Source organism: Panthera onca, chromosome C1 (assembly GCF_046562875.1).
Source record: "Panthera onca isolate mPanOnc1 chromosome C1, mPanOnc1 haplotype 2, whole genome shotgun sequence".
Taxonomy (NCBI): domain Eukaryota; kingdom Metazoa; phylum Chordata; class Mammalia; order Carnivora; family Felidae; genus Panthera; species Panthera onca.
In genome coordinates, this window is record NC_138346.1 from 57,064,643 (window position 1) to 57,208,821 (window position 144,179).

The 144,179-nt window shown below is 41.3% G+C and overlaps 1 long non-coding RNA gene across 1 annotated transcript; it reads right to left on the bottom strand.

Annotated features, from left to right (window-relative positions):
• Window positions 1–8,206: 8,206 nt before the first annotated feature.
• LOC132671270 (uncharacterized) lies at window positions 8,207–101,500 on the bottom strand. Its single transcript, XR_009607024.2, has 5 exons — window positions 101,061–101,500; window positions 99,311–99,400; window positions 19,953–20,324; window positions 19,066–19,285; window positions 8,207–8,439 (listed from the first exon to the last, which is right to left on the bottom strand). It is a non-coding gene; the product is annotated as an uncharacterized LOC132671270 (long non-coding RNA).
• Window positions 101,501–144,179: the final 42,679 nt, after the last annotated feature.

Consider the following 144,179-nt stretch of genomic DNA (forward strand, 5'->3'; position numbering starts at 1 on the left):
AAACACCTGTGCATACACACCCAGAAATAATGTTTAACCAGATAACTGGGCATCCTGTGGCCCAATCAAATTGACAAATAAAATTAACCATTACACTAACCAATAAATAGGAGGGATGCTGGGTAATGATTGGCCTTTTCCCAACCTCATCAGACCTCTGGGATCTTACCTTACCCCAAGAACTGCTCCCTTCAGGAGTCCCCACTGGCAGGATCTGCCTCCTCACCTTCCTTTGGCTCAGACCCCTCAAACAGGCACCCTATAGAGGTCATATCTGAGCTTTCTGTGCCTCTAGCATTGGGCAGATTAAACTGTTGACTTCTCCCAGGAAGGGGCCTGTCTGTAGGCCTCCCATGCACCCCCCCCCCCCCAGTGCCCACCCCATCCCACATGCCCAAACTTGTTCTCCTGTCCCTACTGGGGACTCTCAGCATGCCATATGACAGAGACAATGTTTTATGCTTTGTTTTGTTTTGTTTTGTGACCAATCTTAAGCTCTTTGAGGGCAAATACTACATTTTTCATCTGTTCTTGTCCTGTTGCCTTTAGCATAGTGCTGGCCCCAAAGCAGGGATTGTCTGAGAATAAAAGAAATTATGCCATATCAGAAGACAGTCAAGTGTTCTGACAGCCTCTATGGGGCACCTAAAAGGAACAAGGAAATAGCAGCAGCAAAATGTCTACCTGGAAGAGTAGGAAATGGCATAATCCAGAGGGGTTTCACTTTATTTAATTAGCACTCAATAATATTTACTATGTACCAGGCGTGATTCTATGCACTTCTAAAATAATAAGTCATATTTAATCTTGAGGAAACAAATAGGTTGAATAACTTGCCTGCAGTCAACAGCTGAACTGCACAAACCAAACAGTGTGGCAGCAGACTCCTGCTCTTGACCAGGACCTGCTGCTGTTTTTGTGAACCAAACAATTATGAGGGAAGCCGGCAGTCAGGCCAATGGGGCAGATTCAAGTTTGGGGAATGACTTCTGGACCAGGAGCCCGGGAGGCAGAGTGCTAGGGAAGCCTGGGATACACAGAGCTTGATGGAAGCAAAGATGCAGACTGTTCTCACCAAACACAGGTGCAACGGGGACCAACAGGGGCAAAGCCAATGGAAGTAGGTTCTTAATGCCAATCTCACTGTCTTTAGAGAACAGAAAGCAACTGACCCATCCTTCTCACACTGTTTGGTGGCTAGGGGCAGGCTCTGGGGGCAGACAGCCCTAGCTCTGGATCCCAGTTCCACTGCTGAATGGCTGTTGACCTTGGACAAGTTACTTAGCCTCACCGAGCCTCAGTTTCTACCCTGAGGGATTGTTCTAAGGACTAAATGAGATAATGCATTGTAGAAGGCCCTCAACTTAGTAAGCACTTACTAAATGTTGGTTTCTATTATTATTACTGTTGTTACTCATTTCAAATCCCCTTTGGCCTTGTCTGAGCTGATGTAGCAAATTTAAAATTTGTAATTGGCTCCTACAGTATGTCTCGTCCTGGCCTTGGGCCAAGTATATCTTCATTATGAGGAATTTGTTCATTCTCAAATTTTTTGTGTGTGCTTACTGTGTGTATGCGCCAAGAACTATCTTTGATGCTTAAGAGACAAAGATGAATAAAGCACTTTGTGCTTTAGGGTAAATAAAAATGCAAAAAAAAAAAAAAGACTTAGAGGTCATTGTAATAAATGGTATCCCAGTGGTATAAATGAGTCACCATAGAATAATGGAGAATAGAGTGCCAGCTGATGGGAGGGGCTTGGGATCTTCATATTTGAGCTCAGTGTTGAGGGGTGAGCAGGACCTCATAGGTGGCAGGGGAAGGGAGTGGCTGGCATTCCCAAGGAAGGCACAGAATGAGCAAAAGCATAGAAGTGAAAAGGAACAAATTATTTGGCATGGTTGTGAGTAGGATTGTAGCAGGAAATGAATTTGGAAAAGGAGGCAGGGGTCAGATCCTGTAGACAGTAGAACAGTGCTGAGGGACTTTATGTAGTTTTAATTTGATTTAATTTAATTATCTCATGTTAGATTTAATTTAATTTGCATTTTAGAAAGATTATTTTGGCAATAGTTTTAAAAATTGATTAATAGTGTCATCTCAACTTCAGTAAAAACTTTAGTGATTTGCATATGCCAATCACAACCTTTGTCCTTAAACATGTATCTCCTGTACTCTAAATTCCTTAATATTTTTCTTTTAATTAGCTGCCTTTTTTCCCCTCAAAATTATTTTAAAATAAGCTTTATATCGCAGGCATAAGTGAGAAGTCAGTGTCATTTGCCTTAAAAGTGAACACAGTGGTAGTCATATTAACCAAATAATATTATAAAATTTGATCCAGATACTTTTCAAAAGTGTTGAGTCTGAAGACTGTTCTAATTTTGTCTTTTAACGCTTGCAAAGTAGCTTCGCTAAAATGCTCCCCAGAAAAGTTGTAGTGGGCAGAAAGATGGGTGACATAGAGGCAAGGGAGTTGAAGAAGCTAAAAGTAAGAAGTGGGAAAAATAGAAATAGAGGAGGCAAAAAGACAGTTCAAGGCATGGGGGCTAACGGATAGGAGATTTCCACATGGACTATATTTTCACTCCTCTGAACCTTTGCTTCTGCTGAAATAGCCATCCCAAACCCTCCAGTGTCTTCTTTCTTTCATCCAAATTACTGTTCTCTCCCACGTGTTTCCACAAAATTGTTTTTATAGCTGGTATGTGTCTGTAGTCCTTGCCAGTGAAGTTGCGTGTTGCAAGCTTTGTATTTTTGAGAACTTAGCAGTTGCCTACAGTGAGTGTTCAGTTGAAAAAAAAATGACAAGAACAAAAATTAGTTCAGCAAGTGTCAGATGGATGTGAAGGATATACTAGCACCAGCATGAGACTTCCTTCTTGATCCAATTAGATAAACTGGGTAAAGAACAGAAAAGGCAATAAGTTTCTGATCACATGACCCAGTTATGAGTCCAAATTGCCTGGAAGCATCTTACACTTTGGGAAACACGGATTAGAGCAGGAGTTTTAAAACTTCTTTGATCAGGACCTATAGAAGAAATACATTTTATATCTGGAGCCAATGAGAATAAGAGCACACACACACACACACACACACATACACACACACACACACAACTAAAGAAAAGATAATTTAGGCAACAATAGTCACCCTTACTCTGTATACCATGCTGCAGTATGCTTTATCCCATGTTGTTGTCTTTCCTTTTTTTCTTTTTTAAAATGTTGATCGTGGAATGCTAAATTGATTTCAACCCCCCCCCCCCCACCCCAGAACTGGCTTGTGAAAAACTCATACTTTGAATATTTCTGAATTAAGGGAAGAAGGACTGGTGGTAAGGAAACAACAAAAGAGGCTATTGTAATCATCCCAGCAAGAAATGATGGGTCCTACTGGATGCTAGTGGCAATAGAAACGAAATAGAGATAAAATTGACAGTGTGATTACACTCGCCTTTAAAACATTGTAACATTTCCCATAGGGCGGTGGAATTTATAAATCCATTTATTACGAGTTAGTTTAATGTGATCGAGCTCTCTAGCAATTGGTCGACTTTGGGGTGACTTTTGATGGGAAAGTAGCACTTCAGGGAAAATTGGCTGGTGGCATCAACCTTGCAAAGCAACACATTCGATCAGATTCAAATCTGAGCATTTTTTTTTTATGTTGGAAAGCTTTCTACTTGCATATTCCATTCACATCATGCTCTTCAAGAAATCTTCAACCGTGGGCACACTTGGGTTTTTAAGTCTGTACAGCAATTGTTGTCTTGGATGATAGCTTGTTTTGTAACCCTCTGGTAGCCACACGAGTGTGACAGTGATGAAATTAAAATTGTAATTACATTGTGCTCATATTGTTTGTTCGAGTGAGACTTAATGACTGAGTTCCCTTGAGCGAATTGCCAAATATGAGAACATTTCAAGTCTTAAAGCAAGGAAAAATACACTTTCTTGAACGGCTCTGGAAAGGCCACCTCTATTTACAAGTGTGGCTATAAAATAAACAATCTTCACCTTTAATTTACGTTCACTACCACACCAAGATGCTTAGGTGTTAAGAAAGGACTGTACGACGATGCATTTGCCAGACAAAAAGCTTTCCCCGTTATTAATGACTGGCGGTGCCCCAGTGTAATCAAAGGGCACAGCTGCGGTGATATACAGCAGTGACAAACCTCAGGATCTTTCCTTCTCGATGCTAACCTAACAGCTAGCAGCCAAGAACTTCAGCGCTGTATATCTACAAGATAAATAGCGCAAGATATGAATATACGTATTGCTTACAGTCTTGAAAAGTATTGTTATATCCCCCTCCACAATCATTCTAAATATGACGCCAGTGCATTTTTCACCATTTCAGTACAAAGCTTGTTGTTTGTAAATGGCAATAGTTTTCTAGTGGAGATTTAAAACCCTCCAACTGTCCCACTTACTGCAGGCTGATTTGAAAACTGGTGCCTATGCTGCAGATGGTGTCAGTAGAGCAGGTTTCCAGAGATTCATAACCCCTTTTACGTTGACAGGCAGCATCAAAAGAAGGAATCACTTCAGGAATATACTAGAAATCATTTTTATTTTTACTCCTCGATCATGCCAAGATGATCTAGAGGGAAAACTGAAAGTCACTCATGATATGAATTTGACATGAAGGAATCCGTAAGAGGAATTCACTGGTGTTTTTATTTCCAGCTACTAAGCCATTTTTTTTCCCTCTCTCTCCTGCTTTGAACTTGTGACCAGTAAGTGCCATATTTTGCTTTGCTAAGAGTTCAAGAAATGCATTTAATTGGGAGTTATGGCCAAGGTAAAACACAGACTAAATAACCAACTTGAAAAGAGGTTAGCTTTCTGCACTTACTCAGGTGTGAATTCCTGCGGAAAAATTCTATAATCACTGATCAGGTTTCCATTAAAAATAAAGTGAACAAAACCACTGAATGGACAAAGCAAGGTCTTTTCCCAGATCAATAGCAAAGACACGTCCATGCACACACAGAGGAAGTCAGTGCAGCTCCATGACCTTTTCATGAACTTTCTGGGAGACGGAAAGATCATTCAAAGGGCAGAGGTCAGCGTTCATGCTGGTCACAAACAAAAATCAGATTTAACCTCGTAATGAAGGATTCAGGGCTCTCACCTACTGATGCAAATCAAATACTAACATTGTATATTTTCTTACATTATCTACTGCAGAAGAAACTGCTTTTGTATTTGAAGCATATATTAACATTTATTTACCAGCTCATATTATTTTGCTATTTTTTATCAAGCATCACCAGATTGAAAACTGGAAGACCTCAGTCAAGATGGGAATCTTTAGCTCATGGAGAAGAACAGATGCTCAAGATGTCCTCTCTGGGTGCTCCCCCTCCCCCCCCCCCACGAGCTCCAGGGCACACAGCACAGAGGAAAGAGCAGCGTTCTCGAAATGCAAGATAACAGGGAGTTAAGAAGAGAGCTCCAGTTAGAAATAAATTGCATAGGTCATGAGGGGAAACCTGAGTGTTGCTACTCTGTGGACCCGACCCACCACACAAAGCTCTCAGTTTTTGCTCCAGAGACGTTCAGGGCAGAAGAGATAGCAGTGGGGATGACTAGGACTCTAGGGCATTTGACAAAAGAGCCATGTTTTCAGTAGCCCAGACTCAGGTCAGCATCACTGGGAAAACCCAAAACCGACATGGCTTCCTGGGTGGAAGGTGTCCACCCGAAAGTGCTAACCAGTAACTTTTCTTGCCGGTATTCTTCAACAAAGGAGAACCCAAATAGACCAAAGTCTTTCAGAATCAATTAGTGATAAGGCACTTTGGGGGGGGCTTTGAGAAATCAGGCAAGTATCAGAATATAGGAATCTTACTATTCAGAGAAAATGAGTATCTTAGCTATCAATCCAGAAGAAAAGGCATTTTCAGAGAAACCGATGCAACCACTACATGGCACAAAGGGCTTTGCATCTCTCTATGGACGGGGTGTGGTAGTTCAAGGTTAGAAAGTTCCAAAGCCTTTAATAAATGCACCTGTAACATATAGCAAAATCTGGGCACTATCTTGTATTCTAACATGTGTCCTAAAGACACATGCTATTCTTGCCTGTCCATTGTTATATTTTCCTGGGTACAGCATTTAATTTTCTTAATCAATTGACATATGACATAAGCAAATTTAAACACATCTGAAATCGATTTCTACCAGTAGTTTTTCTGTGAAACTTTAATTCTCAATACTTCGTGTTAAGTTGGAAATTAGCTCTTAGCAAAACAAGTTTATGTGAGCATGTGGGGAGTGGGATGGACCAGGGAGAGTGGATGCCTAATAAGCCTATAGAACTTGACATCTAGAGAAAATACTTGAGAGAGCATTCCAGCTTTCCCTCTTTGTCTTCCAGAAAAGAGACCAATGTTTGGTGATAGAGTATGTATGTGTGTGGGGGAGGAGGGTTGAGGGATGCCGACCAATCAGAACAGAGACAGGCCCTGACCAATCAGAATGAACTGTGGGTCTAGTGCTGCGGCAGGATCCCAAAACTCTGCCTTAAGTACCAGTTAAAATGCTTTGGCTGCTGAACCTGGGAGGGTGGAGGATATACTGGAGGGGACTGTTAGCTCAGGTAATAGATAACATACAGTATCAGACACAGAGAATCCTCTTAGACTTGGGAAAAAGATGGTGTTTGGTTAAATACCCATCTGCCTGGGTTAGAATCCTGACTCTACCACTTACAATATAAATACTCTTGGACAAATTAATTAACTTCTGTAGGCCTCGCTGTATTCGTCTGTGTAATGGGGATAATAATGGTAACCTCATAGGACCATATAGAGAATCACATAAAATGCTACACTAAATGCTTTATGTGCACTCTTCATCTACCCATAGTGACCCTCTTAGGTGGACAACCGTTTACTATCTGCATTTTACAGATGAAGAAATGGAGGTTTTGGAAGGCTGAAAAACTTGCCACCATCTCACATTTGGTAAGAGGTAGAAAAGGGACTCAATCCAGGAAGTCCTGCATGGAGCCCTGTGTCAACCTCACAGTCTGGCCCCAGAAACTATTCTATGTTGGCCTTAATGGCTCTGCTTAAATGGCCTCCCACTGAGAGCCATAGTATTTATTTAAAATAAATAAGCTGCTTATAAAAGGACTTAATGTAATGGATTTCTGCCTAGCTTTTTCCAGAGAGGCCAACGTGTCCAAGTTTACACAACTAATTAGTGGCAAAACTGCATTAAAGGTCCATCTTCTGGCCCTTAGTGCAGTGTTCTTTCTACCATACACGCAGCCGTGAATATAGCTTTCAAAACAGATTGTAAGACTGCTCTGTGAAGGACGGCATAGTGGATAAAAATGAGGACTCCTGAGTTAGACTGACTGAATTAGAATCCTGATTCAACTGATGTGTCTCTGTGCCTTATTTTGTTCATCTGGAAAATGGGTATGATAATATGATCTATTTCCTCAGGTCATTGTGAAGATTAAGTGAGGAATGCGTGTAGAAAGAACATTTAGAACAATGCCAGGGACTTTAAAACCACTCAATAAATGTTAGCTATTATTATTTTTTCATTCAAGCACATAGCCGCTATGTAATCAGATCAACAGCCAAATTTCAGAAACTTTGCCTTGCACTTTCCAGAAATATGCTGGGTCAAGAGGACTAAAGTGGGTACATGGTGGACTGAAGTACTAAATTAGAAGGATAAAGAGTTATTTAAAGTCTCCTGAAGAAGAATGGTTAAGCCTTAGTTCTGAAATCAGATAATACTTCAAAGAATCTTGGTAACATTATAGAGAAGGAGGTCTGAGAAAGTATTATAGTTGAAAAAGGAAAAAAATTAGAGGGGAACCCATGAAAGCATATCATACCCCAGTGACAGTAAATTTTACTAAGGGAAGGTTTAGGTTTGCAAGAATCCTGATATTATTCAGATCAGAAATAGAAAGCAAACTCAGCTAAATATAATTTATGTGAAACATTTTAAATGTCAATTTTTTAAAGGAAATATATTACGGAACATAATATAAATGTATATTGGAATGAATGAAGAATTATAATTAACCTGAAATAAATATTAAGTCCAATTTTGAGGGGAGAGGGCATAAAGATTTCAAAAATCTATTTCCCTTTCATCGACTTCCATAAAATTGTTTTAATTCTTCACAGAGCACAGTGAGCAAGTTTCTGCTTCTTCTCCCTTTTAATGTGTTCAACTTGGTTTTAAGCACGCATCAGAAAGCAGCTTACAATGAAAGCCTTTTGTCGTCTGTAGACAGAAATGTCAGAAGCTGAGCCCTGGCCAATACAAGGTATAAAAGAATTCCCCCTGATGCCATCTGTCCTTCAAGGTCAAGCCCTGCACAGCTGCATGCTCAGGATGGCCTAGGATCACCTGGGTAACCTCTGGGTGACGTTCGTATTTGAGATGGGACCTGAAATGGGGAAGAAAGAGGAGAAATAGCAACATGATACTTAACAGATTCTGGTCTGAGTGATCACACATTTGGCTTTCTGCAAGGCATAAATCTATTATCTTCAAAACTGGCCTGCTTGCATTGCTGGCATTCCTCCTAAGCAGCTGCAAATGATAAGCCTTACTCTACATAATTTTCTTCAAAGTACCTTAGCGATATGATTAACCATATAGATACATGTGATGGACCCTATTTTCCCCGTTTCAGTGTGGAAGGTCCAGAGATTTCAGTGACTCACTCCATTTTTTACTGACTCTACAATGAGTCCTGCAAAGCTGCCTCATTCTACAGAGATTCAGATTCCAATAATGAAACCGTATCTTAAAAAAATAATAATAAACTTCAAAAAAATTACACAACTGGACTATGCACTATAATCTACCATTCTATTTTTCCTCACGTGGGGATTTTTTTCCCCCTACAACATTGTGTTAAACAAAGTGGTTTCAACCAAGAGCTTCCGGACAAAGAAGTATGTTGGCACTGGTTTCTGGCAGTGCTTGAATAAGGTTAGCACCTATCAAGAACTAGGGGCCTTAGATAAAATTGCTCTCAGGGCTTTGGGGTAAAGAAAAAATTTTAAACCAAATGGAGCCCTCCTTTCCCAATCTATTAAACAATCCTAGAATCAGAATCATGTAATTTAGAGGGGTCTATGGTAATGTGCCGAAGCCGATGTGTGACTGGTGGCAGAGTCAGCTGGTCCTATCTCCTCCCACTTTGGTAGCATCAAATTAGGCATGGCACTTTTACACTTCGAACACTGTGAAAATGCTTCTTCCTCCTACGTTCCCAGGAGCTGGTTGCTATGTATTTATCAAGTACCATGGGTTTAACAGGGCCATGGATTCAGCCCTGGACCCTAAAGCTGGAGAAGGTTATTTCTGTGGACACCAATCATTAGATATTTGAATAGTATCTGTTATGCTCATGCCTTAAATAGATAGGAATGGATGATATGATACCAAGGAGGAAAAATTCAAATGATTATGCTTGTTAATCTAGTTTTTTTCTTAAAAAAAGGTTTTTTTAATTTATTAAATATAAAAACTACTATTAGGGAGGATAAATTGATCCTCACGTGGTGATGACTGACAACTAGGATTTTGTAGAAGTGTGGAAAAGTTGAGAGTAATGAATCTTCTGAAAACAACTTTTATAATCAAACTAAAAATATCTCTGTATGTGTGTTTGTTCCTTTTTCCTTCTAAAGAAAAAATTTTCCTCATACATTAAAAAAACAACAAGAATCTTCTCATATGTTTTACATTAATGAAACAATTTCCTCTCTGAAAAAAAAAGATTGTTAAATAAAGTGGATTTAACTTTGACTCATCATTAGCTCTGTCTCCTCCCCTGTTCTGGCATTCTTGACTTTTAGTACTATACATCCTTCCAGGAGAGTCTAGTAGTAAAATCATGGAGGGAGTTTAGCTTTTATTGATTCTGAAAGAACAATATAACAAGATACTGACAATAATAAACAGATACAAAGTTGTTTCAGCCTGGAAACAATTGCAGCCATATAACCCTTGGTGGCCTCTTTTATATGAACTGTTATTTTTCTCTCCACAATGACTAACACGGGAACTATCATCCATCCAATCCAGCAGGTTCTATTTGCTCAGGAAATGGTTAAACTACTACAGGTCAGCCCTGCAGCCTCATGGAAATGCTTTGATTTGTCTCCCACACAAAACCAATTTGAGTCATTTATTTTACTAACAACTCCCCACAGAATCAAGACACTGCACAAAGTCCCCTTTTAAGAAAAATTTACCCTCACAAAATGTGACTTTGCCAAGAAAGTTTCCTCTGGAAAAGGCACAGATTTCATGCACTTTCATGAAGTGGCTATAGAGCTTATACTTAACATTAAGGATTTGCACAATTCCTTAATTTGGCAATTTCTCACAGGAGGCTCACAATTCCAATCTAGTTTGATTTGATGCTGTTTCTGACATGTAAAATAAAGATTTGACTCAGAAATTATCCAGGGTAAACAATTCAAATGTGATATTACTCCAAGTGCTCCTAGCCTCAGAACAGGAGGATGTGGGTCCCTGACCCTTGTCTTGTGGTTATCCAGTCAGTCAGCAAATAAATATCCAGTGTCCTCTGGATGCATAATATCATAATAGGTGGTTGTATGAGCTATTCTAGTTCAAACACTGCAAATATTTCTATATCCTATCTTCCAAAACAGACTCTCCGAGGGAAAGAAATCAAACAGTTAAAAATATACGTCTCAAGTAACAACTCCTTTTCCAAAATGGGTGATTCATAATTGAGTCAGCTTCTCCCTGATGGAAGGTCACCGTAGGAGCAGCCAAGAGGGAGGGTGACTTTCTCCTGTGACGCCTCAGGGTCATCCTGCAGCTAACAAGCCACAGGCTTCATACATACACCTAAGTGAACAAGATTTGGGGTGATGGCTGAAGAAAAGAAGAAGAAACGGAAAAGAGAAAGAGGAATAAGAAATTCCTTTGAGAGAAAATAAAAATCTCTTTTGTATTCCAATTTCAAAGTGAACTAAGTTTCACACATGACGCTCTCAAACTGTAAGGCTTAAGAACACCAGCCTGCATCAAGTCGTTAACCTTTTAGGACCTACTCAAAGCAATGTAGTGTGACTTTATTAATGAATGCTTTAATGTGGTCTATAAAAGCTAACAAACACAGACACTTGCTATGATTCATCAAATTTAATACTCCATCAAACCTTTCAGTTTAAAAACCAATGCTTTTTTTTTTTTAAATACCCAATCCTCAAAATGGGAGTCCTGTGTTCCAATTAAATTTAATGCATCAAAAAATAAAAACCATAAGAACTTAATACTGGTCAAAATTTTTGAATAAACAATAAAAGAAATAAATGCTGTGCAACATTAATTAATAAGTCCAGAATATATTTTATTGAAACCATAGACAACCAAGAGAAGTAGCTCTTGAGAACAGATTTGCTGTTTAAGGGACACATTGTCTGCTGTGTTGTCTCTTGCTAGGAGGCAAAAGACCCCATTGTAAAACAGCTGGGCTTCTTGCTTCAGGCAAATGCAAATTCTACAGTCGAAGAACTTAAATAGAAACTTGTAGAATTTTTGCACTATTGTACTCAATGACTTTTATATTTTGGAAACCCATACTTATGTGCTTGACTTTGTAAAATCCCTTCTTTGTAATTTCAATATACACATATTCTCATTGATGTTTTATAAACCGCGCTACAAAAGAACAGCTCACCTTGCCTGTATTCAGTGTCCATCTGCAAGAGTTCTTGGATGAAGTTTTCAAAATGTCAGTTTGCTTTAAAGACACCTTCTTATGGTTTTGTTTTTGAATGTTTGTGTGTTGTGGCATTTATCAGAAGATAAATGGAGAGGAGAACTTTGGTGGTCTCACTTGATTTTGTGTTCAAAATCTAGGTTATGGCCAATGCCTGATGTGTACCAAAATTTAATACAGTTCCAGGAAAACACTGTCCCAGGTCCTGAGAACCCTTTGTGGACAAAGAAAGGGGCCTATAAACTGTGTCATCAGGACCATCTGCCATGTCATCAAAAAAAAAAAAAAATCCAAGTGGATTATTATCTTTTTCTCTTTAGATCATCCTGTAGATGTCTTAAGTGCTTTGCAAACTTTATTCCTCTTTATCCGGTTGTCAGATAGGTTATCTCTCATTTTACTAATGAAGTATCAGACATGGTGAAGTTAACTGATGAGCTAAGACTCCAACAAAACTAAATCAAGAGGCTACTGACATCAGGATCTTTCCATCATTCAGAATGCCACTTCTTACCTCCTGGGACAGAGAATGCCAAGTTATGTGAATTCTACCCAGTTCAGTTAATTTCTCTTAAACACACTGCACACAGTGCAAAGTTCTTAAGCACACTCCAGAAAAGAAAAAAAAAATGTGAATGCTCTTTAGATTTTTTTTAATGCAAGCATAGAATCTACAAGATAGTTTAAATGATATGGGAAGTGAAAAACTACTATGTTGCTGCTACAAAATGTGAATAATTCACTCACATTATCTGAGATTTGTGTGGCAGACTGACTCATGAATCATAGAGTAACCATTAAAAAATGACAAAAAGTAGGTCAATTTTTAAATTTCAGCTATATGTCAATCTATCTTAGAAATAAGTGAGAAGGCTACATTTTTAGTGAGAATTAGACTCATATACAGGGAAAAAATTTGGTATGATTCAAAACCACAGAAATTATATTTAGCCAGGACTTTTAAAGATGTACTTCCAACCATTCACCTTAGGGATGAGTAGGCTAAATTCTGACAGGTTAGACAACTTAACTTCTTTAATCCTAATTAGGGTCACAGTTGACATGGTCAAGTTCATCTGTATCATTTCAACTATAAATTGGGCCTCAGTAAGGAGAAAAGTTTCTACTAGCTATATTCTGAGTTCCCGTCTAACTATAATGTCCAACTAGTCATTACCTCTTATCAGAGAATATCCAGGTCCCCTGTTTCCCATTTGATGCTCTATTCATCCTTATTTCATTTTTTGAACATTGGGAGACACATGAAGAATGATGTGTAAGGTACATCACAAGCCACATTATTGTGAACTCTTGGGTTTATTGGTGGGGATTGTGGGTAGAAGGGTCAAGGTCATCCTAGAAATATAGATCGTGGCTTTGAGATCTTTCCAGGAAACAAGAGGGCCAAGGACTGGTCTAAAGGAGCGGCCACTGGATGGTGCTGTAGAGCGTGGTGACAGTCAGGTGAGAGAGAGCCTGGCTGACTGCGTGGTGGCCCTGGCTGGGAGGCAAGTGCCCACACTCAGTCTCCCACTTGTCTTGGGTGACCCTTACCATTCCAGCTCCAGCCATACCTGCAGATCTTAGTCGCCACAGATGCAGCCAGGATGTGACTTTTTTGGCTGCAGATAGAAAACTAGGCAGCCACTCTTGGCCAGGAACATGGTGGTGGAGACGGATAACAGTCGTAGAAGACTCTGCTTCAGGGGTCGACTGAGCATGTTCTCAAGGCAGTGGGTGCCTCACAGAAAGTGCTGTAACATGCTGCATTAGGAATTAGCAACCCAAAGAACTAGAGTTCCTTTAATTTCACCCTCATTTAATACAGCACTGTGCTGAGTCCTGCAGACTCTACAATGAGCAAAAACCCAACAAGGTCACTATAGTCTGGTCACATGTCTTTACTGGTCAAAGCTGCCTCATATAATAAACTCATTCAGAGTGGATTTCAGCACAGCATCAGACTCTTTTAGGAGTGTTTTGTCATGAGCTCATCTCTGCTCAACTCCCCAGAACTGTCTATCCCCTTTGACCTCTGTGTCCAGCAATAGTGAAATAGTAACTGTTCTCCAAAACCTCCACAATCCCCCTCATCTGTACATCTTTGCACTTACTTTTCTTTCTCACTAAAATTATCTTCCCACTAACTCTTTCATTATTAATTCCTTTGACTCTCTTCTTAGATAGCCAGGAATCTTTGTCTTTTCCTCCAACACCATCTCAAACTGACCTGGGCCCCCATCGTGTCTTGCCATGGCACCAGGTACCTCTCCTATCAGAGCTTTAAATTGCCTTTTGCTTGGCTGTCACTTCCACTGGGTTCTAATGGATAGACATTACCCATAAGGATAATGTCCCTGCATAGTTCCTATTATTTTATATACCAGCACCAGCATGGGTTCTGGCCACAAGGTCCAAAGGTAAACTGCATTTCAATTTAATTGGTTTCCTTTGTAATTCTATTTTTTGGAATGATCTTAAAAACATTACTTTAAGAAGGCATCTTTAGGTTTCATCTGGCTGTTGAAGGAGTCTGTGGCATAAGAAATTTTTAAATTTTTTTAATGTTTATTTATTTTTGAGAGAGAGACAGAGTGTGAGTGGGGAAGGGGCAGAGAGAGAGAGGGAGACACAGAATCCAAAGCAGGCTCCAGGCTCTGAGCTGTCAGCACAGAGCCTGACGCAGGACTCAAACTCACAAACTGTGAGATTATGACCTGAGCTGAAGTCAGTCGCTGAACCAACTGAGCCACCCAGGCGCCCTTGTAGCATAAGAAATTTTAAGAACTTCTGCTGAATGCTCAATAAGTGTATGATGAATGATTAGTTGGACAGTTAAATGGATGAAAGAAAATAAATTAAATGAAAGAAAATTCCCTATGATCCAGCAAAGAAAGAAGGCTCCAGGTCTGGGAGTTGTGAGAACTTGCTGCCCATGAACATATTTTTATTCCACAAGATGGACCTTTTCTTCATGAAATTTTAGAAAAGGTTCAAAGTTTATTGAATACCCAATACATTTGTGGCCTGTGGAAAACTCTCCATTGCCTACACTACCACTAATCCCCTCCCCTTTCTTCCACGCTAGCAAAGCTTATCTACTATAATAGTGCTAAACCAGCCCAATATTCCTTTGTGGTTAGTTCTGGCCATGGCCCAGCTCTAGACAATAAGATGTAAGGGGAAGTCTCTAGGAGTTTCTGGAAAATAAGTCCTTCTTTGGCAGTGATCTTGGAGAGAAGCTTTCTTACCACCCTACCTTTGAGCATAGCTTTGTGAAGGTGTACAGTCTAGAAGTATGGTGGCCATTGTATGTCAAAGAGGCAATAAATTTGAGGATGAGACAAAAACATGCTAAGGATGGCAGATTGAAGCGGAGGAGGAACCTGGGTCCTCACTAAAAGGATTATCATTAAATCATTCATGGCAGCACCCTATCCCAAACATTTTTATTTATAAGATTGTTAAATATCATTATTATTGAGCCCATTTTTTGCTGGGTCTCCTATGACTCAATGTCTTCCCATCTCATACAGCAACACAACCTACTGACAAATGTGGCTGCCATAAGGATTAGGGCTGCAGACCTTAACTAGCTAAGCACATCATTCTTTGTTTTCAGACATCAGTTAGTATTTCCCCCTGCAAAGATCAGATTCATCCAATAATTATTTTAGCCCTAAAATACACCAGAAAGAAAAAAGGAGCATTGGTTCTCTAGTAGGGAAATGACTTCATGATCCTATAATCACCATCACCAGCAGACCTTGCTGAAACATTTCTATGTACCTAACTCTCCTGTGTCCTGACCTAACATGCCAGGCCTGGACTGAAAACAGCATACAGAAGAGGCTAAGTTCTGCTCTGAAATTAGAAACTGCTTTGATTCACACCAGCTCCAGGCATCACTTTCCCCAGTTCCAGCCCATCTCCTCCTGTACCTCCTGACATCGCTCACTTTCTAATTCTCTCTGGGGATTGACACACCTTTCCAATGGACTGTAAGCTCTTTTGAAGTCAGGGACAGTATCCAGGGGTTATTGTATCCTCCTTCAGTATCCAAGCGGGGAGTCAATAAATGTTTATTTTATGATACTTTATAAAAGGTTTAGGCCTACAGGCATACTTCGTGTATATTGGGGGTTCAGTTCCAGACCACCACAATAAAGTGACTATTGCAATAAACTGAATCAAAAGAATTTTTTTGGTTTCCCAGTGCAAATAAAAGTTATGTTTACACTATACTGTAGTCTATCAAGTGAGGAATAGCATTATAACTAAAAAAAAAAAAAGGCATGTGCATACCTTAATTTAAGAATATTACTAAAAAGTGCTAACTATCATCTGAGTTTTCAGCAAGCTGTAATCTTTTTGCTGGTGGAGGGTCTTGCCTGAATGGTGACAGCTGCTCACTGGTCAGGGTGGTGGTTGCTGAAGGCAGGGGTGGCTATGGCAATTTCTTAAAATAGTATTCCTATTTTAAAATAGGAAACTTTATTAGTTTGCTACATCGATTGACTCTTCATTTCATTTGAATACTTAGAAGCCATTGTAGGATTACTAATTGGCCTAATTTCAACATTGTTGTGTTTCAAAGAATAGGAAAACCCAAGGGGAAGGAGACAGGGGAATGGCTGGTCAGCAGAGCAGTCAGAACACACACAGCATGTATCTACTAAATATACTGTCTCATCCTGATCACAGATCACCACAACAAACATAATAATAGCGAAAGATTTTGAAATATTGCAAGAATTACCAAAATGTGACACAGAAACATGAAGTGAGAAAATGCTGTTGGAAAAATGGCGCCAATAGACTTGCTTGACACAAGGTTCCCACAAACCTTCAATTCATAAAAATAAGAAAAATAAAACAGTATCTGGGAAGCACAATAAAGTGAAGCACAATAATATGAGGTATGCCTATATTCATGAGAGTTGAGAGTATATAACATGATCCCTGCAGAGAAAGCACATGTATAAAGAGATACTTATGATGCCAAGCAGTGTGCACTCTAACAGCTGCATGAAGGAGAAAGTCAAGGTCCCTTGGGTCTGAGATGGGAGAGGAAGCCTCTATAGAAGAGCTGCACCTCAAACTAGTCCTGAAAGTGGATAAGACTTAGACAAGAAGAGGAATGAAAGGACCCACCAGGCGGGTCACACAGGGTGAGCAATGACTGAGGCAGAAGGACTCGCAGGAGAGTGAAAGATGGATGTAAAGAAAGTAGGAATAAAATGGGAGAGGCAGTTTGATATTAGACGGTGGAGAGCCTTTATTGTAAGCTCAGGCGTTTAGGCTTCATATTATATAGGGAGCCATTGAAAGTTGTGGGAGAGAGCTACAATTATGTGCCTTGCAGATGCCATTTACCATACATCTTGCTGTGAAATCTGAGTCATTCATTGATGACAATGTCAGAGACTCTACTGTCAGTCAGGAGATTATTAGATAGTGGAATTATCTGGTGAACAGGTTGTATAGGACAGACTCAAAAGCCTTCCTATTTATGAACTGTTGCTTCCTGATAACAATCATACTTGATTTGAAGGAAGGTCCTTCTATCACATTCCCAGAGACATGTTACAATTATCATCTTTTATTCTTCATTTTTGACCTCAAGGGCAGAGGCCTATAATAATCCTACACCTCACTTTATAGCACATCGCCACATTATTCCCACAAGGCCCATCTCTCATTTCATCATTTTCTCCTCCTCACCCCAGAACCCTCATCACCATTTCTCTCGTCCCCACAGAGGCATTCTGATGTTGTTAATATGTGCATGTATCTTTGTAGATCTAGTGTTGTTTTGTACTTAACAAATTTGAATTTGTTTTTTAAAATTTGGACAAATGGCATTACACTTTACATCTCATTTTCTCTTACTTGTTCACTCAAAATTTTTGCTTTTAAAATGTATCCATGTGGCATTATCAAAATATTGCATGTCTAAAAAAATATTGCATATCTAAACATTGAATATACTGCCTCTGTTCACTGCATACTTTTCCATAGAATGCAACTGCCCCACTTACTTATTTATTGTCTTATGAAGGGCATACATGTTAGTTCCAACTCCAAATTACCACAAACAGTGCTAAAAAGACATCTTTGTGTGTTATCCCTTTGTGAAAATGTCTCTGGGATGTGTCCAGAAGTGGGCTTGGTGAAGCAGGATGACTATATAATTTATTGTCTTTCCTAAGAGGAACATTTTGGGAAGTAAAGGGGGCACTAGTACTATATTATGCCCAAACCTCAGGTCTTCCCTGCCTTCCTGCTAAGTGGGACCTCTTGTCATCTTTGCCTTAATTCCATTAAGATTGTCAGATTGCTTTCTAAAATGATCATACTCCTTTACTCTTCTCCCAACAATCAAAGAGTTCCCATAACCCCATAACTTGTAAACACCTGGCATTATGCAACTTTCCAGTTGTGACATTCTAATGTGTCTGAAATGGTCTGTGTTGTTCCATGACCAGAGAACCTGAGTACCCCTTCTGGTACCAGTTCACCACTTGAGCTTCTTCTCCTGTGAACTACCCCATCATATCCCTTACGTATTTTTCTTTGAGGTTTCCTGTCTTTTTTTCTTGTCAATGTGCAAGAGTTCTTTGTATATTCTATGTAATAATCCAATGTCATTTTTTTAAGAGATAGTTTCAAGCATTGCAAATTCTTCTCCCAGTCTGTCAGCTGTCCATTAACATTGTTTATGAAGCTTATGGTGTACAGTTGCCAAGGTCACCATTTTCTCTTAAAAAATAAAAAGACACTATTATCTTCTTCTCCAGGTTCTGGCTGACTCTCTAGCTCTTTGCATATTCTCTATAAAACAACAGCAAGATCGATAGGAAACACGAAACATGGCCTAGGATATAAGACATTTGGGCCTGCAGAATGGGGTAATAAAGCTGAAAAGGACCTTGGACATCACCTAGTTCAAACCCCTCACAACATTCCAACTCACAAAAGAACAAGTGCCTTGACTGAGGGCTAAAAGCACAGGTCTCCTGCCTGATTCCAGGCTGGCTCTTCTTTGCACATCAGACACACTGTGAAAGTGTCTGTTATTCCAGCCGTTCCTTATTGACATTCCTTATGTCAGGACTGACTCACCCTTCCATTTCCCATCCTGTAGAGTGAGTCCTGTTTTTGTTTCACGGTGGACTTCTTACCCAAGGCTTGGGGCACTAAAAGGCTAAAATGATTTCACTTTAGGATCTCATTATTATCAGCACATGTTTATTTCCTGCATTTTCAACATTTTCAAAGTAAAGCAAAAGACCTCACCTTGCTGTGGGCAGCATGTCTGAAAAGAGCTCACCAAACCTCCTGAGTCCAATGCCAACAAAACTCGGCTCCATGGCTTCCCCTGTTTCATATTCACACGATGCAAAACACATGGGACAAATTTATGTCACTGCAATTTGCCTGGCAGCCTGCATTTAAATCACCAAGGTTTGCAGCTCCACGTTTTAGGGTGTCGTTTGCAGTCCTGTAGCCAAGAGCTCTGAAGGAACAAGCACACATGAAGGCTTGTTAGCCAGCCGGATGTGATGGGGCTCTCCTGGCAGACTAATTAGTATGCTGCAGCGTATCTGCATATCTCTCAAATAGACATTGTTTGTGTCTTTCCTCAGTGACAGGGGAGACTGTTCAGTAGGACACCTTACCTTTTAATATGCAGGGTTTGTTAGAAGAACAGCTCAATTCATATTTCCCTGGTTTGATGGTAAGTGAACAGCAGTGGCAATATTAATCTGTAGTAACCTGTCAGTGAACTCTACAGCTAATATGATGTAGTTATGATTTTACCATCAATCAGGACTGAACAGGCTCTGGGCAATCCTTACAGCACAGCCTCAAAAAATCTAATTGTGCAAAAGCTTCATTGGTTTCCAACATTTCTTTTTTATCTGTCACAGGCTTTAGGCCTAGTACACAACCTTTTATTATTGGCCTTATTGCATTAGCTTGTTGGACAAAGGAGAAAAGGCTAAAGCAGAGGGTTCCCCTGCATTCCATCATTTGTTTGCATGCAGGATTTTATTTGACAGTCTCATATTGTTTTAGATGTAGATAAAAATTATTAGGACATATGGCATCATGTGAACTTTTGAACTGCCAATTGCCAATGTGTTCTAAAGGACTAGAGGCATTTAACAATTCTGACCTACCTACAGAGGCGGAGATGCCACATGGACGAGCCAATGAGGTCTCCCAGGGAATTGCATTTAGAGTCAACATAACCTTGCATGTCTTCCTTGACCAGTTTTTATGCGGGGGAAGAGTAAAATCACTCAGAGGTGGAACATTCGCAACTGAGATGATCTTTAGCCAAAATTAAGGCTGACTCTTTGTGATATGATGATAAGCAGTTCACTTTCTCCGAGAACCTGCACACACAGTATGAAGTAGCATGGAGCCACATGGCCTCCGTTCATATGCAGAACATTTCTCCCAGTGTCTGGGACACAGTCAGATTCTATTCCAATGAAAGCATGTGCATAAAACACAAATCCACATCAAAGTAGCTCCAGCTCTTGAGTCTACAGGGTTGGAAGGGACTGTAAGACTTAAAACATATAAAAACATTTACGAAGATGAACTATTAACTTTATCCATTTAGGCATTTTAATCTTTTGCATCTTAAATGCGACTGAGCCTTTTGGAACTGGGAAATTGCTAATCAGCATGTTGGGTAAATGTTTCTATTTTAAAATGTGCACACTTAGAAATAACAGCTGGCCATAAAGTACATATTTATGTTTGTGATTTAATGTATCACAAACTTTATATTTTATTTCATTTAGCTTCACAAAGAGACCACACTATTTTTTGCAAGCATTATATAATTTCCACAACAGCTTTACGAGTCAAGACACACATATGACAATAAATCAGATATGTATACAATGCCTGAATTTTTCAAATTTGAAATGACTTTTAATAAAAAAAATAAGGATTATATCCATTTCTTACACTGTTCTGACTTATTTAAAGATTCAGTTGAAAATTCCTATTCATTAATCAAGAAAAATCTGCATAGAATTATAGTGATTGTCTTTTGAAACACTGCACCCTTGCTTCAAAGGAAACATATTGAGTAAAGGCACATCAACAGCACAGCTGAGTGTTAACTCTTCACAAACCAGCGTGCACATTGTCCGCAACCTAATAAAAACATCTACACAAAATGAGGAAATGGCTGTGACATCCTGCAATAAGCATGCAGGAACGCGCCTTGGAACCACCGAGGCGGCTGCTGGAGCAGAGAGACAAAAACAGGATGTGAAAATTATTGCAGGAGTGGTGGTGATTTTGAGAGTTCTCTGGCTACCTCTCCATCATTGGTGAGATTTGCTTGTTTTAAAAAAAACAATTCTTTTCTCTAGAAGACTCTTCTCAAATACCTAAATCTAAATGATCTTTTAGACCACCTGAAAACATTTCAGCTTTGACAGACCTCTTGGAAATTTACAGCTCCTCATGTAACCATTCCTTACAATGTGGTCTGCATACCCGGTAGCAGGAGTTTTTGTCAATGCAGGAAAATGTTTGCATCTGTCAGAACAAGTTTATTTCCATAGTATCATAGGTATAAAGTGGGGAAGAGTACTAGATCCTATTGCGTTGTTATTAACAAGCAAAACATGACAAAGAACATTCTCATGAGCAGGTTCAAAGTCTGAAAACCAGAAAAGATCCCCAAACTGAGTAATTACCCCCTAATAAGAAATCAATGTCTAACCCAGACATTGCTGAACACTCAGACAACTTTTTAAATTAAAAGGCACGTACAGAGGCATAGCTACTACATACACGCAATATTCATGACAAATACCAGTGACAGTGGAAAATCCTCTGCAAAAGCAAAAAGTGCTAAGCAAATGAAAAGTACCATTTCACCAACATTCTCCTTGGGTGAGCTGGAAAAAGGATCACTGGATTCATCTCATTAATGTCTCAATAAGTGTATATTGAGAAAATATGTCTTTCAAAAGAATTCACTGAAAACAAGGGCAAAAGGTTTATTGATGAGAATGGGAGGTAAAGACATGCGTCAGAAGGATGGTGAACTTCCTTAAAAAAGACTATCTGGGGCGCCTGGGTGGTTCAGTCAGTTAAGCATAAGACTTCAGTTCAGGAGTTCAGGTCATGATCTCATGGTTTGTGAGTTTGAGCCCCACGTCGGGCTCTGTGCAGACAACTCAGAGCCAGGAGCCTGCTTCGGATTCTGGTCTCCCTCTCTCTTTGCCCCTCCCCTGCCTTCACATACTCTATCTCTCTCTCAAAAATAAATAAACATTTTTTAAAAAATTAAAAAGACTATCTGGCCATAGTGACAGGTAAAGTTACAGAGTTCTGGGGGAAGAAGAGGGAAAAGCTGATGAATTTTAATTCACCACATATTAATTAACTAAAATTGGAACATAGATAATAAACATTACTATGCAAATTGTTTATATTTATATTTTCAAACATTCATCTCTACACATATATGTTACATATAAATGTAAAATATACCTTCTCATGCTGTTATAGTTTTTTAAATAAAATGTCTATTAATGTACATCTTAGGTACATATAATTTTGGCCAGGTCTGTCCTCATTGAGAATATTTCCTAGACCCCAGATAATTTAATAAAGTTTCATATAATTTATGCTTTTTTCAAAAAAACTGTAGTCTTGTTTGGAGGGTATAAAGAACAATAATTATTCTGGAAATCTACTGAGCATGGAAAGAACTGAAAAATATAAAAGTCATAATGGCAAAATGTGTGAAGTTCAGCAACCAACGAGAGGGAAACACAATTATAAGCTTAGTTGGTCAGAATACAAAAAAGCTAATAAAAAAATACAATACAAAGATTAATTTCAAAATTATTAGAAAAACATCAAGTAGTACATGAATCATTGAGGTAGGATTAGTCAGCTCCTCTTGTATTTTGCAGCAGAAAAAAGAGGAAATGAAATTCAAATCCAATCACATTTACTTGCATTCTTTTTTGGTTGACATTATGTTTAGATTAAGGCTGTAGGTCAAATGAAATATATGCTGTGGGTCAAATGAAGTATTTGGTTAAACCATATGAAACTGCCATTTTGTAGGTCAAAATTGGTTGACCTTTAGCAATTCCATGTGGTTCATGTATCTTAACACATGTTGTAATGTAGATAATTACAGATAGTTTTTGAAGTCAAATGGGCATGTTTGGATGTCATCTTAGTTCTACCACTTGATTATCTATGAACCCTTAGGCAAGTTACATGCTTTTACCTCTCCTGTAGTATCCTCACCTAGGTAAAGGGCACTGTGGTGTCTACTCTTAGAGTGTTGTGTAGATTAGATGAGTAATCCACATACAGTTCTTCATATAGGGCTTTGTCCCCACCTAATGAAAGTAGTTCCCCAAAGGTCTGTATCAAAGTCAATAGTTTATAAATGAGAAAGGAGGGACCCTAAGGTTTTACTGAATCTTCTGAGATGCTCCACGATTTCAAGTGTTCTGGGCTTCTGGGCACCTTCCAGAGAAGCCACACCTAACACAAGCCAGCTGTCCATATAGGTGAGGGCATCCCACCAAAACGTCTGCTTTGAATCAATGTCAGCTTCATCTTTGAAAGATATCCTGAATCTTGTTTCCACACCTCACTCTGCCAGGGACAGTAGAATTTAAAATCACCAGGAAAACACGGAGAATAATTCTTTGAAATTCAATAGCTATGAAATTGGAAAGTGGAGTGGGTGGGGAGCTTATGTCAAGCCCCTCACATTTCATACGCAATTTAATAACTCCTCAATGCCTGATGGTATTAATCCCACTGGCCTTACATATTTGGGTTAATTTCCTTTGAGGTAAGCTTTTTCACACCCCATCCAACCAGAGAAGCAAGTGCTTATCAAACTCTGGAGGATGCTGGTGGGTGGTTTCTTCTCAGTGGAGTCCTCGTCTCCAACACCCAGTGTGCTCTTCCTACATAAGCCTTCAGAGTGAATTCCATTGCCTATCAGCTTTCTGGAGGAAGGACACAGAGCCCTGAAAGTACATCTAACAATTAACAATAAGCTTGTGGCTCTGACGAATGATTTCCATGTAATATTTCACTTCATTCTCACAGGTCTACGGGAGTTATCACTTCCATTTAGAAATGAGGAAACAACTTCAGCCTTACCAAAGTCACACTACTAAGTACCAGAGAATTCCAGAGTTGGACTTCTCTGTTATTATACCCTGATTCTTCAGAAAATCAAGAACAGCCTAAGAATAGGCATGCTATAGAGGGTTTTTCTTCCTTATGAGTAGAATTTCTATATCAAATAATCAGCTAAAGACGACTACTTTTCCTCATCACATCCTCCAGCTCATTCCCATTATCCCTCAAAATGGGCCAACATCACCCTGCCTTCCATTAATGACTAAAGGGTGGTCCTCTCCTATATGATTCCCAGTGTTTTACCTTTAAAGGGAACCCCTTCAATGAACTGATGCATTGTTTTCAGTCTTAGCTTCTCACTGGGTGTCTTTCAACTCCAGCACCAGTCCTCCATATCACGGGTTTTTCTGGTGTTAAAAATATCAGATTTTTCCCATTGCATCTTTAGAATCTGTGCAAGCCCAGGATCCCTGGCACAAATCAATATTCTACGTTAAAGAAGTGCAGGAATGAGCCAATAGAATTAGCAGAGTAATTTACTGTGCCTCGGCTACAGCTGGTAGGGACCACAGAGGGAAGCAAGCAGATGTTTGTTTGATAATGGCAGTTTCCTCCAGTGGTCAGAGCCCAATACCCATACTCTGTTAACAGTCTGTCCGGCTTAACAAAAAGGGGTAAGGGAGATCTTGAGAACTTGAGCTTCCTCAGTTTGTAATGCCAATTGAGTTCTCCTTCTACTATTTCATTGCATTGTTCTGTATTTTTCATGGTTATAATATGGAATAATATCACATGAAGGTTTAGATTTGTGGTGGTGAAAAAAGAAAAGGGTTTGGATGCAGACAGGTTAGAAACTGTTATTGGGATCACAATTTCCTATAATTGTAAGAATTTCCTATAGTTAAAGTGTTCAGGAAATCTTGGCCAATGATACCCCACTACAAGCTTGATAGAAAATAAAATGGCAGCAAAAAGCACATGGAAGAACATGTGGGTTTTCCTCTGTTTCTTTGCAATGTAGTAGTTTACAGAAGTTTTGTTTTCTTTTTTCAAAAAACAATGAATAAACTTGTAACAATAAAACATAGAGTCAAGGAAAACCCTGTTTCCTTTGGATTAATTTCTATCTTTACATTCATGCCCAACCTCCTGGGAGGGAGATCAAAACTTCAAGGGTAGCAATGCCCTCTTTTGAGAGGCCACTGAGGAGACGACCATACATACACTATGAACCTACAGTAAGTCTTGGTTTCTGCTTTTGTTTTTCTTTTGGATCTTATCTATACCTTGAAATGTTTAATCTGTCAAAAGTATTCAGCCAAGATATATTTTCTGAAGCTTACTATGGCAAAATTCTGAGTCAAGGTCACAGAAGAGATAATGTCATAAATGAGAGTAGAATAAAGTTACAAATATTAACAATATAGGGAGATTGACACAAACTTTAGGGGATGAAGCCAAAAGAGGGTGTTTAAAAGAGGAAATGATGAGACAACATTATTTTTAAAAGGCCACTTCTGCCTGAAATCTTAGTGGAACTTACCCCGCCAGAGATATGGTGAGGGAAAGGTGAAGGAAATAGCAGGCGCAGAAGCACAGACTTGGTGAAGAATGAAATTCTTGCAGTGAGAGAACAGAAAAAAAGTCGCTTGGGCTGGACAAGCCCAAAGATAAGCCTGGAAGAGAAAAGAGCCTAAAGCTTGGAACACTTTGAATGCCAAGCTCTACCATATAGATATTATGTGGTAGACTACACCCTGAGGGGTGTCCCACCATTGAGGGGATCTGAGCACAGTCTGTCCAGTCCGTTCTGTAATTCAAGAAGGTCATTGATCATCAATGCGTAGGTTGAATTTGTGGGTACAGTTTAACAGGAAGTTAGGGGATAATGGAGGCATGAATGAAGATGGTAACATGAAATGAAATGGAAGTTAAACTAAGGATTTGGTGTTAAGGGGCTAGAAAATGCAGAACTTCCCAGATAATTGGGTGATGTGGTTGGAGGGTGGTAGTTAAGGAGGAAGGAAGGGCCAGGGGCAACTGAGGTTTCAAACCTTGGGAACTGGGTGCCATTAAAAAAATCCAGACCACAGAGAAAAGGAACTGATGGGAAACTCTGTGGAGTATCTCAGCACATCAAATGCTTTTCATGCAGCATTTTATCCCATAGTCACAATTTTTATTAGAAACTATATTATTTCCACTTTATTCCTGAGGAAACTAGGACTCCAGTAATAACCAATTTGCCCAAAGTCACATAGACAGCATGTGAAAGAGTGAGGGTTTGAAGTCAATTCTGTCTGGCTCCAAAGTTTATACTCTATTCCAGAGATTTTCCATCTGTGCTCTAAAGAATTCTAGAAATCCTCGGAGGCTCCTTGGGATCTCCTGAAGGAGCATGAAGGAGGTTACACCTCTGGGGTCCCTTCTTGGCTTTAACCTAGCTTAAGATTTCCTTTAGCAAAAGAGTTTTCCTACTAGCAAAACCAGCATGTCCTTTTTCATCTCAAAAGAGGAGAAGGGCTTGTTTTTGGACACACTGGATTTAAGAAGCGAACGGGACAGGTGAAGTTGTCCAAATGTTAAATATGAAGAACTGAGCTTAGAAATGAAGATACAGATTAAGGAGAGTGTGTATGGAGCGAATCAGTGCAATGGGTTCCCTCGTTCCATGCTGGTATTAGCAATACCAGCTTTCTAGTATAAGTAATCACATTCTTACATTTCTAATATTAGTAATCACATCCAACTGTCATGTGCTAAAGTGGCTAGAGGTTCCTAGTTTCTCTGTGATGCTGGATGCTGCTCTCTTGAGGTATGCTCTACATACCTCTGCTCCCACCAGTTGGGTATCCAATTTATCAAGAGCACTTGGATTTATTCCCAAACCATTTTTTGCCAGTTGCATCTGTTTTTTTTATCGTTCATAATTTTATTAAACAATATGTAAACCAATGCAATATGAATGCAAAAGGAAATGAAGTTTTTTCTTAAAAAACTGGTTGAATTATTTGGATAGAATAGACAAGTTTCTTTGCCTTCAAATGAAATGGAAATGAGATTATTGTTCAATATTGCAGAAAACCATAAAAATCTAGACAGATCCTGGGCTCAGATGGATTTTCCAATGTCTTTAAATTCTTACAGCACCAAGACTGGAAGTTGTAGATGATGTATTATTATTATTATTATTATTATTACTATAGCTTATACTATAAGAATGTTGAGTTGGCCTTCAAGCATCAGACCTTGGCCCTACATTGAAAGAGTGAGGAAATTAAGGTATATTTGTAATTTTAAGTGAAAATAAAATGTTACATGTGTTTGTATGTATCACTTTTATGATGCCTATTTAAAAGACTTGTTTATTAACCTACAACTACTAGTTCTGAGCAAGTAGAATAAGAATGTGTCTACCATGTATTTCTAGCCCCTGAACAGAAAGGGGATTTTTACCACTTGAGCACAGGTCAATCACTTGACTCTTCTGATCCTTAGGTCAAACCAACTAGAAAATTTGGCAAGGAACAAAGAAATTGTTGCACTGGGCTGAAACGTCCTACAACCCACCAATATGAGAGAGGGCAGGAGTGAGAGTTTAGATTTTAAATGACTTAATTATGATTTCCACTTGGAAAATTATGTGGAAAGACTTTCTTCTCATTTCAAATATATGTAAGCTCACTTATTACTAATAGGCACAATTCTGCCAGTCTCCATAGTGACATAAAATAGGATTCCAGGCTGGGCTAGCAGGGAATGGACTGCTGCGAAGACATTTTTAACTGTGTATGCAAGGTCAGATTTTACTTTGCTGCCCTGGAGAAATACGAGGAGCTGCAGCAAACAGAAGGAGAGGCCACGCCGCTCCCCAGCAGCTGCTGCATCGTGACCCGGAAGCCCTGAGCGCTCAGCACCAGCCACGAGGCCTGTGTCTCTAATTGGCACTGCAGCCAGTTAAGTCTCCTCCCTTTGTGTGCCCTAGGCTGCCAGAGCTAGAGAGAGAGAGAGAGACGAGAGAGAGGGAGAGAGAGAGCAAATCATATGTGTGTGTGGTGTGTGATCACCTGCTTCCCTTCTCTTGTTGCCATGGGTTACGGAGCCCAGAGCTGGAGAGTGGGGCCAAGCACTTGGGGTGGAAATAACTGCGTCAGCCTCTGAAAAAAAGAAACTAGAAATAGGGAGCAGGGAAACAATGAGCAAAAGAACAAAAATCAACATCCCAAGGCAGCCTGACTGTCAGCAAGGAAGCCAGGCACCCGAAACGAAAGCAGTCCTTCATAAATCTAGATCCCACCGGACACATTGGTCCAAACACTGAGGAAGAGAACAGAACAAATGCAAATGTCTACAGCAATACTATGCCTCCACCGCCTTGGGCCTTAGGTACGGGTCTAGGACCCACCTTGGAGAGAAACAAAGTCTGTTAAGAGTTAAGGCAACAGCTGTCAGGGAGCCCATGCTCTGCACAGCATTATGGAGTACGAGGCACTGAGTGGAGAGACACACGAACAGGAAGGAGGCTGTGACCTTGGGGAGGCCACTATTTAATTAGGCATCTTAAGTCTGTACGTCAGGCTTCTTGTGAACCCTACACCCAAATACTCATTATTCTTCTTATGTGATGGCCCATCAAGGAAAAGAATGTGTTTTCCCCTCTTTCCTATGGCTTCTGAATATTTTATATGAAATGTCATAACTTTTATTAGAGGGGCTTTTCAACAAAGTCCAATCTCCTAATTTTACAGCTGAAAAAAACAGGTTCAGAGAGGTTAGGTGCCTTGATCAAGATAACTCAGCCTGTTTGGGGCTTTTTTTGTTTGTTTTGTTTGTTTGCTTGCTTGCTTTTTGGAGAGGGAGAAAATGGGGGGGGGGACTCTTAAATGATGCAGATAATGTTTACTTATATCGGTCTCAGACTGGATGGCCAGGAGGTAAGAATCCTACATCTCTTCAGACTGAACTATCAAGAAAAGAGATAATTAAGATCCCTGCTTTTCTGATAGGGCCACCCATTGTCTTTGGATGTGAGGACAAGAGCTGCTTCCCACCAACATCGCTGGGTCCAAGCCTCAGGCATGGCAGGACATTTGCATGATCATTAGGACAGACATGGTAGTGAAGGTGTGATCTACAAGCCTTTCTAATTCAGACCATGACACTACTGTGAGCTTTCAAGAGCAATTTCTTCCCTCCTTGACCCTTGTCAGAGGGAAAAAGAGCCCTCAGGTTATTGCAGTGCCTATTGACTTTGGCCATCCTTTCCTTCCTCAAGTTTGTGGGAGCCTGTGTTCTTCCCTGGTTACCATCAGCTATCGGCCGGAAACTGATTCCATGAGAGGTTGTAGCTAATCTGTGTGCTGGAAGGGAACTAGTTTCTTGATGCCACATTGCTGACTAGCCATTTGCCAGTTCTCTTTCCAGCTCTATCTCTCACTTGCTAAATACAGGGAGGCGGCCACTCTCTTTTTGGCTTTCAGTGTGTCTTGAAATTTAAGCTCTCACGTTAAAACATGTGGAGACGTGTGTCACTTGTATGCTTCTGGCAGTCACTGTAAAAACGTACTATCTACCTGATGCCAGTGGAGTGGAGATAACTGTGGCTGCTTGACTCCATGACCCTCCCCGAGAAGGCTAACGTCAGAGAGGGATGAACATGACCCTTCACAGAGGTGTGGCAAGTTTGTCCAGCTCTTTTGTCTCCCCTGAGCTCTCTGTGGGGGCAGTGTGGGCAGGACACAAGGAGGAGAGCATAGCCCAGGTTTCTCAAAGGGCAAATAAACAATGTCACAGCATCTGTGAAAGTTTATCAGGGAGCACTAGAGAGCTCTGATGCTGGGAACACATAGGGAGCTGAAGGCTATGTCTTGGAATGCAGACTGTCCCAGGATAAACCACAGGAAACAGGTGTGCCCAGGTTCATATCCCATTTGAAGTACCACAGCTATTCCAAAGGAATAGAAGGGAGTTAAACTTCTCCCTGCTAAACAAATTAATCCAGATCCTAAATCCTGCTTATTGTTAATGGCCAGATATCCTTGAGATGGATTCCTCGGCAAGTCTTTTGATCTCACTGGCCCTCTGGGGGCTGCAGATTTCTCTCACTAATCGAAGTCCATAGATCTTTCTCCTTCAGGGGTTTATCTATACTCCATGAGTTTTTCAAAATCCTTATACCATGTCCTTCTTTATTTCCCTGTACTCTCTTTCTCTCTTCCTCTGTCCAAATCACTCTTTTATTTACTTTTCACTTTTGATCTCCACACAGAAATAACCTCTCTGTGTTCTGGGATTCAGCAACACACCAACAAAAAATGTTTACAGAGCCCCTACGGAGTGCCACCCCAGGGCCAGGGCTGGGGTACAGCTGCAAACAGCAGATGTGCTCTGTCCTCACCACACTTGTCGAAGGAGTCAGAGAAGTCAGAGGTGAGAAGTTTCCGTTGAGAAGAGGGAGAGCTGGGGATGGAGACAGGGAAAAGCAGGTACAAAGGTCCCAAGTCAAGAAAGAATGCAGCATGTCGAGAGAAACTGAGAGGAGCCCAGTAAAGCCAGAGCGTAGACAGCAGAGGAGGGATGGTGAGAGATGATGGGAGAGGAGCCTGGCAGAGACCAGGTCATGGAAACCTTAAGACCTTCTAAACCACATCAAAGAATTAGACTTTATCCTGTGGCAAATGGGAGGCATTGAATGTCATAAGTAGGGGGTGGTGTGATCAGATTTGAACTGTGGAAAGATGGGTACAAGACTGAAGGGCACATGGGAGTGTCAGTGGGGAGACCATTTAAGAGACAGTGAGTGGTGGTAATAATTACAATGTGAACAAGAGTAGTGGCAGTGAGGATGAAAAATCTGAACAGAGTAGAGACTTATTTAGAAGTGGAAATGCCATCTGATAGCTGTGTGGGCTGGTATATGAGAAAAGCATGGGCTGCTCTGAGAGGAATCATTAATTATGGAACAGGAATACAACAGTGACCTCCGACGTCAATCATGGTGTCTGCCCAATCAGAGCCCCTGCTGAAGGGACAGGTCTACAGGAGCCTGTGTTAAACAGGGTAACCCTACCCCACCTGGTCTCAGCTGGTAAGACCAGGGGTAAGCACCTGACCCAAGGGCAGGCCATCCGTAGGCAGGCCATCCGTAGGCTGGCATCCAGCAATGTGGCCTGGCCCATCACTGTAGTCTGGACCAATTAAATTTGCTCTCTTGAGAATATAAACTATGAAAATGCCAAGAGAATGAGTCAGTTAGTAATAAGAGCTGAAGTTTTAGAAGGATGAAGCAAGGGGGAACATGTGCAAGCTGAAGTTATAGGGAAGAGGAAGTAATGACTAAGCAATAGTCAGTCCACAAAGAGGATAGGATGGAATGGATGTCAAAAATAAGCAGATAAACCAATAGAGGGCATCCCTGTGGCTCCTGAGAGCAACAGAGAGCATAGGTATTTTCCAGAACTATCTCTAGCCCTGAGCATTTTCTATTTCAAGTGCTGTTCCACAAGCATCCTTGCAATAAATTGCCTCCGTAATTTGAGTCTCTGTTCATGGCAACAAAAAAGCATTCCCCAAACACTCACCTAATATTTTGCCCAGTGTCATAGGCTTGTCTCTGCCCATCTTGCTGTGTGTCTCCAGGGTGGTCCGGAGATGCTTTCCTGCCCTAGATTCCTTGGGAGGAAGGAATTCTGCCATTCCTGATGACTTTACAAAAGTGGCCTTTGGCTGCACTCAGTAGGTACATCGAAATCAGAAAGAATGTAAAGCTTCGTTCCAGAGATTCTGCTCTATGGCAAAATTTTAAACCCATGACGTGTTTCAGTGGGTTGAAAATGTCTTTGAACGTGTGCTCCCATATCCAGAGCTATGATTAATTACTGGTGGTCGCTGCTGGTTATGCCTGCAGCTCTCGGCAAGAAAATGAGTAAAAAGTATTTGAGTTTTTACATTCTCTCTCTGACAAAGAGCCTCTTTAAAGGAAAGAAAAAAGAAAAGAAAAGAAAAAGAAAAGCTGGGTGTAATCTGTAACAAGGTTCCTATATTTTCTGGGCAGCCTGGGCCCAGTCAGCATCTGTCCTAAGATGAGCTATGATGGAAGCAGGTGAGATGTGCTGCTTTTATCCCGCACACGAAGTTATCCTCATCATGCTCCGTGCACATTTCTGAATTAGTTCCAGCTAGTTAGTGTCACTGCAAGACAATTTAGACTGCCATTGTTTGAGTATTCAACATACTCTTCGATGATGGATTCCCAGAAAAGGCGAAATCCATTACTTACACACAGTAGGAAAATAAACCTTCTCTCCAGTCTATGACATGAAGATCGAGAAAGCTTTTCATTTTAGATGGTTGGAAATTGCATTCAAGTGGCTTTGTCAACTTTTTTACTCAATGTCTTTGAAAAAACAAATTTAGCAATCTGGCTTCTTTATTCAGTAGGGGTGCGGTGTAACTAAGGATATTAGCTATCAATGAATGGTTCATGGTCTGTTAGCTAGCACTGGCTTGTAATAAAGTGCCACTAACTGACAGCTGTGCCTTGAGGTAGCCTCACAGTAAAACAACAACAAAAACCTTCCAGAGTTGAAATGTACAGGTAGGGGAAGTTCGGTTCAAAGGGCATTTCTCTCCAGCTAGAAGAAAAACACCTAGTGGATTGAAGATGTTCCAGGGTATAGTTACAATAGTTTTCAAGTCAATATAACAGGTTGGTAATGTTCTCTGAACTACCTTTCAGCAGATGCCCAAACATTCTCAGCATGGGGCCAGAGAGGATATGAATGGTGTCCAGTGGACTGTGGGTCAGGAGGTGAAGAGACTTCTGCTTTACAGAAAGAGCTTTGCGGGACACCACTTCAGTGGCCAGGGAGACTTTGGGTGGTGGCCAATGTAACTGGATTGGAGCAAAAAACTATAGAAGAGTATTTCCCAAAGTGGGTTCCTAGGAACAGATCAGGTATAACATATGAAAAGGAGTCCAATATCAGATTAGTTGGAAAAATTGGGGGTTAAGTAAAGCTACACAGGTTGTAGGACTTCTTGAAGCTTTTAATAAGCTAATTAATCTGTGTAAAAGAGTATAGTTTGTGGTCTTCTCAATTTCTTTTTAGCAGGGGGACCATGGGAACCTTTTGATGGAGCACCTCATCTCACCGGGCTAGTATGCTGTGAAAATTCTTTGGGAGAGATTCTGGTACTCACTCTCTGTCCTCTTCCTGACTCTCCAAAAGACCCTATCATGTTGTCTCTTATAACCAACTTAGTTCTGATCTTTTCATCAGGCTCTTCCTAGTCCCTGCTCCATCCTGTTTTCAGCCTTACTCTTTGACATTGAAGATCCTGTCAGTTGTCCCAGGGACAACACTGACTCTCATCCTGACTGGGTCCTCCTAGATTACAATCCTGGGTGCACTCCTCATGCTTGAACAACCCTCTCTCCTGTGCTCCCCAACACAGGATTTCAGAGCCATGACTCATTCCATGAGGCCCTGCTCAGCCCCTTTGGTCCCTTCAGCAGGCAAACTTGCACTGATTATCTAGTGGCTGCACTAAAGAGCTGTCTTCCCCCCCCCCCCCCCCCCGCCCCCTCACTTCCAGGCTCCTGATGGAGATATGTCCTGTGCAACCTCCATCCTTGATGGGGCTCTGAGGTGCCCTGAGGAGCTTACAGACTCCAGGAGGCCTGGAGGAAAAGAAGCAGAACTAAAGTTCCCTATCCCCTGTACATTCCCTTCCAAAATCTGTCACTTTCTCCCTCTAATTAGAGTTCCTACCTGCCTTGCATAAACAGCTGGATTGGGGCAAAACCTTGAGGAAGCGATGTTGTTCTTCCGGCTACCACTGTTTCTTATGTCCCATCCCCCAGCCTCCCCCTTTGGAGCCTCTTCCCTCCCACCCTCATCTAGCCTTTTTTTTCCCTGTACAACCTCCTCTTATTTGATATCAGTCATTTACACATAAGTATAATTTTAAGTCAGTTTTTACCCTCTCTGGGGACATTTAAAAAATATTAGGTAACTAGGAATGGAATGAGTGGCCTCAGGAAGTAGGTTAGGGAGCTCTATTCCCTGCATGCTAAAAACCACAGGATTGCCTTTACAGAATGCTAGTCCTGGCTATGACATTAAGTAGGAGAGCAAATTCAGGGGACTAAATAATTCTGCACCACTGGCTAGGCTCCCAGGTGGTGAAGGTGGATAAGCAGATCTCATATTTCGAAAAAGTTATACCTGGAGCTAACCATTCAGTACTGTGATTACAGCTCTTACCAGCTGAAACTTCATGCCATTTTTTATATTTTTATGTCTCGTACTGCACAATGGCATTATTATTTGACTGTGCAATAAGGAAAAGAAGACGAGAGAGTGACCCAGAGTTCTAATAATGCATTTTCCCTCTTAACATCAATGGGTTGGTCATCATTCAGAGCCAGGAACCCAACATCTACTGAAATTGAGGGGAGGTGACTGATGGAAACAACAGAAGGCACCACAGGCCATGCCTGCCTGGACAGAGATCCACGGGCCATGTATTGAAAATGGTGGATATGTGCAAACAAGCAAGCACACTGGCTAGCTAAGAGAAAACAAATTGCTGGAGGAGCGAGTATTTAATTTCCCCTGTATTACAAAAACACCCCTATGCTAACTAAGTTACAAGCCTCTTTGGATTCCTTGGTCTCTGGTATCCATTGGAGCTCCCCCACAAGAGAAACTCATTTTAGCAGCCTCGCTTGGCCAACCAGCCTTGGCAGGGAATGAAAAAGAACACTTAGATTTAGTACCAGCTCCTTTCTGAGTAGGGACTGTCTGAGTTCTAGGGACTTTCTCAGTATGAGGCTTTCTTTGTACAGAAATTGGTATTTCTTGCAACAGTTGCATATAAGGTGACTGGGATCCATCAGCCATCTTTGCCTTTCAGACCCCTGTGCATGTCTTCCTCACAGAGGCCTGCCCCAGCTGCTCCATGTCTGTTTACCCTCCATAAATACCCTTATCCCCATCCTCCTCCAACACTTGATTCTTTCAGTATTAGCTTCTAATGAATTAAATACTCTGCTCTTTTACTTTGTCTACTTCTCTCTCCTCAACTCATTCCCTATAATGTAGGAGAAGGCAGAGATTTTTTACAGGTTTTGTTTGTTCTTTGCTTTTTCCCCAGTGCCTAGAATAGTGTCTGGCACATAGGATATGCTCAACAAAAATATATTGACTGAACAACTGACTAAATTAATTAAAAATGCTAATGCTCTGGAAATGAATATTCCCCTCCCTCAAAATAGGAAGCCTGTTGTTCTACCTTTACACACTTCAATTTCATGCATGTTTTTGAAATGTATCATGTCCCAAAGCAGGGTACGGTCAGTACTAATAAAGTAAGTGCTAAATCTTGGTGGATAGGAACAAATATTTCAAGGTCTATTAAAGGCTGTTTTTCTGTTGCATATATAATATATTATACATCTGAGTTATGTTTTCCTTATAGATAGTATTGGGGTAGTATGCTACTTGCCCTCAGCTACAAAGTGTTTCCCTATATTCTCAGCTTTATCTAGTAAGTTTCCTGAAAGATTGCTTTAAAAACTTGGTATATAGACAGAAAACTGAGAAGGAGAAATGAGACTGACACAAGTCAGGAGAATTACTGGAAGATCATGCAGCTGGAAAGAGACATATTTAAATTAGGAATTCAGCATCACAATCCCCTCACTAGTAAGGTTTCTGTTTGCCACAAATGTGTTAGAATAGTGCTATGCATTTGCACATTGCTTACTAGTAAATAAATTTCATTAAATTTCCAATGTTCAAAGTTGAGTAAAGACTGAGTCAAGACCCTAAAGGATTTACAAGGATTTACAAGAATCCACAGCTTCTAAAGCATTCCATTTGAGATGGAAGTCTATTTTAAGCCACATGGAACATTTCTAATTAACTTTTATCATCTACCCAATAATTAGAAGCCTGTACCATCAAGAAACCCTTTTACCATTTACTTTATAAAGATAGCATTGAAAGGGACCTTGGTCATTGTCCATTCGGGCTCCTATTACAAAAATACCAGACTGAGTGGCTTAAATAGCAAATATTTATTTCTCACAGTCCTGGAGGCTAGAAAGTCCAAGATCAAGGTGTCGGCAGATTCAGTGCCTAGTGAGGGCCTGCGTCCTCATTCATAGGGGGCTATCTTCTCATTGTCCTCACAAGGTGGAAGGAGTGAGGGAGAGCTCCTGGAGTGTCTTTCATAAGATCCCATTCATGAGGGCTCTACCCTTGTGACCTCATCACCTCCCAAAGGCCCAGCCCCAAATACTATCACACAAGGGATTAAGTTTCAACATATGAATCTGGGGGGGCACAAACATTCAATCCATATTAGCCATAATCTGCAGAATCCCCGCATTTTTACTTGAGAACTCTACGACTCTTGAAGTTTGCAAACCTCTAACTCCCCATCCAGTGATCCTCTCTGTCCCCTCTTCTTCCAGATAGCCTACTTGGACAGATGAAGACAATCATTAAGTTACCTTTCAGCTTTCCTTACTCCAAAGCAGCTAATTCAAACCATGTTGGTGTCTCATGATGTTCTATTTCCCAGCATGTTATGACTCTACAGATACTCAAGCATTTGAAGATGTAAAATGTCAAAAACATAACCAGGAAGGAGTAATTGAAAAGACTGAACCCAGTTTCCCTTCCATTCCTGTCAAAAGTGACTCTATGCCAAGCCATTCAGGAGAAACCAGCCTTGTCTTTGGTTCTGTCAAGAGCTGAAGCTGGCCTTGGCAATAGGAGGATCTCAGAAGGCCAACCTAGGGAACTGAGAACTGGCCTTGAGCAATGTACTTTGTCAACACCTGTAATCCCTTCACCACCTAGCTCAGTACCCATATTTATTGAATTGAGTCTGTATCAAATTTAAAACCGAGCTTGGAGCAAACTTTATCTGGTGTGTTAGGGGACAAAAGATCAGAGAACCATCATTTTTCTTGATTTAATTACACACTTGCTGTCCTTTTAAATGAATGCAGTTGTGCACACACACACACACACACACAAAAGGTAAAGAATCTTTACCTCTTAAGATCACTGCAAAAACTAAATGACATAATTTATATAAAGCAATTAAAACAACACAGGCCATAGAGTTTAATAAACGTGGGTGATAACAATAATGATATACAAATGCCTTCTTCCTGTCATCGACAAGGTCTGGGCTCAATCATTTATTTTAATATTATGAAGGTGTAGCATGAGATATCTTTGTGGTGATAGAGCAGTTCTATATCTTGTGGTGGTTCATGCATCTACACACGGGATAAAATTGCATAGAATTACACACATATACAACTGAGTGCCAGTAAAACAGATGAAATCTGAATAAATTAAATTGATTGTACCAATGTCATTTTCCTGGTTTTGACATTGTACTATAGCTATGTAAGATGTTACCACTAGGGAAAGCTGGGGGGAAGTTACAGAGGACCTCTCAGCACTATTTTTGCAAGTGCCTCGGCATCTATCATTATAAAATGAAATAAGTTATCTTAAAATATTTTGAAATAATTAGAAATTATTTTAAATTATTTAAAAATAAAAAGGTTGTACAAAAGGATTCATGGTTTTCCCATACTTTTATAAACTCTGAAAGATTTCATTAATAATATAGATGTTTTTATGTTTCCTCACTTATTAAAAAAAGGTTAAGGGAAAAACTCTCATCTCTTCCTGGAGATTACTATCATTTAAATGGAAACCATTTTTGCCAGTAAATGTGGTTCCATGAGTTTGAGATAGATTTATGCAAATAACTGATTTATAATATCACTCACTTAAAAATACTTTATCTTTAAGTATACATTATAGGTGTTGAAATTTAAAATATTTCTAACAGCTGCCAACTATTAAAGTTATAATAAAATCAAGTGGTCATTACCTAAGGCGGGGGTGGGGGTGGGGGGAGAAACAAGCACAAGTCTATAGGAACTTTATAAACACAAGTGATAAAAAGATCTAATGTTCTTAAGGAAAATTATGCACTTGCCCATCCCCAAGTAATATATTTTAGCCATGCATTATAAGAAACCTATCTTTCTGTGCAGTCACAGAAAAACATAAAGCTCAGTCCATTTGCTTCCACAGGAAATTCTATTTTTTGTAAAAAGCGGCTCAACTCAGAATGAAGGGACTGACTTATATTTGACCACTAGGTGTCACTGTTGGTGGTGGCCTGGGCTGTAAGGAGGGGGAGGGGAAATTGAAAGCTATCTCTTAGGGGATTTTTTTGGATTGTGAGATTGTTTTTAAACATAAAATGCTCATATTACTGCCATTTTGCTTATCTGTGCTATGAGAGACGAGGTGGAAAGGAAATAGAGAAGTATGAAGATAGAGCTCTTAGAAAATCACGGGCCATCACATCACTTTAGGAGATGGGAAGTGTGTGGCTTAACTATGGAGCTAGAATACCCAACAAAAATTGACTATTAAACACAAGCCCATTTTAATAATTCCCTAGCCACATGGCAGGAAAGCAGAAAAACATCAATTACTTCATGTTCAGAAAGGGAAGCATTCCTCAGTCATGTCTGCCTGGTGCTCAAGAAATTAGATGAATAATTTATATCACAAAGCAGAGTGAGGGTCAGCGTGTGTGAAGGGGATTCGAGGAAGAAGCTATTGAGGCACGTCAGAAACAGCATCCATGAGGCCACAAACAAAGCCTGTTGGAAGAGCCTCAGGAAGTTGAATGGGATTTTTTTTCCCTCAGCTATCAGTGAAGTATAATTTAATTCTAGACTTGGCTACAAGAAATGGGAACTTTTTCAAAGCCCATGGAAAATCAAACAATGAAAAAGAGATTTTCCTGGTGTTTTGCTTGGCACAGGACTCCAGCGATAGCAAGATGGGTGGTGCCTGTCTGGTCTCGGGAGGGAGATCGTCCTTTTCTTCAGAACAGCCCGGGCCTGCTGCCAGGCCTCAAGGTCAGGGGCCTGTTCCTAGGGACCCAGTGGCATACCAAGGATCTACAGGCTTGCTGGGCTCATTGGCAGAAACCTCACAAAGGAAGCTGCTATGTGCCAGTGCTATTTCAGACAAGCGTCTCTAGCTGGAGCTGTTATTCTTTCACTTTCCTAAGAGGCAAAAAAAGTTTAAGAAAACCAGGAGTTGGGATAGAAGTGAAGTTGGAGAATAGAGCCCAAATGAAGGGTAGAAATCCCTAATGAGCATCCAGAGGAGAACTTTTTTAAATGGAGAGAGAAGTTGACCGCGTGGCCCCCAATTTTTCATACTTGAAAATATTTCCTTACTCATTTATGTTATAAGCTAATGCATGAAGTGATCATTTCTGTCCTCTGCTTTAGACATTTCTCAGGGCAGTATTGGCGGTTTATTCTTAACCACACTCACTGGAGGCAAGTTAGTGAGATAATCATTTAATAAATGAAGAAAAGAGGAACATAAGCAGCTAACATTGAGTGCTAACTGTATGCTAGGTGTTACTCTCAGTACTTTCCAAGTATTAACTCATTTAATCATCCAACAACCCTATGAAGAAAGTACTATTATTATTCCCATGGCACATGAAGAAACTAAGGCAGAGAGAGGTCAAATAGCTTCCCCGAGGTCACAGAGCCTGTAAGTGGCGGTCTGCCTCCATGGTCACTCATCCAGGCAGTCATAAGACTGGAGCTTGAGTTCTGACCCTGATCACCCAGTCTCTCCTTATTGGACTACTTTTTGCCATCTTATGACTTGTGAAATGTCTTCCTCAAAGTCAGAGACCCACAAAATGTTTGCCCAGAGGGATTTCTCACTAGCTACGTTCTGGCAAAATACTGTGGTGAAGGATGAAAGGCATACTAGAGTGGGAGGTGCTGGGAGGTGCTGGCCCTTGACCGTCATGCCTCTCTCTTGGCTGACACTTTAAACACTACCTCAGGTAAGCCCTCATGACGTATCTCTGTCACTTATGGTATCATTTCCACATAATGAGCCTAGCTCTATGAGACTACATATCGACCTCTCATTGTGATCTACTTGAAAGTGACTTCCAGAAAGTCTACGTAACAGTACTTGGTATGAAAACACATCTTTTCCAAGAGGTTTTAAATGCCTACTCTCCACCACACACATATATACTAAGCTTTTGCCAAAATAAGTTTTAACCAGTTGTGTAATTGTACACAAAATAGCTGAAGCTTCACAAAATGCTTGTGGGCACTGAGCAGGGGTGGGAGTGGGGTGGGGGAGAGACAAAGAAAACACATGTGCTCCCTAGTAACTCTGGGAGCTGCACTGATTCTAATGGATAGTTTCTAGTCCAGCAACAGTATTGCAATTTGTCATTAATGGATGTGGGGAGGCCAGTTTCCTTAGTTGGAATGAAGCCACTATTAGTAGATAACCCCCTCCCCCTCCAAAAAAAAAAAAAAAAAAAAAAAGAGGAGAAGCAATCCCAGGAAACAAACCCAGAGGAATCATTGGCTCTGTAAAGTAAAAACGAGTATCAGAGCACAAAATGTTTTGTGGAGGTTCTCATTGTATTACTTTTAGGACAGACACTAAGCATGAACAATGGAATCATCCAACAGATTTCTCATTCCTTTTGTACTTTTAATGGGCCAGCTTTATTTCATGATATGTCTAGGAAGCCAATTATGCAACTAAGGGAAGTTTAGAATTAAACTGCCTTCAATTCAAGTGACCAAAGAAACCTAACTTTCAAAATCCCCTCTCAAATCTGATCAATTTTTGGAAAATGTTTTCCTTTTTACTTTGCCACATACATATCTAGATACCCTTCCACATTATGGGAAACTACCATAGAAAAGGAAAAACTAAAGAAGTAAACACAAAATGTTTATTAAGATGATTGCACTTGGGGCGCCTGGGTGGCTCAGTCGGTTAAGTGTCCGACTTCAGCTCAGGTCACGATCTCGCGGTCCGTGAGTTTGAGCCCCGCGTCAGGCTCTGGGCTGACGGCTCAGAGCCTGGAGCCTGCTTCCGATTCTGTGTCTCCCTCTCTCTCTGCCCCTCCCCTGTTCATGCTCTGTCTCTCTCTGTCTCAAAAATAAATAAAAAACGTTAAAAAAAAAAAAAGATGATTGCACTTAAATGCAAAGTTCCAAAATATAAATTCTTCCATATTCATGAAACATAACACAATAAGCAACAGTTAATTTATCAGAAGTAATTTTTCACTAGTTGTGAAATGTTTCACTAGAATATACAATATACTATATTGTACATTCATATTTTCAACAAACATTTTTGGGTTCTGCTAGGGACTGGACAGTATCCCCTCAAAATGTATACATTGAAGATCTTACCCCCCAACATGACTGTATTTGAGAATAGGGCTTTTAGGAGATCATTAAAGTTAAATGAGGTCAGAAAGAGGGTCCTAATATGATAATATTGGTGGCCTTAAAAGAGATACTCCTCTCTCTCACTCTCCATGAGCCTGTGTTGAGGAAAGGCCATGTGAGGACACAGCAAGAAGGTGGCCTTTTGCAAGCTAGGAAGAAGTCTCATCAGCTGCCAGACCTTGGTCTAGGACTTCCAGTCTTGGGAAAGAGAAATACCTGTTGTTTAAGTCACCCAGTCTATGGTAATTTATTATGGGAACTTGAGCTGACTAATATGGGCTCCTACTTTGTGCCAAAGATATTACTGCTTGCTGGTGTACAATGTTGTTCAGCTCAGATATGGTCCTTGCCCTCTTGAAGCTTATGGTCTTGTTGGGGTGACAGACATTAAACAATTAATCGTAAAAATAAGAGTATAGCTATTATTTGTAACAGTGAAATACAACAGTTAAGGGGGTAATTTGAAAAACTGAGAGGAATTCAATTTAGTTTGGGAGGTTAAGGAAATGACACTTAATCTAAGTCTTAGAAATGAGTAAAAAGTTAACCAGATGAGGACAAGGATACAAAGTTCTGGACAGAGGAAACAGTAGTATGTGCAAAGGCCCTGAGGCAGGAAAGAGGATGTTGATTTTAAAATAACTGAAAGAAGTGAGTGGAATTACAGAATGATAAGCAAAGAAAAAGTGCACAATATAATTCGTATTTATAAAATATCACTGGAGCTTCTGTACAGATAATAAATGGGGTGGGGAAGGGTGACAGTTGATGCAAAAAGACCAGCATGGAGACAGGGGACAGGAAGACAGTGGCTTCAGCTAGGGTGGTGTCTGTGAAAATAGGTTAGAAGTAAACAGATTCCAGGAGTCCTTTGTAGGTGGAAACAAAAGGACTCGGTGATACAATAAAGGTGGAGGGAAGTGATTAGAGAGCAGAAGTTATTAAGGATGACTCTCTGGCTTTCAGTGTGAATAACTCATGCCCAGATATGGCATTTACAAAATGGGATGGGGCGCCTGGGTGGCTCAGTCGGTTAAGCGGCCGACTTCGGCTCAGGTCACAATCTCGCGGTCCGTGAGTTCGAGCCCCGCGTCGGGCTCTGTGCTGACAGCTCAGAGCCTGGAGCCTGTTTCAGCTTCTGTGTCTCCCTCTCTCTCTGCCCCTCCCCTGTTCATGCTCTGTCTCTCTCTGTCTCAAAAATAAATAAACGTTAAAAAAAAATTTAAAAAAAAATGGGGAAGGGCTAGCAAAGGAACAGAATTGGGAGGTGAGAGCCACTGTCTAGAACTGCTGTTGTACTTGCTTCTGTGAGACTGATCTTGAGACTGACCATGAGACTATTCTCTGAGGTGAGATTTCAGACATATCATGCATACCATATTCAGTAGGTGATGAAGATAAATGACAAAAACCACGAAGACCAGCACAGTTCCAGTCAGACTTCTTGGACGTAGGTTACTACTGCAGGCTTGGATTAGGATCCTCTTGGTAATCTACTTCCAGGGTAAGTATCCATTGCTGGGCAACTATCAGGGGAATATCAGGAAAGAACAGCTCACAAACTTGTCCAAACTTCACCACCATACTGAAGGGCAGGGTCACAGATGAGGTGAGGGAATCCTTTAATCTGAGCCAATACATCACTCAAGAAACCTGGAAGAGGTAGCAGTTTTCTCTGGATCCCTGGGCATAAGGGGCTTGTAGAGGGGAATTAGGCTTCACTTGTTTCTCCCACCATAGACTTGGTGCCACCACCACTATGGTCTGGTAGACATAGGATGAGGAATGCTTTTGCCAAAAGCCTTGAGGATGTGAGACCCCTCCCTGCTCTTCCAAATAGTCTACTATTAAATAATAACATGCAAATTTGAGGAACATGTTGACTATTATACTACCCTCACAGGTAGGGACCTATAGCTATTTCAGCAGAGACCGTTGGTTTCATTCTAACTTCCATTCTTTCCTCCCTCCATAGCATTGGGACTGCAGTTCTTAACGCGGGTTGCTAGAAGCTGGGATTAGCCTTGTGGTGATGGAGATGAAGCAGTGTGGTGGACTGGAGAGCTGCCTAAGAGGTAAAACCAGCAGGAGTTGGTGGTCAATGAATATGGGGACTGAGAGAGACACTCTAGGAGACCAAGACAACGCCCAGGCGTCCCATTTGCAAGAGAGCAAATAATGATGCTGTTTCCAGACACACAGAGAGAAGACCAGGTTTGGGATTAGAAGTCATGAGATCTACTTTGGATATGCTGATACTCATGAAGAGATCTGAAAGAGGCAGCTGAATACACAAGCCTGGAGTTGAGATGAGGGCTCTGGACTGGAAATATAAACTTGTGCACACCAATATTTCCTGATTAAGTAGTAAGGGATGAACCTCCAAGAGAGACTAAATACAAAGAGTAAAAAATAGAGGAGAAAACTAGGAGAGTGTAGTGTCGTAAAAGCCATGGGTAGAGAGTATTTCACGCAGGAAGGACTGTCGATGGCATAAAGTGCTTCTGAGAGCTTAAGTTCAAGGAAGACTAAAACATATCCCTTGAATTTAGCCACATGGAGGCCACTGGTGACTCTGAGGAGAATTGTTTCCAATGACGAGGGAAGCCAAATTAAACCAAGTTGGACAGCAACCAGCATGTGTAAAATGGAGCCAGCAAGTATAAGCAACACCTCATTTCCCTTACCAACTACCCCTCCTCAGTCGCCATTACTCATTAGCAGTGGTCAGAAGCTCCCCTCAGTATACTCTTCTACATAAAGATCACCATCACCATCAAGAGTAACTCTACTCAGGGCACTATTGAAAACTTTGTTTTTCATTGTTTTTTAAAATGATGTTCACTTTGGGGCACCTGGGTGGCTCAGTCGGTTGAGCGTCTGACTTCGGCTCAGGTCTCATGGTTCGTGGGTTTGAGCCCCGTGTCAGGCTCTGTGCTGACAGCTCAGGACCTGGAATCTGCTTCAGATTCTGTGTCTCCCTCTTTCTCTGCCCCTCCTCTGCTCTCGCTCTGTCTCTGTCTCTGTCTCTCTCTCTCTGTCTCTCTCAAAAGTAAATAAACATTAAAAATTTTTTAAAAAATGATGTTCGCCTGTGATGGAACAAGAGTTTGAATGGTTTTTATGGCAACAAAGACAGATGCGCAGACTGGTCTGTTCACTCTCAATCCCTTTTGTAAGAAGGTTGAACATAGGTTGGGAGTGCAGCCCATGGTCATGGAAGTGACTAAGGCATCTGTTTGGGGTTGATGTCTGGCCCTCTTTGTTCTGTTCCCATCAGCAGTGGAAATCTCCAGGTGTGGGTAGCAAGTGAATAAGGAATCAGATGACAGGATCCCCTACTCTGCAGGTTATCGGACATAGAGGGAGAGGAAAAGCAAATGTATACATTAAGGACAAATCAAGGAAGTGCTCTTGCACCCAAGGTCACTAATACAAATCTATTCCTAAGACAGATAAAAGCTCAGACTTGGGGGGAAAGGACCAATAAAAGACAGGGGTGATTAACTGGGTGAATGGAATGAATCTACCAAGGAGAGGGTTCTGGAGAAATGGTTTTAAAGTGAGAACTCTGTTGTTTGGCACAGATTAGGAAGGATAATTACAGCCAAGGGGAGTAGAATACTTGGAAATGGCTTAGATATTAGAGGGACAGAAACAGAGACTGAGGAGTCAATTCTAGCTTCAGGGTTTGTACAGGTCTGTAACCACTGGTCAGAAATCGCAAAATTGAAAAAGCACTGAAAACTGAACCTTTTTCCCTAAATTATTTGGCAGTCAATTCTGACTTGACCTGAACACATTTGGCTGCAAAACCTGATCTGAAAAGATGTAAAAATATTCACAATTATCTCACTTCAAGGTGAATAGCCATATACTTTATTGCAGAAATATTAATGTGTTTGATTACAGAGTGCTGCCCACACTCCACTGGGGTGTTAGGCATTGTAATACAGATGGCACTGAGTTATCTTCCTGAGATTATGGAAAATTTTGAATTCTGAAACACATCTGGCCCCAAGGATCTGGATAAAACACTGTGGATCTACATGGGGAGGGGTCAAGAGGATTGTATTCCTGACTGTATGAGGATGATTAACACAGAGACCACAGCCTGGGTAAGACATCCACCTTCATGGAGCACATATGGGGTCTGCAGGCACAATTGGGGGTTATGGATCAGCCTGGGGCTGAACCTAGCTCTGTATTCTCATAAGAGGCAGGCTTAAGGGGCCCTGATGGTCTCCAGCCAGGAAACCCATGTTTTTTGAGGGGCTGCTGCAGGCCAGGCACAACATTACCTCATTTTATTCCTCACATCAACCTCTTGAGAAGAGAAAATAAGAATCACAGAGTCAATGGCACATTTGGAGATCATATCCCAACTGTGTGACTCCAAAGCCCATTCGTTGCCCATTACACATGGAAGTCTCTCATTGAATACAAGTCAATAAGCTGAGGGCTAGAAAGGTCAATTATAGCAAATTCCTATGGAATATATTCTACATACAGGCACTTCGTTTAATTCTCAAAACAATCAAGCTGGGTTGGTGTGTTTTGATCCCATTTTTCAGAAGGAGAAACTGAGGCTTACTGCGGAGAAGTAACTTGTCCAAGGTCCTACAAACCTAATTAGTGGTGGAGCTGGATTTCAAACTGACATCTATCTGTCCCCAGAGTGGCCCTGCTCCCTGTATGCTATGCTTCCTCCTGAACATAGATTGCTGGTGCCAGTGGCTGGATATTTACACACACACACATACACACACACACACACACACACACACACACACACACAAATACAAACATACAACTCCTTTTCTTAATAGCCATGTGATTACCCAGAGTTAAGTGCCAATGGCCTTCTGGGATCTCTCTGAAGGGTGAAGTGATAAAGGTCACAGTGATGGCCACAGAAACCTGTTTATTATCAGGAGATTACATTTCCTGTCACTTAAATGAGCCAGAGACCTCCAGACACTCCAGCAAGACTCCCATTACATAGAAGAACAGCTTCAACATCAAAAGAGAGCAAGATATGGGCAAAGGAGGGGGAGGCGTTCTTTTCTTCAGCTGTTGATGGTTGGTCAAGTGAGTCTAATGGCTTATTAATAAGAAGCAATTAATTGTGTAGCCAGCCCAGTAGTTCTAAGAAATGAAATCCCAAATCTGATACATGAAGGGCATCAGGGATTGAATAACTGTTAAAAAGCAGTTTCTGGCACTGCTTTGCATCAATAAAGATGTAAAGAACAAAGGAACAGTGTGCAACTGCACGATCAATAGACACTTGAAATATAAAAGCTGAAAAAGTGAAGAAGTGTGGAACCTGGTAAAATGTTAATATCTTCTTTCCAGAGAAGAAATCGGAATCACAAAGACACAGAGTTGGAAAGGACTTCAAGAGGTCATCCTGGTCCATAGCTTAAATTCTCCTGGCTGGGGACAGCTAGTCTCTTATTTAAAACAGCCAGAGAATTGCAGTAGACCATATTCCAGAGAAACAGGAGAATGTGCATTTACTTATTGCAGGCACTGGACATCTGGCCCACTGGGAGCAGTAAATCAGAGTCCAAAACTATGAAATACAAAGGATTTCTGAACTTATCAGACCTCCTGTGATGAACAAGACTGACATCTGCCTGCATTCCAACAGAAATCGTGTGAAATCAAAATTTCAGCCAAAAGAAGTCTGGACCCCATAATGAGAATTCTTATAATTCTAAAGCCAGAATTCACAAATTTCAGCCACTGAAATGAAGGGATGCAGAGGCCACTTGGGGGAATCCCTGGGCCTATCTGGTGGTTATGACAACCTGTGCTACTTGGCAGGAAATAATACCCATATGGAAGGGACGTTCATAGTTTATAGTCATAAGCTAAGAGAATTCTAATGCTCGACTGAAATTAAAACACACATACACCCATACACACATTTGGAGATTCCAGGAATGTGGGAGACATAGCATTTGTATCACAATGCTAATTTACTAGTTAAGCCCAAAATGTGTAAGATTTTTATCTTTCAATGAAGTTGCACTAGCAATGTCTCTGCATCCAAAATGTCCTCAGTTCCTATTAATGAGGCTAAAGGAAGACTCAGTAAAATGTTTGGAATGCTTTGAGATCTCTGAACCCCTTGGGAACACCAGACATAATAATAGAACAGATTTAATGATCTCTATATCGTGCAATGCTTGTTGCCTAGAAACATTCCCCATAGATTAGTAGATTCTGTTTTTGTCCATATTCCTGTATTTCTGAGTCTTTTACATTTGTTCATATAACCAAAGAGAGGATATGTGTAATTTATATCTGTTCAGACATTGTTTCATTTCTGGGTGCTTTTTAGGGAAGTGCCAAAGAATTCAGCGGACCTAGGGAGTTGTTTCATCAGCTGGCAGAGCATTCTGTGAGGTTAAATACATTTCATCATAAGCATTGCCATAACAATGCTATAGCTGAGGAAATAAAATCAAAGACTTGGGATTGAGGCAAACATTTGTAGCAGTGGTCCTTTTCTTTCAGTCTAAGAGACTATCTTGGTAAAAACAATCCCTTTTATGGGACCCAAAGCTGCCAAGCAAAGGCCATTTGTAATGAGACTATTCTTTTAGCTACAAGATCATCTTATAAACTATTGAATCCCATGGGCTTTAAATATAAAACTGGCTGACACAACCTAATTTTAATATGGCAATGTAGTATGCCATGTTGGAAATGTATGAACATGATTGGGTTTTAACTGTTTTTTAAAAGGGTTTGCTAGATTTTGCGCCTAGGCCACCTAACACTTGAAAGACTGGTAACTGTATAAGTCAGAGCTACACTCAGCTGGTCCCATGAAAGAGGAACTGGTGGCTGACTCAGGGACAGCATGAGGTAACAGGAGGTGCACTGCCTGTGTTGCTACGGTTATACCTTCTGTGATCCATCCTAAACAGGAAATAAACAGGATTTTTTATTTCTGAACTTATCAGACCTCCTGTGATGAACAGTTTCCTGGGGGCACCTAAGTAGTTGGAATAACTCATCAGGATGCACAGTACCCTGCCCGGATGGTGAGAAATCCTTCATGTTTCTCTTTGAATAGACATTCTCTCTTCTCCAATGGGTCATGGGAGAGAAGCGGGAGCTTTATGTCTTGTGCTTTATGTCTGTGAGTCTGTGACTCTGGGTAAAGGCCCGTTCATTATGAGGGAGAAAAACCTGGGGGCGCCTGGGTGGCTCAGTCGGCTGGGTGCTCAACTTCAGCTCAGGTCATGATCTCATGGTTTGTGAGTTCTAGCCCTGCATCAGGCTCACTGCTATCAGTGCAGAGCCTGCTTTGGATCCTCTGTCCTCCTCTCTCTCTCTGCCCCTCCCCCCCCCTCAAAAATAAATAAACATTAAAAAAAAAGAGGGAGAATAACCTGTTTCAAGTTCCACTTCTGGAACTAGAAACTCAATCCTTGATTAGATAAAGAGTAAGATCAGTAAGTAAAAATTAGAAACCATACCTAGAATGGATGAACACATCACATCATGTCTTTAAAGGGAAAAGGGATGATGAACCTACTCACTTCCATTTGGCCTATTGAGAAGGACCAAGAATAAAATAACAACTCTATTTCTATAGGTATCCCCCCACCTCCCATTGCTCTTTTTTGTTTGGTATTTATGTGAAATCATAAGGAAGAGTCACTATTAATAAATATATACTGGGTATCAGAGATGTGCTAAAGGAATTTTGAAGTATAGTAAAAAAACATGATATTGTGAACCAACAGATTAACATAGGAATATATTTTATGGTATGTATGCGATGATGTTTTCATGCATTGAGCCCATATTATTAATCAAGTAAATAAATAAATACAGTTGGCAATAGCTCATAAGCATCTGTAGACTATTTACACAATTGCAAAGGGGAATGAATGTCTTCCTTCCCATGTTTTACCAAACTTACTAATTTTATGATGCGGCATGCCTGCTTTTTCCCAGGGTTAAATGTTAAAAGTCTCTTGATGAACACAGAATAAGTTAACTGATAAATTAGAAAAGAGTTTATGAAACTGAAGTACAAAATATGTTCTTTGCCTCGTGTACAATATAATATTGTGTTAATAGCCAGTAAACACTGAAGGCATTGCCGCGTGCATGCTAGATTGGAGAAACAGTTGAAACCTTGCACAACAGTGGCTTTCTTCCACTGATTCACAGAATGGAAACAACATAAGGTATGTCTGATTTTTTTTAATCTAAGTAGAAGCGCTAAAAAAATGGGGCACCCTCCACTGTATCAAGCCTTCGAGTTAGAACCAGAGGTAATGACACACCTGGAAAACCAGCAAGAGGAAAGTTTATGAGACAATAACCCCAACCTATAATTTTAACAATAAAAAGACATGAATCAAGCACACAGGTTGTCAGACACTGTCCTCATGCAGTGGGCCTTCTGGCTGGCCCAGAACTTCCTTTCCTTTTTTTCTGACAACCATACCTTAAATTTTCTGTGAGGAAACCACCCTCCCCTAATCTCAGGGCACAGTGAGATTGGGTACGTTGGGTACGTTGGGCACAGTGGGTACGTTGCCACTCCTGAGGTAGAGATGTTATCCGAGATTCTACCATCAGTATATTCCATCCCCCCGGCCATAAATATTGTCTCAAGAATAGGCACAGGACTCCAGTTTGACCAGTCATCACCAGGCCTTACAGCTCTTTGCTGAGCTGAACACGAATCAAAGAGGATATAAGTCTGAAGTAGCTGGGGGCCATCAGATGAAGAGGATCTATCCAAGAGTGAAACCAATAATTGGGAGAATAAGTAAGAGTGAGACTGAGTGCAAGAAATTTGAACTCCAGGTTCCAGCCATGCCTAAATGCACCTAGATTTTTAAATTACTATATTATCTATTAAATTCTTTTTCCTTTAACATAAGTCAGCTTAGGGGTGAGTTTCTGGGCTCTTATAACCAAGATATTCCTGAGTAACACACTCTAAAATAATGAGCATGAACTATAGTGGGCCAGTGAATATGAAGCCTGAGTCTGTCATTCTGGCAGATGATATAGAAGAACTCCCATCTGTGCCCCAGATGAACCAAGACCCTTCACTTGCTGAATCCATGTGCCAAAGACAGAGTCAGCCAGAGGTAGAAGTGTCCCATGAAAGATTACAGTGGTCATACTGGGGAGAAACCATCTCCAGGCTAAGATGATTTGACACAATTAAGAAACTAAAGTCTAAATTGAAACAAGTAATATCTGATTTATCCACTGCCAACAGCAAATGAAGAAAAGAGAAGACATAAATGGAGACCAGCCAGTGGACATGTTTTGGATTTGCAGAGCATCAGAGCCGTCTGCAATGAAAGAACACAATGGACTGTAGAGGTTCTGTATCAGTAGACCAAGCACAGACTTCCAGGAAGCTTTTGATAGACAGGCTTTCCTGGGTTGCCTCCATCATTCCATCAAGCTCCTTCTGACCCCTGTCTGATATGAATCACGAGTATCCAGAATTTTACAGTTGAATAGAGGCAGAGAGGAAGAACTACTTTCCTTTGATCAACCGCACACAGTTTTGTAACAACATGTTAAGAAAGGATTGCTTTGTAAAATAAAAATATAAGCAGAATTTTAGTGTACTAAATTCATACATGTGTATCATACATGTGTATGCAAAAGGACAAAGGTCTGTGTGGGAAAAATTGGAGGCAAGGTTAAGTGCATCAAAGGGTGACCTGTGTAGAAAATCTAAAACCTAATTCCTAAATGTTGACCATCTACAGAGAAGAAAACTGGAAAAATAGATAGGAACAGATGAAATTTAAAAAAAGGAAGATTTTTAATATAGGTGAGAGGTAATTCAAGTCTCAAGAACATGATGTAGAATGACGATGAAAAAAAGAAGTGCCAGTGGAAGCTTAAAAATTTACACAGGTTGGGGTGCCTGGGTGGCTCAATCAGTTGAGCATCTGACTATTGATTTCAACTCAGGTCATGATCCCATAATCACGGGCTCAAGCCCCATGTTTGGCTCCATGCTGAGCGTGGAGCCTGCTTAAAATTTTCTCTCTCCCTCTTCCCCTCTCCCCTACTCATGTGTGCTCTCTCTTTCTCTCTCTTAAATAAAATAAAGTAAAATAAAATAAAATGAAATAAAATAAAATAAAATAAAATAAAATAAAATAAAATAAAATTACAATAATTCAGACAGGTTCAGATGTCCCTGGATTCCACATCGTCCAGTGTTACTATGAGAACCACTTACACGTCCATTTTCTTTACCCCATCCAGAAAAAGCATGGATTCAAGCCAGATTGTGAGCTTCTCAAGGGCAGGAGTATTTCTTCTTCTTCTTCTTCTCCTTCTCCTCCTTCTCCTCCTTCCACTCTGCTTTGCCCTCCTCCTCTTCCTCCCCCTCCTTCTCTGTCTCTTCTGTCTCCTCCTCCTTCTTCTCCTCCTCATCCTTCTCCTTCTCCTTGAAATTCCTAGGGCCTTCCACAGAGGCTGTCAAATACTGCTGAACTCATTGGTTAATTAATTCCAACTGGAAGTGACAATGGCATTCTTAACTTATCCCTAATTTTACCAATGAGAAACTAAGGGGCAGAAAGGTGATGAGTTTAGTTCAAAGTCACAAAGCTAGTTAGAGGAGCATCCAAGACAAGTGTTCAATATTCCTGAGATGAGGAAGAAATTTCTCATGTATCTGAAAAAGTACACTGGATGATAGTGACTCTTCTAATTGATTAGAAGATGGTTGCCACACAGAACAGAGTGATACTTCAATCATTGCAGGAAATAAAAGGTTCCTTCCTGTCTTGTTTTACTCAGAGACAGTTCAAGCAACAACAGCCAGTGGACTGAGGAACAGAGAATGGAACAGTGGTGATAAAAAGAAACTTCCACAAATATATTATCAAAAACATTATTTGGACTCCCTGTTTGGGCTGAAGTATCTAGGGACATCAACCTCCTAGTAATTCTGTGGTGTTCGTTAGTGCCTTTAGTTTGTACCCATAGGTTGGGAACAAAGGAGGAAACCAGAGGGACAGTTGACAGGGAGTGAAAACTCACTTACATACCCGGGTTTAATTCCACACAAGTCATTTAATGGAAACCGTTATCCCTGAATTAATCGTCTCTTCATCACTAGCCAACTGTGCAGCCCTCTGTGGATCTCTGCTGCCTCATCAGTGACTGAGGATGGAGGACTGAATGATCACTAAAGTCCCTCCTGGCTCTCATGTTACCAAATTCTGAGTGCCATGGGATGTGACATAAGGGCATAATCAAATTCAGTTGAGGTTAATCTATAATTGTCCATCCTGCCTTCCTCTTCTGGCTTTCACTGACAAATGAGTGTAAACCTGAAATTCATTTTGTTTCCAGAGATCCTGGGATGCTAAAATTATTCATCAAAAATCAGCTTTTAACAAGAATAGGTAAGAAAGTAAATTAAGAAAATTAAGAAATAATGAAGCCATTTTAAAAACAGTAATGATTTAAAAGCAGGTAAGGGAATACTCTTATTGGAAATGTTGAATACCTGCAAATGAGCAGTTAGGTGACAAACACACAATGGGATTAAGGGATTTTGCTAATGTACAGATGAAACCATTTATAATAATTTCTTCCCAAATTTGGAGATAATGCAAATGTTTTGATTATTACTGAAAAGGTACATTTGCTTGAAAATTGACCATCCTTCAGAATGTTGAATATTATGCCTGAAGATGTTATTAATGTTTTGCTCAAACGTCTCTTTTCAAAAATAGCAATTTTCTAGAGTTTCTTGTAAATCAAAAGATGTTTCTGAAAACTATCAGAACCATATTTGCTCTCTTAAAAAACAAAAAGTCAGGGTGTGATGCTAGGAGCTGTAACAACCCACCCTAAACCTCAGGCACTTGCTCACTCAGAGACAGTGTGGACATCCCTGGCAAGGAAGCTTCCAAGGAACACCTCTTCCAAGCAGCGAGTCAAGAGGCTGGAACCTTCCATTATGAGGATCCTCTATCTCCTATGATCTCAAAGGATCTCACTCTCGGCCCTAAGGAGGGCCAGGGGGAGAGCTTGAAAGATTACATAGAAGGTTCTAAGGCCAAGCCTGGTGGTAGCTCAAGTAGCTTCTACTTACATGCCATTGGCCACAACTCAGTCTCATGGTCCCACTGAGACACCAGAGGGGCAAGAAGAATAGTTGAGCAGTGTGCCCCAGAAGGAGAAAGAAATAAGACTGGTGAACACTAGTGATCTCTGTCACAATACAGAAATCAACCCCCAAAAAAAGAAGCCAGAAGAGAGCTGGAGAATAGGCAGGGTTCTGCACTGGGGGCCACTCAACACATGTGAATGTTGGCCAGCAATCAAACAGTCCACAAATCTTCAGAGTGACCCCTATGTGTGTGGTTCAGGTGCTGTGGGAGGAGAAGGGAGGGTTTGGGTAAACACTTCCTGACTCAGACAAGGTTGCTGCCATCATGATGATCACAGAGGAGTTAAACAGATAATATATGGAAAGATAAATAGCCAGACACCATTTAATAATATGAGACAATATTACTCTGAGCTTTAAGGACAGGGATTTGGCTTTCTTTGGGGAGCCCAACACTAGGTACACATCATGGCATAAGTTGGCACAGCTACATGTGGTTGACTTTAATTAAATGGAGTATAACAGATAGTACAGAGAAGTACATTGACTAACCTTAATTACTAAGTCCTCTAAGCTCAGTGATTACTACAAAGGTGATATAATAGACATTTATTTGCTGTCTCCCCAGCACAGCCATTATTCCCCATCTCTCACCAAATGGTGTCCTAAGGTGGGGAAATGTCTCCATTCTTAGGCATGTGGTTTGTCCACACCCAATTTCAGAGGCAAACATCAACTGTCTTGTATCAAAATTCCTTGTACACAGATTGGTGCAAGTCTAGGTACACGATCCTGTCAAGGTTACAGAGAGAGAAAGAGACAGTGGATTTGGAAGCAGGTGGTACTACAAGAGACACTCCTTCTTTTCCTAGAAGAGAGTGAAGATGTAAGATCTTGGACTGCCATGTCACTTTGCTGTCATAAGGAGACATCTCAGAGCTGTGGGGATGCTGCCAGATAGGGCCCAAGGATAAAGCTTCACCATAAAATTCATAATGGAAAGCTTGCGAGAAATTATATCTGTGGTGGCATTGCTTAAGCCCCTAGATTAATCCTCTCCTGAAGCCAGATGCCTTTGGATTTTTTAGTTTTGTGCCAACTAACTTCATTCTTGGTAAAGCCGGTTTGAAAGTGTTTTTGGTAACTTGCAACACAAAGTCCTTATGGAAACAGGTGATGTGGCCACTGTAAAAGGTACTATTGGTTTCCTATCTAGCAACGTTTCCCTTCTTCTTTCAGGCAGAGCCTGAAAATGCTGAACAATCACTTTCCCAATCTCTCTAGTAATTAAAGCACATGTATGAATATATTCACTCCTGGTGAATAGGACCTGAAGAAAACTCTTCAGTTGAGGAGTTGGGGTATATGGGAGGTGGTTCTGGGAAAATTTTTACTCCTTGACAAAAAGTAACACACATAAAGAAACTTCTTATTTTGCTGTTGACCACCGTGGTTGAGGATGTGATAGCTGGAGTGGAGCAGCCATGTTGTAACTCTGAAGAAACAAAGCCAACACAGAATGGCAGAATGAAAGTTAGAACCTGGAGCCTTGATGACATCAATCAATTGCTGAATTTATTAACTGTGCAATTATCCTACTCCCACCTTCATTTATTTATTCCAAGCTATTATTTAGATGACAAATTATTTCATTGTTTACATTGCTTTTGCCTGAATGGAGTAGACAGGGCTTAAAGGCAATAGAATTGTTAGAGGCTGACAAAAGAGTAGGCAGAAGGTTTCTATAACAATACAACAACAATATCTACAATATACTGAGTATCTACTACATGTGAGGGACCTCTTCATTTATATTCTTAATTTTAATTCTCTAATCTTCACAACAATAAGAAAGCATTATTATGCAGATTTTGCAAAGGAGAAAGTGAAGTCTCAGAAAAGTTAAATCACTTGTCCCAAGCTACCCACCTTTTATGTGGCATCACACAATTCCCACGCATCTGCACTCATCCTGTTACATCGCTACAGTTATGAATTTCAGGTCTAGCAAATATAGCAGGCACATTTTTAGAAGTTGAAATAATATTTTCTATACAGGGATCAAACCTAAAGTTATGAAGTAGGTGAACACCCAATGGAGTTAAATTAATGTGACGTGTCACATTAACAGGTCACCAAGAATGAAGAGGACTTGTGCCTTTGCTTTCCTGCAAGATTCTACTTCCCCCTAACCTCTTCTTTGCCATTTATGTGCTGCCTATGTGAGAAAATCATCTACTGGTTCTGTTCAATCTGGGCCCAAGTACAGTAGGGGATGATAAAGAACTCTTTCTGGCAGTGTATCATCCCTTCCCTTTTCTTCTGATGGCAATACCCTGCTTTTCTTAAGGAAAATTACATACTCTGCCTTCAGCGTTACACACATTCTGGTGGAACCATTAGCCAAGGGGTCATGTGACCTTCTGGCTAAGGTGACAAGTGACCCACATATGCCATAAAGGCCTTCACTTCTAGGACTCTGCATCTTGAGGGGAGTGATGCTAGAGTGGGGAAAATGGTTGGTGCCCGTATGGTCACTTCAGAGAGGGTACCATTCTAGACCACCAAGTGTTTCCTACTCTCTGTACCCTACTACCTGGACCCCCGCCACAGCGCTTCCTGAGTCCAGTTTACATCTTTCCACTGATTACCCAATGTTCTTTGACAGATCACTTTCCTGCTTAAGCTTACTTCCATTTAAACCTGGAAAGTTAACATTAGACTGTCAACTCTGTGAGGGCAGAAGCCACGTCTGTTTAGCCTCATTGTTGCATCCCGAGTATCTAGCACAGAACTTAGTAGATATCAAGCATTCAACAAATATTTTAATTTCTTAATTAATTAATGAGGTCCAGAAATGAATGAGTCACCCAGTCTATAACCAAGTGGAATATTGATGCTTAAATGTCAGATCCTTTAAGGATTTTTATATGAGAAATTATCTGCTGCTTGTCTCGGCTGAACAAAAGCAGAACCTTTGATACTATGAAGAATGAGCGACAACTTAATCAGAAACAAAGAGAAAGTGTTTCCTCTTGTGCCACTAAGTCTAGAATGTGCTGTTTGAAAGACAGGCAGAGAAACCTGTGCTTCCCTGTGTGAGATATCCACTATGCCACACATCCCCGAGCTTCTGATCCTTAAAGAGGGTGAGTAGATAGACAGAGAAAGGATAGAAAAATGAAGAATATTTCCAAAGGAAGCCACAGTTCCCTTCTGCTAAGAATTATAAGGCCAGGAGTAGGTGACTTAGCCTGTTGTCTACTAGATAAAGAATGGAGATGCGACTAGGGCAGAAGAAGTCCTCCACACACTGCTGCCGGCTCTCCCCCAACTTCTTTCAGTCTCTCCCAGTCTCTCTGTCTCCTTACACACCCCCACACACACCACACATGCATGCTTGCACGCGCGCACACGCACACACACACACATAGAGGCTGTGAGAACCCAGAAACATACAGACATAAAACAAATGGAACTGAAGGAAATCCAACACCACAAGCCCCGGGTAATGATAATGATGAAGAAAAGCTGCTGCCAGATGCATCTTGTGATGACGCCAATGATCTAATTCTCTCACTATCAAAAGATGCCGGTAAAGGCAGCCTTGACAGAAGGCTTTAAAAAATCAAAAGAGCACAGCATCACTGGAACTGTGTTATCTGATTTATGTCTTTTCAAAGACCAGGCTTGTGTCATATGCTGATAATAGACTAGCCATCAAAACGTTATTTTATCTGGTATCTTGATTTTAAAGAATTGTGGAAACTAGCAAATAGAACTGGGTTATTTATATGATGTTTGAAACTATCGTAGTCTACTAGGGGAAAATGAAACACACACACACACACACACACACACACACACACACACACACACCAAAATCAAAACCCAGGCTACATAGTAATATAATAAAAGGCAACAGCCTTGATGTTATAAACGGTCAACAATGTAATTTCCAAATTAGGACATTTTTCTTTCATAATTTCATAATGCAAGTATGAATGAGTGCTAAGCTGGTATGTGGGTGCCCACTGGATGAGACCCTTACCCACAAGTACTTGAGTACTGCCAGAATTCAGAGCCATCACTGCCAGCAGATGGAGACTCCTGCTAAAGAAGAACCCACATCAGGAAACAGCCTCATCTATTAAATTACACAGAAATAGAAGGGTCTCCGAGGAGCAGGCACAACACAAAATTTAAAAAAAAAAGTTGAAAAAAAGTTTAAGTAATTGAATGTAAAAAGTCCCCAGAAGCATGACCTAATCATCCCACGTTTCATGCAACTTAGAGATGACATCTTTTTCCTTGAATGACTAGACATTAATCAGACAGACCTCCACACTTGAGAAGATAAATGTCACGCAAAGAAAATGAAGCTTTCTATATATTTACCTTACTGTTTAAAGCAAAGACATTAGAAATGAATGAGATTTTTGACCATTTATCATACAGAGAGACCAATTGTCTTGCAGAAATTTTTATGTCAAACCACACCTGGCCATACATGTTTGTCTCTTGATTCATGAGCCCTAAATATCACATTGCAACACTGTTGGGCTTAAGCCAAAAATAATGTGCTTAAAACTTCTTCCTTGCAGTCTTAAATTAGCAGCAATGCTGGAAGAAAGAAAAAAGCTGCCTCGATGATCCAAAACTATGAAAAGTCTCAGTGTTATTTATTTAGTGTTTTAAACATGTTATTTAATGGGGTTTGGGCAGTATATTGACCTTCCTAATGAGGTTTGACTAAAGCCAATATTAAAATTAATGTGCCCTCCCTGAGCACCCAGTGACAGAATGTAATAGGAGCTGGCTTGGAAGGATCTGTGTGGCAGACAGAAGTCAGCCTGGTAATAAAAACTGGCCTTGGACAATCTGTATGCTGATGATCAAGAATTAACTTTCATCACTGTTAGGGATTTCAGGAATCATCTTTTCAGGCGAGACTCAGTGTTCAATGATCAGAATATACTGATAGGAAATATTGATCATAGTGGTTATAGTTTGTGAAAACATAAGAAGACAATATAAAAGATCCTGGAAGTGATTTTAAGTGGAAAGACCAGTAGCACATGCATTTGAATTCCATGTGGGTGAAAACCACTGCAGGGTAGTAATAATGCCTGGGACTGGACAGTCTTACAGCATATCTACATTCTCTTCTAGATCCAGTATATTTTCCAGACTCACATGCATTCTTAATTATTATTAGGATGTTTACTTGCTAACATGACCTCCTCAAATCAGTCCTAATTCTCATCCCTGAGCATCCTAGAACCACCCCACCCCTAATCTCTGACAGCACAACCGGTCCAGGCTGATGGTGATGTTGGTGGTGAGTCATTTCCATCTCCCAACTTTTCCATTTTGTCTCCTTCAACCCCCTTCTCCCTCTGAATCTCCAGGTTAAAATGACTAATAATAGCTTATCGCATGACATCTAGCCAGATTCAAGGTAACTTTCAGAACATGGCTTTTAGTGAGAATAAGCTTGGCTTTCACTTACATATCCTTAATGGTCACCTCACAGCTGGGTGGCTCTGGGTGAGTTATTTTACTTTTCTCAGACGTAGTTTCCCAGTCATAAAAAAAAATGGGGATAAGGAATGAAATTATACTCACAAATGTTTTAATATCAAGAGGCATTTCTTTGGGTTAGATGGAATAAGGTTCTGCTAATTATTCCAAGTCTGGAGGTTCAAATACTGTACGTTCATTTCTTTAATATAGTCCATCTGGATATTTCAAACTCCAAAGAGAATTTGAGAGGCTAAACTACCCAATTCATGCTAAGAGTAAATATATTTACACGGGCTGCCTATTCCACTGCATCACAAACAGGGTAATTCCCATCTCAAACTCTTTTTGGTAAAATCCCTTGGCTGTGTTCTCTGAGAAGGTGATTACAGACGTTCTCCTTCTCTTTGTATTTGAACCCTCAATCCTAATGGACAAGGCAAGCGGGTCAGGAAGGCAAAGAACAAGCCAGGAAAGGACAAGGGCTGATTTTCTGTTGAACTTGCCTAACTTCTATTTCATGTTTAAGATACCAAAATAGTTCTTCAAATATGCTTGCAAACGGTGGCATTGCCCTTGAATATGTTCCCCCAGCTCCCATCTGAGTCAGTGTAATGAGTCTGCATTTTATAAGAGCTGAGCCTGGTCCAAATGGAACCGTGTAACTGTTAGAAAGATTAATGGACTGTATCATCCCACAGTTGACTATAAACTTCTAATTGTGTGAATCTCAGTGTGGCGTCTAGAGCTAAATGGGAGCCTGCTTCCTCAGTCGCTAATATCCGCTGATATTGTTCATGATTTTTTCTAATGCCAACCCTAGGTACATCAGGGCTGGGCAGACCCCTGAGGAAAACAACAACTTTTGTTGTAGGTACTTGAGAGCAGTCATTTTCACCGTTGCCAATTAATTCATCAATCCGTGTTTACCAAGCTGCCACCGAGAACAGGGACCGGCACTGAGCCCTGCTGAGTGAGGGAAGGATGGAGAAGTCTATGAAAACTGAGCCTCTGCTCCAGAGCAGATGTAAATATGAGCCAAGAGGGGACTGCATGACATCAAGCAACTCCCTTACCCCTCTGAGCCTTAACTGTGTAGCCTTAACCCCTCTGTAGCCTTAACACCTACCAGGCCATCTACCTGAAGAACAAGAGACAAAATGTGTGTGTGAACACGCTTTGGAAAACATTAAGGTCAACACAAATGAAAGCATCCATTATGACCTATAATAGAAAACACTGGTCCTGTAGAGCTAAGAATAAATCAAGTTAATTCGGGTGTATCTGCACCCATTCTCTTCCTTATAAATTCAAGCCCCTCTCTCTTCACATTTCAGAACATTTTGAGTGGTTTATCCGCTTAGTGGTTTATTTCAGCTTTGAAATCACGCGTGGAGGCTTCTTTCAGGCACACTTGCTTTGTCCTTGACAAGACCACATTCTATTAAAAGAACTGTCAAGTATTGGCTCTTGGTTGGGATCAAGGGAAAGCTAGAGAGGACTTCTTTCCTCCCTGTACTCCTACCCACCTGTTTCTTTCCCCACTCCCTCTTTTTGTGGCTCCCTTCTGCTCCCTCTGAACAGGAAACACAGAGCTCTCAGCCCTGTGATGCCCCTCCAGTTTCCTGGACCAGTGAGCAGAATCCACATAACCGCTGGGTCCTTCATCCCAGGCACCTAACTGTGTAAGCTGCATTTCATCACTTTGCAGAAATGTCCCTCTCTCCTTCCTTAGAGCTGCATTAAGTGAACAGATTCCCTTATGTTCTAAACAGTCTTTTCTTTTCAAGAAATTAAGGAAAGAGAAATATTAGGTATCTACGTTGCTACAGTGTGTTGTGAAACTTGGGATGGCATAATGCTTCTTGGCAAATTGCACTGCAAGTCTCCAAAGTTAATCAAGTTGCTGAGGTTTTCAGGATCCGGATGTTGGCAGAATTTCCTCACACTCCTATGCCAATTTAGATGTTTAAATATCTAGGGAACAGTAAATATAGAACACACAACTACAGCATTAAGAAGGAACCGTGGCTGCAGTCCTGTCTAACCAGCATGTCCCCTAATTCCTCAAAATTTCCCTTTTGACCAGATGGAGAATAATAATATATATAATACCTTCCTCAATCCTGGAAAGGGCTTTGCTGCCACTCTCAAAAGGGTTCAGGCATTTTCCTGCCACCTCATTTATAACAAGCTAATTCATGCTCTGTAGATCAGAGAAATGGGCTGATTAGGAACAGATTTGTGTAGATTCAAATCTGCATTTTGAGTGATGGAAAAGCTAAAGCCTATTGCACTCTAGGGTTTAGAAGTAACTCTGATCCCATCAACTGTCTCAAGTTGTTACAGTGGGGTCTATAAAAGGACAATCCCAAAGAAGCCTGAAAATAATGAGATGGCAAAAAAGTGCAGCATCAGATTTTACCTGCAATCCCTGTAAAGTCCTTTATTGAAATGTGGGAAGGTTGTATGTTAACCATGATGCCTTTATATATCACTAAAGGAGATGATGGCTCAAGTTTGGGTCTTCAGACCTATCACCAAATGTTTTCTGTTGCTTCACCCCAAGACAAGTAACAGTATGGAATTTGGTCCTGGGAAAGAAAGTTTGGGGAGAAGTTAAAGCAGGAGAAAATAAGAGAAGGAAAACGATTCCGAATACCACGAAATTCCTGCCATTCGCAAATATAATTTTCTGTCAAATCTGGACTGGGCGAACTTATGTAAGTGAACAAAACCCCTTGGATGCTACAAGGATAAGGGAGGAAATGGATAAAGCCCCGGGGATCCAGGGAAAAGAGGCCCGTGTTAGCTGAAGGAACTGGTGGTGTTTTTCCTCTCATCCTTAAGAGTATAACTTGTGGAAGATATGAACAAACAAAAAGCCCAATGAGACTATTTATGAGGAGAAGCAATAAAATCCACACAGATAATGTATGACAGAGAGGGGGAAATGAACTTTCCAAAACAGAGTACTAACACCCTCTTCGTGGGTGCAATGCACAAGATTAACGACACCACCCTCAGCCTCCTTGGTGGCATTTCAGGACCTTGCTTTACAGCTCCCTTTCATTTCACTGGGATGTAAATAATTGATAACTTGAAGGGACCCAAGAAACCCACTGCAACTGAACACAGATATTTTTTATGACATCAATTACAGGGCTAGTGACTTGATGAGAAAAGGAAAATATTTGAAACCACACTTTAATGATCTCTACCAAGAACCCCTAGTGTTCCAAATGAAACGTGGGTCTCTAGGCCTTGTTGTTTTTCTTTTTTCCTCTGTTTTCCTCCTCTTTGGGAATATAAGTTACCGCTGAACAGAAGAGATGGTTAATTATGTCTATACTTTGCAGTGGTGGCTTGCGGGCCTCCTTATTTTAATAGAGAAAGAAAGCTTGGGACAGCGGAAGGCTTTGAGGGGAGGTCCCTTGTGTGTGCCCCGTCAGGGCCACATGTTATATGACAAAAGTGTTGTGGAGTTGGGCTTGGCAGCTAGGGCTACAATTGTAGTTGAGATTGTCATTTATGACATTACAACACCAGGGCACATTACAATGATATGGTAAGCAGCACCATTAAGGCTGTTGAAAGGAAGTCAGAGTTCAAGTATTTGCGCATGAAGCACTTTATGTGGTGGCGACTTCTGAATTTATAGTTGTCAGGACGGGAATAGAAAGGTTGATTTGGTCTGAGAACGGGTCTGTTCATGCTTGGGTCTGGTTGATTGTGAAGTCCAGTCCATTTTTCCTTTTTTTCTGGCATAACTCTTGCAAGGCTGTTACTGCTTCATCAGAAAGGGCTAGAACCATGTCTGGAAGGTTATCCACAAACCCCGCCCATGCAGCGCAGTGGGAGTATGCTCCGGACTCATGCACACGGGTCCTGAGAGAAGGATGCTCTGAGGTAGTACTGGTGTGGGAGGCAGAGAGGGCCTGGGCATGTCTCTGAATAAAGGAGGGAAGAGGGTGGAGAGATTGCTCCAAACCAATTCCAAGAACAATAAAATCCCGTTATTCTATGACTCATTACATGCGTTTGAATCCAACAACAGGTCAAAACACATACCTTGGACTATCATTACAGGACACAGGACAAGTCTCCTAGAAGCATCTTAGACTAAGGTCTGGGTGTGTTTCTCACTACCGGCATCACCACTGTTGTACTGCACCATTTCTTTCTTTGGAGGGGCCTAAACCACTGAGGGGAGAACTCTTTGGGTCAATTAGTTTAGAAAAGAGATCTGCCAAACTGCTTGTTCTCAGGGTGAAAAAGATACTGATTAGCCGTTAGGCCACAGTTCTGAAGCCCTCATACTTTAAAGTAATGTAATTCTAAGCTTCCATGTCTTGTAAAGAGCTGTTCACTGACTTGGCTCCCAAGCAGGAAGAAAGGGGGGTGAACGGTGCAATGAAAACAAGAATTCATTCTCTTCCTTCCAATTTTTTGATACAAATACGCCCTTGTTTCTCCAGTTGCATTTTCTCACCACTCTCCCATACTTTCCTAATACTCTGCATCATCTGATGATGTCAAATAAGCTATAGGATATAAGATCTTCAAAATGTCAGCAGTAAAGTGCTTCTTGTGGCTTTTTTTCCTGGCCTATCTGTAAATGGCACCAGGAAAAATCAATCTATTTTTATGAGTCGTCCAACCCAGCTGGGTCTGCTTAAGAAAAATCTCCAGATGAAATTTATTGAGATGCTCCTAAAATGCCTATTTACGTATTACAAATGAAACATTATTCAGAATTTGGAAGTGATTTCTGGAGTACTTGAGTCTTTTCATTTTGAGCCTGAAGGAACAGCCCATAATGAAAACTTACCGATGGAGTTGATATTTGATCACATCTGTGTTAATTCGGGACTGCTAACTTATCATTAATAAAGCATTTGGCTAGAAAACGATGGCCATATTGACGGTCTGGTAACTTTTTTCTCCATTTTATGCCACAATAACTGCCCAGTCTTATTGTTGCCCATTATGAATGTATAAAGTTTTATAGCCTAAGTAATGTCAAATGACGCAGTGTCAAGAAGACCTGGAGACAAGTTGGGAGGGTTTAGATGGAAAAAGAAGTTGTGTGGTCCATGCCAGCCTTGCTTGTAGTTTTACTAGGTATTGATCCCTTTTTTACATACTGATTTAGCATCCTGAATTATGATGCAGTATTAAATTTAAATACCACTTGAGAGCTTGTACCTCAAAGGTTGCTCTGTGTCACAACCACTTTCGACTCTGATGGTGTCTGCCTCTCTAGAGGAGGTGTTTTATTAGAACTGTTCATAAAAGACTGCATGGCGGTTAGCTCTGCAGTGGAGAGAACATGCAGTGCTTTATAAGCATCTGGAGGGCCAGCAAGCATGAGCAGTCCGGTACACCAAAAATATTCACAAAATCATAGTCTTGAAAGGAACTTCCAGAGATCAACCAGAGGCAACAGACTTGTACATTCACTAAAACTTCAGAAAAGAGGTTTCCACAGACTTCCTTGATAACAAAGTTCATTATACAAGCCTAATCCTAGAGGAAACTTTCCCTACACCTCCCCAAGCCTCTGCACTTCACACTCATTCCTTTTTCTCCCATATCGAGGGCCAGTGAAATCCCACCTCGTCTACCACAGAAGAAAGTGGAGTATAATGTATTGGTCAAGCTTTTCAAAAATTAGGAGTTCTTAAATATTTAATTAGGTATAATGCATTACACTCCAGGTGTTATTTATATAGTGTCTATTTGTTGCATATGCACCAAGGCTATTTTTATGAGTGAAATATATCTGAACACCATGCTAGAACTTTTTTTTTTTTAGTCAGGCAAGCTGGATTGAGTTCTAGGGTCTTTTTTTTAAATAGGTGTCAGTTAGTTGCCAGTATTGCAAAACACATGCTACGTTCCTAGCATATTCCTATGATGTTTAATGTCCAAATATAGAAAAGAAGGGGAGAGAGGGAAGGAGGGAAGGATAGAAAGAGGGAGAGAAGGAGAGACAGAGAGAGGGAAGGGGAAGAGGGAAGGAGGGAGAGAGGAAGAAGGATGAAAGGAAGGAAGGAAGAGAGGGAGGGAGGGAGGGAGGAAATTATTTGTCCATTGATTTTAGATCTGCATGGAACTCACTCCCGCACTTTTTTAGTCTGATGTGGGGCCATCCTGTTTCTCATTGCTCATCACTGAGGCAATGCAGGGACAGGGGAAGGAGCAAACAGCCAGTGGACCACAGATGGCTTTGTGTTCCGTGCAGGACCATGGATAGCTTTGTGCTCCATTGCTGGGTCTAGATTCCAGGAGAGCACAGGAAGAGCACAGAGAAGATAATGTGAGAACAGAAGGTGATTTATTCATGGCAATCTAAAATGATTTCCTTCTTGTTCACCTTTCCTTCCAATGCCTTAGGCAAATCTATTAATTCTTCCCTTACAGTGGTAAAAGAACAAAACCAAAATAAGGTAAGGTGTGGATTTTCTCTTCTGCAGTATGAAAATATATAGGTTTCAGAAACGAAACAGTTTATTCATATCTAGAATCCATTAATTGATGGTATTTATTAAAATGCAGTAATTCATCAGGTTTTACAAAGAATTAAGCTATGGATCGCTAACAAATTAAATATAACTTTTTATTTCAATCAAATGGCTAGCTCACTGTACCATGTTTTACACAACTATCACATTTAATCTTCACCCAATGGAATAGGCAGTTGTTCTCAAAGTGCCTGGAGGTTCCTCGACCAGCAGCATTACTCAGGAACGTGTTAGAAATGTAAATTCACAGGCCTCACCTCAGACCTATTAAATCAGAAACTCCGGGGATAGGACTAGCCATCCATGTTTTAACAAGCCTTCTGACACACAGGACAGTTGAGAATCACCAGGCTATGGAGTATTCTCATTCTAGAGTTAAGAAAACTGAGGCACGAAGACTTCAAGCAATTTTACCAATACCACATAGTGAGAAAGCAGTCAAGACTACATGACTCCAAAGCCCTTGCTCTCAACTATGAGGTTATGCTGCATGATGGACTCAGTTTACTTAGGAAAACAGTGTCAAGAATATAGACAAATTGGGAAATATACTCCAGAGAAAGAATTTAGATTTAAAATAATAATAATAATAACAACATATGGCTTGAAACATGTCTTGCTTGGCTTAATTTCTGTCTCTAAAAATCTTGAACTGAGAACATTCTGACTCAAAGTGTTGAAGTCAAATCAGGTAGGTGATGGGAAAGAATGCTTGGACTCAGAAGGTCCAGCGAGCAGATGGCTTCTGTCCCATGTGACAAGGCAGCCACTAGACTAAATGCCAGCAGAATGATGCTACATCAAAATGATCTCTAGGGGCACCTGGGTGGCTCAGTCGGTTAAGAAGTTAAGCATCTGACTTCAGCTCAGGTCATGATCTTGCGGTTCATGAGTTCGAGCCCCACGTCAGGCTCTGTGCTGACAGCTCAGAGCCTGGAACCTGCTTCGCATTCTGTGTCTCCCTCTCTCTCTGCCCCTCCCCCGCTCATGCTCTGTGTCTTTCTCTCTCAAAAATAAATAAACGTTTTTTAAAAATCTCTAAATTCACTAAAGAAAAGCCACGAATCCCAACTTGTGAGGGAAAATTTCCAACTTTAGCTATTTAGCTAAAACATTAGCTATTAATTCATGAATTTTGAAAGAAGTATGCCGATTTTGTTAACTATGGGTTTTGCTTACAGCATGCCATTTTGTAACCTTTCACTGAGAAATCCTCACATTTAATGAACACAGATCAAATGACTGAGGGTATATGAGGTTTGTGAAAAATACGTGTGGGAAATTGAACGTATGGAACTGTGCTAAGTGATCACATTATCAAAAGTGGGCTTAAACCTTATGGCTATGTCATACTGGTCCCTTTTATTAACTCACAGTTGGAACAGTGTTTCCTAATATCACCGCATTTGTATAATATTCATTGAGATTGTGTGACTGCAAACTCTGATTTCACAAGAAACTGCTTGAGTGAATGTTGGAAAATAAGCTTTTGAGGCATATGTCAAGTGTTTATGTGGGCACCATTTTAAATTCTCACTGAGAAAGCCACTCTATGGACTGAAAAACATTCAGAGGAAGCAGGTTTGGAAAGGTTACTACAAAATCCATCTCAACTGCAAACAGAAGTGATTTTAATGCCTGTTATTTTGGAAGCAGTTCAAAGTTGTTTTTTCCATTGTAAATAGCATTAAAGTGCTCTGTGGAGGCAAGTATTACTTTTTTCTTGGCCCACTGCACTTCAGTAATGGCTCTTATACACTGAAGGCACACCAATAAGACTCAGGAAGTTATGCACAGTATATCAGGGACAGCAGAGGAGAAGAGGGAGGGGAGAGGAGGTCATATGGTAAGTATAGAAAAGAAAAATTTGGGGGTGGAGATGCTGTGCATGCGAATACCAGCCAAGACAGGGAACATCTGGAAAACCTGCTCTGTATTATGTGGTCATTCCACAAACTTTTCCAAGGAATCACATAAGGAGAATATTATATTTTAATTAGAGTTGGGACTGATCCAGAGAAAGGGGGGAAAAAGGATGGTTTGGTGAACGAGCTGCATTTTAGTTTGGCTGGGTCCATGAAATGCAATTAACCACTTAGTTCCCTCTAGAGGTGCTCAGCCTATTCCAATGGCTCAGTGACTTAATGAAACATCACACTGGACTCTTTCTTGCTTAGCCTTAACCTGTTAAAAGGAGAGGAGAAGTAATAGGTGAGTGTCAATTGAAGAAAAGAGGTCAAACCTGGGACCTTTTTGTCAGGAGACCCCAGAAAGCCGATATGATACCCTTGTCTCCCTCTGCCTTTCTTATTTATGTCACATGGCAAGTTTATCAGTTATTCTCTGAAGGTAACTGGGAAAGAATAGATATATGAATGCGATGAGGTATGTAATTTATTTAAGGTAATATTCTATTTAATTTTATGAGAAAACACAAGTATTATGCCAAAAAAATAAAATATTCCACGTCTTGAATCCTCCTTAATAGAAATTAAATACATTTTAAATGCTAATAATTTATTAAGCTTTTAGTTTAGCATCTAAAAAATTAAATTTAATGTATCTAATATTAATAGAAAGGAGTGAAATAAATATTTCTTAGAACTTTGTTGTTGTTTACAAATTCATCATCATACATTTATTGAGTTCAAACTACATAGTGGGAATTGTCCTAGAAGAACCAACCTCTCCACTCAAGGGACTAGCAGTCCAGTAAGAGAGACATGGCATAGAGCCTTGAAATGTTAATGACAATATAAGACAATGATATATATAATGGCAGTCAATAAATTGCCAAGCTAATGGTTTAGAAAGAAGCACCATGGGCTCTAGGGGTACAGAAAGCAGGGATGGCTTCCTGAGAGAAGTAGTGATTGTCTGGTCCTTGAAGGCTGGATAGTATCTGGATAAGTGGAGAGGAGCCAGAGGATCAAGCAGCGAGTGGTCTATGCTCTGAGCAAATGCCCAGGAAGGCGTTAAGAGTGTTCAAAGGGCAGATGATAGTGGTTGAGAAGAGGCTCCTGGAAGTGACACAGGGAGGGTGACATTTTAAAGGAGTCAGTGGCCAGAATATATAAAGCATTGACAAATGTCCTAGATAAAGCATTATAGGGATTGCAAAAGATGCTGTTTGAGGAAGGATCCCTGGTGTAGGGAAGAAAAGCTTATAATTGAAAAGGGTCCAAAATTAGTATCTAGAGATTTAAGGAGTACACATACTGAACATATCCCAGGTATTACAAAAGTGGGATACTTCCAAATGTTTAAGGGATGTTTTTTTCTTCAACGGTATCTCTGTGGCACATTACAGTTTGGACATGATGTCCACAGTGATTTCTCTGTTTCCCTTCCTTTATACCCCAGACCCCAAATTATTATGCCATCTGAAATAGTCTAAATTCCTGACCCCTTGCATTTTGACCCCATGCCAATAACATGTCAACTCCCTTTCTTTCCTCTTTAAGCATTATCTTCTCCAGACAGTATTTGGCCCTTATACTTGAACACCAGACTTTGCAAAAGTTGGAGAAATCTTGCAAAGAAGGAACATGGCATCCGATTTTTGGACTCACCCTCCTTCGATATTCTTCCAGCTGCTGTGCGTATACATACTGCTTGATTTTATTTAATAAGAAAGCTCAAAATGTTTCCCAATTCAGAACATAACCCTGCATGCTGTTCCCTCTAGTCTAACCAGAAATCCCATTCTCCTCCTCCTCTAACTCAATAAACCAAATCTAATTGGAGAATAATTATAAAATACACTGATGTGCAATTTGTTACACTAACCCAATAATTAATTAATATGCTACTTATGGTTCAGAAGAGCTCTTAAGACACAGCACAAATACTGCTAGATGAAAGAGAATACCAAAGACATAAACCAGGGGCAGCATCTTTATATAAGACAGGCCAGGAGATAAAGGCAAGATCTACTTGGCCTGTTTGAAACTATGGTGAGATTTGTTTTACCCCATTTGAGGATTCTCCTTTTGCCCTGTTTACATGTGAAGTAGATTGTGTGTTTTGCAGATGAATTGGCAGCTGGCGGATGGACTTTTTATGTTTAAATTTTCCAACCACCAGATGCTTTCAGGTGAGAGAACAGTCCTAATCAATGGAGCCCATTTCCTATGGACGCCTGGTTGATTTGAGTACACAAGCTACACTCCTCCTGGTAATACACAACTCCTAGTTGCTTTGGCCTTCACACAATTGAAGCTTGCAGCAGGAAATGCCTTGGATTTTCCTCTTCATTAATAAAATGTGCAGTATGCATAACTTGCCCTGGAGATTTCATTTTAAATGATTATAAACCTATCTTCTATTTGCCTTTGGAGAGGGGAGGGTTGAAGCTAAATCAGACTCTTTGTATTTAGAGCAATGAGCAATTATTAAATGACCACCAAATATATATTTTTTTCTTTTTGGACAAATGAACATATTCCTCATAGCTGGGTGCAAGATTCTCAGCGACACCAGGCAACGATCCACCAATGCACCTTCATACACTGAAGGATAGTATGTTTTATTTTAATCCTTTCACCTCTGTCTCGTAAAATTGGCTTTTATCTTTAGAAGTGTAATGAACTCTTTGGAGTACCCACCACCTGGGAAGCTACAGTGTTTCTCATCTAAGGGTGAAAGAGCCTGAAATGATCCAGAATGGTGCACCTTATATCCTCTTCTTCACAAGGTTCCTGGAAGCCTTTCTTTTAATCAGCTTTTAATATTTCCCTGGCAAGGCACGCCTGAAGCATTTCCCTGGCTCAGCGTGGGTGTGCCTGTGTCAGACCCTGTTTTCCTGGAGACCTCATGTTTGTGCAGCAACACAGTTCACTTTGGCAGGCCAGCACCATACATGACGAATGAGGACTCAAAACCTACAAGTTCAGCTGATTTCCAATCTAAGGCCTATACCAAGGAAGTAGTAAATCCGCCACAATGTGGTTCTTTGCCAGGATCTGTATATGAGTACTGCTTTGTATTTCTATTGCTTTTAACATGAGGTTTGAAATTCAGCTGAGACTTGCCCCGTTTTATAAAAAAAACAACTGATCAATTGCCTACCTATTGTCTGCAACAAAGGATGTACTGCACTAGATCATTGTGTTTTTAATCCACATTTCTTTTACATGGCATGTTATGTTGAAATGGGAGAGCCTTTCTGTTCACATGCAACAGTTAACTTCAAATCCCTCCCTTCAGTGTGTCACCTGATCCTTTTTATCATGCATTAGAAATTTCCTGAACCTGGCAAAAAGAGCAGTATTTATGCAAGCTTACTTTTTAGGATCATGGACCTATTTCCAGAAATTCTTTTTTCCTTTCAAAACAAAAATACCAGTTTATTTTCAGCCATGGGCTTTTTCTTAGCAAAGAGAATTAGTCAAGCCAAATACTTTGGACTCATCCCGTGTCAATTCATGAAAGGAATGCTAATTAGGAAATTCCATATATTATATGAAGTCATACTGGACAAAGATAAGACAAAACTTGCTTAAATGAATTATTATTTGGACGAATTTCCAAACTATAGAAAACTGAAAGGAACAACTCCCTTCCTCTCTCTCTTTAAATTCTGCACTGTCCATCTTCAATGTCCATACTATCATATTTCAGATTTTAAATGTCCAGAGTCTATAGGAAAATGTTTTTACCTATTTTTCTCATTCTATAGAAACATCATCATGGCACAATGTGTGTATGGGTTTTTTAAAATAAAGACAATTGTGACAATAAGGCAAACAGATATATTCAACACTGGAAAGCATCAAACAACCTGATAAAATAGATTACAGACTTCCTATAGATCATTTTGATAGAGTTAGAGGCTAAAATATGGAATGAACATAGTGATTGCTTAATAAATTATTACTGATGTGATAATGTTCACATAATACAAAGCTCCTCAAACTTTTTTGTACAAGAGAATCACCTGGGGTTGTGTTAAAAGTGTGAATTCATGAGTCTGTCCCCAGAAATTCTGATTTGGTAGCTGTGAAGTGGGTCCTGGGAATCTGCAGTTTTGACCAATATCCCAGGTAATCCAGGTATAGATGGTCCATGGGCCACACTTCGAAAAAATACTGCCATGGGGCATGAATTGTAAAGAAAGAAAGATTTATTTCCCATAAGTCCAGATCATTTCACAAAGTAATAGGGTGACAAATGCTCTCTTAAGCACAAAAGGGAACATTGCCAACCTGGAAGGATAGGACATTCTGCTCATTTGTTCATTTACTCATTCCTCCCTTCATTCTTCATATTCCACTGAGCACCTATGACAAAGCATTTACTTGCTTGCCAGACCCTGAAGCTGCTCTGTGAACTCCCGGCATAGTCAGGGGTGAGCCCACAGAGAAGCCCATTATCAGATGAAGAACCATCATGCAAAAGAGCATTCTTTTTCTATTTGAATTTTCCTTTCTTTGTGGGCATTTGAGCTTGTGCTCACATCACTCAACATCAGGCTGGACTATCTTTGCCTTTTTCTCTCTGTTTTTTTTTTTTTTAATTGAGATATAACTGACATATAACATTGCATTAATTTCAGGTGTACAAGATAACAATCTGATATATATAGATATATAGATATACATATCAGATATATATATATCAGAATCATAAAATTACCACCACAAAGTCTAGTTGACGTTCATTACCACATAAAGTTTTTTCCTTGTGATGAGAACTTTTAAAGATCTACTCTCTTAGAACTTTCAAATATATAATACAGTATTGTTCTTTAGTCACCATGTTGCACATCATATCCCTAGTCCATTTCAGTTTCTATTTTGTTTTTTTTAGATTCCACATACAAGTGAGATCATATGGCATCTTTCTGACTCTTCATTTTTATGACAGAAGGTAGAGCATGGAAGCCAAGTTTAACACCAGCTCAGTCAAAGTGGGGAAATTGTGTATTGGGGAATTTGATACTATTTTTTTCATCAGAGAGTTAGTTTTCTACTGAGGATAAGTTAATGATGTCATATAACTCACTTTCAACATATATTGCTTTTTCCCTTCAAGCTAAGGAATAGGCCAATTAAATTCAGCCTTTAAAATAGACCACATCCAGGGCGCCTGAGTGGATCAGTCTGTTAAGCATCTGACTTCAGCTCAGATCGTGATCTCATCGTTCATAAGTTCGAGCCCAGCGTTGGGCTCTGCACTGACAGTTCAGAACCTGGAGCCTGCTTCAGATTCTATGTCTCCCTCTCTCTCTGCTCCTCCCCTGCTCGCTCTCTCTCTCTCTCTCTCTCTCTCTCCCCAAAATGAATGAACTTAAAAAAAAAAATAGACCATATCCCAAATTCCTTAGAACCGTATGAAAATAAATCACATTTTATACCGCCATATATACTACCTGGTGTAGAGCTCAGATAAATAGGATTCTCAAGAAATCTCTGACACAGGATATTATTCAAGTAAAATGGTAGAACATACATCGCCAACCAGTATAGAAGCCAAAAGTGGTCTTCTTGTTCTAAGCCTTGAAACTCTGACTTAATGCATTATCTTGAGGTAGGATTTTTAAACTATCAGATGCTTAGAAACATTCAATTCAAGTTTTAAGTGTATTTATTTATTTTGAGAGAGAAAGAGAGAGAATGAGTGGGGGAGGAGCACTCCATGCTGTCAGCACAGAGGCCTACATAGGGCTGGATCTCACAACTGTGAGATCATGACCTGAGCCGAAATCAAGAGTTGGATGCTTAACTGACTGAGCCACCCAGGCACTCAATTCAATTTTATATCTAAAGAAGTTCTATTTCCAGAAATGGTAGGATAGATTTTTTTCAGACCAGATTTCCTGCAGAAAAAGAGCTAAAAATATTGGATAAAATACTAATATAAAAAGTCTCACAAATGTATCAATAAGCTGACAAGGAACCACCAGAACAAAATCTAAGGGGCAAAGGGAAGCTACAGAAGAAAGCAAGACCTGAGCATCACAGATGCTTTTATCCAGAAGACATTTCTGAGTTTTGTTGGCCTTATACAGAGATAGACAAAAGGCAAGGCTCAGGGCCAGTGCAAGAGCAGAGCCTAAGAAAAATCCTTCCCCACATTAAATGGAGCCCAAAGACTACACCCTCAAAGAACATGTCAATCGGAAGTGAACTAGCCTCTGCTGTGCCAATTTGTGGAGAAGGGAAGAAAAGTGGGAGAGGGGAGAGATGTCGCACCCATAGGCCAACCCTTGTGTGGATTTGCATTCCCTGGAAATTTCAAAGAACCTCAAACTCTGAACTTGATTGAAAGTGGTGGAGGACTGGTAATGCCCACAAGTGTCTGGCAGAAACAAAACCTCTCTGGAGAATGTGCCTTTGTGAAAAGTCCCAAACGTTCCCACCAGTAATTTTTTAAAGACAATAACAAGTACATACACAAAAGTTACCAAACATACTAAAACAGACACCATGAGCAAATTTGTTATCTGCCGCATATCCCAAAATTTTGCTCCAGAGAAGGATCACTAGGAGAGGAGAAGACACCAGCCTGACCCCCGAGAGAAGGTGCCCTTTAATCCACTGAATATTTGATGAAAAGTTTCTTTGGCTAGAAAAGATTAAAATGCCTGTTGAGGTATTTGGGGGAAGATAAACCCTGGGTTTTCTTAATTACGTGACTCAGCATGGCCATCTTTGACAATTAAGAAGCCAAACAACAAATTCCTTTGGGTGAGAAATTTAACTACTTGGAAGAAAACTTTATGTGTGTGAGGAATTCAAAGAGCACATATTCTTCATTATAATCTTAAAAACACACACAAGGGGCACCTGGGTGGCTCAGTCAGTTAAGCGTTGGACTTCAGCTCAGGTCATGATCTCGAGATTTGTGAGTTCAAGCCCCGCATCAGGCTCTGTAGTGACAGCTCACAGCCTGGAGCCTGCTTCGGATTCTGTGTCTTTCTCTCTCTCTCTCTGCCCCTCCCCTACTCACACTGTGTGTGTGTCTGTCTCTCTCTCAAAAATAAATAAACGTTAAAAAAATAAAAACAAAAACAAAAATCACACACAAGAGGAAAAGATTTAGTATGTTTTCAGAGGCAAAAAATGATGTGTGAAACTGAATCCCAAGTGACAAGAGGCAGCATGGAGAAGTGGCCTGTGGTCTCCTTGGGATTCTATATGGCATATCACATTAGTCCAACTGCTATAATCTGAATTTATCAGGCCTTTTGATTTTGTTCATGTGTTTTAGATTCAAAAAATGTATTTTGCCAGAATTCTTTGCCCTTAATTTTTAAAACCATGTGTGTTTTAGGGTCAATTTAATCTGCATGTTTCCTATTTTCTTATAATTAAACCATCAAAATATTGTCCTTTAAAAACTATTTGATGTCCACAAAATCATATGAGCCCTTTCAATAAGCTTCTTAAAAGGGTTTTTATCCCACTTAAAAACAGAAGTTGCACTGTGTTATGGGTGACCTGATGCAGAAACCAAGAATCCCCTTTAAATTCCAAAATCCTTGAAGTCTGAATAATTTCTGAACTTGGAGAAAATGAGTTCACCCATTACTAAAGTTTCTGTGTTGCTAAAGACATTTGGAGCAAAGATGAGTTCCATAAGAGGGGAAATCAGAGCTGCAGAAGAAACTGAGGTATGTGAATTTAGCTTGGGCCCCTGAGGAATAGCTGGAAGCCCAACTTGTCACATTGCCATCCACAGAGCAAGAAAAAGCTCAAATGCACATCAAATGTTTGACAGGACTAAAAAGAAATGTGATGTCCATATGAAATATTATTTGTTCATAATGCTAAGAAAACAATGGAACATAAAATGTATGGATTTCAGCTCCATCCTATTTGCTCTCTAGCATAATCCTCTGCTGTTGGCAGCCCATGGAAAACCCTTAATATATTTACCAACATTGAATAATTAATTCCTCATAAAGGATAAATAGGATTTGTTATTCTAACATTAACTCCTGTTACATAGAACAGCAGAACTGTGGTGGCAGGCCCAGTGGATGGAGGTTTTTTGTAGGAGGTTATGGATAGCAAGCCAGGAAAATGAACTGGGTTCTGTAGAAAAGTCTCCCCTGCTCTGCTGGTGTTGACAGGAGCCCAAGAGCTGAGCAGCAGCTAGCATGCCTGTGAGGGGAAAGCTCTCCAGCCAGGCCCCAGGGTGCGTTCAGGAGGCATTTCCAGGGAACCCATAAATACTTCTGTTCTGAGCAGTTCCCAGCTCTTGGAGAGCACAGGCTTGTTATCACCAAGCATCAAATACTGAACAGACAGGATGCAGGGGCTTCCCCACCAGAGGAGCTGGCACACGAGCTCTAAGGAAAAAGGATCTGAGTCTGTTTCCTGCAATTGTTAGAGAAGGATGGTGGCCTGGCCCTTGGGTATTGAGAGTCCTGTGTACATTACTATTCTCATGTGATCACCAGGATCTCAGCATATCCAGGCCTCAATCATCTACAGAAAAACTCCCTCTGCTTAGGCAACTGAATTAAAAGCTTGATTTCTCTAGTACAGCTAAAATAGTTTTATTCACAGTTTGCAAAGCTGTAGCACATGCATTAAATATTTCCTTTAATATGCTGTTGATTTTAACCACAACAGCGATGATAATAGTACCAATAACAAGCATTAATAGAACAAGTGAGATTAGCAAAGTTGCAAGATTCAAGGTAGATATATAAAAATCTAATGTAGTTCTATACACTAGCAACAAACTATTAGACCTTTTAAACAGCTTTTTGAGGTACAATTCATATATAATGAACTGCATATATTTCAAGTGTACAATGTGAAAAATAAAGTGTACAATTTTATAAGTTTTTACATATATATATGTTTTTACATATACATATAGTTTTTACATAAGTTTTTATACATACGTATATGTCTATACCTGTGTGTGTATGTGTATATACATGAAACTACCACCATAATCAAGACAATGAATGTATCCATCATTCTCAAAAATTTTCTTTGTCCTTTTGTAATCTCTCTCTCTCACCCCTCCGTGGCTTTTCTCCACCCCCATCTGTTTTGTTACTGTAAATTAATCTGTATTTTCTAGATTTTTAAATATATGGAATCATAGACTATGTACCCTTTTTGGCCTAGCTTCTTTTACTCAACATTATTTAAGGTTCGTCCGTGTTGTTGCTGGGAGTGCTTAGAACTTCTTGGATTTGTAGGTTTATAATTTTGATCAAACTTGAAAATGTATTCAACCATTATTTCTTCAAATACTTTTATATTCTCCCCTCTCTCCTCTCCTTCAAGAAATCTATAACACATTTATTAGGAATCATTAGCTCACCGATGCTCTGTTTTTGTTTTAGGTGTTTTTTTTTTTTTCTTCAGTTTTTTTATCTCTGAGTTTCATGTAGGATAGTTTTTATTGCTTCAAATTTATTAAGTTCTTTTCCTCTTCAGTGTTCAATCTGCCATTAATTCCCTCTAATAAATTTCTCCACCCAGGCATTATTTTTATCACTAGAAGTTCAATTTGGGTATTTTATTTTATATTGTTCATGTCACTACTTAACATTTTTCATCTTTCCTCTAGTTTCTTGAACACATGAAATAGAGTTATAAAAACTTTTGATGTCCTTATCCTACCAATTCTAACGTCTGGGTCATTTCTGGGTCAATTTCAATTGGGTACATTTTCTCTTAATTATAGGTCACGTTTTTTTCTACTCCTTGGTATATCCGGTAATTTTTTATTGGATTCCAGACAGTGTGAGTTTTACCTTCTCGAGTACTGGATTTTTTTTGTTTCACTCTCAAATATTCTTGAGTTTAGTTCTTTAATGTATTTATACTACTAGGAAACATTTCGATCCATTTGGGTCTTGCTGTTAAACTTTGTTAGGAAGGCCCAAAGCAGCATTTAGCTTAGGGCTTATGAATTTTATGAGGTTTTTCTCCTCTGACCAGTAGGAACAAAAGTATTATCGACACTATGTGAGTTCTAAGTATTGTTTACTCTACACTTTTTGAGTGACTCTTTCCCTGCTCTCTGATAGTTTCCTTTGCAACATGCAGTGATCAATTGTAGAGTTATGGGGACTCTGTAGACCTCTGACATAGTCTCTCGGTGCAGTTCTAGTCTCTCCAATACACTGATCTACAAACTCTATCTTGGCCTCCCTGAACTCCCACTTCTACTTCTTCAACTCAAGAAGACTTCAGGACTCTGTCTGAATTGCAGCCTCCTCTGCTGTGGCCTAGAAACACTCTCCAGGTGATGAGCTGAGCAGTGATAGGGCTCACCTTATTATATTTTTTTCTCTATCACCCAGAAATCACTGTCTTCCATTGCCTGACATCCTATGGCTTAAAAACCATTGTTTTATATTTCTTGTTCAGCTTTTTAGCTGTTTCAGTTGAGAGGACAGATCCAGGCCCTGTTACTCCATCTTGGCTGGAAACAAAGTCGCACAACTAGAAACTAAAATTAAAAATATATACTATTTATAATAGCATCAAAAAATATAAAAGTCTTAGGGAAAAATTAATGTAGTGTGTGTAAAATCTATATACTCAGGATTCTAAAACATTTCTGGGAGAAATTTAAAATGGACCTAAATAAATGGAGAGATAAACCGTGTTTATCAGAAAACACAGTGTTGATAAAATGTCAATCTCCCCCAAATTGATCTATTGACTCAGTGCAATTTCAACCAAATCCCAGCAGGTTTTTTTAATAGAAATTGGCAAAATGATTTTAAAACTTAATATGGAAATGCAAATGAAGATCTAGGAAATGGAATTATTCTGAAAAGAAGAACAAATTTGGAGTAATTATGCTACCCAATGTCAAGACTTATTATAAAACTATAGTAGTAAATATGGTGTGGTATTGCGATGAATACAGACATATAGATCAATGAAATAGAACCCAGAATCCAGAAATGAATCCTCATATCCATGGCCAATTGACTTTCAACAAATGTGTCAAGGTGCCAGTTCAGTGGGATGAAGGATAGTCTTTTTCAGTAAAAAGATCCTGGAAGAATTGATCCTGTGGGGGGGGAAATTTCTAGAATGCACCTCACACCGTATACAAAAATTAACTCGAAATAGATTACTTAAATGTAATATCTAAAACGATAAAACTTCTAAAAGAAAATATAGGGAAAACATTTTAATTTGAATTAGGAAAATGTTTCTTAGGTAAGACACACAAAAATAAATGAACCACAGAAGAAAAGCTACAATAAATTGGGTTTCATAAAAAATTAAACTGTAATAAAGAGCCTGACTCCATTTTGATGTTTGATTTTGACTGCTGACAGCTTTCAAATCCCACCATTCCACCTTCTCCTTCTGCCCCACATCTGGGCTAGCTGATAAGAAAGCCCAGGGGCTCCCACCTTTGTTGCCAAAAGGAAGTTCAAAACATGCAAGCCCTGGCTCTCAAGCACAGGAACCCTCACTCCAGCGCCATTCCCTAAACACAGTACAAACAAAACCAGCCTCTTTTCCCTGCTCTCTCAAGCCATTTTTGTTCCTCCTTAGGAGCCTGCCCTGCTCTCCCCAGAAAGTCTCATTATTGCATAATAATCCTTTCCTACCTTCCTGGCGTGGTCTCAACACCTAAATCAAATTTGGTGGAGAGGAATCGATCCTATTTCTATGGGATAACCACCCAAAACTTTTACACTTCAAAAGACTCTGTTAAGAAAATGAAAAGGCAAGCCACAGACCAGGAGAAAATATTTGCAAGCATGTTTCTCAATGAGGCATTTATCCAGAACATATAAAAGAACTCTTAGAACTCAATAGTAAGAAAACAGTCCCATTTTAAAAATTGGCAAAAAATTTGAACAGACTCTTCATTGAAGAAGGTATAGAAATGACAAATAGTCATACAAAAAGATGCTGAATATCATTCATCGAGAGGGAAATGTAAATTAAAACAGGTATCACTTCACAGCCACTATATTAAAAAAAAAATTTACAGTGACCTACAATACTGAGTATTGCTGAGGATATGAAACAACTAGAAATTTCACACATGGATAGTGGAAATGGAAAATGGTGCAGCCACTTTAGAGAGCAGTGTAGCCATTTCTTAGTCAGATTAAACATAGACTTATTACACAACCCAGCAATCCTACTTTTTACGTATTTACCCAACAAAAATGAAAACATACCCATACAAAGACTTGTAATTAAATGATTATTGTAACTTTCTTCATAATAGCCAGAAACTGGAAATAAGCCAAATGCTTACCAACTGGTCCGCTGATAAACAAAATGTTATGTATTCGCATAATGGAATACTACTCAGTAATAAAAAGGAACTACTGATATGTGCAACATTATGAATGAATATTAAAAGCATTATGCCAAGTGAAAGAATCCAGACACAAAAGACCACATACTGCATGACTCCACTTATATAAAATTGTACAAAAGAGTAAAGCAAGGATTTAACGGGAGGGAAGTGATGTTACATGGCACAACAGAATTTGGGGAGTGATGGGAACGTTCTATAACATCATTGTAGTGTCAGACATATGAGGATATATATTTGTCAAAACACATCAATTGTACCTTAAAACTGGTACATTTTATTGTATGTATGTTACACTTAAATGAAAAAAAATTTAATTAATATCTAGCATCTATTGACTGATGAAGCACTGTACTGGACTCTAGATTGTTCTCTGTTTCACATACATTATCTTACTTGATCCTTACACATTCTCAGTATAGTTGAGGTCTGATTCCACAAAGACATGGCTCAGGGAGGTCAAGGGACTTCTCAAGATCATACTATCTGTAGGTAGATTGCAGTGTTGGAATTTTTTTATTCCAAATTCAGTGCTCTTTCACCTACAAAGCCTCTTTTTCATGGAAATCTAGGTTTTTAAATCTTTCCTTGATATTTTTAATATGTCGCTTTATACTATCTTAAGTAATCAAGAAAAAAGACCATTTAAATCAAACTTTTAAAAATTCAATGATTTTATTTTTTAGTTCAATTATTTATAGAGGTCTTTATTTAGCACTTATTTTTGTACTTTACAATAATTTCTCACTCTGACAGAGTAAACAAATTGCTCTCTTAGAAATTAACATCTTCTCACTTTTACTCAGAACCTTCGAGGGACTCACTATGAATTTGATAAAGGAAATGTTCCATCGTAGATTAGCTACAATGGAGTAAAAATTTGGTCTTAATACTGAATAAGCATTGTTTTTGTCACAGTTGGGCTGGAAAGAGAGAGAATGTGCTGCCTCAGCCTTTCTCCTGCTTAACATGATGGCTTAAGAATATAACCGTGATGGATTTTGCCATATCTGTGAGCCACTTATGCTATTAATTATTTAATTTTTCTTAAAGATTCTTATTTTTTGTAACTATTCTAATCCTCAACAATAACGTCTACAACATCACAGGTTTGATAAGTTATATATACTTTTAATAGAGACATGACAAAAGGGGACATCTTCTGGCACCTCAGAATTTTGGCTAAAGCTTCAAAGCTTTAAAAAACTGATGAGAATGACCCCAGCAATCTAAAGCAGGGTGTCAACAGGTGGCCAACCTGGTTTTTTAAGACTATCAAAAGAAGGTTGAAGATTCATCGAGAGGAGATACCCCATTAGAGTAGACAGTGTGATGGAATCTTGATTCTTTCCTCAAGGCTCTTTTCCCTCCACTTTAAGCAAAGAAACAGAGCTTCAAGAAAACTACTCATAGAGACTGATGATACTTGTCACACACACAGGCTGGCCTCTTACCCCTGGCTGGATGCAAGCTTTGGGCAGCTCCAAAGCATTAGCAAATTCTTGGGAGAACCCCAAATTGTGTTCCCTGGAACTTGGAGAAACTGAAGAATTCAGAAAGCAAGAGATTAGCTGGTGCTGCCCCAAACATCAGTACAAGGAGAGAGGGCCAAGCAGAGCAAACTGCACTTCTATCAGTGACAGAGCAAGATATGTGAATGCCTATGAGTCACATGTTTGATGTGCCACCAAGTACAGAAGTTAGAGCTCTCTTGAAAGGTTGCTGCCCAAGATCTACCTGCTGAGGTGAGAGAACCCCAGTGGAAAAAGGCTAATTGGGATACACTGCCAAAAGACAGAAGCCAAAGGAGTGTCAGACAAAGTTGGAGAAAGAGTCCATCAGCTCATCAAGGAATGGTCTTATTAGGGTGGTGGAAACATCTCCAAAAATATGCCCAGTGGGGGCCAGCTTGGGCCTGTCATTAGGAAGGCACTGATCACAAGCTTACAACAGCTCCAAACAAGCCAGTTTTTCTATTTTCCTCTAATCCTCCTCCTCCTTCTAGCCTTGACTCTGGGAGCCAGAGCAATGTTGTGAATTGGAATCTGAGAGTCAAAGTGAGCAAAATAAAACATCACTCCTTTTTCCTACTAATAGTCTTCAGGATCAAGGGTCAGATGGTGGAGCATAAAAACTCTGAATTGGATGAGAGACTAAAGTTTGTATTTTTGTGTGACTGGAATTTTTAAGACGTGAGCATGAGACTGTTTTCTTAATGAAAAAACTAATCTTAAAGGAATTTAAAAAGTTATAAGGGGTGCCTGGTTGGCTCGGTCAGTTAAGCATCCAACTCTTGATCTCAGCTCAGGTCTTGATCTCAGGGTTGTGAGTTCAAGTCCTGCTCGGGCCCATGCTGGGCATGAAGCCTACTTAAAAAAAAAATATGAAATTAGTCTAGAATATCATCCAGCAGCACAAGAAAGATCTGACAGAGCAAGCAGCAAGATAGTAAGGGAATAAAACAATGCTATTTCCTAATTGTATGTTACAGTGTTCAGCTCAATAAATTCGTACATTTATTCAGCTCAATGAATTCAATTAACAGTTGTTAAAATTAAAATATTCATTCATGCACCTATAAAATCATGTTACACCCCCCTCGTGGTCCTCATTCCATATTCCACACTTTAAGAAAGACTGAGTCATATCACATTAGAAAAAAGAGACCCTGACAGCATTTCAGCACCTGGCCATCACTTAAGTGTCAAACAGAATCATTTAGCAATAAGGACAGTATCTCCTAAGTGTCAAACAGAATCATTTAGTGATAAGGACAGGATCTCAGAGATAGCAAATGACTTACTCCAAATCACACAGCTACTCATTTAACCAGAACTCAAGTATTCTAAGTCCTAGATTACAGTGCTTTCCTGAACACTATGTTGCATCCCTGGCTTACCATTGATAAGTTTTAATATTGTGTTGAAAATCTAATTGTTGAACATATATAATTTGTCTGCCTAATTGTTTCACAACAACAACAGCGGCAACAACAATTCTGAATTTTTATAATTTAATTAATCCAATATTAAAACTCTAGGAAAACAAATTGTCTTCAGATTTCCACTCTATCTCTAATATGTCTGCCAGGCCACCCACTTTACCTCAGAGGCTGGGCTTGAAAAACTTTGAGTAGGAACTTTTTTGTAGAGTTTTCATGAATTCAACAAATGCTTATTAAACTTCTCATGTGCCAGGCCTTGTGCCAGGCACAGGGAGTTCAAGAGTTCTTGCCCTCCAGTTGCTCAGCTCAACAGATGAGAAAACAGGCAAATACAATAGAGTGGGATGAGTACTCTAATGGAGGTATACTGACTGGGTGATATGAGAACCAAGAGACACCTGACCAGTTTCAGGGGGCCAAGGAGACTCAGGCAAGGCTTTGCCTAAATACATAAAATATACATATATAAACGCATATATATTTGGTTCACATCAGAGGTCATGACTAAAGTGACATCAAGATTTCCACTGGCTTGCATGTTCGGATGGGCAGGAAAAGATCTCTGACAGACTCCACACCCTATCTGGTGGGGCTCTAAGTGTAAGCCCCTCTCCCTCTCCTTCCATCATTTGAAACATCACTGCACCTTGAGCAAATAGAAGAGGGAAAATGAGTCATTCAAGAAGAAGAATCTGCCTTGAAATTGCATCCCTTCCCGTGATTTTCCAAATGAAGAAGTCGAAATGCACAGCTAAAATGGTCAGAGGCTGTGGTAAGCAGAATAATGGCCCTCCAAGGATAGCCACATCCTAAACTCCAGAACCTGTGAATATGTAACCTCACATGGCACAAGGGACTTTGCAGATATGATTAAGGTTAAGGATCTTGAGATAGGGAAAGTATCCTGGGTTATCCAGGTGGGCCCAGTCCCCTTACAAGTAAAAGAGGAAATCAGAGAGTCAGAGGCAGATGTGATTATGGAAGAGGAGTTAGAAAGATATAGTCTTTCTGTCTTCAAAGAAGGAGAAAGAGGGTATAAGCCAAGAATTGTGGGTAGCCACTAGAAGCTGGAAAAGGCAAGGATTCTCCCCTAACCCTACCATCACTTTGATTGAAGCCCAGTGAGACCTGATTTGGACCTTTGACCTACAAAATTGTAAGGGAATAAATCTGGGTTGTTTAAGCTACTAAATTTGTGGCCATTTGTTATAGCAGTGATAGAAAACTGATATAGAGCCCATGGCTCCTTACTAGAGTGAGCTGAAAGTATGGTTAAAAAATGGTTTCCAGAAAAGTTAATGATATTCAAACAAGCAAGTGTCAAAGATAACCATCCAAACTCTGGTGTGTGTGTGTGTGTGTGTGTGTGTGTGTGTGTGTGTGTGTGTGTGTGTGTTTAAAGCTGGATACAGCGGGCTATTTTTTTTATTAAAGAAATACATTTTCACTGGGGAGTAGTGAGAGTTCCTTGAGGAAGATGTATAATTTTCCACAGATGAGGATAGTTGACCTCGAAAGTCTAATGAGAAATTCACTGTGAATACCATGTACATCTTCACCCAATGGGAAAACAAAGGTGCTGATCATTGGTGGACTGTTGGCCATAAGAAGCCATAGGGAGGAATGACCTGGATGCAGTCCTGAACACCAGAACATAGTAAGCATTTATTCTCTTTCCAGTACTCTGTGCTGCTGAAAACATACCTAAGGAAACAAATGGATTACTGGAGCAATAAAAGCCAGAGATCTGTGGTGTGAGACTCATTACTTGCTTTTACTGTCCAAATAATCAGAAAGAGTAATCTGTAAGTATTCTTTCATAGTGATGTTGGAAAGGAATTCTTCTTCCCCCTTCTCAGCCATAAAAGGTACCCATGAGGATACACGCAATTGCATCATGAATTTTTCCTTTGTCCTCAGCAGGATCCTGCTTTTGTGTTTGCTTCAAGTGGGATTTATGAGAAATAGACTCTTATTCTCTCTAAAAGTTCACCTACAGGTACAGATCAAACAATAATGGCTGTGTGATAAAGCACCTCTGCCCTCATGATGTAATGAAACTGCCTCAAATGAAAATGCTTCAAAGTTCTTTTCCATCTTTGCTTTCCCTGAAGTACAAATCATTCACTGTTTTATTTTATTTTCCTGCAGCCTTGCTCTTTGTGCCCCCTTTTTAATTCATGCTCCTGGTAAGGAGGTGTTGATTTTGAGGAGCTTTATACAATATCACAAATTCCTAGAATTGGAAAAACCTTTAAGAGTTCATCGAATCCTCCTCTTTGTTCATCTAATCTAGGGCTTTACCCAAGCCAGCCAAGAAAGGCAATGTTCTCCATACTCCTTAAGATCCCGCAGTTTGGAAACCATTATGGGCTTAATTTTGTTCCCCTAAATTCATATGCTGAAGTCCCAGCCCCAGTATCTAGAATGTGACTGTATTTGAAGATGAGACCTTTAAAAAAGGCAATTAAGATAAAATGAGGTCATTGGGGTGGGCCCTAATCCAATCTAACTAGTATCCTTATAAGAAAGTGAGATTAGAATAGATACACGGAGATGGAAGAACCAGGTGAAGATACAGTAAGAAGACAGCCATCTACAAGCCAAGGAGAGAGGCACCAGAAAGGACCACCCCACTAACACTTTTAGGCTCCAGAATTATGAAAAAATAAATTTCTGTTCTTTAAACCATACAGTCTGCACAGTCTATGGTACTTTGTTATACAGCTCTAGCAAATTAATACAGAGAGCAAACCCATTAGCCCATTTACTGTTAGAAGAATTCTCCTCATGTCTAATAAAGATCTCATTTGCTCTAAAGAGTGGCCTTTTATTCTGTCTTTCATGTAAAGGGTAGCAAGTTCTTTTGAAAGTATCCTGAATATATTAAGGGAATCCAGAATGTTAGATGTAGAAGCGGTATGGAAATTACTATTTCAACCACTTCTTTTTACAGATGAGGAAACTGAAACCAAAAATGTTGAGTGAGTCTTCCAAGGTCACACTGCAAGTTGCCAGTCAAGCCCAGGAGATGGGCACAGGGCCTGGACCCCTGGCCCTCTGCTTTCCATCTCATGCCAGAAGAACTGGAACAATTTTTAGAGAAACAACATTGAAAGGCACAATATGAATCAAGAGAATTAGGAGCAGAGGGTGGTATCACAGGTTACCTGTATATGGTAGCTGTTGGTGCTTCTTTTCCATGATAATAACAATTTTGCAGGATTTTAAATTTATAAAACAAACAGTTCTGGACTCACACTTCATAATCAACTCAGGGGACCCACTGTACATTTGACAATCTATCATTATCTGATATTATAATTTCCCTCTTTTGGGAGCTGGGGGGCATTACCATGACCTCGAGCTGCCACAGTGAATCTCACAAGAGGACACACCATGTTGTGAAAACCCAAGCACGCTTTCTTGTCTCTTATATTTTCATCCATTCCTCTTCTGCTCTTCATCTAATTTTTTTTTGCCCAGGACCTTTCACCATACATCCATCATTTTCTAGAAACTCTCTGAAGGACAGAGAACTCTACATAAATCACAAAGTAAGGAAAGATAGAATTACATTATCTTACTCTTCTTTGTTTATTCTCACCAATCCTTCAATCCCTCACATGGCAGAGCGGCAGGTTTCACACATAAAACTCAAACCACTAAACTTTTTTCCTTTGGGTCCAGTTCTCTCCACTGGAGCACAGTGAATCTGTCAATTCCCCTGAGCTGACTCATTGCTGAGTCACCGATGCCACTGGCGGCCAACGCAGGGGGCCACATCAGCTGATGGTGTGGATGCCTGGGGTTACTTCCCTACAGAAGCTAGGAAGCAACAAGGGAAGGCAAAGCCTGCCAGTCTGGGGTGAGATTAAGCGCATTTAATAGAGTACAGAAATAGGGGTCAAAGCTGAGCTGAATTATTTGTCTGGCTATCAATTAAGCAGAGTTGCCTTATGTGAACCTTCTGACTCATTAGGTTGGGGTTCTCAAAATGAAGTCTGTAGACCACCTGGGTCATAATCACCTCCGGTCATGTTAAAAACTCAGATTGCTGAACCCCACTCCAGACTTACAATTTTAGCAGCTTGCCCAAGTCAGGAGTGATCGCCTTTAGGACACCAGCTTGTTGTGTTTGTCTTTAAAAAAGCAATACCATATGATTTCACTCATATGTGGAATTTAAGAAACAAAACAGATGCACATAGGAGAAGGAAACGAAAAATAAAATAAGATAAAAACAAGACAGGGAGACAAACCATAAGAGACTCTTAAATACAGAGAACAAACTGAGGGTTGCTGGAGGAGAGGTGGGGGTAGTGCTAAATGGGTGACAAGCATTAAGGAGAGCATTTGTTGGGATGAGCACTGTTATATGTAAGTGATGTATCACTAAATTCTACTCCTGAAACCATTATTACACTATATGTTAAATAACTTGAATTTAAACAAAACCTTGGAAAGGAAAAAAAAAAAAAAGCAACGGGATGGACATTGTAGAATATCCAAGCTATTTTAGTTTAGGGAACCACCTCTGCTTTTGACAAGTATTAAAAACATTTATGAAATCGAAATCTCAGGGCTGTGGCCTTGGGGTTTGCATGTTCATTAAGCTCCCCAGTGATTCTTTGGGTCACAAAAATTGGAAAACTCTTTCCTGTAGTTTTCTCTCATAATCCTTTTGGTTGATAATTGGGGGAGAATAAAAGAAAGGAAGAAAGAAGGGGGGGAGAGAGCAAAAAACGTCTTTCATCACTTTGGTCTGCCTCGTTCAATTTGGTATGTACTTGCCCTATCGGGCAGGTGCACTATCACTCCATTTTGCTCTATCCAGCATCTAACTTTCTCTCTTGTGTGGGGCGAACCATTCCCTATGTGTTGTATTAGTGGGACATAGTGCCTGAATCCCATGGGCAGCTCAGGCATAAGAGAGCTCTTCTGGCCCCACCTCTGGTTGCCAGACTTGAGCACATGACCACACTTTACCATTTGATGTTTCTACCACTGGGATAAGGGAGCAGGGAGAGTGATGGGTTTGTAGCTGTGGCCACAAGATTCTGGAGGAGCAATGATATCTTGGCCAGATGACATTGTCCAAATATCATTCACTTTATAATGGTACTACTTGATAACTAGGCAATAATATGACAAAGATTCCTGAACAAGTCATTGCAAAATTCTATCTAACCCTGGTTATACTGCTGGTGAATTGCCTGACTTTAGGCAAGTTTCTTCTTCCTTCCAGGCCTTACCTGTATCATTTATAAAAAGGAAAATCATTATCCTTAAGCAGCTTAGTAGAATTGTAGTAAAACTAAATTTTAAATATATATGTGCTTTGTAAACTACAAAATACGATAGAAATATTAGTAGAAAATGAATTTTTTAAATGTATACTTATTCTCACAGAAGCAAAAATTTCCACTCAGCAAGAAGTATTTTTAGAAAGAGATCCTTAGTTTTCTTGTGTGACTCTTAAATTTAACATCCAACTTGCTGATTTTTAACATCATGAATTTTTATATTTTGCTAAGTCCCTGTTGTTTCATCTGCTATCAGGCAGTCAAATTCCCCACAGGAATAAAAGCATTAAATAAAATGCTATACACACTACAGTAAAAACTTCCATCCATTTCCCAACAGCTGTTGCTTTTTAGAGAAACCAAATATTTTTGGAAAGGGCCACAAACATTCTGGATTCAAACCATTTATTAGCTTTGGAAACATAACATGCAGTCATCTTGCCAGTCTTAATCTTGCAGTTCCATTAAACACACCACAACTGCATCATAAAACAGAAAAGGGAAGAATTTATAAACAAATAAAGCAGTTAATTGGGGCAATAAAATAGCAGTTCCCTCCCAAGTGTGGAATCGCTGTGTTTCAACCTACAAAACCCTGAAATCTGCTTGTCAGAAGTCTAGTCCCTAGCAGAGCCAAACACAGATCAAAGATTTCAGGATCGCTCCTGGGCCCACAACACTTACCTCTGCCGCCACGCCCTCAGTACCTCCTTCCCCTCACCTGGCATTGCTGCAAGTCTTTCCAAGAAGAAGACCCGCTCCAAGCACAGTACTCTCTTGATTGTTATTCCATAGCCAGGGTTCCAGTTGAAGAAGGAATTGCCGGGAGATCCACAGCTATGGCTACGTCTTCAACACAACACTCAGGTGGGGAGATGGAGACATCTTCTCAGATGTGCTTCTGTTTCCTGGGCAGTGCGGTAACCTAATAGCACTATCTCTCCTGTGCACTGCCAAGATGAGAGCAAGCTTTGGAGCCACAGGAACTACGCTGCAATCCTACCATTGCCTCTTGCCTACTCTACGGCTATGAGCAAAAGCAAGATTTTTAATATGAGTTTCATTCATCTATTCATTCGACACATATTTATTGAACAACCTACTACATACCTGATCTTCAAGATCTTTTAGCAGTTAAGTGGTGATGCTAAACCCCTACTTCAGAGACTTGTTGTGAGAATCAAATGAGAAAAAAATATATATGCATATACAGGTTGTAGTAGTATGTGCTCACAAATATTCACTCCATTGGTTCAAGTAGCAGATTAGAATTATATTGTACGTGCAATTAAAATCATATCTTGCACAGTATTTCTTTCATTCAAGAAAGAGACAGAAAAGACTTAGGGTATCCAACCCCCTCCATAAATGGACTCTGGCTTCACTCACGTGAACTGCAGAATAGTCAGAGGGACTGCAGCTCCCGCTCCGCTCCGAGGGGCCCTCTGTAGCAGTGGGATGGAGCAGAGCCAAGTGGTCCATGTGGGGAGTGCACTCATGACCTTTGCCTTGTTAACACCCAGGACCTGCACTCTCTCCCACCCCTGGAAATGTTTACAGTCTGTTTATGTAATCAGATGTGTGCACGCGCATGCACGCGCGCATGCACACCCACATACACACTATCTAACAGGAAATTATGTTTCTTCGTAGAGGTCTGGCTTTTGGTATGTTTTGTTTAAACTCTCTAGAGATAAACTGCCATTTACCTTTGTTTAATATCCCCCATAATGCATAGACGAGAGCTGTACCCAAAAGATGTTCTACTAATGACTTATAATACTTATGAACAGTTACTTTCCTGGTTAAAAAAGAATGAGATTAGTATATGGTACTCTTATAAACCATTTCCCAGGTCCTAAATCCACTGAAGAGAAGGGAAATACCTGACGGTCAAAATCTGTGTGAAGCCTACATAAATGCTTGCTACTGCTTGAAATCTTTCTTAGACACAGCAACTGCACATGGGCCTGCTTTAGAAAATGTCAACTAGAACACTATTGATTAGAGTTAGAACTCCTAAAAGGGAGGCAGGGAGGTGGGAAGGGACAAAGGAAAAGGACTTAATCTCTTCACCAGGTTAGTATCTTAGATACTTATAATTCATGATTTCCAGGCTGTGCAGTCAACATGTTGAGTTAACTGGTTTCCAAATGTACTGGGATTGCTCAAACCTAAATGAACCTTTTATTTGTGAACTCATATGTGGCTAAAGAGATTGAACCCATGTGTCTCATTCATTTGCACATTGGCTGTAAAAATATCTTTAAGTTATACTCTGGAAAAGATCCGTAAACCTTAAGCCAGCACACCATCTCCTTCACCTCAAGACCTACTGAGAAATTGTGTGGGTGACAGTGCCTTCTTGTTTCTAAGCCTTGCCAGCTCCTGTCTCCTCTTACGTGTAAACAAAACTCAAGCGAACCGGGAGTCATTTTGAAGGCAGTTGGAGTGCTGTCCTTTCATCAGCTCACCTGGTGCTCTAATAAAATATCCAAGAAGCCCACATCTGGTAGGTAATAAAATCCAGAGTGGAATGAAGATGCCTGGCTGCTAAAGTGCTCTAGCCACCAGACAAAGCCATCGCGACATTTTCTTCAACTGTTGCCGATGCCAGGATTTTAATGGGGCAAAGCTGAGAGCCCTCTTTCTATGTATTTTTCCTGCACTGGGTTCACTGGCTCTGCTGCTCCCATGCTGCCAAAGGTTTTCTCCACAGCACCATCAAAACCGGCTCACAACCCAAACAAGGAAAATGCGTCTTAACATGACAGAATCAAACACAATAACACTTATCTCATACTCCCATCTCCCCAGGGTGGTGGCACTGAAGGGCGGATCTCCTTTCTTCTCCACCTCTTCTGAGTCTCCCAAATAAGAATAAATGTTAGATCTCTTTGCAGGAAAAGACAGCTATGCCAACCGCAGAGGACATGTTCTGACTGTCAACAGTGATGGATGAGATTCTGTACATTTAATAAATATAAATGTCATAATCCAACCATCAAATTTAATAAACAAAAATACCACAAACCATCTTTCCTCTCTGCTCCATGTGCTCCTTTAAAGCTGATAACATTAGAACACATTTTGCCCAAGCTATAACCTCACCATCTGCCTGGCTCAACTTCTGAGGACTTGGTACGGGTTAGAAAGAAAAGCAAATGACTTCACACTGAGAAAAAAACGAGGGATGGGGGCCTGGATGGTTTTTTCACTCCTCCCTTTCCTTCTGACCTATTTGTTAACTATAGAACCAGATGTAACTATCGGAGTATAAGTTCAACCCTCAAGAATTATTAGGGAGGCAGATCGTGGAGAACATTTTTTTGCATGAGTTACACGAACAAAACTCTAAAGGCTTCCCCAGCAAGCTGAGTTGTACATTTCAGGGCTTTGATTTGGAAATGCGGAGATGCAGTCAGATGCAGACTGACTCATTAAGGACGCACTTTCTTTTGATGGCAAATTAATAATAATCATAACCACAACAATAAACACATATAAAAAATTGTTTCATTCCTTGGCCAGATTCAAAGCTATAACTGGAAGGGGCTCTTTATGTTGAGTTTAGGAAACCTCAGTGACTCAAAGAAATGGAAAGGGGGAACTAAGTCCAAAGAACCTTAGAAAATGTCTAATATGAAGAGAGAGAGAAAGATAGGCTAGATCTATTTTTTTTCTATTGCCCTTTTTTGAGAGCCTGCTATGTCCCAAGTACTTTATATACATTTTGACAATTTGATCTCATTGAGTACTTTCAAGAACACACTCCAAAAGATATTACTAACCCTATGTTGTGGCTGACCTGTACGGAGGCTCTATAACACGTTCAAGTTTAGAGCACTAGAATATGAGAGAACTAGACTGACCGATTCCAGAACTGCTACTCCTTCCTCTCTGGGAACCTCAGTTTTCCTTTGGGGAGCTGCTCCTTCCACATTCTGGTGTAGTTTGACCCCACCTCCCAGTTCCAGGATTCACATTTTTACCACATCTGGCTCCAAGCCCAAATTCATAACTACTATGCCATGGTGCTTGGGAAATAGATTCAGATGCTCCAGCAACACTGGTGGTTGGGGTCATTGTCAGCCGTAGAAAGGACACTTCTTTATACCTAAAAACCTCCAAGGTATTAAAGCTAAATCCAAAGAGACCGTGGGTTTTAGGATGTGTCCATTAGCAGTTGCTACTCTCATGCCATCAGAGATTTCCAGGAAGCATCCTGTGCAAATAATCTGCACAAGAGAAATCATTTGTCTGTTTCAGAGGGTGGTGTAATTTTCCTCTCTTTAGGAACCACCCCACACCCTGCAGTTCTTCCAGAGTACACTTCAAATCTCACACCATATATACCGCGTGTTTCTTAATGATGCCAGGGAAGCTAAGTGGCCATCTTGTCCCCCTTCTGGTTCCATGTGTTCAAAACTAGGCTTGGGTTGTCCAGGGGCTGGGTCATGTCTCGGTGACTAGCAAAGCAACATGTGCCCCAAGACAGAATTAACCTAGCAGGGAGGGGGAAGAGGAGAGGGGCGTTCTATCCGCATTTATCCATCTAGGCAGCCTCACCACTGGAAACTCTGAGCTCCTGGGCTCTTTAATATAGAAAACCCAGAAACCTGAAGCTCTGGGCAAGATAAGAGGCAAGAGGATGGAGCCTGAGCAGAGGACTTATTTTACTTGAGTTGAAGTCTCTCTACATTCCCTTGGTACATGGTAGGGGAAAATGCAATGGAAAAATCTCAAAGAGATTTTGCTACCAAATTACTACTAGGACATCACACTGCAATTGAAAAAAATGTTATTTGGAATTGGGTAGGATTTTGGAATTTAAAGGGTTTCTTTGTCTTCTTAGTTTTGGTTATAAGGCAAGTCATTTTGCTAGTGTCACAAAAATGCAATAACTTCAGTGTAACAATTACTGTTTTTCCTCTTGACAGAACTCTCAGGCAACGGGAAGCTGCAGTGCTTGGAACAATATTGTGGCTTACCAGAGATGACGATAGGGGTGGACAAAACTCTGCAAGAAACAGTCCCTGCCCTGAAAGCTAGGAATCTAATTTACACAAAGGCCATGGTCCATGCTATACTTTGGAGACTTCTACAATTTTCATAGCATGATTTCATACTTTGAAAACTAATGTTTACTATTACAGATTTCTACTTTCCAGAATCTTCTATGATTAAAAAAAAAAAAGTTGGGGGAGGAAGTGCAGGAACCAAATTTTCCACCCCTAGTGCCCTCCTCTCCAAAATACATATAAATGGTGGTAGCTGAGAGGTTGGAAAGTGGGGAGGGAAAAAGAATGCCTCCCTTCTGCCCACATCTGTCCTTTCTTACTAGCCAATGCCTTTAAAAAGAAGTAAGAGATGCAAGGGATCCTGTGGTCTGCTCAAGGAAGGCTACCTCCCCTCAGGGCCATATTCATATTAGCATCTAAGTCAACAGCAGAGGAATCTGGCATCTGTTCTTAATTATCCTTTTTTAATTCAGAATACTAAACAGTGAGTTCAATACTCTGTCTTCTTAGTTGAACCTTAAAATACCCATGTTATTTAAACTGTCCTCCTTGAGCTCTGGAATCCAGAAAGGTTAAGTGTGCTCCCCAAAGATACATAGCAAGGGCTTAGAAATTAATCCTGGACATCTGATTTGTTTCTAACTATACATGAGTTAACAATGGCTGACTAATAGCAAACTTATTTTTAAAATGCTTGCTAGCTATTTTTCCATCACTAGAAATTACCTGGTAGTTTGCCTCATAAATATTGTATCATTATGATTCCTAATATCTCTGTCAGAGTTCTTAACTTTTATGATAATAGGCAACTTGGAAACACTTTGCCAGACATTAGGCCATAATGTACAAAATAAGTGACTTATAAATGGGCTATAGCTATCTAAAGCATGTCTGGTAAACAAATAACTGATATTGGACAACAGTGAAAATCAAAGCTTAAGTGCTGTCTTTGTGAAATGAAATAAGGACTGCTTTCTGGTTCTTTGTCTCACTGTGGACTGCTATCCTTTTCATTATCCTTTTCATATCCTGCTTTCCTTTTCATTAAAAACAACTCCTGGAAAAATAAACCCAGGAAAAAAACTATGGGAAGCAAAAATACAAATACAGCCATTCTCTAACAACACCTATTACACTATCTGCTGAGTAGCTCTGTTAGTGTAAACAGAATGTCCAATTCCCTAAATTTTAATATTTTTAATTTCCAAAAGCAAAGTACTCCCATAAAGAATTAAGGCCATTCGTTGAGGGTGAAGACCCAGAAATAAATTACTCTCTGGGATACTACCACCCAAGTTCCAACTAAGAACAGTTTTATACAGATGAAACCAGATTAAAATAAATTTTAAGCACAACTGTGAAAAGAAGTAAAATTTTAGAGATTCAAATGTTGGAAAAATTGCAAGTAGAAGGATTAAAAAAGTTTTGCTTGGATGATGGTGAGGGATTAGGCTTTTATATTTATTTATTTATTTATTTTTAATCCTTTGCCCCCACTCTACCAAAGTTTGAAGAGAGCTTAGAGAAATAGGAAATGATTTCTGAAAATTGAAGGAGCCTAAATAAAAATTTTAAATGAGAAAATATCAACTCCAAGAGTGATATCAGCAGAGAGGAATGTAGACCATATGGTAATATAGAGTTGCTCCCAAGCTTCCTCAGAGCCAAAATAAAGAGGGAAACAGAGTCATTTATAAGATTCAGCATGTCAACAAGACAGAAACAAACCAAATGTACAGGAGAATCACATTTCCTGAAACCGACCTGGGAGCATTTTTCTTGTGGCATCTCATGAAGAGGATGCAGGCTGATGCCCAACAGCATCCCTGCAGCATAGGCAACCAGGGTTCCTTCAGGCAGGTTCATCCTTCACTGTTTGCTATGGCATCAGGCAAGGCCCGACCGAGCAAGCATGATTCTAAGACAGGTCAGGTACTGTGTTTCAGAATTATATAGCATGGTGAGCTTCAACCCTGGCTATGTATCAGAATCTCACCTGGGGAGCTTTGAAATATCCTAATACCCAGACCACATCCTAGACCAATTTAATCAGAATCTCTGGGGATGGGTCCCAGGAGTTAGTAGTTTTTAACAACAGTTTCCTGGGCCACCTGGGTGGTTCAGTCAGTTAAGCGTCCGATTTCGGCTCAGGTCATGATCTAGCAGTTTGTGAGTCGAGCTCCACGTCGGGGCTCTGTGCTGACTGCTCAGAGCCTGGAGCCTGCTTCAAATTCTGTGTCTCCCTCTCTCTGACCCTCCCCACTTGTGCTCTCCCTCTCTCTCTCTCTCTCTCAAGAGTAAATACTTTAAAAAATGTTCGTAATTAAAAACAGTTTTCCCAAGTGATTCCAGCATATAGCCAGGGTCATGGGGCCTTTATGATGGATGTTCTCCCTTCTTTCTCCCACTGGCACTTCCCCATTCCACTCTCCCACTGTGACGCCCAGGACAATATACAAGACTCACTGCAGCTTAGAGCTCTCATTTCTCTCCCACCTTTGTAAACAGTGGTTTTGACTGTAGCTATCTTCCTTGAAGGACCCCCTCCCAACTATCTGTGCCTTGACTATGACCTAACATCTGCTGTCAATCTTCACTGACATCATTTAATTCAAAAATGACACCAACTGTAATCTTTGGGTAGGCATGTGTCTTTGTAGTCACAGTCACACACAGATACAAATTGTGATTTTTCTTTCTTTTTTAAAATAATGTAGGACAAGTCATGCATTTTGACAGGTACTGCAGAATGACTTACTCAGTACCCACTCCATCTCTTACATCCTCCCTCGATTTCCTCTGCCCTCTACCAGAAGGGCTGGGAAATTAACATATCTAACTCAGCTTCCCATATAACTAGGGTTCATGGATCTGGTCACAGATAGAGGCAAGGTCCCCAGGAAAGACTCCCTATTCCTAAATAAAAAGACAAAGCTTCATGAAGAGAAAGGTTTTGCTTGACTCCCTTCTTCCTGTCTGGAAGCAGCCAACTTTAAATTATATAGATGAAAGGAGCTCACTAAGCATGGGAAGTGAGGACATGGGAGCAACAGCACCAGCCCTGGACTGCCTATCCTGAGACTTCTTATTACATAAGAAAAGTGAACCCGCATTTGGTATTAAGCTACTGTAGTCAAGTTTCCGCTGCATACAATCACATGAAACCCCAGGCAACACATGTATGGTACCATTGAACAAGGTGGACTAGAATAGTGTTTTTCAAAGAAATTACAGTCCCATATTGAATCAACCTTAAATATATAGATGTAGACATGGAGACAGATGGTAGGTAGATAGATACAGATTTCATTTCAGTAGAAATGAAGGGTGTCACTAATCTACCCAATTTCTCCTCATCCTCTACAAGTTAACACAGTTGTGGCTTTTTCTCTGCTGCAAGAATTAACAAAGAACAGGGAGGTTTTTCTTGTCCAAGGTTCATAGAGAAGATGAGTTCAATTGTACAAGATGGATAGGGACCCCAAGAGTTAGAGGAGGTAGATGAGGCCCAATCCAGGGGACAGAAGGGTTCCCTCAAAGCAAGATGGGAGGCAGAGGATGTGACAAGTCCCTCAAGTGATTAAGACCTGTGTTCCCACAGGGAGACCACGTAGTGGACAGGTGGTAAAGACCATGACCTTGACAGTTAGCAGGGTGAACCATGTGTGGCCTGAGGTGGGTGAGGGAAAACTGTGAAGGCAGCTCTGTGGGTCGCCCTATCCAGCACTGCTTGACGATGCTGGACAGCATCGCACTTAGTAGAAGCCTCATTGGAAAGATTAAGGCCACCATGAGCTAGGACTGTGGTGTTTCAAGGTTTCCTGGCACCACTTAAATTCTCAGATGCTTGTTAATTCATTAGAGGTAGAGGAAGCTATCCAAAATAACCGATACTGGACTCATTTTGATAAAAAGAGAACTTTAGAATTAATATGGCTGGGGGGAAAAAAACCACAAAGAATTGTGAGAGCTGATGGTTCTTAGAGCTTCATGTTGGAGAATTCATTCTTATTGCCCAGCCCATTGTTTAAAGAGCTGTTCGTTCTACATTATAATCATTGGGAGCAACCCAGTCACTAAGGATTGTATTTATCAGAAGATAATTAAACCTTGGAGAAAAGGCTCATATTTGGTTTTGATCAAACTAGAGAAAAGGAGTGAGGAAGCCAGTTGCCCCTACGGTAAGGCTTTAGTATCATCAAACTGGGGGGTGGAAGGGACTCTTGAAGATCATCTGCTCCACTACTCATGTGATGCTAAAATCCTCTCCCCAGCATCCCAGCATTGCACCTCGAACTCTGACTTGAGCACGCCTTCAGCATACAAGGCACTATGTGGGTACAGTGTCACAAACGGGATGTGAGGGCAGAGCCTCAAAATGAAAAAGTGAGAAATTAGTGCATAAACGTTTGTAACAACACTCAGTTTTCGTGGAAAGTGGGGTGATAAAACAGGGTAAAGTCTCAACAAGGGTCTACAACGTGGGTCTCCAGGGGGATGGGAGTCAATGAGAAACTGTTCAAAGGAGACTCGGGGAAAATTTTGGTAGAGTGAGAACAGACTCCACCAGTTGCACAACTTTGCTGTGAACCCGAGTGGCAGGGGAGGTCACAGAAAGGTGTTACTCGGGTGAGAAAAGGAAAAGGAAAAAGATACATATGTATTTGTATATGTATATATATGTATATACGTATATGTATGCATGTATATGTATATGTATATGTATATGTATATGTATATGTATATGTATACATATATCTTTACAATTCAAATCCTACTTCCTACTCTGCTCTGTAATATTCATTTTCCCCAGGAAGATTAGTGCATTTCATCTGGAGTTCTGAAGCCATTAAGAATGCACTCAAATTCTTCCACCACCTTTGTCCAGCAATAAACATCACTGAGCCCAGCAGCAGCCAGCTCTTCTAGCAGTATGTGAGGGACTATTGGGGGAATTTGAAAATTTTATGGTCTGAAAAGTGGGCCTTAGCACTTTAGCTTTTATTCTCTCAGAGAGCTTATAAATCCCTCTTCATTTAGCAGTTTTCATGAAAATGACAGCTTTTGTTAGTCAGGCTAAAGTGAGATTAGAAATAAAAATTTTAACCATTAATCCTCACTGATTAAAGTGAGACCAGAAATCAAATTGTTACCAACTGTGTGCTAATTTCAGCTTAATTCTTTGGCAAGAGGCTTTGGAAATTTTCAACTCGCCGTGCTAATTCACAATGCCTTACTACTGATGGCAGAAAGTCAAGGTCTCCTTTCCTCCTGGGTCCAGGGTGTGAACAATGACTATTTCAAAATCAGTCCAATAAAATATAAACATTAAATTCTTAGCTATGTTGTTTCTCAGCCATCACTTTCCACACCACTCTCTCCTCCTACTCACCACCAACCTTCCCCCCACTCCACCAACAGCTATGAAAAAATATCTCCCCAGAGACTAGAGAATCACAGCTGAATGGCTGGCCTTTCCGCATCAAACAGAATGCCTGCAGCATCAAAGCAGGTGTCACCCCCCACACAAGCCGTTTCTATTACACACAGTGCTGGGAGGGAAGGAAAATCTTCATGCCAATAAGCCACATCAATTCATCAATCAAAATGAATTCATGCGCTAATTAAACTAGCAAAAATTTAAAAAGGCATTTGTGTTACAGACATGAGAGTGGGGTGGGGAGGGAGATGGGAGTTAAAATTCCAGGGAAGTGAAAACTTGACAGACACGGTACCACATAGAAAAGGCAGTAAATACATGGCTGGAATTAATTGCAAGCCTTTCCTTAACTTAAAAATAATAAACAAACAAACAAACAAACAAACATTCACACATACCAACAACGGGGGGGGGGGGGTGCAAATATTTTCCTGGTTGGGCCAAAACTGACATTAGCAGGAGTGTCCTCTGTATTGTGCACATTGGGAAAACCTGTGAGCAAAGTAAAACTCTATCCCTCTTTCTTCATGTCCACTTGTCCCTTAATACTGAACATCCTTCCTACTCTTTTTGATGACTTGGCAGGGCTACAAAGTACAGTTACATGGTTAGTGCACTGCACAAAAGCCTAGAGCTGAGGGAAGAATGCAGCTGAAATCCAGTCCATGCTCTGACAGCAAAGTCACATGCTCTGGCATGGAGTTGCTGTCATTAGGAAGCAGTGCCTTTTTCCTCACACAAAGTGCCCTCTGCTTGTGCACCCAGAGGGCTGTGACCCCACAGAAGCCAGGGGAGGTCCTGGTCCTTGCTTTTATTTACCTCTTGTCTCCTGTTTCTCCTGTTTCTGTTTCCTCCCTCTGAAGCTTTGAACTGAACACTTCTTCAGCTGTTTCAGCATATCATAAATATCTGAACAAAGAAAAAAAACTCAATTATCCATCCAAGTGTTTCATCTATATGACACCAAGTACCCACGTATAGGGGAAACATCTTAATGCTTAGTATTGTGTAGACAAAACATCTGGTTGATCAACTTAGTTCATGTTTCTCTCAGATTCTTGAGTACCATAGAAATGCTCTCATACCCACTCACAGGCTGGATTCTCCATTGTAGAGTGCAAACTAGTTTTTCTAGGCTCAAAGAGTCTAATTCAGTATAGTGGAGGCCTGAGAGATAATAAAGGGACAAGGGGGCTGTTTTCCTCTTAACACTAAATAAATAACATTTAGCCCACTTAGCGAAATATTACGGGAAGAGAACTTTTCATCTTTAGTCCAATTGTTCTGATGCTTCATTTGACAAGATTCTTTCACTGTCTCTTATCTGTGTTGCATTCAGAGGAGAAAAACTTTAATATTTGCTTCAAATATCTCAATTTTATAAAGGCAGGTTCATCTGTTTCTTTGAAAGCTTGCTCTTGAAAAACGGGAGTCCAGTGGCATGGGCTTCCTAAAGTTAGTATTGGGGCAAATAAATTGGCCCAATCTCAACTATCTTTGCTTGGAATGACGGAGAAGAAAAACGGTTCGAATATATCAGTCCCGTCATCTGAATCTAGCCTCCTGGCCAGGGCACTCTATAGCATCCTGGCGAGGTAAATGGCGAATGGCGAGGTGAATGGCGAATGTCATTCTCCTCGTTTCCCAAAAAAGAGAAGCAGTTGAGTGAAACGCCAGGTCCGTGGTCAGACAGTGAGTCAACAGCATAAGGGCGAACTTTCCAGATCTTCCCAGAATTGGCCCCAAGACTTGGTGCACAAGGGGTGAAAACTAAAACTCCTTTTCTTCTCCCCAAGGCAGACCGTGAAACTGTAAAGATGAGCTGGCATTTTGTTTTATTTTGTGTAATAAACTGTTCTTTTCACAGCAGTTGGCTCTGGGGGGTTTCAAATAGCACTGCTTGGCTGCAGCTGTGGGTGTGGCCCGGCTCAGTCCAAAGGCAACTTGGAGACCACAGCTGTGTCAGGCCGAGCGGGATCTTAAACCTCCCATCTGGGCTGCACACTTTCAAGTTCACCACCCCCCCCCCCCCAAAAACAAGTGGAGTCATTTTCACAAGCCAGAACCCCGCAGATGGGAGGTTCTGCTCTTCCTCCGCCGGTGGTTACTTGGGGGGGGGGGGGGGCACCTCCGATACCCCCAGAGACTGACCCCCACAGGCTGCTCGGGACAGTTTCTGAACCGTGCCCGGGGCCATCCCTTCGCTAGCCACGAGAACCCTCCGCAGGGGCGTTGGTAACAGCGGTCAGCATTTTCAAAGGGGTTACCGGGTGGGAGGGGTTTTCTGTTTGGTGTTTCGATTTTTTTTTTTTTTTTTCCCATGACTCTTTCTCGGGCTCTCACAGCCCGCTCTGACAAGTGGCATGCGTGCCCCAGTCCGGTAGATTCTGACACCCTTCCAGAAAAGAAAAAAAAAAAAAAAATTCTTCAAGGGTTTCCTTTGAGCCCCCGCTTCCAGCTCTAGCAAATAAATGACAAAGTGACCCCTCCGCCGGCAGCGCCCAAACGCAAGGACGGAAGCGCGAACTCTGATCCCCTTCCCATCCCCTAAGTGACGGGGATCACTCACTTCTTTGTCTCACTGAGGAAACTATGTGGGCTCGTGAATGGCTTCTTTTCTGACTGGATTACAAGTACGTCAGAACGGGCACCGTCTGGGAGGGCGGCGAGCGAAAACGCAGCGCCCGGCGCACGTCTGGGCGGCGGGGGTCGCCGCGGCGTCCTCGGGGCGGCAGAGAAAGCCCTGGAAGGCCGCGCCGGGCCGCGGGAGGAGCCGCCGCCAGGGGGAGCGCCGCGAGCCCGCCGGCCTTTGTTCGCGCCGCGGCGCCGGGGGAGCGCGGGCGGCTGCCGGGAAGGGCGGGGGGGCGCGCCCGGGCCCTCGGCGGTGGGAAGGACCCGCGTCTTTGGCAGTCCGAGTCGCGTTCGGGCTTTTTCGGCGGGCACTCTAGCTGTCTGGGGCTGGGCGCCTCCGTGCGCTCCCACACGTCCGGCCTTCGACGCGGTCCCGTCCCTCCTGGCCGGCGGCGTCCCCCTGCGCGCGTAGGGGATGGGGACGGGGACACACCGGGGGTGCAGACGGAGCGGGCGGGAGACGCCAAACAAAGCCTGGGGAGAGCGCGAGCGAGAAGGGGTTATAGAGGGGGTGGGGCAGCGTGTGTGCGGATGGGGTGGGGGGTAGGGGGAGAGAGAGAGAGACAATAGAACTAGAGAGCAAGAGGAGGGAGAAAGGGCAGCTCAACGCAGCAAGTCTAAGCTGAACGCAGTCCCCTGGGAGAGGCACTGTCCTTCAGAAGGTCCCTGCCGTTGGGTGATTGTGGACTGGTAAAGAAGAGTGAGCCACTCATTTCAGCAGCAGACAGATGGGTCTGTAGGTATTAACTAACGCGACAGATAGGCAGGCGCTGGTCTTCCCAGGGATCCTCCTTCCTGGGGAAAGGAGCCAACACTTCCCTCAGAGGGTTGCAATAGCTTATCTGTGGAGTGTCAGGCTATCCCAGAAGAGATTCCGTGATCAAAGGCTTGGGAAAAGTGATAAGAACACAGTTTTTTTTCCCAGCTAGCAACGCTGAGCAAGTTCCTGGGACCATGGCCACTTTCTTCACTTGTCATGCTTTCTTCCTCTCCGTTTCAGCCAGACTGCCCAGTATTCCTATAGAATTGTAAAGCCTGTGCCCTTCTACAGTCAGAGCCAATTCTGGACATTTGCTGATGACACCAAGAGGGAAAGACTGACCGTGACCCTGGGAATACAGGTCACCAAGAACATTTTCAGCCCTACTTCCCTTAGTCTGGAAGTGGGGGAGAAGCAATAGGAGTCTGGTCACTTGGGTTTTAAACACTAGCTTTGAGTTGTAAACTCCATTCAGGGAACAATAGGAAATGGTGCAGGTACTTGGTTAGTTCATTTCATTTTACCTACATTGAGCCCCTTAACTCCTAAAACAAACCATTTCTTTCATACGAGCATGGGTGCATTACTTGGTCTTCTTTTCCTCATTCGTAAAATTGAAGGATTGGATCAAGGTACCTTCCAGTTCCAAAATTAGAACAGGTATCTCTGTTCAGGAATTTGCAGAGGAACGGTCCTTATTTATTTTTTTTTTAATTTTTTTTTTAAACGTTTATTTATTTTTGAGACAGAGAGAGACAGAGCATGAACGGGGGAGGGTCAGAGAGAGAGGGAGACACAGAATCTGAAACAGGCTCCAGGCTCTGAGCAGTCAGCACAGAGCCCGACGCGGGGCTCGAACTCACATACTGTGAGATCGTGACCTGAGCCGAAGTCGGACGCTTAACCGACTGAGCCACCCAGGCGCCCTGAACGTTCCTTATTTAAACATACGATGCAATCATGGGGTGAAGAACACGAAATACAAATTTTTAAAGGAAGAGAGTGAAGTAACACAGCATTTAATCCAGCTGAATCTCCATTTCCAACTTTTGTGTTTCTAATGTTGATAATTCACTGTTACATGAGGTCACATCTAAAACAGTTAATGCTCCCTAAGTGAGAAGGCAATGTCACCTCTGAGACCCAGCATGGAAATCAACCAGGGAGAACTATGGGGGGAGATCATTTGCTGTTCAAGAGGAAACCATTTTCCTGCACTAAGAAGAGGCTCTTAGACTTTAGAATCCTTGGGTTTTCCAGTAACAAACCCTGCCAGGATGTAGCTGATTTTTCTGAGCCTCTAATTTTTTTGTTCGTATTTTGTCCTCTTTTCACTGTTGTGTTAGTTTTGGAGTTTGAGGACAACAGACAGACACAAACCCAACTTTGTGGCAAGACCACTTCTCAGTTACGCACATCAAATTTTAACAGCTGTGAGAATGTCCGCGATTAAGGCTGTTTCACCTAATGTTTGTCTAAGTTGAGAAGGTTCCAGTGATGAAATTTAAAGTCTGTGGCTAATGAGGAACACAGGGTTTTTTAAACTTCATGTTTAGAGGGCAGTTCTTTAGCCTCTCTGTTGGAACTATGACAATGTGGGTCTGATAAAATATGACTTGGTTTGAAACTATCAAATAGCATTATAAAAATGTTTGGACTAGATTTAGGTCTCCTCAAAGGTGGCAGATTGATAGAGCATGGATAAAGCAAGTCAGCTTCCAGGAATGATTGCTTCGTGAGAAACTGGGCCCTTCTTTCTCCGGAGTGACATGACATTCCCAGACAACGTCTTAACTTGCGGAGTCCTCAAAGCACGAATCCCAGCTTCCTTCCCTGCTGAGAAGCCTCTCTCGCAGGAGTGGAAATTTCTCTAGGAATTCTGTAATGGAATGGTACCTTGCTGAAGCTAGGGGTCACCAGGTCATTGCATTCTAATCAGCCAGAAGCCAGCAAGGCCGTCACCATAGCTAAAACCTCCAGAACAAGCCTGTGAAATATGTTCTCTGAGCTCTCTGATCTCCTAGGTCGACCACCTCCATAAGTGGTTTCCCTCCCAGTCCCGCCAGGTTCTCACGTGGACCATAGCCCCACCCGATGGCAGGGCCTCATGGTCCCATTCAGTCTGTTCCCCCTTCCTCCATCCTCTTACCTCACCGCCCTTCTAGGTACATTTGCATCTCATTTGTGTGACTGGTGCACCTAAGGCTAGTGGCTCTGTAAAGCAGGAGAGGGTCTGTCATCATTCCATAAGAGCAGCTAAAAATTCTGGACAAAGTATTTTGACTATAAGTGTTGATTGATCCCAAATCATTTAAGTATTGCTTCTTCAAAATACCATAGGTTGTTTTTGACTCAAGACTTTCATGGCTAAGACAAAGAACAAAGTTTTAGCTGAGACAAATAAACCTGCCCTGTGGATAGCTCTCTAAATAGATCATTTACATATATATGCATGTGTTCATACATGCATGTAAAGCTCCAGTTAGAGTTTTTCCTATGCTTGGTATCTTAACTACCTCCATATCTGGGCCCTCTAGCACATACTAGTCAAAGGAAACAATATCTGTCTTGTTCACCTTCTTCACCATTAGGGGATGGTCTTCTTCCGCATTTTTTGCTGATCAACTAATTACAAGAAGCTCTGTGCCGACATGTTCTGAGCTCAGATTTTACAGAGCAGTCACTCTTTCTTCTCTCTCTGCCCCCACCCCCGCTCCCCTCCTCCCTCCTTTCTGCAGTGGTGGGAGGGATTTTACCAACTATGTTGGCTTTTTACTAGATAGAATAATCTATGGACTAAGCGCCTTACCCACCCCTCAGAAGCCAATCCCCCATAGTTAGTTCCCGGGTGGACTATTAAATGTCCCTTCTCTACCTTGCTCCCGTGGTTGCCGCTGTGGAGCAGTAGCCACCTCACCGGGAAATTGTTGGTTCCTCACATCACACTGGTTTCTGAAAAGCTCGATGAGTATCTTACCAGCAGGCCCAAAGTCAGGAGCCACAGCATCAGCCAGACCACGTGACTGCCCCTTCAAGCCGGCCTCAATCACTTTTCTGTGCACAAGGAAGCAAAAGCATCTGCCCCACCTTCTGACTGGCCAACAAGTATCCCGCATTTGCATAAAAATGAAATCAGCCCACAGATGTTGATTGCAAGCGTTCTTAGCAGAGCACTCTGCTAGGCACTAAGGAACCAGATACTGGAGGGGGTAAGGTTTGCTAAGAACACTGCAGAATTTCTGAAAATAGCTACAGGAAGAGGAGAAAGCTCCCGGAGGCCAAGCTGCAGCGAATCCTGGAAAGCAGTGCTTGACACCGGAGGTCCAGTCGGCCAAACGGCTTCAGCAGAGCAGCATATTTTTACAGAGTTCATTTAAACCATTATGTCGTGTACATTCTCTTTTTTTTTAAATGATACATCACTGCTGACAGTTGGCATGTACTGTTTTCATAGCTTAGCCTTTATAAATATTACGAGCACATATCACAGCAGTATTGTTATAACGAGTTACAATGATGTGTTCTTTGAGAGAGTGCCAATGACTGGTTTATATCCTTGGTGATGCTGCAGCATCATAATAAATGTGGTATAAATCTTTTCCAAGGTTCAGCAGTTCTTTTGAGCCAAGAACACTACATGTGGGTTGTTGGATTCCCCGTGTCGCCCCCAACCTTTGAAACCTCTGCTTCCTCAATGCTTTGATATATAGTTCCCAATTTTGAGGATGTTAATATGGTCAGTGATCTAACCACACTCCTTTAATAGAGGGCGGCCTTTATTATAATCTGGAAATAATTTTCATCTAAACATCACCAACAGCCAAACATAATAAAATATGTATAAGTCAAGTAACATTACCCAGAGGCCGCATGGGCTTTAGCAGAGTCAGCCCCTGCCGCTCTACAGCCATGGGACTCGGGGAGGCAGGGAGGGAGGGGGCGTCTCTGTTTGCTGTCACAGGGTGCTGTCATTGTTGGGGGCAAATGGGAGAAAGCAGTCACCCTCTACTAAGATGGCTCTGTTACCACAAAGGTAGGCCAGCAGGTTTTCTCAGGGAACATCAGGACCCAAAGCAAGGGGCTAAGGCAGTGAAATAAGCAGCATGCTAGAGGCAGGGGCTGACAGCGTTCATCCCTTCCAGTCATGAACTCACTTTGTTGATTTGGCCAGGGGGCCTGGTCTTTGGTCTTGGTTCCCTTCTTTCTACCATATGGGACCAGGGTAAGGACAGAGAAATATAGAATTTTAATAATGCTGGGGCACCTGGGTGGCTCAGTCAGTTAAGCATCTGACTTCGGCTCAGGTCACGATCTTGTGGTTCATGGGTTCGAGTCCCCCAACGGGCCCTGGGCTGACAGCTCAGAGCCTGGAACCTGCTTCAGATTCTGTGTCTCCTTCTCTTTGCCCCTCTCCGCTCACACTGTCTCTCTCTCTCTCTCAAAAATAAACATTAGAAATAATAATAATAATAATAATAACAACAATGGCTCCAAGTCCACACTCACTATGTCAGGACCATTCTGGGTAAGACGGCCACAGCCCTGACTTCTCACATTGCCCTATAGAAGGACACTATCTCTGGCCCTCAAGTACCTGAATCATGTCCATGAGAACAGGTCCCACATACACTGGTCCCTTCCAAGTAGGGTGCATTAAAATGATTAGTTGGAATTGTAGGTATCGCTTCTCGGCCTTTTGGCTAAGATCAAGTGTGGAATTGTAGGTATACTGAAAACTAAACAACTGAACCCTGAGTGATTAAATCTTCATTTCACCCTGCTAATTGTATACATGGGCCAAGAGCTGCCTTCAGATAATCACACTCAACAGAAATTGGCTGTGGAAATGGAATTGATCTATAAGCAGCTGTCCCAAGCTTGAGGTGGTAATTCTTTTGCAAAACATTAATATATTCTGTATCATCGATGAAACCACACCTGAGTCAGAACAAATGCAATAGGGTGTTTTAGGGGAAAGTATAACAACACCAGGGGGGAAACTCCCTGTAAGGTATGGGCTTCATTCAGGCTCTAAATCACCTCCATTCCTGAGTAGGCTGGGGTGACTTCATTACCTTTTCCTGTGAATTATTAATACCAGAAACACTGAGCCTTGAGGCAATGGTTGGGAAAAACTCTATGCATGGAGGAAATGAACCCCACCTATTTTCAAGGGCTTCTCCTTTTCTTTCCTGGAGTTTCCTCAGTCCCCCCCCCCCCACCCGCCCCAAGTTTCTTAAGTGTTTGTGTGTTTGAAATAGCTGCCACCTGACTCATTAGAGCATGTAGTGCTATTGGTTGAGTTTGCTTATTCTTTCAGGAATATCTTTTTGAAAGAGAAACCTAGTTCATCTAACTTTTTTGCACTGCATGTCCCAAGTCCCAAGTGACCTATGGGGATGTGAGTTCTGAAGAAATTCTCTGCCTGCTTTCTGCTTTGCTGGGAAAATAAGCTGATAGGTGAAAAATGACTTCCATCAGTGGACCCCTCCTATTGCCACAGTAACCTGTAATTTCAAAAGACAGTTGCTCCTATCTGGGGAGCCAGGACTCCTGCTCCCACTATACCAGTCTCCTAGGTTTTATTCCCCATCCTTCCCAACCCTCGGTGTGGCCAGCACTCTCCCCTTAGACTCCTCCCCCTCTCTCCCTGATCCCCTGGAGCCACTTGGTCTCAGGACCTCTCACTTGCCCTCTTGTCCTCACACCTGTCCTCTATCCACAGATACCTCCCTCGACTGTCCAGACATTGTGAAAGCATCTTGTTCAAAATTAATTTTATTATAATCCACATCCCCCAGCCCCTCTCTCAGCACTGGACCTAGAGGGGAAACTAAGTAAAATCTGAAAGATTAAGTCAAAAGTAAATCTTGCATGTGTGTGCAGTTCTTAATGCCCTAAATACATAGACCAAAGAAGACTTGGAAAATTGGAGATAGGAAGAAAACTGTGGACATTTTTTGGACCATAATTTCCGAAGTAAACCTATTTCAGAAGAAAACTGTGACAAGTCACTGACCCTTGGTTCAAAGTGGACTTCTAAGCCTGAGAAAGATGCATTTGACTGAGTGGGGGAAAGAAGGTTCACGAGGCTTCTGGAACCTTAACCGTGTCTCAACCTCTTGAGGAATTAGGGATAAATGAAATCAGAAACATGTGGAATATATTTCCCTTTAAATACATTTGAGGCTAGAAATTAAGGGGAAAGTGTTCAGCTAAAGTTATTTAGGGTTTGGCTTTACCCACAACATCTGAAAAATAGTTCAAGATGTTAGATGAACCCAAAGTGCAACCACGTTCACCTTCTACTGAAAACAGAGTGTGTGTAGCAGCTGAGAGGAGACATGTTTAATGTCAAGTTAATAAAAGGAGAAAAAGGTATGTTGGAGCTGAAAGGAGGAGGGAATGTTCAAATATGCACAGAAAAAAAAATTGTTAAAGCTAGAGGGGCTTTGGCCAGAGACAAGGGGCAAAGGGACCTGAAGCCTTAGTACTGTTTCTGCCACATGCACCTCCCTGGGGACATAGGATTCACTTAGCAAACAGTGTTTTTCATGAGACTCTCTTTTGTCGTATGATTTTCCCTCAAAAGTTGAAGCTATTGCACCTTGATCATAACAGAGGTGTCTTATAAGCACCAAAGATAAGTTTGAATGTGACTGGCTTTTAGCTAGATGTCTTAAAAGAACTGGTGGGTTTTTATGCCTGAGTGGTTGAACTCTTGGATGCCCTGACACTCAGTAAGTCAGGACCACATTGGGCTACCGTATAAGAGGGAGAACCTGAGACTTCTCTAGAACTACCTACAGCAGCAGAATAGGCTCTTAGTCTATGGGTCTGCTGTTGTCTCTTCTGGGACCCAATGGATGGTAGAGCTGTCACTACATTATTGGACACAGAAGGACCGGCTTTCTTTAAAGCCCACAGTCTATACATCTGCCACCATTTCTGCTGTGTCCCCTCGGTCTGGATTGATGGAATCCACGGCCCTGAAGTCCCCTTTTGAGCCAGCGATCATCCTCTTTCTTTTCTCCCTGGACCTCAAGACAAGAGACAGCAATAAACTTGACTTGTACCCTATTAATACTTGTGGAGTCTGGGACTGTCTGCAAAGGGAGAAAAACTTGCTTCTTGCTCCACCTATAAAAAACTAGAAAAGAAGCCTTAAATCAGACTAAAAATCTTGATAAAACTTAGAGATGGAAGAACAGGACCAAAAGATTATGTCTCAGAGGATGCCTCTGGAATTTGGGGACACGAATTTGGCCAAGTCTATGAACATCTTTTTATTTCAATTTTCCTGTCTGCGAAATAATAGGATAACAATGGCTGCTCTGTTGATTCCATAAAGGGATTGTTATATGATCAAATGAGATTAAACGTGTATCGGTGCTTTGAATGACACGAAGTACCCTCCAGCACTCCACACCTCTCTTCTGAGCTCTGAGTGGCCTATCTGACACTTTTACCTGAATGTTCTACTGGTATCTCACACTTGACATGTCCAAAATGGATCTCTTGATCTTCTCCTACAAATTTCCACCGATTTCAACCTTCTCATTTCTGCATATGACTCCACCACCCAAGCAAAGGTTTAAACCAGAAGCTGGGGAGTTTTCCCTGATGCCTCCCTCTGCCTCCTACTGCCAATTCACCATGTCCTATTGATTCAGCTCCATTTTTCTGGAATTTGGGCACTTCTCTAGCCCAGGTTCTATCCCCCTCACCTCAACCACTGCCAAAGGCAGCTATTAGTCTCTCTGTTTCCTCTCCACCCCTACGCCCTCCCTCTTCCATCTCTCCCCACCCACTCCCCACCCACTCCCCTGCAGAGTCTGTTCACCTCACTGCTGCCAGAGCAGTCTTTCAAATTTGATCCTGTCACTCTCCTGCTCCAAATGATTCAGGCTTTTCTGCCTCCCAGGAACCTGAAGAAAAATTCAAGGACATAGGAATTGAAAGAAGCCTCCACTATGCTGGGACTTAGAATGTGTGACTTACCAAGGTCTTTTGCTGTGAGACACAGGTGCAGAGCTAATATATCTTCAAAACTCCCCTCTCCACAAGCGCTCTGACTGAGGCCTGACAACTGGGTCTCCCTCAGCCAGAACTCCTCACTGGTCACGCGACAAATAGGTCCCCCCATTGAGGGGATGTGTGTGTGTGTGTGTGTGTGTGTGTGTGTGTGTGTGTGTGTCTGCTTATTTCTGCAACTCTTGTGCCTACCATCTGTTTACCAGCTGTAATTTCAGGAAGGAAAGAGGGGAGGGAATGGAGGATAATGAAATTAATAACAAGATGAGTTCTTTTCCATTTGTATTCCCTATTGATAATAAGTATTTTTTACTTATTAATGGTCTAAAATTTTCTCTCTAGATTTTGAGGATTTTCTTGATGTCCTAAAAATGTTAAATTTGGAAAAACCTCACACTATTTTTACTAAGCACCTGAGAAGTTTCTGGAAAACAAATGGGTTTACAATTTGGAATACAAGCAACTCATAACATCCATGTGCAAAGTCTTGGCTCAGTAGATCATCTAAGACAAAATTTTAATTTAAAACTGACTTCCTCAGCCACCCCTTATTAGTGATTTGTACTCAAGAAAGATAAACTAATTTTAACATTTTCCCAAATGAAATATATTTTAAAAAGATTAATTCACCACCAGAAATATTCTCGAAAGTTTTGGAAAGCTAAACATAAATGCTTTCTGAGCTATCTGTTGTTTGAAATTATTGAGTCAGAATTTTAATGCTTTTGGCCAAAAGCCATTTCAAAATGTTCACAGTAAAAAATAAGTATAGTGTAGTTTTGAGGAGAAGTCATGTATTTTAAACAGAACAGAGCTAAAATATTTCTAAGCCTTCATAGTTTTTATTTTCAATTATCTGCACTTGTGTTCTAATCCAGAAACCCAAATGATCAAGGGTAACTGAACATATTTAAATTTTTGAGGGGCGCCTGGGTGGCTTGGTCGGTTGAGCGTCCGACTTCGGCTCAGGTCACGATCTTGCGGTCCGTGAGTTCGAGCCCCGCGTCTGGCTCTGTGCTGACAGCTCGGAGCCTGGAGCCTGTTTCAGATTCTGTATCTACCTCTCTCTGACCCTCCCCTGTTCATGCTCTGTCTCTCTCTGTCTCAAAAATAAATAAACGTTAAAAAAAATTTTTTTAATTTTTGATGACACCTTTTCTCAGCCATCAAGTGTCAAGTATGATTAATCTGAGATGCGGAGGAGCGAGGTGGTTTGGACAAAGTCGCACATGCGTAGTGTAAGGAAACAGTATGGGCGTCGTGAGTCTTAGAACCCTGTCCCTTCCTCTCTGCCTGTCACGCCCCTAATCATCAGCTGTGTCATCCAATTTCTCAGATGTTCAACTGCAAAGTAAGAATATAAAGGCAGGTGGTTACTCAAAAATGCTTTCCACGTTCTGAAACACCTGATCCAAGCTTCTATGATTTAACACACCGAATCATTTGTAATGGGGAAAATCTTCAAGTGAATCCATTTAAGGCAGAAACTAAAAATGTCAGAGCCTGGGTAAGGTTTGAATGAGACTTGACTTTGAAAAACAAAACTAAAAATTATTAAAAGAGGTTAACTTCATCATATTTTAAGTTGGGAGTTATAATTGCATAAATTACTTTTTAGAACCAAGAATGAAACACATGGGAGATTTTCTTCACATGATTTTTCTACCAAATTTATGATAGTATAATACCACATTGTGATATTCATTGCTCTCATAAAAATAGTAAAATATTTTAGAACTTCATTATTTTCTCAGGGGCCCTCTGACTCATTTGATTTTCAAACATCTCTGATGAATTACTATCCCATCAACATTCCTCTTGATTTTTTTCCCCTTTCACTTACAGCTAATTTTTCTCTTTCTTCCATTCCCATCTGTCAGTAGCTTTGTGTGTGATTCACACAATTGTCAACATCGTTGTATCAGCTTCACGAAATCCCGCATCTTTTACAAGACTTGCAACTTCACTTTGCAGTAGATTTATATTATTTTGTCAGAGGAATTGGCAAGTCTAGCATGAAATGGGAAAGACACCTTTAAGTGATGGCTAATTTTATAAATAAATGCATAACATTAACGAACATTTTCACGTTATGGTAACTTTTGCTCCCGTGTGCTTTTTTTAACGAAAGGGACGCACTGAGATAACAAGGCAGTCTTGTATTTGTGAGTTCTGGAATCTATCTCTCTTTTTGTTTACACAAAGCCATCTTATACAAAACTCGAAGATGTTTTCCTGATTCCTGACCCCTAGGAAAATTCTACATTTTAGAAACACAATACTAATACTATTGAAACCCTCCTCATTTGAATAATTAAGAAATGAAAAGCCTGGACAAAATAATGCTGCATCAACTCTAAAACAGTTGTTTGCTATAACAGCTCATGGCAAAATTGGGATAACTGCCTTCACAGGATATTTCACAGTGAGAAATATTTCTTTTTAAAAATATTCTTGGTGGCAGAATCCATGATATCTTCGTGTGAAAGGCCATTTATCAGGTAATAAGGTGGCAGATCACCTTACAAGGATCCTCAGCTTGAGGTCATTTGTTTCTGAGAAAAGGTGGTCTCAGTGGGGTCTGTGTCCATATTACAGGAAAAAGGAACGGATTGACCTATTGATGCTGGAAGGTAACTTTTAGAATATCTAGTGAAAACAAATGCTGTCACAGAAGGTGCTTGGGCAGCCATTCTGATGATTTTGCTTTCTCTGCCCTGTGGCTTTTCTGAATTTTGTCTGCTGATGTGTCATGTGGCTTCAAGATGGAGCCCTAAAGGCCAGATGACTGAATAGTACTAAGCATGGGTTTCCGAGCCAGGATTCCCCATCGACCTTTTACCCCAAACTGCCACTTCCAAGCAGAGCCTAAGGCAGTGGGTTGCTTTTGGTGGAGACGCAAACCCAGGAAACAGGAGTGAGACCCTGCAGGCAATAAGACAGGAGGGAAAGCCAAGGAAAGTTTATGTTGTCCAGTTGGTCAATCCTGTGGGTGACTGGAGCTCACCCTCACCAGGACCTTCAGAGAAACCGCAAGAATGTACCTAAGAATTACCGGCCGGGGCCACTCCCGTAACCGCCGATCAGGAGCTGCCTGTGAGGCCTTGCCCTCTGGCACTTCCAGGTTGTGTGTTCACGAACAGGTTTCCGCAGGCATCTCTCTCGCCGTGGTTGTTAAAAGGGCCTCGGGGCAGGAAGCAAGATGTCTGCGGTGTAGCTGAGGTGAGGCTCTGTCTGATCTGGCCAGCATGAAGCTAATTATAGTAGCAGCAGCTAGAGAAAAAGGTGCGCCAGGGAGGAGGCAATGCAGATGAAGCGTTCGAGGCAAGGAGATACAAACCCTGAGGAGAAGACTAACAGAAGTGAACTCCGCTCAGGACACTCAGCAGTCATGTCGGCCAAGAATGGGGCGCTTTTGTAGTGCCTTCATATGGTGACACGGAGCACGGGCAAAGGGCCCCCACCTCTTTCTACCGTTTTCCACATTCTTTCTCAACCCACCTCTTTCTACCGTTTTCCACATTCTTTCTCAAATTCCATTGTCACCGTGCTTGTCATCGCTGCCCATTCAGGATGGGTGAGTTCTTATCACAGTCAACTGGCTTCACAGGGCCCCAGAAGTCTCCACTGTAGTCTCTGATTCTGTAGACTAGGAGAGGCTATGACTTACAGTAGGTACTCTATAAATAGTAACTCTTTTTATTTTTGCTCTTTTAACCAACTCTTCGCTCCTTTTGCCTATACGGTTAATTCTTTAAACTTTGTTTGCTTAAACCCTGCCTTACTCCAAAAGCTCCCCGAAGTGGCAGGTTCTAAAGGTAAGTCCCACCAGGGCTTTTGTCCCTGTATGTCCCTACACAGAGAGAGCCTGCTCGAGGGCTATTCCTTGGGGAATTAGAAAGTTAAAGCCAAACCAGGTTAATGAACATATTCACCTATGACACAGTATTTATTGGGCACCTCTTATGTGCCAAGCACTGGTTTAAAAAGGCAGGGATGGTGGTGAACAGCACTATTCCTTCTCTCGATAGGCTCACAGTCCACTGTGGGGAAGGGAAACAGATCACTAAAGAGACAGTTGTGACACAGGGGGGTGGAGCTAAGCACAGGGAGCTGGGGGAATATTCACCCTAGATTTGGAGGAAGAAGGGGCATAATGGAGGAGTCACTTGTTTGCACCTTGAAGAAAGTAGCCAGCAACTCCGGGTGCAAAGCCCTGGGGCACCTGAGGGGTACAGGGCAGGCAGATCATGAAGAACCTTGTATAAAATGGTGTGCAGGCAGCATTTGCTCTTAAAGGATACGGAGAACCATGCAAAAGATATCCAGCATCGGTCCACTTCTCACTATCCGGTCTAAGCTACCGTCGTCTCTTGCCTCCATTTTGATGGCCTCCTGATTGTTTCTGCTTCCACTCTTGCCCCACCAAAATCTTCTCAGCACACCACCCAGAGTGATCTTGCTAACTATAACTCAGATCATATGATGCCTCTGCTCAAAACCCCCCCGCAGTTCTCCTGACCACTCAGACTAAAAACCAGAGTAACCTCAGTGGCCCAAAGGCCCTCGGTGATGTTACACCAACACCATGCCGTTACTCCATGCCCCCCTCTCACTGGGCAACACTATTCTACCCTCCTTGCCATTTCCCTACATAGCAGCCATGTTCTTTCCCAACGATTCCTCACCTACAATGACCTTCTGCATATACACGTGGCTTGCTACCCTCACTTCATTCAAATTCCTGCTCAAATTGTGTTTAGCAGTGAGGTCTTCCAAAGCCAGACTATGTATAAAATGCCAAACTCCCTTTCCCCCCACCCTTTCTTACAACCCTTACTCTGCTGATTGTCCTCCCTAGCATTTATCACTCTATGACATAGATATTTCTGTATTTTATACTCACACATATATATTAACTTACTTATGTTTTGTATTGTCTCCCCCAGCCCCCACTGGAACGTGAGCTCCATGAGGCAGGAACTTTATTCTGTTCTCTGCTGATCCTCATTGCCTAAGTCAGAGTAGCATCTGAGTAAGGATTCGTCGGACAGATGAATGAATGAATTATTTGAACAGTGTTCAACAGGAGAGTAACAGGATCAGATTAGTGTTCAGATGGCAGCACAGCTGGGAACAGATTAAAGGAGAATAAGACCAAGGAGGCCAGGTAGGGTGAGGGCCTGAGCTGATGATGGAGCAGAGGGGAAGGCAGGAGAGACAGGGGGTGAGAGGTGTTGGGAGCCGAATTCTGCAAGTCTTGGGGCTGACTGACAGAGGTGAGTGAGTGGGTGGAGTCAGGAGGACCCTTAGCTTGTGGGAGGGTCAGAAGGGTGTCCTGACCCCCTTAAGATGAGGGGACAGGAGATGAGGAGAAGGGGGCAGACGGAGGGGAAGGGTTGGAGAAATTCTCACTTCTACTTGCCATGTGAAATAAAATACAACAACAAAATGTTTGCTGAAAATGAGGGAGAGGTCATAAGTTACGGAAAATCTCCTGTGAGGGCTGTAGGAGAAAGCTCAGAGGGGACCTGTCAAAAACATCAAAGGCAGCCTTGAGTAAGAAAAGAAATCACACAGGTGAATCGGGGTGTGAATCCAGGCCTTGCCAATTCACTTTACGAAAGTGATTTAACCTCTTTGAGGCTCAGTTTGCTCCTTAGGAAAAGGGATGAATATACTCTATTATGCCCAGCTATGATGCACCTTAAGATTAATATGCTTATATCACATAGCCAGGGCCCGGTGGATCCATATTTTCTGGGGACTCGAATTCTTACAGTCGTTAAAACAATCTTTAAAAACTAGAATACCAGTGTTTTGTGTATTCATCCAGAGTTTGCCTATATGAATACAAACATGCATGTCTCCTCCTCTTCTTTAGAAACAGCACACCATATATGCTTGTTCTGCTCCTCGCTTTTTTCACTTAACACTCAAACATGGAGATTTTCCATATAGTACCTTTAAAAGGGGCGCCTGGGTGGCTTAGTCGGTTGAGCGTCCGACTTCTGCTCAGGTCACGATCTCGCGGCCCGTGAGTTCGAGCCCCGCGTCGGGCTCTGGGCTGATGGCTCAGAGCCTGGAGCCTGCTTCCGATTCTGTGTCTCCCTCTCTCTGCCCCTCCCCCGTTCATGCTCTGTCTCTCTCTGTCCCAAAAATAAATAAACGTTAAAAAAAAAATTTTTTAAAAACTACCATGTTCTTTTCAATGGCTGCATGTGGTCCTATAGTATACACATGCCACACTTTATTTGGCCAAAAAAGGACCATGTCTTAGTTATCTTTCCCTGCCTTCTTTCTTTGTTTAAATTTTTTTTTTGAGAGAGAGAGAGAGAGAGAGAGAGAGCATGAGTGGGGGAGCATCAGAGAAGGGGACACAGGATCCAAAGTGGACTCTGCTCTGACAGGGTGACAGCAGCCAGCCCAATGCAGGGCTCGAACTCATGAACCGGTGAGATCATGAGCTGAGCTGAAGTCAGATGCTCAACTGACTGAGCCACCTATTTTCTTGAACAATGCAAAGAATCAGTAAAGATTCAATGCTTGCTCACAAATTAATTACATTCAAAATAAAAGTGAGTATTTATGTAGAAGGAGAAAAGAAATCACCACAGATTACACATTTTTAACTTGCCAAATGCCACATGCATCATAAAATCCAGAAAAATAGCACAATATTTTTATTAATTAATTGTCCGGCATACCTCTATAATATTTTTCCTATATTATTTGGCTGCAGTCTTGATAACTTCTTTATATGGCAATGATTTTGTGATATATTTTTTATAGAAAGGATAAAAAGACTTTTCAATCTTTGCTCTACCTTGGTTGAACTAAATTTACTTTTTATTATTAATAGCTAGGATTCAATACGCATTGCACACAGACATATCTCTGTTTATTATATGGCTAGACGTTTGCACAAATACAAGAATCATGATTAGTTCTATTTCACACATTCTTGTCAGAAAAGAAAAAATAAATTGGGGGGTATCTTAGCCCATTAGAGCTGCTGAAACAAAAATATCATGGACTGAAAAATATCATGGCTTAAAAAACAAACATTTATTTCTCTTAGTTCTGGAGGCTGGGAAGTCCAAGATCAAGGCAGATTCAGTGTCTGGTGAGAGCTCACTTCTTCACTGAGGACATCTTCTCACTGCGATCTCACATCTCACATAGCAGAAGAGGCAAGGAGAGGCTCTCCAAGGTCTCTTATAAAAGTACTAATTCCATTTGTGAGGGCTCCATCCTCATGACCTAATCGTATCACAAAGGCCCCACTTCCTAATACCATCACACTGAGCACTAGGTTTTCAACTTAAGAATTTGGGGTGGGGGGGGGACACAAAAATTCAACTCAAAGCAATAGCTTTATGAAGAGTGATAGATGGTTCATCACTGAGTGTATGCCTGACAGAAAAGAACTTTCATTTTCATTAGCCATTGATGAGACTAGTTTCTGGTTCTATAGATTTCAAACCTCTTGTGTCCTTCATCGCTCACTTATTTTTAATGCCACGCCTTGTAAAGCATGTTGATACTGTGATATGACTTCTGGACTCTGCATCTTTGTGTCCTGATGCTGAGTGAATGAATCAGTACAGTGGGCAGTAAAACTGTTCTGGGACAGTTTCTCCACTGGGGTGGTTAGCAATAACTGAACGAAACGTGGAAGTGACTGAAGGCATAAGTATATCTTAGGAAACCCAAACTAAATGTTATCCCAACCCAATTTCCCTCAACTACATCTCCAAAATACTGGTGGGCATTACAAGCACACTGGCTACCGACTGGGGAAGCATCGAGGGGAAGCCGGAGTAGACAAAGATGGGGGTCTTAACCGATTGCATTTAAATATCTTACTTGTCCAAACTTTACAAAACATGCGGCTCTGTGATCATATTACCTGGGCCCTACCCAGGGTCTTGGAGCTGATGATGGAGCAGCTTACCAATGAGGGACCCTAAAGCTTAAAGTTCATTAGCATCATGGCAAACTTCATTGTTCTTCTCTTCCTCCCACATAGTGTTTTTTAGGACGATGCCTCCTAAGGCTACGTGCCCAGCACCCAGTACACAGCTGTACTTGCAGAGTGTGATTATCCAACACCTGACAGGCACTACATTTTATTTACCATACTCACTCAGCTTGACTTAACTCCACTTTGGATGAGCTGTTGTTTGAAGCAGGTCCAACTCTCTAAAACAGAAAAAAATAGATTTGGTATTTGCAATACTCTTATTTGACAGGATTTCTTAAAATGTAGTCTATACCAACCATACTTCTAAGACTGAAAGAGCTGGAGGTTGGCTTTTGAAACCCAGATGAATTACCTAGGAACAATGCCCCATAATAAATTCAACTAACACCTCGTTTACATCAATATTGTACAGATGGACGCAGAGAAATTTATTATGAATCTTGGCCCCAGTCCACACTCTTCTCTAAAGTGTGCTGGGTTTGGATTATTTTATTCCTCCACCAGATAAAAAAGAAAATAAAAGAATAGAACAAGACAAACAAAAACCCCACCTCCAACAATGTATTATATTCACTTCTTGAACAATTTGTTTCTCAAAAGATAAAACGTGTTTCTACAGCCTCTTCTACACAGAGAGCAGAAGTGGAAGGCAGTGTTTCCAGAAGCTTGGATGCTCTTTGTTCTAAGCAAGATTCTAATAAATGCACACAATTTATAAGCGATACTTTGAGGACTATCTCACGGAATTTAAAGCAATCCAGGATTTAATAGCAATCAACAGAATCAAGGCAAAGTGAAACTATTACGGCTGAACACACTGGAAAAGTGGAGTTTGAATTGATGCCGCATATTATTCATTTTGACAAGTGCAAACTCACAGTGAAGATAGCAGGAGAAGAGACGGGGACTGCAAGGAAGGGTAATACAAATGTATTATTAACACAGAAACAAATCTGACTTTAAACCTGGCGTGTCTCCTGGTTAGCAGGAATAATAATAAGGCCTTGAATTCTCATTGTATTTTGCATCAAAAGTAATCAAAGAAGTCCCAAATTTTCATGGGCGATATGGTGGTCAGTCCACATCCGTTATATCTTCAAAGGAAACCTATTACCAATTAAATGTGTGCACTTGGGGGATGCATGCAGATAGGTAACATCAAAAATGCACTCAGACACCAAGAAATGCGGACAGTAGAGTTGCGGGGCTCTGTCCGCAAAGGCCAGTCGGGCAGCGAATCGGAGACTGGCCCGATTCACACAGGGCAGGTAGGCACTGAAGACACTCGCAGCGCAGTGAACCCCAGCCGGGCTCTCAGCTCCTCCTTCGGACTAATTGGGGGAAGCTCTAACAAAACATCTCAGAAAATTGCCTGTGACTGTTGGGGTCCGACGGACTTTCACAAATAGTCCAGTGGGACCAAGAGTGCAAAGACACAATCGGGATTCCACCCGCACGTGGCGAGCGCCAAGTGGGAGGACCTGTGTTGAGCCCACCTCTGCATGCATACGCCGTGTGCGATGTGCTGCACTGGTGTCGCCCGCTGTCACAGCAATCCTCCCCAGGCGAGTCCTGTGAGTGTTCCCACTTTACTTGTGAGGAAACTGAAGCACAAAGGCGTTGAGGAATCGGAGAGGGTCAGTCACCTCCAGGTGATGCGAACACAACGGCAGGAAAGAATTTTAGTTTAGTGGACATGAAACCTGTCCTTAGAAATGTCTGCACTGTATGTGTTGGCTCGCTGGATCCATAGACTGTTCCAAGATGTACAGACACAGCCAAACCTCCTGGGTTCCGAGTTCCCACAGAGCTCGTCCTGTCGCTTCACTGTGTTCCAGTTGACTCCTTAGTAAGACATTTATAAATACAGTTGCTGACCTAATGCCCCGAACTAAACCAAATGAAAAACCGAAAGCATGGTCAGAATGCACCTACCAGAGAAACTGTGCCTGAGACGGGGAATACCTGCCGTGTCTGCTCCACAAGGGAACATCCACAGCCTAATAAAGAGTTAAAGTGGCCGTTCAGGAACACCCGTGCCCCGTCGCAGGTAGCCATTATTCTAACACCACTGCTCCTCCTGAATTAGTGTCAGGTATGTAAACCCAAATTTATATTAGCATAAATATTGAGGAATGTTTAATGCTGTGCTGTATTCTTGATTTATAGGAGGACAAAACAAAACAGATAAATCATTTTCCTTAAGTGCCATGGCAATACATCTTTAAATAACCAGCCCCTCAACTCCAAAGGCACTAGTTTCTCCTTAAGCCACATTTGTAATTCTCATTAGTATCCAATGAGAGCTGTACCCACCAGGGAGAAATAAAACTGAATGGATACCTTGCACTTCAGATTTTCAGAGCAACGTGAATAAAGCAGGTCTTTTGACTTAATCATGGTAAGGCAGTGCCAGTAAGGCAAGCAACGCCAGAAAGTCAGAAACCCGGAATTAGACATTCATTAACACTGAGCTACATTAAATTCAGCAAAGGTGGAGATCTCAAATGGATTAGTTCTATATAGAAATGTTGCTGGTGACGAGGAAAGGAAGAACATTTAAATGAAAGCACGTCTTTCTTATCGGCCCTAGAAGTCTGACTTTCAGATCCACGAGTACATTGTTCTTTAAGAATTAAAAAGGAGAAGTAATTATCAATAATGTAGTCAGCTTGTGTATGTCAGACAGATAAAGTCAAGCCACTTTTAAAAAATCAATGAGATACAGAATATGAATTTGTATCCTAATGGACAGGCACAAATAAAGGAAGGGAAAGCATAACCACAGTACTGGACTCAAGATTTTCAAGTCAGGTCCAGAATTTTCTCTCAAGATGCTTCTTAGGTCCAAAAATAAGAGTAGAAAAGACAGAAGAGACCACTGTCAGCAGCGGGCTAGCTTCTCACTGGCTAAGAGCCTTTTGTTAAATATTCAGGAATTCCTGGAAGTAGATCTTTAACTGTTGGTGGCTTAAAATTGGCTACAGTGGGAGTATTTACATGATGGAAAAGAGCAAATGCTACATTTGTTCCCAGACACTCACCCAACCACCCCTCACCCCTGCCCCCAGAGCCACTTTACTAGCACACCACTGGTCAACTGCTGAGATGTGGCCAACCAAGTCTTTATCCCAATTCCAAAGGCGTAGACTTCTACTCTCACGCTTTTTAATAATGAGTCAAAATAGTGCATTAGTTATCAATTCAGTGACTAGGAAATATGCCGTATTGTTAAAAATGCTTTGGGTACTTAAGACGCTGCCCAGTAAAATGTAACTCTGTAAAGAATGACTGGTAAAATGTACACAGGCCTGGGAATCTGAGGAAATTAGTGGGACTCCCACTCAGCAGCTGGATGGCCTTTGGCAATTCACTTCCCCTCTTTGCAACCTCCTTTCCTTCTTCACCTGCATGCTGGGAGAGTAGCAATACCCTCTCTGCCTATTTCACAGGATTGCTGTGAAGATGCACATGAAACCACGTTCTAAACGGTGAGGCACAGAAAAAAGGTCAGGAAGTCCCTAAAAGTAACCATGTATTTCCTACCCGTTCATAATGTGCCCTCCATCATGGCAGTGACTGTTGGCTGGTGTTGTAGGCCTGTATGTATCAAGGCCCCTAACCATCCTGTTAGTGACATGGGAAGAGATAACAGCATGTGTTTCCTGAATGCACCACAATTCCCACAACTGCCTTGCACACATTGCGGTGTCCGAAAAAGATGACTTCTTTGAAGACTTCCTACTACAAGGAATGAATAACTAAGAGCTTTGCGGAACTACAAAGAAATTAAAATTCCACCGAGGAGTTATTTTTTATCACTCCAATCTCAACATCTTTTTTTGATCCCTCTGATTACAACTTCCTCAGATTTGATCTTTGAACCATCTTCAGGCTCTGTTTCAAATCGCTCCTCCAAATGCACTGTTTCTTAAAGTTCCTGTGGCTCAAGTGCATGGATTCTTCCCAGTCTACACTGAATGGCACGGGTCTTGTTCTAATAAGCAACAGAATAACGGATGCCACTGGTCACAAAGTCATCAACTAATCCGTAATGTCCACTAATCGCTATTCACTTCAGTCTCCTATTTTCTCCTGGGTGATTTTTTTTTCTTTTAAGATTTTTTTACAACCTACAAATAGACCGTCTATTTTCTCACCGTGGAACAGCATGGAATCATGGAGAACACATAGGATTTGGGGCGCAACAGATCAAAGTTTAAATCCCAACTTTACCGGTTAATAGTCTCGTGACTTTAAGGAAAATGATCCACCTTTCTGACCTTCAGTTTCCTCGTCTTTGAAGTGGGGACAATAAATTAAGTGGGACGAGGTATGTGAAAGTACCTGGCATGGCGCCAAACACAAAACTCCCCCATACTCACCTCTCCTGCCTCTGGAAATGCTTGCAACCCTTACTGCAATCTCTCAGAATGCTCTAGGAGAGGCTTAAATACGTTGGCCTCTAGCCTCTGGTTGTCAAATAAGAACTAAGCTTTTAACAGTCTGAATTAATTGAGGTAAATCATCGTCCATTGATGTTTGGGAATGGTTTAAGAAGGCTGCCTCTGATGATCCAGGTTGGATCTGATCCTCCCGGCTGCTATGCTCTTTTTTTTCTTCTTTTTTTTTTGTTTACGTTTTCATCCTTCCTTCCTTCCTTTTCTTTTTTTAAAATTTTTTTTCTCATTAGGTCAATAAGTGTTTATTGCATGCCGACGGGAGGCAGATATATAGGTTGTATGGGGCTTGAAGTTTGTAATGCTTGGGAGACCCCGTTATGAAAAAGTATATAAAACTGCAAATATAAAGTTAAGCATAAAAGTGAATGTTTCTTAGAATGCAAATGGAAGGGACCCTGAAGCTTAAGGTTTATTTGCTTTATGGTAAATCTGCCTCCGATCACCTACCACATGCCAGGCACGATGTGAGGTTCTGGGGATACAGACCCGAACGCAGTGGACATGGTCCCACTCACGTGGATCCAGCAGTCTAGTAATTTGCAGACAATGCTGAGCCTTTTCTTACCTCCCCAGAGAGCTGCGTGGTCCATGCCCTTCTCGCGATTGGAGGTCCTTAAACAGCAGCACCTTTTCCTGTTTCTTCCTTACCCCATGCTGGAAATAACCCAGACTCTTCTATACCCAGTGGCTCTCTCAAATTTCCTCCAGCTTGAAAGAGAAGACAGCCTTCCCCAAGGGTGTCAGTAGAAAGATTTCTGGAATTTTCTCAGAATTTGAAACCTCCCTGAGATGAGGGATGAAGTCATGGGATCCAAAAAGTGAAGCAGTGTTCTTAAGATAGAAAGGTAGTCATTGCCCAGCCAGAAGTAAAGCCCAGTGCCCTGCTTTGGGCTTTAATGGCATTTCTGTTATGCCATATCATCTCCCCTAGACTTACTGTCCAAATGGGGAGTAGGAAAGGGCAAATACACTTTATCCCGCCCCAGAGAGGAATTTTAGCAAACCAGTCCTCGATGAACATCATGGATAGCCGGTTGTCTTTATTACCTTCTAGGCACCATAACCAATCACCCTTTAAAATTCTACAGTCGTCATCGTTGGTGGGGATGGCTGTCTTTACCAGCTTCATCCAAAAAGTACACTGAGGTCCAGGAAACACTTGCATCTTTATGAGAATTAAAGATAAATCAAAATTAGAATGTAACTCCTGTTTCCTTTTTATTTTAAACTTTATTTTCTCTTTCTCCCTGAAGAACATGGTAGTGCACATCTAAAGAGCTGAATTCTATCTTACCAAATTATCATCTTTTTTTCTGGTCTGGTTATAAGAGTTTGAGTGTGTGTAACTGCTGAATTTCTTTATTTTAAAGACAAGGATTGGCCCCTAGATGCTCCTTGAAATATTCATCAATGTCTAATACATACAGAATATTACTTAACATTCAGGACAATATAATCTTGCCTTTTGAAAAATTTCATCTTTTGATTAAATGGCACTGGTATTTGAGAAATAGAAACAATGATCCCCGAAAAGCCATATATATAAGATAGATATTGATTCCATTTTGGAGTAATAGCAAACCACAGCACTGCTATGAAATTATCAAATTGGGGGTAGAAATCCTTAAAGAATGAAGGCTGGGGAATTTATTGTATGATCAACATACTGCATCTTTGCAATAGCAGAGAAAAAGCATGTAGCAATTGTGGCTGAAAACATCAATGTAAACGTTATTATGCCTTCCCAGTTCTCAGTCATATTGGCTGCTGACATCGCTCAGTGTCGGTTGATTGTCCGTGGCAAAGCAGGTCTGTTGTCTATTGGCTCACCAGCCTCATGTGATCCCGCTGCCTGCACCCACGTAAATCACCAAGTGAACTGCTGTGTGAAATCATGCCTACACCCTTTGGTGCATTTGCAGTGTGACAGCTCACCCTCAAAATAGATCGGACGACTTCAGACCACATTTGCACTTCCCACAATCCATCCTGGAACCTGAGCCTCCCACGAACCTCAGGACTCACATTCTTATTGTCTCGCATTCACATGCCAGTCTGTGTGGGCTTTGCTCCCTCACAGGCACATCGCCTGCACCTTTATTTGCTTAGCCTCTCTTTGCATTTGTGCGATGTCTCTTCACAGGACTCCGTGATGAACACTCGGCAGCGTTGCGAGCCGCCTTTCCAGTTCTTACTTCCCCAAATCTGATAAAGAGCTTAGCGGGGCATCTCGGTCTTTGTGTTTGGATAATTTATGTGGTGAAGATATAACAACATCAGAATTGGAAGGATATTGAGACATCTTATTACCTACAAGAAAAAACCCTACAAAGTGTGTCCCAAAATCTCAACGTGAACGTTTGGCTTAAAGATTTCTTATTTTCCCAATACACGGTAACATTTTCATACGCTGATAGTGAGGGTGGAGAATAGTATAACCTTTCTGGAGGACAATTTGGCACTCCTTGATGAATAATTTGAGATGTGTGCGAAAAGAGTTATAAGAATGTTAAATCAGAGGTGTTTATGATCACAAAATAGCTACTTATAAGTTTATGCATTTATCATTGTTATATATACTTATGTGTTTATAATTACAATAATTATAACAGGGCAATAAATAAATGGATAAAGAAGGGATAAATTATGAAAATAACCTAGCGGCACTTGGGTGGCTCAGTCAGTTAAGCATCTGACTCTTGATTTCGGCTCAGGTCATGATCTCACAGTTTGTGAGTTCGAGCCCCACGTGAGGCTCTTCACTGACAGCACAGATTCTACTTTGGGTTCTCTCTCTCCCTCTTTTTCTGCCCCTCCCTTGCTTGCTTGCTCTCTCTCTCAAAATAAATAAATAAACATTTTTTTTAAAAAAAGAAAAGAACGTAGATGTCTGTCCAAACATGACTCTGCCATAATTATTGAAATTTTTTGAGATTACGTTTATAATTTTAGAGTATCTTAGTAAGCAAGACATAAAACCCAAAAAATATTAATGATTTTTTACGGCATACAAATCTGCAAACAAACACAAACCAGATATAAACAAAGTCAAATTCTTGCAACACATATGTATCGAAAAAAAGGATGCTAGGAGCTCTCATGATTTCATTTTATTTGATTGATTTAAGAAGAAAGACAAAGGAAAGAGAAGAATGCTAATAGAAAAATAGTCAAGAAGCACCAATAGATAATTCACAGAAACCCAAAGGCCAATAAACAAACAAACAAACAAAAAGATGCCTGGCTTCACCAACAATCAATGAAATGCAAATGAATGCCTAATTACATATTTTTCAGCAATTCCACTGGGGAAAAGACCAATAATATTAACTCATGGCAAGGGAGTGAGGAAACTGGTAGGGAGAGCATAAACCGGTACAACACTTTTGAAGAACATTTGGAAACACCTAAAATAATACATATGTCTATAATCACATAATACAGTAATTGCTTGCATTTAATGAGTTCTTGGTATGTACTCAGGCTATGTGCTTGTGTAGTTGCATGTATTAACCATTTAATCTTCATAACTGTCCCATGAGCAGTGCTGTGCACTCGCAGTTCCGGAAGGCACAGTTCACCTAGACTTCCCTGTGGACGGCGCCTCCTAGGGCCGTGAGGGCTATCTCCCTGACTGTGAGGTAGCACTTTCATATTCCCATTTTACACATGAGAAAGCTAAGCTCTGGAAGGGTTACGTAATTTTCCTATGGTCATGGCAATGGTGTGATTATAAACCAGCAATCAAGAAAGAAGGAAAGGAGGAAGGGAGGGAAGGAGGAAAGGAAGAAAGGAAGAAAGGCGGGAGGAAGGGAGGGAGGAAGGAAGGAAGGAAGGAAGGAAGGAAGGAAGGGAGAAAAGACAAAAGAAAAGAGCAAAGAAGAAGTCCTGATCTGTAGTGTTTGCCAATTTCTATGGTGTAAACAGTCCCACCATGGCCAATAACAGCTATAGATATAAGATCAGTGAACTTGGAATTGAGAAAAGTGCATGAGCGGCTCTCATGTGCCAGCCTCAGCATAAGCATACCCCAGTTTGTAAGTGTTCCCACCAAGGTACAAATTCAGGCAGTTTGGCTTTCAAAGCAGATGTCCATGGCTCAAAATGCTATTTCTAGGACTACACAAAATGTACAAAATACATGTAGCCAAAGTTATATGTGGAAGAACGTGTGTAATGGAGAAAAACTGAAAATTTAAAAGTTTATTTATTCATTTATCAGCTATTTTACTGAGAGCCTATTATGTAGCTGTTACTAGACCGGTGCCAGGGACACAGCGGTGATAAAACGGACATGGTTCCACCAAACTTACAGTCGAAGGGAAAGACAAGAGACAAGTACTCATTCAAATTATAATTCACCTAATCAAGAAATATTACATAAATGGAAAATTGGTGTGTGTGTATACATTATATGTATATATATATATATATACATATATGTATATATGGACACAAAGTTTAAAACCTTTAGCATAAGTTACCTCATGTAATGTTTTCTTCCTTTTTTAAACTATAGATATGTATTACTTTTATGATTAAACATAAAAAATTTAAATAACATCATTGCTGTGCAAAGATGTTTGAGGTTATGGTTTAAAAGAAAGTAGGTTACAAAACGGTATGCATAAGTTTTGCGTAAGAAAAATCCTACAAAGATAACGCTGAGTTGTTAGCCGTGGTTAACTATGTAATGCTTTTCCTTCCTCTTTTTGCCTCTTTTTACTTAACAACTTTCTTACTCTGAGCATGTGTAGCTTTTGCAATAGAAAAATAAATATAAACCATTTTTAATACATGAAAGGAATAAAAAGAAAAAGCCAATGGCATCACTTTATCTTGCCACATGAACAAGCTCAGAGCCACTTTTCTGGAGGAAATCCACTAGAAAGAGTGGGCTGGCGGGGTGTCTGCTGTCCTAAAGGATACATATGGGCTCTCTAAAGTCTGGAAGTGCCATGACGATGGCAGAAGGTTTCACATTTCACCTGGGTGTTTGCCTTCAAGTAATGACAGCAATTCCATGTTGAGCTGGTCCAACCCAAGGGGGAAAATAAGAGAGAGATGCCCAATAAAGTCCAAACACGAAATCACCTCCCCCACTGGAAATCACGGTCAGGTTCAAATGAATTCACACATTTTACACATATTTCTCTGCTTCCACTTATCACGCCAAAGGTCAATCTACGGTTTACATTCATACCAATATGACGTGTCCAAACCATTGTAATTCTTAGAAAAATACAATGCACAACTGCACACCAGAAAAACAACCACCCAGCAAGGGGAAAATTTTCAATAGCATTAGGATTGCTCAACAAACCAACAAAAGCCAGGAAATTCAAAGTTAAGTTTTACACTCCCTTCTTAACTCCACGCCATTGTGAAAGAGAAATAAAAGGCACAATGGCGTGCGTTAGGGGTGCAATGTCAGCAGTAACAGCACTTCCAGGCTTTTATTGACTGTGTCATAACCTTAACATTCTATAAACAGGGGATTTGGCTTAACACCTGGGTCCTTTAAAAGAGAAATATCTCCTGGAAGCCTAGACTGGGAAACCCGAAGAGGTTTCCTAGTCTCTTAGGTATACACAGTAAATCATTATAGAAAGAGGAAACAGATAAACTTGTAGTTAAGATTACAGCCATTCTGGGCTCTCGGGAAAATAAATAATTACAACAAAGAAATCCTATTTACTTATGAGACCAGAAGAGACTCCTGAGTAATCTGGTCTACCAGCTAATTATTAGACACATTTCTCGTGCAAAGCTTTGCATTCAGGGAATAAAAGTATTCCTCAATGGTACTTTAAAGTGCTAATAGTTTAATGTTTCTTTTCATACCATTTGCCAAATACAGCAAGCTCCTTTTTGAGTGTTCAATTCCTGAATAAACTGAAATTCTAGCCAATTTGAGGACGACAGAAACATTTTTAGAAGTTTAAAAATAAGCATAATTCCATTACCAGGCATGAAATCTGGACCTTTTTTTTGTTGTTGTTGTTAACCTGGCAGGAAAAGTTTATTGAGGAAGTTAAATGAGTCCCAGAAAAGTGCACTTTCATGAATTGGCTTGAGTGAGATTGTGAAGGAGGAGACGCACTTCACAGACACTGGACACACGAAGCTCCTTCCTGTGGGGAAGCTCTGAACCACAGGACTGGTTTCTTGAAAATCGTCAGGCTTTGCCCCACCCAAAAGCCACCTCTGCTTTAGAGTCATGATGAAAGATGGGGACTCATGCTCTGTCTCTCTCTTAAAAATAAACGTTAAAAATAAATAAATAAATAAATAAATAAATAAATAAATAAATAAATAAATGAAATATGGGGACTCTTGAGCAACGCTTAAGGTTTGGTCCCTATATCTAATGCCAAACCAAAAAATGATTTGGGATCAAGGTTCTTCTCCCTGGTAACATACAGAGATTCTCGCAACAGAGGACAAACTTCAAATAAGCGAACTATTTTCCTCTTTGGAATCTTCGCTTTAGTAAATGGCAATGGTCAGAACTGTTCTTAAGTAACTAAATAATAAGCTGCTTTAAGGTGAATTCTTGCCATTGGCTATCAAAAGATATGTAATGAGCAGAATAACAGCTGCCAAGAAATAAGATCCCTTTAATACCTTAAAGGAATTCTCCTATTTTAAGTTACTTTTTTAAAGATCAGAAAATAGGGGCGCCTGGGTGGCTCAGCCGGTTAAGCGTCCGACTTCGGCTCAGGTCATGATCTCGCGGTCCATGAGTTCAAGCCCCGCGTCGGGCTCTGTGCTGACAGCTCAGAGCCTAGAGCCTGCTTCAGATTCTGTGTCTCCCTCTCTCTCTGACCCTCCCCCATTCATGCTCTGTCTCTCTCTGTCTCAAAAATAAATAAACATTAAAAAAAAAATTTAGAAAAAGATCAGAAAATAAATATGGAGTTGTATCAAATCCTTTTCTCTAGACCAGTAAGAATACCAGGTGCCACAAGGAGGCATTCCTAAACAAAAGAGCAAATCACTCCCCTTCTCCGTTACATCCCCAACTCAAAATAGCCAAGAAATTGGGAAAATCTGGAGCAAGTAGGGCTAGTCAAATTTTCTCACCAAATAAGAATAATTCTTGTGCTCACATCACAAAACTCTGTACTCATATCAAGAAAGCAGAAGGTCTAGTGGCACCTGGGTGGCTCAGTCGGTTAAGTGTCTGACTCTTGATTTTGGATCAGGTCATGACCTCACCGTTCCTGAGTTCAAGCCCTGCATTCGCACTGTCAGCGCAGAGCTTGCTTGGGATTCTCTCTCTCCCCTCTCTCTCTGCCCCTCCCCAGCTCGCTCTCTCTCTCTCTCTCAAAATAAATAAACTTAAAAAAAAGAAAAAAAGAAAGCAGAAGGTGTATACTTTTCACTCTGTAAGCTGGGTGAATACATACAAGGGTTTATAGGTACCCTTGTTAGTTTTGTAACTGTAAAGTGATACCCACTTTCACATTTTTATGTTATTTGATAAATCAAATGTGTAACCAAATCATACATTTTACTTTACAAATTAGAAGCAGACATCAAAGGTAAAGCAACCAAACTTTTAGCTGAAAGGGTGAGTCATCCATTATGTAGACATTTTTAAATTGCCATTATGAACTTAATGGATATCATATTCAAAGGTAAATTCCACCTAAATGTGAATGTGGTGAGTAGGATCTTGTCCCCCTGCCTTCCCAGGAACCATTTGTGTGTTTGGCTTCTACAGACTACAGAGGGCACTCAGTAAGGGAGAATTCTATCAACATGGAATGGGAATGTGCCTTGCCTTTCAAACATCAGCCTTAACTTGATTGATCAACTGGATCTTCCAGAGACATGACGACCTCTAAGTGGCATTGTACAAGGTTAGACCGAAAACCATTGATTGTTACAACCCCTAATCCACTGATACACGCCTCCAGCCAATTTATTTAGACCAAATCATATGACTGTCATATGTTCCAGGATTGCAAAAGAGTAATGTTACATTTTCCCATAAAATATTTTCAGAAGAATTTGCATTTTCTAGAAGGTTGAAGGGAAAAAACCTTCAAATGTAAGAATATGAATGACAATTGAATCTCAAAGTTGATTCTAAACCGGAGAGCACTTCTCTTTCTTTGCCACTGACTCCCTCTTAAACTCTTCTCTCTTCTCGAGGTCCGTGAAAATCACCATAATGTGTTGGCTTTCCCAGGTACCTCCTTGACAACAACCCAGAAGGGTTAGAAATTGTTTCCTTTCTTCAGATAAGAATTGAGGCATAGACATCTTCAACGATGTCCTCAAAGTCACCCAAACCCATATAGAGGGAGCCCAGTCTCTATCTTCAGGTCTCTGACAGATCCCCATGGCCATGCTCATCACTAACACTACAGTTCCCTACTGCATTTCTTTAGTACAAAAACTAAGGCTCACGCATTCTTTAGTTTCTCAGAGGACAATGATGGTATATTTGTGTTGTAAAGAACCCAGAAATCCCGTACTCCTTACAGGGGGGCTCTACGGATTCCAGGACTCCGCATCACTTCTCTCAACTTCCACCACCATCTCCCACTCAGATTACAGCAGGAACTTCCTAACTGGTTCCCCCTCTCTGCTCCCTCCCTTTCCCCCACCACAGGCTATTCTTAGCCAGACAGATTGTTTGAAATCCTAAGCCAGATTGTGTCACCACAATGCTCAAAACTCTCCAGATTAGCCATCAAATCAAAACCACAATGAGATACCATTTCACGCCCACCAGGATGGCTCCAAGCAAAAAAGACAAATAATAATATGTGTCGGTTAGGAGGTGGCAAAGTTGGAAGGAACCCTCACACATTGCTGGTGGGAATGTAAAATGGTGCCGCCATTTGGGAAAACAATCTGACAGTTCCTCAGAAGGTTAAACATATGGCTCAGCAATTCTGAGAAATAGGAATGAAAACATGTTTCCACACAAAAATTTGTTCATGAATGTTTACAGCAACATTATGCCTAATAGCTAAAAAGTGGAACGATCCAAATTTTCGTTAACTGATGAAGGGATAAATGAAAAGTGGCACCAGGGAATATTATTCAGTAGTAAAAAGAAATGAAATACTGACACATACCATGACACTGATGACCCTTGAAAACATACACGCAAAAGAAGCTAGTCACGGAAGATCACGTATCATGAAGTTCCACTCAATTAAAGTGCCCCAAATAGGCAATCCATCGAGAAAGAAGGTAGATCGGTGTTGTCTAGTGCAGAGGGGCTTGGGGGGGAAAATGAGGAATGACTGCTGATGGCTCCAGGGTCTCTGGTTGGGGTGATGCACAGGCTTTAAAGTTGATTGTGGTGATGGTTTCACAATTCTGTGAATATACTAAAAGCTATTGAATTGTACACTTCAAGCAAATGAATTATATGGTATGTGACTTCTATCTCAATAAAGCTATATGTATTTTTAAATTTGTTTTGAGTTTATTTTTTATTTTGGGGGGGAGGGAGTGGTGAAGAGGCAAAGAGACAGAGTGAGAGAGAGAGAGAGAGAGGGAGAGAGAGAGTCCCAAGCAGGCTTCTCACTTTCAGCATAGAGCCCAACATAGGGCTTGATCCCACAAACCGTGAGATCATGACCTGAGCCGAAATCAAGAGTTGGACGCTTAACCAATGGAGCCACCCAGGTGGCCCCTGAAGTTGTATATTTAAAAAAAAAACCCTCCAGAGCCAACTATAGAACCTGGCACATAGTGGGCGCTTAATAAATATTTGTTGAAAGAATGAATGAGTCAGCGAGGGGGCGTTGTCATTTGTAGATCAAATTAAGATCATGAAATGAGCAAGAAGACTTCAGATAGAGAACTTAGGTCTGGTTACAATATACCATTCCTTGAGAGGTCTTCACTGAAAGCTCAAAATCTGGTCCCTCCCTTGGTCCAGCCTCTTCCAGTGCCCATCCTTCCCCCTTTATCCCACTCATTTCACATGATTACGTGTTCTCTATGAGGACAAGGGCCATAGCTGCATCCCCAAAACCCGCCAGCACTGTTCTTGGTGCTCACTGAGCACTTGTGAACTTAGTGCCTGCATGTGAAATCAATCAATATCTATTTACATCTACTCTATTTATTAAATATCTACTTTATGTCAGACAACATGGTGGATGCTATGTGGACTATAAAAAGGTTAACAGGCTTCTGAATTGTTTGACTCCTATTACAAGCATGTATTAGTTTTGTTTTGTAAAATAAAATCATGTAAAAATAAAATCATGTAAAAAAAATTTTTAAAGGTTCTAACTCCTGGTTTCTTTTGAATATTCGAAAGAAAAAATTTGACAGCTCAGAAGATCTGCCATTGATATCTGACAACCACAGATATCAACCTAATAATTTGGGAACAAGCCATGATATGCAAAGTGGCAGAATGGAGTGTATTAAATATGACTGCACTTCCCGATCCGATCCTTGACTCGGCCACGTATTAACTGCATGGTTTCAGATAGGCTGCTCAGCTATTTGGAGCCTTGGTTTTCCCATCTGGAACTCAGGGATCTTGACGCTATTGCCTACCTCATGGGGCTGCTGAGCTGATAGTATGAGACAACGCATGTAAATATTCTGCAAATTATCAGTAGTACTATTAGCAGTGCCATAAAGACGAAAGGTGGTCTCTACGGAGACCCCGGAGGGAGGGAGCCTTCGGCTTAGGGCTTCAGGAAGGGGGAGGTTTGTTTAACCCCATGGTCTCTGGAGTCAGACCAACCGGGGTTCTAATCTTAGGGCGACCGCCTACTAGCTTGAGGAATCTGGGTGAGTGAAGCCTCAACATAATTTTCTTTCACGATTACATGGGGAAATTAAAAGCACCTACTTTGCAGAGTTGTGACAAGAATTCAACGGGAAATTGGTATGTTACAATGTGTTCAGCAGATAGTAAGCTTTCCACCAAGGGCAGTGGTTACTCAATCCTGATCCTTTAGAGGGAGCTGTGCCAAGCACATTTCAGAAAGGGTAAAGAGGTAAGGTGTCAGACAACCTTCGACCAGAGAGACACATGTGCCACAACCCCCTGCAAGCAAATTATTAACCTCCTAATAATAGATTCTTGTGATTACATTCCATAATGGTCTTCTAAAAGCTATCACAGGTACGACTCCAAAGTTTTCCTTTCTCTAGCTGGTTTGGAATACCTTACAGAAGGTACTAGAAAGCTCTCTAGCAATTCAGCGGTCCGGTGTTTCCCTTCAATGGGCTATCAGAAACTCCACTATAAAGCTGATCATCATCAAACATATCAGAGTCTTCCATAACAATGGTGTCAACGTTGGGGGCAGTATTCCTACGTGTTTGGATTCAACGGGACACTAAAGACGTGCGTTAGATTCCAGAAGGAGAGGAGACCAACAGGCTTCGTGCTTCGAGAACCGAACTTTGGTCTCATCTTCGTTGGAGGGTTTGGATCACCATTTCCCCGCCTCTCATCTTTCCCATTATATATTCCCATATGAACTCAATAAGGAATTCTTCACCTGTTTCCATGGTTCTCAAACTTCAGTGTGTATTAGAATGACCCGGAGACCTTGTGAAAACACAGATTCCTGGGCCCTCACCCCAAAATTTCTTATTCAGCAGGTCCAGCACGAGGCACTGGAATTCACAGTTCCATCGGTTTCCCAGGCGAGGTGAGGCTGCCGGTGAGGGGAACACAGAGAACCAGTTACCCACCCTGACAAAGAGCTACTTGGAAAATAGACTTTTTGAAGGCTGCCTTGCTCTTTAAAAGAACTCTGAGAGCAGAAGGGCCTTTCGGATAAAGTCCAAGGCACACAGCTTAGGAAGTTTCTAGAGGGTGGACCTTCTGAGAGGCACTGAGTCAGGAGCTGATCGGTTGCAGCTGCTCTGATGAAATGTCCTATAATCAGCGGCTGCTTGTCTCCGCAGACCTCCCTTAGCACAAAGGGTTCCCAGCCCAGCTGCCTGCTCCCAGCTTCCTGGAGCAGAGCTGCAGCTGGCCCCACTTCCCCCTGTACAGGGGACCCGCGGGTGTGATGAGGACCTGCGCTGGGCCCCCGGGGGGACTTCCTCCCCACTTCCTCCCACCTCCTGACATTAGCTCTTCTCACCAGGGAACCAGTCTACACTGTCTTGAGGCAAGTGCTGGAGGTTTACTGTCATAGCAACTGATCCTCTCTCAGCAGAAGGGTAGAAGGACCCTGGCATGGGATTTGATGGGGGCTACACCATTTCCATTTCCCTAAATGACGATGTCACCACTAGGAACTCTCCCTTTTGAACTAAGCACTTTTCCACCCAGGAATCCCATCTTATCATGCAAACAGTTCTCGGGAAGGAAGAGTGTGAATTCCCTATCACATGGAGCCTGGTACCAGCCTCAGAGGGGAGATTGCCAGACCTCCCCCACGAAGGGACGCTGACAACAGCAACTTTGCCTCCCACGCTATTGTATCAAGGTCCTGCTGACAGGTGCTTGCTGAGGGTGGGCAGGGGAGTGACTGGGGCCACAACAGAGGTTGGGAGCAGTAGCTCTCCCTACACATGGTGATATTTTTAAAATCTCAGGATCAAAATCTGAAGACTATAGATGGTCACCAAACACCTCACCCGTCTGGCCGTCATGAAACTACAGGGAAACGAAGAAATGTCCTTTGCGATTGAACTCCCACTTAACAGCACGTTCTGTTGATGTTTCAGGACAAATTCACCTTCGTGGTTTGTCTTTTGTTTTCTATTTTATTTTGCTTTTGTTTTCTATTTTATTTTGCTATCCTCTATTTTAACATCTTGAGTCGGGTTTCACATAAAAGAAGCAGAGCCAGGATGTTTGGGAAATTAACAGATGATATTTAGCAAACATTTTGACGGGTCATAAAGAAACATCTGCGGCAAGTCTGAGACTAGGAGTAGTGTGTGTTGGGGGAAGGAGGCCCCTCTCCAGCAGCTGCATTAGGTTACAAGGCTGAGCTGAGCTAAGGGGTCGGGGAGCTGACGGCAGTGCGATTCAGTGAGTCCCCAGCAGGGGGCACCCTGCTGCAGTAAACTCTCTCCTTTTTATAGCTTTGCTAGGGTCTGCAGACCTTACACATAATTGGCATTTTGATTTCTGTAACCCTCTGCTTCTTCCTTCAAAGCAGACACTCCTCTCTAAGAAGCTTTCCTCCCACATCTCATGAAAATGGACATTTGGATAGGAGGTGGCTCTCGTGGAGAGGAGTAAAAGCAAAATCTGAAGAAGGAAAACAGTCAATTAAATTAAATAGATTATGAAGAAGGTTGAATACATAGTCACAAAAGTTTAAAGATGATCTTGCCTGATTTTCATGACGGGCCCAAAGAGCAAAAGGAATTCCTGGATTGTTTCATAAAAATCTGAGTCAATGGTGCACATCAGTATAAAAGGACCTCCCAGTATTTCATTTCTCCAGGGTCAGCTGTCTTACTTGACAGCTTGTGTCTGTGCAGAAAACACCCATGTTCTCCTGGCAGTGCATAAATAATCACAATAAATAATCCACTCATTAGCCAAAACAATCAGCCCTATTTTAGGCAATCCTAAAATGTCTTGGAAGCAAATAATTCAGCAATAGACAACAGCCTTCTCTGAAAACCAGGCTCCAGGATTACCAGCCGTTACTATTTAAGCATTTTAAATAACCTACTTTTTGCTCTTCTAATAAATGATCATTTATTTGTGTTGAATAAATCAATGAATAATTTTGAATAATTTTAGTTCGTTACACTCCCACTTCACAGCTCTTTAGACACCTTTAGGCAAAATTCTCATTTTAAACTTGGTATGGATTTTGAGTCTGATAGGTATTTTTTTCATTTTTCGTCTAAGGATTTTCTTGCTGGAGGTTTTGTCTAGCAAGCTCTCCTTATTTCCACTGGCTCTTTTCTCAGCCACATTTTAAAAGCCAATTCATTCTTTAAAAAAAATTTTTTTTAATGTTTATTTTTGAGAGAGAGAGAGACAGACAGAGCCTGAGCAAGGGAGGGGCAGAGAGAGAGGGAGACCCAGAATCCAAAGCAGGCTCCAGGCTCCAGGCTCTGAGGTGTCAGCACAAACCCCAACGCAGGGCTCGAACTCAAGAACCGTGAGATCATAACCTGAGCCGAAGTCAGACGCTTAATCGACTGAGTCACCCAGGTGCCCCAAAAGCCAGTTAATTCTTAAAATATTAACTCATCTAAGCCTCTTGAGGTAAATTTCCTGTCACAGAGGGGTAAACTGAGGCACAGAGAAATTCATGACTTGCTAGAATAGACAGAGGTGGCAAGTAGCTCAGGCAGGATTCGAACTCGAGAGATCTGGAGCCAAAGTCCAAGTACTTAACCACCACGTAATGTTGTCTCCTAATAACGAAGAGCCCTTAGTTGTATGCATACTCAGCTATACTTAACGAAATATTATAACCGAGGTAATCTAGTCCAATCCTTGGCTCATAGTAGATGCTTGACAAAGACTGGGCGTGTGGGAAGAGGATAGATGTATATGTGTACATTGACCCCCCCGGAACTCATTTAGTGAAGTGGTTGATAACACTGGCTTAAACAGAACTAGGATATTTCCAGCTCATTCAATCACTATCTGTGTGGCCTTTTTCACACTAAATTCAGTTTAATCACACTAAATTCAGTTTCCCCACCTGCGGATACATACTAGAGTCTACCTCGCAGACTTGAGATCAAGATAAATGAAGTAACGCATGTGAAAACTTAGCACAGTGCCTGGCACAGGTGCCACTGTTTCGTTCAGTTTCCTTTGGACTCGGTGTTTGTTGTTTTTTTTTTAAGGATTGAATCAGTGGCTAGCATCCTATCCTAGGGTAAATATTTACTGCAATTTTCCCTCAAATAAGGCCGGTCAAGGAGCACGTTCAAGTCTTTCTGGAGAGCCACAGAAGCATTTGGTAATCGATACCAATTGAGGGTTTTGAAAGGAAAAAAGATAAAGAGCTCTACTGGAAAGTCAGTTACGGACTGAAGTTTGGCAAGGTTTGCAGAGCGTCAAGTCCACTCCTCCTCCTCCGTAGCCGACACTTTATGCAAGAGAAAGCTGGAAGCTCTGCCCTTGACAGAAGGCAAAGAAGGATAACGACACGAGAGAGGCCACAGAGAGGGGCGGGCCTCCCCGCTCCTTCCCTCTCCTTGCTGCATCTCCTGCTACAAACGCTCCTCATTTTGCTCCGCTTCCGCTGGCTGCACTCCCCCTCACCACACCTCGTCCTGGAGCAGCTGCTTGGTGGGGAAAGAGCATCACGAGATGCCTTTGCTGCCACGGGGCTGTGACAGGGGCCAGGTGGCCTCAGTGAGTGACCAGGGGTGCTCAAGCCCTGCGGAGGGGGGAAAGTGATTTCCCTCGAGCCTCCATAGATGGGTCAGGGCCGTGGCCACCTTTGTCGAACGGTTGTCTTTGCTTTAAGGAAAATGAAACAATGCTCAGTCCTCAAAGTTGTATTTTAGACCATCTCGTGAACCACGATGGATGGCTCAACATCACCCTAAGCTAGTGTTTTCCCAGTGGTCAATGCCTGGCTGGGAAGCAGCAAGGGCACCGTGTCCTCCTGGGGTCCTCATGGACCCACAGGCAACTCTTAAGATGATGTTTTAACATTGCTATTCTCTGTGTCATTCCTTGACTATTTCCTTCTCACCCAGACAGGACTTGACACTGATGAGAATCACATAATTTCAGAACACATGAAGGCTAGGAAGGACTACAGGACACCCTGGTGCTGGTGGGAGTTAGAAATAGTGAAAAACACTAGTAACCCTTAATGGCCCACAAACAAGCCTGGAGACTCTGCTCTGTAATATGTGTCCCTATATTTGTACAGCCCAGGGGCCCCCAGAGGACAGCTGGGGAACTTTTGTCAAAAATGGTAAGAAATAGGGGCGCCTGGGTGGCTCAGTTGATTAAGCGTCCGATTTCGGCTCAGGTTATGATCTCACGGTTTGTGGGTTCGAGCCCCGCATCGGGCTCTGGGCTGACAGCTCAGAGCCTGGAGCCTGCTTCGGATTCTGTGTCTCCCTCTCTCTCTGCCCCTCCCCCACTCGTGCTCTGTCTCCCTCTGTCTCAAAAAGGAATAAACAGTAAAAAAATTTTTTTTAATGGTAAGAAATAAATCCCAAAGAGATTTCACTATATAATTCATTTTGTCATTCACATTTTTTTCTGAGCTTCCATTATGTGTCCAGCACTGGGCCAGGAGCTACAGAGAGGCGTGAGGTGCAGTTCTTGCCTTCAAGGAGCCTGCGGTCTAGCGGGAGGGAAGGTCAAGGAGACCAGCCTTCCACAGTATGAAGGGCACAATAATGGAGGCACATCAAGGTGCTATGTGGACCAGAGGGGAGCTCAAAAATGGACAACTAACCTGCTGAGGCTGCCCACAGAGAAAGCTTTGTAAGGTATGTGACCCTTAGCAAACCCAGCGGACCCAGAGTAGGAAAGGGAGGGGATGGTTCTAGCTTAAGCATCGGAACTCACCGAAGCATGAAAGCACTCAGGGCCATTGGAAACTACAAGGAGTGAAGCTTATTTGTTGAGAAACCACAAGAGAGAACTCTGGAAAGGTGGGCAAGGGCCAGACGGGCCATGCTAAAGAATGAGTATTTTTATCCTCCAGGCAGAAGGAACACACCAAGGTGTAAGTTTGACAGTGACATAATCAGATTCAAATCTAGAAATATCATTCCAATACAGGGTAGAAGTTCATTTTCAGGGGTCAGTCTCATGATAGGATGACTGTTACCTTGGCTCACTCTACAAATCCTTTCCAAAGAGAGTACTTGCCATTAAGCAGGTGTCCTGACAGTCCAAACTTGAAGAAGCCCATGCCTAAAACCCTAACCCCTCTTATTTGTGGGAGATTAAACAGGACAAGTTATTTGCAGCTCTTCCCATTAAGAAGTAGCATCCTGGACACCTGGGTGGCTCAGTCCGTTAAGCATCGAGACTCTTGATTTTGGCTCAGGTCATGAGCTCACGGTAGTGAGATGGAACCCAAGCCAGTCCCCATGCTGGGTGTGGAGCCTGCTAAGATTCTCTCTCTCCCTCTTCTTCCCCAGGTCTCTCTCTTTCTCTCTCTCTCTCAAAACAAGAAGCAAAGTCCTTTTCCTACCCTTTGAAGGAGAGCTAGCCTTGTGATTCACTTTGACCAACGGAATGTGGCAGAAGTGACATAGTGAGACTTCTAAGCCCAGGCCTCAAGAAATCTTACAGCTTCCACTTTCACCCTCCTGGACAACTGCTATCACCATATAAGAAAGCCCAGAACAGCCTCCTTGAGGATGAGAGAGCAGTGGAGAGAGGTCCAAACATCAAGCCATCTAGCAGTTCACTCACATCTGAATGAAACCATCCCCAACAAGCCAGCCTCTGACCAACCCACCAAACAATGGTAGCCACGGAAGTGACCCCAGGGAAGACGAGCAAGAGAACCGTCCAGCTGAACCCAGCACAAGTTACAAAACCAAGGGCAAATTAATGGCCATCATCTTACACTACTCTGTCTTCGAGCGGTTAGTTACTCGACAATAGATAAACGGGCCTCCTCTGTTTTGCAATACCTGAAAACTGGCACTGTACCAACAAGCTATCCAGAGTTTCACTGGAATTAATCCTGTCTGGAGGGTAAATATACTCCCCATACCTTGTGGAGAAGAGGTTTCTGCTAGCATTGTCTTAGTATCCTTCCCTCCAGAGTGCCAATTAGGGTGCCTGACTTTGTCTAACTTATATCTAACTATAAATGCACTGCCCTGATTGATGAGACAGCAATATTAATTAATAATTCATAGGAGGGTCAGACATTTTCACATGTAATCACAACTTTAAATCTCAAGAAATGCTCCTGCAGATAGCCGGGAAAAGCAGCTTTTCCTTCAAATCCTGACTTAAAAAAAAAAAAAGTTATCTTTAGTCCCTTAGAAGTAACTAGTCCCTCAGAATTTGGGGAAAATGTGTGGAAAAGCCAAAGTTGGCCAGAGATGTCATTTTTTTTTTCTCCTCGGGGCAGGATGCCCCTCCGGCAGAATGTAGCTTTCATGTGAACAGTGGGGACAGACAAGGAGAAGACAGAGTGACTGGGTATTTAGGGCCACTTGGATTCCATATGGCGGGTAATGGGGGAGGGGCACTGAACTAGGCACTTGAAACCGAGTTGATGTTATGAAATTCACGGCATCTAAATTCCTGCATGTACATCAAAAGGGAAAGAGCCTTGTTACCACACACTTGAACTCATTTTGAACCTTCAGGAATTCTCTGTAGCATACTACCATGCCTCATCTTTGTTCCATAAATCTAAAGTTAAGTTTCTATCTTTCTGCTGTCACCACATCATACCAAAACAGCCAGACAGATTTTTACCAAGTTTAGAGGATGTGTTTGGGATGTCCCGACTTGAAAAAAGTAAGCCCCAGGATTTGCAAGCATGAAAGTCACCTCGGGAGGCCCCAGACGGCAGGTAGAAATGAGATGTGAAAGACACTTGTAACCGCCAATCAGAGACATGGCCAGGAATTAAAACGCTGGGACCGGAGAAAACAAAACTGGGTTTCCAATGGGAGCCCTAACTAAGACCATTAAGGGCACCCACCGCAGGCATCCGTTCTCAATGGGGCTGTTTCTCATGAAGCTACAGTGATAACGTTCGCTAGGGTGAGCAGCAGCAGGGATTTCTTTATTTAGCAAGGGTTCAAGATGGTTCTCAGCAACACAGGGAGAGGCCAATGGGTGTCATAAATGGCTACGGGCAGTGCCCCCTGGGAGGGGCACCCCATGGAAACAAAGACATAGTCGAAGCGGAGTTTAAACCTGACGAAGAGATGACATCTTCTTTTCTTTTTGGTAGGACTTTTCCTCACAAGGAGGGCAGTTCATAGCTTACCCTGTGGATAAGCACAAGAGATCCATCCAGTAGAAACAGTTTCATTAGATACCTGCTGTGAGCCTTCCGAAAGCACTTGCACGTTTGCTTTGTGGTATTAAGTAAAGTTGTCCGCGTATCCACATATACGCTCACAGAGGCATTTAATAAACAGTGGTTGGATGAGTGAGGGAGGGAATGAATGAATGAATGAATGAATGTCATCCGAGGAGCTGTGAAAAGGAAAGCGGGGAAGCAGCAGCTAACAGAATCCTTCGCAGAAAGCCAAACCTTGTTAGCTAGGCTTAAAATGGAATGGCAGTTTTAGTTCTATTACTTACTAGGGTGCCGAGAATTTTTCAGACTAAATTTAAAGGATCTAAAATATACAACTGTGCCTTTAAAAGGCCGGGATTACAGTGCTTCCATAATACTTGTCCTAAGAACTGTCTACCTCACGTTTAATACTGGCACTGCCACTGTTCTTGCGATGAATTGACAAACCAGTTCAATACACCTCATTTAGAACCATTATGGGGCATTTCATCAAAGATCTGGTTATGAATGTCTCCAAAGAAAGGATCAATGAGGTTTTTATTATGGTCGGGAGGGATTTCTTTGGGGGGAAAAATCCCTATAAAATGAAGGCGACTGGACTAAAGCATGACCTGGACAGGGGACATGTCCCATTTTATTCTATGGAAGGTAAACGTAATTTTTATTTTTACAATAGTCTGTTCCCACATATATTATCCATGTAACTGTTTATGTTTCAAAACCCACTTGATGGCAGTTTTACAAGTAGCGTAGATAGACTATTCTCAGGAGTTAGTGCTCGGGGACTGCCTGAAAGAGAAAACTGCCTTATAATTAGCACGCTGGGTACATTAGCAATAAAGCACTCCTTGGAGGGTAAAACAAGCCTGCAGCTCACCAAATGCCTCTCTCAGGAGAGTGTTAGAGCGAGGTGCTGCTAGCCCATACATCACCACAACTGGGTCAAGGTTCCCTTGCACCGTGGTCTTAATTAAAAATCCTGTGAAACACGGTCTCTGTACTCATTTCTTTGTGTATCTTCTTTGCACAAAATGAATTAATTTAGCTTTAGTATGGTTCTATTTAGTCCCAGATAGTTTTATAATTTGATAAGAAGAACATTTCTAACTGGCTTTAGTATTTTTTCCTTCATTTGTACCTGCCCACTCAGTTAATTTGAAGGAAGCTGAATACAATTTTCAAAAGTGTTCCATTTTATATTATCTCCCCAGTTTCATTCAGCCTTATTAGTAAACCCTTACACTTTTCGTCTTTCATACAAATCTCAGAAACGTGAAACAAAGGCACTTGAGACAAGCAAACACTGTTTTCCTGTAGCATCAGTCAAGGTTCCTCGGATGCAAGGCAAAGAACCAGCCTCTGGCCAATCCAAGTCAAGAAACAGGTGGTGGGAAGAAGACTGGAAAAGCTTAGGTTGAGGAAGAGCTGAGCGGCAGGTCTCAGGCAGTGCTGGAGGACTCCCCATCAGAGCTCCTGGCTGGGCTCCACCAACCTTCAATCTCTCAGGATAGGGGATCTGATTGGCCCAGTTGGATCTAGTTACCCTTGCACCAATCACATGTGGTCAGGAGCTGGGGGAGGAAATCACAGGTGGGGTGGCTGAGGGCACCGTGAGCTGAGCGGCCACCCTTCCTTACCTCGACCGGGCCTTGGACCTGGATGTTGTAAACATCTCCTATGATCTTGGTGGTGCTATATCTGCCAATGCTAAGTGCTTACATTTTTTTCAGAAGACACTGAACAACAATAACACCTGATATTTGTGCAGAGTTTTACGGTTTCAAAACACCTGGCATACATTATTATTATCAATAGTACATTTTTGTTAATTGCAAAAAGCTATCATTCACTGAGCACTTACTAACTTTCTGATGGTAAATTACCATTTGTGGTGTGCTAACAATGTGCTAGGCTGATGCTAAGCACCTTGCATAGATTATCTCTAACGCTCACACACATACAAAAATAAAAAACTAGGTTTGTACTATTATCAAATTTGTCAGATCACTTCTGGACTAAGACAGGATATAAATAAAGTAAAATAATAAACCCAAAACTAAAGTGATATCTCACACATGGACTTATTTGACCTTCCCAAGATGCTGATGAAATCATAATTATTCACAGTCCACAGACGAAGATGCCAAGGCCCAGAAAGAGTTTCTGCCCTATACTTGTATATCTATCGCTGGTAGAATTCTCTCCTAACTGCCTGTCCAGTGCTATTTACAATAGGAGGCCAACAGAGCTTGAGTGAATCTACTGATAAGGATATTTCTAGGACTTTGCCTATCTTGGTCAAATTCAGGTTTAGTTCATAGGATCAGGAGTAATTACAAAGATAAATCCTTGCTGAGCTGGATTTATATTTTAGTTTCTTTAACAGAGAAGAGAGAGAGATGAATGAATTATAGTATAGTCTAAAGTGCCATAATTAAGAGACTCAAAAGTCATGTGACTTAATTTCTCTCATACCTACGAGTCTGGAATGAGCAGGCCAGGGAAGCCAGAGTACTTACTGCTAGTATCCTCCATATGTGCTTTCTGGTAACCACCATTCCCAGGAGTGAGAAAGAAGAAAGTTTGGGGCGAGCAGCTTAGGCTTTAAGACCCAGAATTTGTACCTTCTCACTTCAGCTTACCTCTTATTGGGCCTAATTTAGTCACAGGGCCACACCTACTGCAAGGGAAGATGGGAAATGTAATCTCTAGCCGAGTGGACACGCACCCACCTAAAATTTAGGGCAAAATGTGACTGACAGTGGGAAGGGGAAGGGGAAACGAGGGGGAAATTATCCATTTCTGACACAAGGAGTATTTTTACATGTTACTTTTTTTAAGCAAGCAGAATTTGAAAGAATAGTTACTCATAATCAGGAGCAGATCTAGG